This window comes from Anolis carolinensis, chromosome 2 (genome assembly GCF_035594765.1).
Source record: "Anolis carolinensis isolate JA03-04 chromosome 2, rAnoCar3.1.pri, whole genome shotgun sequence".
Classification (NCBI taxonomy): domain Eukaryota; kingdom Metazoa; phylum Chordata; class Lepidosauria; order Squamata; family Dactyloidae; genus Anolis; species Anolis carolinensis.
The window spans coordinates 89185430-89329608 of record NC_085842.1 but is presented as its reverse complement, the minus strand read 5'-3'; the positions used below and the strand labels follow the sequence as shown (position 1 = coordinate 89329608).

The 144179-nt window shown below is 41.1% G+C and overlaps 4 protein-coding genes across 12 annotated transcripts in view; 3 read left to right on the top strand and 1 right to left on the bottom strand.

The window, feature by feature from the left end:
- LOC100560485 (glutamate dehydrogenase, mitochondrial) overlaps nucleotides 1-20436 on the top strand; it is a 22787-nt gene extending 2351 nt beyond the window's left edge. The window contains exons 2-12 of one of the 4 annotated variants that reach the window (XM_062970198.1): nucleotides 3735-3815; nucleotides 5466-5521; nucleotides 6420-6483; nucleotides 7878-7972; nucleotides 8321-8500; nucleotides 12472-12609; nucleotides 12861-12998; nucleotides 14261-14341; nucleotides 17629-17844; nucleotides 19694-19756; nucleotides 20320-20436. In XM_062970198.1, the coding sequence (XP_062826268.1) occupies nucleotides 3735-3815; nucleotides 5466-5521; nucleotides 6420-6483; nucleotides 7878-7972; nucleotides 8321-8500; nucleotides 12472-12609; nucleotides 12861-12998; nucleotides 14261-14341; nucleotides 17629-17844; nucleotides 19694-19756; nucleotides 20320-20325 (1118 nt within the window). In that variant the 3' untranslated portion in view covers nucleotides 20326-20436. Of the gene's footprint in view, nucleotides 1-3734; nucleotides 3816-5465; nucleotides 5522-6419; nucleotides 6484-7877; nucleotides 7973-8320; nucleotides 8501-12471; nucleotides 12610-12860; nucleotides 12999-14260; nucleotides 14342-17628; nucleotides 17845-19693; nucleotides 19757-20039 lie in introns of all 4 variants that reach the window. The other 3 variants (XM_003227785.4, XM_008121119.3, XM_008121118.3) reach the window with 3 other exon arrangements.
- Nucleotides 20437-27764: 7328 nt separating this feature from the next.
- On the bottom strand, nucleotides 27765-60657 carry sncb (synuclein beta). Of its 2 annotated transcripts, XM_062970199.1 has the most exons (6): nucleotides 58794-58852; nucleotides 56459-56553; nucleotides 31898-31936; nucleotides 31203-31321; nucleotides 29144-29233; nucleotides 27765-28553 (listed from the first exon to the last, which is right to left on the bottom strand). In XM_062970199.1, the coding sequence occupies exons 1-6, from the start codon at nucleotides 58835-58837 to the stop codon at nucleotides 28521-28523; spliced, it is 420 nt and encodes a 139-aa protein (XP_062826269.1). In that variant the 5' UTR covers nucleotides 58838-58852; the 3' UTR covers nucleotides 27765-28520. The 2 variants fall into 2 exon arrangements, with proteins under 2 accessions (XP_062826269.1, XP_062826270.1); XM_062970200.1 differs by lacking the exons at nucleotides 56459-56553; nucleotides 58794-58852 and adding an exon at nucleotides 60529-60657.
- An 11498-nt stretch (nucleotides 60658-72155) lies between these two features.
- eif4e1b (eukaryotic translation initiation factor 4E family member 1B) lies at nucleotides 72156-86029 on the top strand. 2 transcript variants are annotated; one of them, XM_016997591.2, is made up of 7 exons: nucleotides 72156-72620; nucleotides 78040-78128; nucleotides 81684-81779; nucleotides 82806-82869; nucleotides 83251-83364; nucleotides 84258-84404; nucleotides 84712-86029. In XM_016997591.2, exons 1-7 carry the CDS (start codon nucleotides 72603-72605, stop codon nucleotides 84775-84777), a joined length of 594 nt encoding a protein of 197 aa, XP_016853080.1. In that variant the 5' UTR covers nucleotides 72156-72602; the 3' UTR covers nucleotides 84778-86029. The 2 variants fall into 2 exon arrangements, with proteins under 2 accessions (XP_016853080.1, XP_003227829.1); XM_003227781.4 differs by having other exon boundaries at nucleotides 72220-72620; nucleotides 84258-84397.
- Nucleotides 86030-102211: 16182 nt separating this feature from the next.
- tspan17 (tetraspanin 17) lies at nucleotides 102212-134576 on the top strand. 4 transcript variants are annotated; one of them, XM_008121115.2, is made up of 8 exons: nucleotides 102213-102389; nucleotides 117345-117395; nucleotides 121508-121654; nucleotides 123029-123199; nucleotides 128098-128223; nucleotides 130196-130254; nucleotides 130590-130706; nucleotides 133150-134576. In XM_008121115.2, exons 1-7 carry the CDS (start codon nucleotides 102303-102305, stop codon nucleotides 130693-130695), a joined length of 747 nt encoding a protein of 248 aa, XP_008119322.1. In that variant the 5' UTR covers nucleotides 102213-102302; the 3' UTR covers nucleotides 130696-130706; nucleotides 133150-134576. The 4 variants fall into 4 exon arrangements, with proteins under 4 accessions (XP_062826266.1, XP_008119322.1, XP_003227828.1 ...); XM_003227780.3 differs by having other exon boundaries at nucleotides 102215-102389; nucleotides 130196-130243; XM_008121113.3 differs by lacking the exon at nucleotides 102213-102389 and adding an exon at nucleotides 104417-104524 and having other exon boundaries at nucleotides 130196-130243.
- Nucleotides 134577-144179: the final 9603 nt, after the last annotated feature.

The following is a 144179-nucleotide window of genomic DNA, read 5'->3' as shown; positions in this document are numbered from 1 at the left end:
GTCCACATTTTGCAGGCATAGAGCAGGGTTGGGAGGACAATGGTTTATAAACGACCACCTTGGTATCTACGGATGTCCCAATCATCAAACACAGTCTGCTTCATTTGGAAAATTGCTGCACTCGCAGAGCTCAAGCGGTGTTGTATTTCAGTATGCTTCTTGGCAGGGGGTTGGACTGGATGGCCCATGAGGTCTCTTCCAACTCTACTATTCTATGATTCAGTATCGATGTTGACATTTGTGAAGAGGTGGCTGCCAAGGTAGCGGAAGTGGTCAACGTTTTCTAATGTTACACCATTAAGCTGTATTCCTGGCATTGCAGAGGGGTTAGCTGGTGCCTGTTGGAAGAGCACTTTGGTTTTCTTGATGTTCAATGAGAGGCCAAGCTTCTCATATGTTTCTGTGAAGGTGTTTAGAGTGGTTTGTAGGTCTTCTTCTGAATGCGCACAGACTACGTTGTCATCGACATATTGGAGTTCTATAATAGATGTTGTGGTGACCTTGGTTTTGGCTTTCAGTTTGCTGAGGTTAAATAGCTTGCCATATGTCCAATAGATGATTTCCACTCCGGTGGGAAGCTTCCTATCAACAAGGTGAAATATCATAGCGATGAAGATGGAAAATAAGGTAGGGGCAATAACACATCCCTGCTTGACACCTGATTCCACCTTAAATGGGTCACTTTGGGAGCCGTTGCTGTCCAAGACTGTTGTCATCATGGAGGAGCCAAAGAATGTTCACAAATTTGTTAGGGCACCCGATTTTTTGGAGGATGTTCCAAAGAGCTCTGTGATTCACTGTGTCGAATGCCTTTGCAAAGTCAATGAATGCCGTGTACAGAGGTTTTGTTCCCTGCATTTTTCTTGGAGCTATCGTGCAGTGAGGATCATGTCCACTGTTCCTCTGGAGGGGCGGAAGCCATTCTGGGATTCTGAGAGGGTGTCTTCTGAGACAGGAAGAAGGCGGTTTGCAAGGATTCTTGCGAGGATTTTCCCAGTGGAGGTTAGAAGGGAGATAACGCAATAGTTTCCACAATCTGTTCTAGCCCCTTTCTTGAAAAGGGTGATGATGGTGGCATCCTTGAAGTCTGGCTGGGATTTTCTCGGTCACCCACACTTTTTCAATGAGCTGGTGGAGTTGTTGTATCAGCTCAGGTCCACCCTCTTTTTTTCAGATTTCAGCAGGGATCCCATCAAGTCCGCTGGCTTTGTTATTTTATTGTTGGCTGATGGCATTGCTGACTTCTTCCAAACTAGGCAGTGCTGCAAGCTCATCCCTGGTTTGTTGTTGCGGTACAGCACAGCGTTGGAAAACTGTAGTCTTGCTTTATAACAGTGGTGTAACAAATACTTGGCAGACAACTTTTCAAACTCGGACGTTTCTTGTCTTCTAAATCCAGATTATGTGGTTTGAGTGTTAGACTGCAGTTCTGGAGATTAGAGGCTTTTCCACACAATCATATAACTCAGATTATCAAAACAGAATATCCCACAATATCTGCTTTGAACTGAGTTATCTGAATCCACACTGCCTTATATTCCAGTTCAAAGCAGACAATGTGGGATTTTATTCAGCTGTGTGGAAGAGGCCTAGGATTTGGCTGTGTCAATTGGGTGACCCTGAGCAAGTCACATTCTCTCATCCTCAGAGGGAAGCAAACACCCCCCCCTCCCCAAACAGATTTTGTTAAGAAAACCCAGTGATAGGGTCACCATAAATTGGAAGTTGATCACACACAACAACAACAAATGCTGAATTTCCCTTTTATCAGTTCACTGATACACAACTGCTTCTTTTCTGAAGGAAAGCCAAGTTTTTCCTGAACAGTGTCTGATCTTTCCTTATAGTATTCTTTCATGTGTTCTTCACTTCTCTTGTTTATTCAGCTTTGCATAGTAAAAGAGTTGGGGATTTTAAATATGGCATATTTGCCATCAAGCTATTCACTTTCTGGTTGAATTCTGTTTTTGAGTAAATATTTTGTATGTTTCTCTGGAATCCTGTTGAGTAGTGTCCACCTCCCCACATATATAGATTCTAAAGTGTCCCAAAGGTACAGCAGGGTAGGGTGAATACAACTAGGATGAGCTTTCTCTAATTGAACTTTTTTTCCTGGAAAACTGTGCTCATTACTGAGCATTCAAATAGTCTTCTGTCAAACCCATGGCTACACTTGGATTGCTTTTTTTTTTTTGGTTGGAGCTGAATACATTTTTTTGCTACTTTATTGTGTATTCAAAATATTTTAAAAAAAGAAAGATCTTTTGCGGGACCTTATTTGGTTGCTTTCCAATACAGATAGCTGTCTTTCTGATTCCCTAGCTGTAAAATAAGTGGGGAGAGATAATAGCAAATGTAGAGTTTCTTTCAAATATTGAGTGCAGCCTGCTCCTTTTCCCTTACTTGGTTAATGCTACCATCTAGCTCAGTGTAAAGGCACTACAGTTGGCCTTTATCTTCAGATTGCTGTACATAGGCCAACACACATTTGGTGCCTCAAATGTTAGTCCTGTTTCTGGGTATATTTGACCTGCTGGTTCCAAAAATGCCACCAGTTTTCCCCCTGTTAACTCTAGATTTTGGGATACAGAGCATATGTCATCTGCTAATCTTCATCTTTTCTCCCTTAGAAATCATGATAACTACATCTAAGAGACTAGAGCTGATGCAGTCTATCCAGTGCAATGTTTTAAATCAGTGCCCCAAATCATCCTAGGAACAGGCCTAAAGACCAAGACACCAAGACAATGTTTTTTGTTGGGCTGTGTTATGCATTCACAAATTCTACCATCTACCGCTTGAAAATACCCCCGTTCCCCAAAATCAAAAAGCAAACCCTCATTTTGCCATTTTATATAAGGGACACTGTTTTACAATGCTATTATATATAACTTTACTTGAGTATTCAATGGATCAATGGCAGATCCTAAAACCAAACCCTTGCAAGTACCAAAGGACCACTGTATTTCCTGTTGGAACTGTTTCCAAGTCTGATCCTTAGCAGTGTCTACAGTTCCCATGTGATCAGAAAGAACCTGGCAAAAGCAGACTGAATTATTTTAAAAAAAAATTCCTCCAGAAGCTGCAGAAACTCCCAAGATATTTGGGAACAGATTGGACCATATGCATTACTGTCTGTATTAATGAATCAGTATTCACATAATAGCAAATATGTCTGCAAATAGAGGCTGACTGAGCATCCCTCACTTTTTTTTCTAGCAGGCAAGTAAAGGAATAATAAAACAAATAACAGGGAATAAAAAGATCTGCTAGACCTCACAATGTTTCTTTACTCATTTTGCTGGATTGCCTATAAGTGTATGAGTTCCTCAACAATACCCAGTATTCTATAAAAAGAAGAGTGGGCATAAACAAGGTGTAAAAAAGGAAGTCTTGCAGCACTTAACAGTACGTGGCTGCTTCTATTCATTTCATTTTGCAGTCATCTATGGCTGGGAAAATTAAAGTACCTCTCTTCAGATAGCTACACTAAATTACTTTTATAATGGCGCGAGCTTCCATATTAATTGGAATGTATCTTCACAAATTGATTATACTAGCCAACAATCTCTTGTCTAGACTTAGAGCTTGCCAAAACTAAGCTGCATTTTATATGTGCTTCATTGAGCCCATAGAACTGGAGTGGGTGTGAAGGACTATAAATAAATAGGCATGTTTGTATTGCACATACATTGACTATGTGTCCACTTGTTTCTTTCTTTACCTACTCCCAGGGATTCGTTACAGCCAATCAGTTAGTGTTAATGAAGTAAAAGCCTTAGCTGCTTTGATGACATATAAATGTGCAGTGGTGGGTAAGTAGCATTTAGCCTCATATAGGTGAATTTCTAGGATGTGTTTTGAATGTTAGTTGATAGCTCTATTAAAATAGTCCATTATAATCCTTGTAGAAAGATTTGTACATATTTTTAAAACAAAATGTCAACACTTTAAAAATAAAATTGTAATTCTTTGACAATAGGAAGGAAGTAAACCAAAGGGTAATACTTTTTAAATGAGTTGAAATTGGATCCACTTGTAATCTCACTCATTCTTTTAGAACACAACTGAAAGACCCTTCCATCTTCTGGATCCTGTTTTTTTCTTTCTGCAATAGAAGGGGCAAAACATTACAGACATAAGCAGTTACTTTTGGTCAGATTTATACTTTTTTGTAATATAGAACTCTCTTCTCTCCTCTATGAATATTTATTTGTATATAGACATTGTTGCTAAATGTTTGGATGGGATTTAAACATGATATGGAAGGAGTGAGGAAGCAAAACTATCTCTCAAAAGTGCACACAATGTCCTTAGCCCAATGACAGAACATAAACTTCTTAGGGTAGGTAAAGGTTTTCCCCTGACATTAAGTCCAGTCGTGTCCAACTCTGGGGGTTGGTGCTCATCTCCATTTCTAAGCAGAAGAGCCGGCGTTGTTTGTAGACACCTCCAAGGTCATTTGACTGGTATGACTGCATGGAGCGCCGTTACCTTTGCGCTGGAGCGGTACCTATTGATCTACTCACATTTGCATGTTTTTGAACTGCTAGGTTGGTTGAAGCTGTGGCTAACAGCCAGAGCTCACCCACTCTCCAGATTTGAACCGGCGACCTTTTGGTCAGCAAGTTCAGCAGCTCAGTGGTTTAACCTGCTGCGCCACCAAAACTTCTTAGAATGGAGGAAAATACTGTCCTGTGTCTCTTAAGCATGTTATATCCCTGACAAACATCTCTAGTTTTAAAAATACAAAAATGATTGGTAGAATTATCATTGCTGGGCTACTTTGAATTGCTAGAGCGATGAACTGTGCATATACAATTGGTGAATAGCTGGGATGTGAGGAAAATGTAACACCCTGCTACTTTGGGATTCTCCAGGCTGCCAAAGAACTTCATTAAAATTTGGGAGTTTAGTGTTTCAGAATTTTCATACCTTGTAATGATGGCTTCTTCTTTTTTGTCCAATCATGCCCTAAATACAGTATGTTTTTTATCCCGGTATGTTGCTAAATATAGTGTAGTTTGGTGCTACCATGATCTGCTCATTTCTTTTTAAATTCACTTTTTCTCCCATTTGAAGTACAGTTAGGCAATGGTGTATGTTTTCCTTCCATCCTCCAGCCATCCCCTCTCTATGAAATCATCCCCATTTTCTTCTCCCAGTATCCATGTTCCCTATCACCTAAGCAACAATGAGCAATGCTGTCATATTCTGGCAAGCTTTTTGCTGTAAAGCAAGAGAAATTGTCCCTTATTTAACATTCAGGGTAATTTTTAATATATTTTAACAATTCTCTACACAGACCCTTTGTCATTTGGGGGGAGAGGTAAGGTAGAACACCCAAATCAATTGATTCTCAACGGTTCATAGAGTAGTTATTCTTAATGCACTTCTGTGTGGCTATATTATGAATAAGAAGGTGAAATAGCCAGTTGCTAATTTGTCTGTCTATTGTCTTCAAGATGTTCCTTTTGGTGGGGCTAAAGCTGGTGTTGCTATTGATCCAAGGAATTATTCTGTAAGTGTATGCTCTAACCTTTTTACGTTCTGGAAGATACTTAATACTGCTTTGCTTCCAGTTATATTTCAGGTGTTTGTTAAATAAATACTTCAGATTGAGTATCTCTTAGGATGATTCATATGTTACAGAAGGGCTCTTTCAAACATGATTGTTGTTTCTTACATGGAAAAATGAAATATGTGAAAGAAGCCCTCCACAAATGCAGTCACAGCTTCCCAGCTGCAATTTTTGTGGTCATTTGGTGTTTGCTTTACAGTGACTACAGACATATTTTCTGCAAAGCCACTATAACTATATATACTCTTGAGGGACTTCAAAGGCTGCAACTTTCTGTGTAAATATTACTATGGATAGTCTGTGCAGATCAAGGTTTTTCTATCTTATAAACTAGTCCTTAATTCCAAGTAGACATCAAGAATTCTCTTTGAGTAGTACTTGCCAAATTAACACTGTCAGTATTGTCACCATTGCCATCTAATGGTTTAATGTGGTATGAGATGGCCATTGTCATACACACACTTTCTTCATCTCAGTGGGATGGTGGCCTTTTGGTTGCTCACCTGTATGGTAACCCAAAGCCTTGCAGCATTAGTACTGATGCAGACGTGTCCAGAGATTAGGTGGGTTGTGAAGTAAAGCAATTATTGATTATGGACTACAGAATGGAGAAGCCTGTCTAGTGACAGCTCAGCTCTTCAGAAGTAGATCTGTTAAGCCCCGGAGTAGATTTTAAAGCAAAATAAAAGATTTCTACCTCATTATGTTTTTTCAAACTCACTTTAATCTGCGTGCTTTAAAACTATAGAGAGAGAGGGGGGGAGGGAGGGAGGGAGGAGGCTGTTGGTATCTCTGCAAGAGTCTGTAGTAACAGGTGGATGTTGATGTTTTTCTACAGGAGAATGAACTGGAGAAAATAACAAGAAGTTTCACAATAGAAATGGCCAAGAAGGGATTTATTGGTGAGGGCGCTTTCTTTGCACTTTTTACTGAATTACTAGCTATCCCAGGGAAAGGGAAAGAGGTTCATTTTGTTATTATTAAAATATTTATATCCCATTCTTTATCATGTGATCTCAGAACAGTCTAAGACCTGTAAAGGACAACTGAAAGCCAGATGCTAAGACTCACTAATATGCAGGTTAAACCTTGGGAATCGCTCCCATCTTTTCACCAGGATTTTATTTCATCTAGTAATTTTGTGCAAGAAAACCGAAAGAAAACACATTTGCATCTGGTTCAGAATTCAGTTTTCTGTGACTATGTACTTTCCTTTTCAAAAATATCAATTTAAGTTTTTGTAGACTGAAAAAGAGTTATGGTTTGAAAAACTTGAAAAAGTGGGTATAATTCATCTTGCTTAAACGACACCCACAATGAGATGTGTTGTTTTTATGCTTAAAGTTCTTATTTTTTCCATGAGACAAGTAAAGGTCTGTTGTCATATATTCTTTGTTGTTTAGTGATTTGAGTTTTGTGTTTTGATGCCAAAAATCTGTTATGTTAAGAAATGTGAGCCATAAATGTAATAAAGTATGAATACCTTTTTGATTCCATCCTTGTAAATCCAAGGAATTGTGTTGTTGTTAATATGAGATAATTTTACTAGCATTACATGTAATCTATCAATTAATTTATATACATTCCCCCTTATAGAAACTGGTGTTGCCTTAAATTTGCCTCTGGACTGTATACTATTTCAATATTTTTAGTTATTTTTTTTTATTTAAATCAGTTTCCGATGCCAGATGTGTTGATATGTTTAGCTTTATGGTTGAGCTTAAAATGTCTTGAATTTTGAAGTTTAGAATGTTCGGAGTATACAACAAAGTTACGTGATTGACCAAAATAAATATAGATACAGTGTTCCCTCACTACTTCGCGGCTCACTTTTCGTGGATTCGCTGTTTTGTGGTTTTTCAATAAACTCTAAAAGACTATTATAAATCATAAAAAATACAATTTACAACCTAAGGAAGGGAGGAAGGAGAAGCCAAAGGGGGAGAAAAGGAGCCCAAGCGGCAATGGGAGGAGAAGGAGGCGATTTATCAGCACATGATTGGTTGATAAAGACTTAAAATAGTGTATAACTACTAAAATAATGTATAAATATTAAAACAAATATAGTGTCCTTACTTCACAGATTTTCACTTATTTCGGGTGGTCCTGGAACCTAACCCCAGTGATAAGTGATGGAACACTGTACATGATTTAGGCCTCTAATGGTGTCGACTGATAGGGCTGTGCTCTCTCTGGCAATATTTCTGCATATCAGGTAAAACAGGCAGAAGACGACAGTTCTAACTTATTAATATGAAATGGGGAGAAGATTTGATGGATATGTTGTCCCTGGCAGGTCCTGGAATTGATGTAGCTGCCCCTGATGTGAGTACAGGAGAGAGGGAGATGTCCTGGATTGCTGATACTTATGCAAACACTCTTGGACACAGGGTAATAATAATTTTTTACACAAAAAGGCTCTGTGTGGGGCTTTCTGAAAATCAGAATCTTTGAAGCTTGATTTGTATTTTGTTTTGAAGCCAGGGTAAGAACTGTGTGACTCTCCATATGTTGCTGAACCTCATCTTCCATCATTGCTCACTAGTGACTGGTTCCCACCCCTGCTTTAATTGATGCTTCAGACTTGGCTCTCAGTAGTGTTTGAGAATTTTAGCTCCTTTTAAATAGTCTGGCTACATGTGCTTTTGCAAAGGACATAATTATAAGCTGTCTGGACATCTGTGTTGTAAATGCAACAATGTGACCATTCTATCATCTATTTCATATGTGGATTTGTAGGATATCAACTCCCATGCTTGTGTGACAGGGAAGCCTATCAGTCAGGGAGGAATCCATGGACGAATATCAGCCACAGGTCGTGGACTTTTACATGGGATAGAAAACTACATTAACAATGCAACATACATGGATCTCATTGGCCTCAAAACAGGCTTTTCTGGAAAAACATTTGCATTACAGGTAAACATGAAACAGAATTGTTGATACAGTACCTCTTGTTACAGGGTGTTGCACCTCAGGTTAGCTTCCCCTTGCTAAATACTCCAGGCTGCACACAGGTTGAAGTCTTTTGTAGTTTATTAGGAAATAGGGAATAAATAGTTCTTAAAAAGCAAAAATAAAGTTCTAAAAACTTGTTGCAAAACAAGGCTATAAAGAATAATCCAAGAGAACATTAGGCATAAAACAAGGTTCCATTAATGCATGACAAAGTCCCACGAACATGAACACACAAAGGCTGCAAGATAATCCGGGAAAGCAAAAGCTTGCTTCTTGACTCAAACGAGAAGTTGCTTTGACAAAGATTTTCCTCTCAGCACACTCTTTTAATACCCCTTGCATAGCATGAACGCATTTCTTTGGCCTCTGACCTCCCTCTTGTTTGCTATTCTAACACTTCTGTGAACCCTTAATTCCAAACAACCACCTTGATCTAAAGATTCTGTTTCTTCAAGGCCAGACAGCTCGTTAGCGTTAGCGTCTGTCTGTATGCTATCAGACTGGGAGCTGTCCTCCCTTCCTGAGTCAATTTGCACCTGGCTAGCTTCAGTATCAGCAACACCATTCCCTGCCATGGGAAAGCCTCCCTGTTCCTCATCTTCCACAGCAGGAACACTGAACCTGAATCCCATAATTCCCATCAGAGTCATCTTGAATCTGAATCCCATCATCTTGAACCTGAATCCCATAATCCTCATCATAGTCACTCTGAGGCTCCAGCTGAGTCACAACACAGGGTTGGGAAAATTTAGGCTCTTTTGCGCTTCATATGATTAAAGTTCCACCTCCTTGTAAATATGCGGGTCAAATTTAGCTGCTCACCAATGGAATAATAATAATAATAATAATAATAATAATAATAATAATAATAATAATATACTTTATTTCTAGACTGCCCTCTCTCCTTGTAGGGACTCAGGGAGGTTTACATACACATAAAACAGGAAAACATGTCATGCTTAAAACACACAACAGTTAAAAAAATAAAAAATGAACATTAAGGAGCTTATCAAAAAATATAAATTTAAATTTACATAATAAGAAATACAGATAATTAAATAAAACATACTTACACTAATAAAACATAATAGCACATGCACATGTATCCAAAGACAGTAAACTACTAAAATTTTAAAAGTGTCTAACATCAATTATAATATCAATACACTGTAGGTAGTAGGATTTGTATAATCTTGAACCGGGACTTCATTTTTTGGGTAAAGGTAAAGCCAAATGTAAAGCTATCTAGAATTGCCTCTGTTTACTTGCTTTGCTGTATTTAATTCCTAAAATAATATAATTTATTATTGGGACTACCACTAGAAATCGCTGCTCTCTTCTGATAGTTTAATTTTTCCACTGGATAGAGGCAGGTGTGAGATGTCAAGTTTTTTTCCTTTTCTGTTCTCAAATAGAAAATAAAATCTTACTGCTTTGTTTTTATTGCCTTCCTTGTTTTCAGTGGACCAAGGGATAATGTGAACAGTGAATGGTTTCTTTACTCCCTTATTGCTTATTTGTTCAGTCGCTTCTGACTCTTCGTGACCTCATGGACTAGTCCACGGCAAAGCTCCCTTGGCATATTCCAAACTATTTGAATACAACATGCAAACTGCCCTCTTCCCCTATTTGTTTCTTTAAAAACATCCTTGTTTGAGAATGAAACTTTGGTTTTGAAAACGTACACAAGGGTTTTGTGTGTGTGTGTGTGTGCACGTGCCTTTCAGGTAGGCTCAATAAAATTGTTACAATAGTTTGGATTTTGGAGCACATCTGCATCTGATAGCTTTTTTTCTATTTCTTTTTTACATTCTTGTTTTTCCAATGCCTACCGATCACTGGTGGCTGCTTATAGTAAGCAAACCACACTATCACTAATTGGATCTTGTATTCCTTTTGATAGATAATACACCCATTGATATATTTTGTGTTGCTTGGATATTGGAAATATTATTCTATTAGTATTCAAATGGTCATACAATTAAGGATGTCCTTATACCTCTGACATCCTTTCTGGCCTGTGGAAATGTATGATGCAATAAATGTACTATATTTGTATCTTGGTTTACCTCCAAGGAAATTGGACAGAGGTGCATGATTTTTAGCCTCCCCTCCTCACAGTAACTCTATACTTACAGCAACCCTATGAAGTAGGTGCAGTTGAGAGAGTTACTGGAATAAAATAACAGGAAATGTTTTTGAATCTGGGTCTTAATTCTAGACTAACATTTTGGAATAGATGCAGGGGTTGATTTTCCTTTCATAATTTCAGAGATATTGATAAAAATACACAGGATCCAAACATAAAAAAAAATAAAATATGAAAAAATAAAAGCAATAACTTACACCATTAAAATACCAAATAAAAATCCAACACAATGTTTAAGGTCCATTTCCCCCTTTTAAAAATAATTATCAAGATAATTTAGAGAAAGATTGTAATTTCCCATCTGTAAAAATATAGTACTGGGGATGCCAGTCTAACCTCTCTGGGAAGGGAGTTCCAGAGTCTGAAAAGACTCTCCTGTGTTTCCACCAAGTTTACTGTGAGGTTGGAAGGACAAAGAGAAAGGCCTTCCAGAAGATCTCCAAGCACAGGTAAATTTGTATAATATAATATGGTTTTTCAAATAATCTGGATCCCAATCATACAGGGCTTAGGAGTCCATGACCAGCTTTTAGGCTTTTGTGCTGAAAGAGAATAGCAGCAAGAGGAGCTATTGCAAATGAGCCAATTGGGGAGCACAGACCTTGTCTTGGAATTAAATTGTACTCCAGTGTCTGTGCTTTCATTCCAAATCAGGCTGTGCAATGGCTTCAGCGGCATTGCAGCAAATGAGGATTAGGGCCCCTGGCAGGTTCAGGGGAGGACGGTGTAGCATCTCACCCGTGTTAGTTGCATTTTAAAGTGTCGCTGTAACATTGAGGATGCCCAGGTTGCTGCTCTAACCAGCATCTCATATCTTTTAAATGTGCCACAGCATTCTTAGTTTTTTTTTCTCCTTGCAACATTGCTGCCTCTCTAGGCTTCACAGAATTTCTGCTGCTGCCTACTCAATGATTAAGCAGTCAACAACTAATATTTGCTGGGGAGACACACTTTTGCTATCAGCTTTCCATCAGAATGCCTATCCTTCAAATACATTTTTTGTCTGCAGGATTCTGAGCTGGCAGCTTTCCAATTTCCCTTCAATTTTAGAGAAATATTTTTTCCCCAGAGCAGTTTCCCCCTCAAGTTTAGAAACATAGCTAGCAGAGTTGAGCTTGTTCAGATAACTGTCTCTAAGTCACCTCTATTGAATTAGGCTTTCTGAGCAATACCTCAAGGAATATTTCACTTACTCTAATTAACTTACTGAGAAAATTAAATGGAGAGGAGAGGCCCTCTAGTCTTGCTGTTTGTGCATTGTTTTTCCTTGTCCAATAAATCAAGATTTAGTTTTTCTTAAAGAAATCAAGAAGGGCTATAGATAGGTTAGAAACTAAACAGTATGTGAAAAGTTGCTCTAAGGGGGAAGAATTCAGATACCCTGAGTTTTTTCCCCCATCCGTAATCATGTTTATCTATTATTGGCTGCTACACCAAACTAGAATAGATCATGTAGTATTTTATGGCTGTTGCAGTCATCCTTGGAAAATGCTTTCTCACAGTTGTCATAATATTAGATGCCGCTAAGCACCGTTTACTTCCTAAAGCTCATTCAGATTTTTGTCCCTGATACTTTGATGAAAGTAGAGCATGGAATGTTAGCATTCATCATTGCTACTGTAACATTAACAGCAGACGAATAAACATTGCCTGCTTGGGGGCAAAAGGAAGCCTATCCTCAGCAAATCAGAACATCTATGTAAATGATCAGTTTAATGAAGTGAACTCTTAGGTATATCCTGATTTCAGAAAATGTGCCCATGTTTCCCCATTCTGTCTCCAGGGCTTTGGCAATGTGGGTGTGCATTCCATGCGATACCTGCACCGCTATGGAGCCCGTTGCATATGTGTTGGGGAATTAGATGGTGCCATCTTTAATGCTGAGGGGATTGACCCCAAGGAACTACAAAACTACAAGCAGGTATGTTAATTTAATTGGAATATGTACATGTTGAGTTTATCTTTTTTTCAAGGAGTAGTGAAAAGCTCAGTCCTGTTTCTTCCTTGAAGCTTCACTGGTTAACAGCAACGTGATGTGGCTCTATCCTCTGGTGATACCAGCCAACCTGCTTCCGCCATAGACATGATCATTTGATATTGTAAGGAAATATTTTCATATTTGCGCTCTTTCAATGCTAGGTAAAACAAACTGAAGTGTCTGTCTTATTCTAGGAGCATGGCACCATTGTTGGCTTTCCAAAAGCCAAGAAACTTGAAGGCAGTGTCCTTGAAGTGCCTTGCGATATCCTTATCCCTGCTGCCCTTGAGAAACAGCTGACAAAGGCAAATGCTCATCGCATACAAGCAAAGGTATTGCTTTGAGTGTTCTGGCTTTTTTCTCTCTTTCATTCCAAGACAAAATGAAACCAGAGGGATTTGATGTATTTGTCTGAAAATTGAGCTTGATGTTCAGCACAAGTGGGCTTTTTTAGTTCAAACTACATCTGCCCATTATGAAGCCTCTGTGGAGCCAAGGTGCTTATATGCCTCCACTCAACAGACTTTAGATATATTGCAGGCAAATAGAAATGAAGGTGTGGCTAATTTTATTTGTTTTTTGTACATGGAATAAATTTTCCAGGTTGGCCACAGGAGAAAAAAAAGTACCACTTATAAACTCAATCAAGTCTTGGGTAACACATTTCTTATGCCATGGGCTTTCATGGACAGCTTTGGCGCTTATAATGGACTACTTTTCCCTTTAAGCAACAGATGAAAAGTTCCTTGTACTAATGGTTCCTCAAGTAATCTATGAGAAGTTGGCAGGGCTAGAACTTGAAATCCATGACTCTTTCTAAAGTCTTCAATTTTGAGTAATTTTGCCAAACACCTCAATTGTGGGGGTCATGGAGAATAAATAGGGAAAAGAGCTTTATCTGTTGTTTTGTTGCAAAATTATGAATACAACAGATAGTAAATATTAAATTAGGCACTACCCAATTATATATGGAGAGAAGTTATAGTACAAAATCTCAATATTCCATGAGTAGTTTCCAGGCTCTACGCCTATCCTGTAGAACATATGATAACATCTCATAGCTGGTGATCATGTAGTCCAGGCATGGGCAAACTCCAGCCCTCCAGGTATTTTGGACTCCCACAATTCCTAACAGCCAGTAAACTAGGATTTCTGGGAGTTCAAAACACCTGGAGGGCCAAAGTTTGCCCATGCCTTATGTAGCCCCATAATTAGGAGAGACCTATAGGTTCTACACAAGTTCCCTATATTAATACAATATTTAAATTGTGATGAAGCTGACCCTGTTCTCCAAGAAAGTATCCTATGTCTTTCAGATGTGACTGAAAGTAATGTTACAAATCTACAAACTTCTCTTGCCTCAGAGACTATTTGTTGTGTTTTCATATGCTGGGTCAGGGTTTGACAGCTTTCTAGTAGTTGAGTATAAATGGATGGGTGTTAAATTGTAATAGCTTTTTGAAATAACATGTTACAGCATCATTTCTGTACCCTGTTTCCAAAGTAATTTATCAGGACAGCTTCTCAAGATTTTATTTCTGTACTGTTTTCTTTATGTCTTCTATAGTTTTGTATTGTTTTTGGTGTCTTACAGATAATTGCAGAAGGTGCCAATGGCCCCACAACCCCAGAAGCCCATGACATCTTCCTTCAAAGAAAGATACTTGTTCTTCCGGTATGTCTGCACATTGCTTTCCTCTATGGGTGTCCTATTTCATGCCTTGATGCTTGGCCTACTGGTAAAGTTACCATTATTGAACATTGCCTTATATGATATCCTGAATCTTACTTTAAAATAAGACAAAAATTTTGTGTTGCTACACAAATAAGCATAATTGAGCTCCACAGCATTGTGAAATTGGCTTTGTGTGGGGCAGTCTGATGATTACAAAATGTAAAAAGACTACTTTCACCATACGTGTTTTAGCTCATGTCTGTGCTTGGATTGGCCACTGCAATTAGTCTTTCATGCTAATATAGTATTAAGCAGTGGGAGAGGCTTATTCTGATACTTTGCTTTTACTTACCTAAAGCAGCTCAAATGATTAAAAGCAGACTCCTGTTGATAAAATCACATCCTTGGTTTTGTGTGATGTAAATATCCACTGTCATTTGTTGAAAATATTAAAATATGTTGTCCTTGAATAAAGAGGATATACCCCCTCTATTCCTCATGAAGACTAAAGACATGCACTATGGAAGTCTCTTTCCTGCTGTGGTTCTAGGAGCACCTAGAATAAAATAATCCAAATAAAAGAGCTGTCATCTGAATTAGTCTTTCAGAGATGCTCTATTCACTTCCTTCCCATTAGGATGAATGGTAATAGTATTTTCTAGGAATGCTTTCAGTCAACAAGCAAATAGAGTGTGGGTGATCAGCTAAATATTATATTCTTACACTTGCAAAAGGCTTTTTGCACATTCACCAAAGGTTGCTAAGCAAATCTTAATTGTTAAGTCAATTCAGAAGAGGCGTGAGAATGTATTAAAAGCATTTTGCAAGTTCAAGTATATTATGTCTCTGATCACCCCATCTTACATCCCAGAAGTCTTCTGCCATTAGAGATTATCTTCTTACAATTAAGAAGTAGATACAGGAACGGGTGCATGGCCAGCTTTTGCTATAAGGGAAGGATGAGGAACTGGGACACTAGGAGATTGATTTTTTCCCCAGTAGTCTTTGAAGCACTGTACTCCCCACTGCATCCTCCGTACAAACAAATCACATGTTTTGCTCCAGAATACCCCAGAACTATTTAGGAGTTATGCCCATTTTGCGGTCCTTTTCCACCAGGAGCCATTTGAGATCCAGGAGTTATAGATGTTTACTATTTACTTTGTGTTTTAGAAAAAGGCCTGGTGTGTGTGTATGCACACCACACCTTCAAGATATCTGTCAACTTATGCCAACCCCATGAATTTCATAGCTGGTGCAAAAGAAATGTGATAATAACGCACCTTGCCCTTTCAAAGGGCATTTGGGGGCAACCCCCCTTTTTTTACAGCTCCAGATTACACTTTTTTCAGTCCTGCTGCAAGGAGAGGTAAACAGTGCAACTCTCTTCATATTAATAAATGACTGATAGTGAGAGGCTTGCTGCCTGAGTTCCTAGATGATGCCATGTTACTTGACGAAATGCCAAGCAGTATGTGAAGAGCTCTGAGAGGACCTCCCCTGATTGGGTGATTTGAGGATAAACTATCAAAAGAGGTTCATAATGAGTATGAGATTTACACTGCAGTAGTCACGTATAGATTGATGGCATCTGAACTGGCAGTGACCAACCAGAATACAGACCCTGGGGTTATAATGAAAAGATCAACTTAGTGTACTATGGCAGTGGTGGGGGAAAAGTAAAAAAAAAAAGTAAATTCTAAATTAGGGATGAATAAAAATACAAATCAAAATCACATTTCCAGTATAGGGTACTTCAATTTAATGCCATGGCCCATCTGTTTGAAATCCTACAATTGGATTGGATATCTCAAAAGTGGCATTGTAGAGCTGGGAACGATTTAAGTTATAGCACCCTAGATCAACAAGGAGACAGAGTGCTTTCTATGGGAAAAGATTAAACAGATTTTAATTTTTCTGCTTGTTTTTGAAAATGGAACATGCTCAGCGTTTATAAAGTTATGCATAGCAAGGAGAAAACAAAGACCAAGATTTGTTTCCCACTCTCACAATGTTAGAACCTGGGTTAATAGTAGAGTCAGAACAAAGAAAATGCTTCTTCATCTGAGGAATAATTGCTTTATGAAATTTACTACACCTAGAACTTGTAGTGATACTGACTAGGATGACTACCATTCTGTGATTTTTTGGCTTTATAGGAGAATTAGTCAAAATTGAGACATCTCAGTGAAGACAGGTCTGTCAACAGCCATTAGGCAAAATAGCTAAACACCCTTTCCTCTGTGTACAGAGAGGCTACAACCCTGAATGCCAGTTGCCAGGAAAAGAATTAGTACAAAAACGTTATTTCCTTCCTTTTCTTCTTTGGATGTCCTGAGGCACTGATGAGTCAACGCAAGAGAAGAGAATGCTGGTCCAGTACTCTTAGACTCATTAGGAGGTTCCCATTGTTCCCAAGACTTATAGAATAAAAATCACCATGTGATCCAAGTTTTCATATGGGCAGGAGTCAAAAACAGTCCCGTCCTTTTGTCTGATCATCATCCCTGATCAAACATCTCTAGCACCCTCTTTCCCTAGCAGTAGTTTCTTGAAACTAATGATACTACTTCTTCCCTGTCCCCCTAGTCATCTGTTTTTCTGTTTTTCCCCCAATTAAATAATCTTGAGTCCCCATAGATTGTATTCCCTCAAATGCTGTGTGGTGAGGATAATGGAAGAAAGGACAACTGAGAATGTATGTTGTCTAACATAGGAAGCAGATTTCTATGTTTCATCAGGTTGGCTACTCGCTATTCCATTAGAAAGAAATCAGTGCAAGTCTTGTGGTCCCACTAGCAGATCATGCTTGTCACAATTTGGGATGTTCTTGAAAGCTAGATATACAGAAAATATCTCAGGTTGTTGCTTCAGCACTCAGATGCTTTTCTCTGAGGGGTCTTTCACACCATGCCATGCAAGAATTGTACTGTAACTGCCATAGCGGCACTTTCTGGAATAATGGGATTTTCAGTTTGTCAGAGGCAATAGAAGATTCTCGCTGGAAATTCTAAAATCCCCTTCCTGTACACACACTAAAAATCCCAAGATTCCATTTTGCTATGGTAGTTAAAATGGAATCATAGCAGCAGGCTATAAAATAAAGGAAAAATAATATCAATTTGAGACAAAGGTGGGATATAAAGATAATGATGATGCATGACACCGGCAAGAACAATAAAAAATGTTGGCAGAGGAATACATGAGACTCTCTGGATATATGGTATTATGTTCCTATAGCTTCCTATCAGGAGTTAACTAGAACTACTTTACTATTTTTTGGTCAGGATTTGTACATAAATGCAGGTGGAGTGACAGTCTCCTTCTTTGAATGGCTGAAGAATTTGAACCATGTCAGCTATGGGCGTCTTACCTTCAAGTATGAACGTGACTCCAACTACCACCTCTTGATGTCAGTGCAGCAAAGTCTGGAGAAAAAGTTTGGGAAGACTAGTGGAGAAATCCCAATTGTACCCACACCAGAATTCCAAGCCAGAGTGGCAGTAAGTAATATAACACCCTTCCTATCTCCCTCCCCTTCCCCTGTTCCCTTGCTTGAGAAAGTACAAGGTGTGCTTGTATTCTTGATTACACTTGCCTAGATACCATGTGCCTTCTTGCTTTCTTGTGCTGTAATAGACCACAGGATTGTGCATCTTTGCCAGAGTTTGTGTCCAATTCTGATCCTACTCAAGTTATTCAGAAAAGCATGAAGGCTCATGTATACTTTAAAATATCAGAGAAGTTATCAATAAGGCTTCATGCAGAGTTAATGTATGTGTTCTTTGAATGTATGTATGTTGCGCTTGTATGTATTTAATTATTTGTATCTCATTTTATAATTGGTAAGTGCTGTCAGGTGCACTCTGACTTATGGTGACCCCATGAATGAGAGACATCTGAGTTATAAACAGCCCTGTTAAGGTCTCAGGGCTGTTGCTTCTTTGATTGAGTCTATCCAGCTGTAATGCAGCCTTCCACTTGTACTACTTTCATGATACTGTATGATCAAAGTACAATAGTCTCAGTTTCATCATTTTGACTTTTAGGTTTCATTTGCTCTAGGACCCATTGATTTGTCTTTTTTAGCAGTCCACAATATCTCATCCTACATCTAAAAATCTCAGGACAATCAGGCAATCAATTTAGCAATTTTGAAGTAATTTTTTAAAATTATAATATTTTATTAAGCAAAATTCTAAAATAATACAGTGATAGACATAGGTAGGAATAGGGTAGGGTTGTAGTAGGGAAAGGGGGAAGGGAGAGAAAGAAAAAGAAAAAATAGAAAGGGACAGGAAAGGGGAAGGGAGAAACTAGGGAAAAAGGAAACTAGGGAAGTGGGGAATAAATAAAAATAAAAATACCATACCTCAAAACCTCTGAGGATGCCTGCCATAGATGTGGGCGAAACGTCAGGAGAGAATACTTCTGGAACATGGCCACACAGCCCGAAAGACATACAACAACCCAATAAAAATAAAAGTTGACGTCCGTTTTTCTTCCTTCTGTTCAGGTTTCTTAGTTCTTTTTAAGTTGCATGAGCTTTCTTTTCCTTTTATTCATCTTCTTTAAATGTTCTCATCTTATTTTTTATAATTCAACTTGATATAATCGTCAAATATTGACCAGTCGGTCATTTTTACTCCTCTGCCTGTGTTCTTTTTTAATAAATATGTTAATCGGTCCATGTCCTTTATCTCCATTAATTTTTAAAGTAATTTTAAAAAGTAATTTTAAAGCCTGAAAACATAGAAAACAATTTCACAAATGAAGACATTTTAAAACCAGTAAAATAATTTTAAACTTACGTGTCGTTTGTGATTATTAATAAAAATACGTTTTTACTTTATCCTGGAACAATACCACGATAGACACCAGTTGGATCTCTAAAATGAAGTTATTTCACAAGCAGAGTACCACAGTAAAGAAGGTCCTCTCCCATGTTTTTTGGCCATATATTTCCTCATTAGTGGTTAGCAGAGGAGCAGCCCTCCAGCAGACCTCAATTTTTTGGGCAGGCATATTTGGGAAGAGGAGCTGTCTCAAGTACCAAGGTGCCATGCCATCTAGGGCTTTATTTTAGATATCTCATCTCCTACCCTGTGGTTTTGGGGAGTGGGGAGCAACATCTTGTTGAGAGTGATTTACTAAGTCTTTCTATTTTCTACCTTTTTCCTGCCTGTTTCCATGTGAAGGCAGTACACATGTGATTGTCTTGTTTTATCCACATAGCAATATTGAGGAGGTGGAGGTTGGCTGACAGTATTGTTCTCAGTGAATTTCAAGGTTCTCAGTTGATGATCAATATATAAATATCTTGTCTTCCTTATACTTCTTTATTTCGTATAGGGTGCTTCAGAGAAAGATATTGTGCACTCAGGCTTGGCTTTCACCATGGAACGTTCAGCCAGGGTAGGTGCCTTTGATATGTATTTCTTTGCTCTCCCTCTTTCGCTCCATGAAAAAATGTTTTTTTTGCTAAGTCCTTAATATCACATAGTGGAAACTCTCAACTTCTTGCTAATCTTTTTTTGTTTGCTGCTGTAATAACTTTTACATCATAATCAAAATGGCCCAATCACTTATAGTGGTAACACAACCCAATTCTTTCTAGTCCTTGCATTTGAAATTCTGGCTTAGGACAAAATTACTGACTGAAGCTATTTTTTCTTACGTTTATGTCCTGTTTTTCTAGCAAATCATGGGCACAGCCACAAAGTACAACCTAGGCCTGGACCAAAGAACTGCAGCATACGTGTGTGCCTTAGAAAAGGTTTTTAAAGTTTACAGTGAATCAAGTTTCACTTACTGAGGCTACTTGCCTACATCCATCTGTCTATTGACTACAGAGAAAAGAAGAAAATTGCCATAAGAAAGTGAGCTCTAGGTGTCGCTGTGGAACCTTTCAACTTTTATCTTTTGTTTATATCTCCTTCACGCTTTTCCTGTGCCCGATATCCTTCCTTGTTGCACAGTGGTAAGCCATATTTAAGCAGTTATTTCTTTATGTCTGAAAATGGTGCCAGCAGTCTAAAGATGCTGCTGCTTTGCTAAATTGCCATGTAATTGTTAAAATTAAATGTCTAATGAAATGCTGCCTCTTATTCTTTGTTTGGTTCAGTATTGGTCTGCTTTTTTTGTGTTTGTCATCCTCTGTTTCAGATGTTTTGCATAAGTAACAGCTTTTGGCCCAAATTCCTTGCTTCTTGAACTGTGCTGTTAGTGCCCTTACATTTCCTTGGTGACATCTTTCACAGAAGAGACCCACAATTACAAATAAATCTGTTTTACTTCTACTTGCCATGGGGTCTGAGGCTTAGCATAGATTTTATTCCTTGCACTATATTTCTATTGTGATACATTCTTCCAAATACCCCATTACATAATCCACACCTGTACTTGTGTTTTCACTGAGTTGCTTTTTGGTCTTCATCTGCCTTCCCTGAATTTAAGCCTTTTCTGGTAGCAGCAGTAAGGTGACTATTGCCTGTGATGCTATGCTTTTCAGAATACATTTGCATTGAGCAGATGACATAACGTGAAGGTACCAGATCTCATCTGAGCGTAGAAAGTTAGCAGAATTGGACCTGTTACTGCTTAGATTGGGAGATTACCCAGGAATGCCAGAAACCCCTATTAAATTCATGGGCTCACTGTAAGTCAGCAAGTGACTCAAAGACATATGCACTCATTTAATGTTTAACAACATTAGGCCCTTGTTTTCTACTATGTGATATATGATATTAAGCCTCTCTTATTACTACTTGTTACCTGGCTTATAGTAGTAATAGTGGAGTGGGGTGGGGAGCGAATCAATTTTTCTCTTACCCCATCCACCAGAACTCACATACTGGTTCGTGTTCACACCATTGGCTGCAGCATTGGTTCACTGTCATATTCCATCCAAGGATTTCTTGATTGTACTTTTTATCTTAATACTGTTAATGGGTTGAAGAGGTCTTAGTGGATGGTTTGTTTTTTGGTGTCCAAAACTACTACCGTACAATAGCCTTTCAAAGTAATCCTTTCCTAGACCAAAAATTACTGTGTTATGTTGACCATTATGGCAGGATTCTTGAAATAAAGGGCTTAGCCTTGGATAGACAAGGATCATCCTATCTGTGGTTTTGTTGTGTTCTCCTGGCATTGCAAATCTATTCCAAATGAAGAAGCGTTTGTGTAAGATTTAACTTCTTGCGTATGTGCATCTTGGATTGGTATGACAGGTGTCATAAAATCGTAGAATTATTCTATGATTCTTTGATTCTATGTGTTGGTGGAGCATGCCTCTAGAGTCAATGCCATATAATGTTGCGTAGGTTCAATCTACTCAAGCTGCCCATGTTTCTATTGTTTGTGTGGTGTCACCACATTTTGATGAGCACCTCTGTTTATTGATTGAGGGCTGTTATTATGGACTCATGAGTCAGAGGTGACTGAATCACCCTGTAGTTTTAACTCCCCTAGAAAAGATGACAAGGAAGAGTAATCTTATTTTCAACACAGAAGATGTTTAGAAAACAGTCAGGGCTTGACTGTAGTATCTTTTTTCTTTTTTGATTTGACAGTGTTTTTAAAGATTATTAGCTCTATGGAATTGCTGGTCTGCCTGAAGGCATTGTTAACCTAATAATGCTATCCCAGACAAATCCAGTAGGAGGTGTAATTTATAATGGGCAATTATCACATATAATAAATTCCTGGTTCTTTTGGCATTCCTCAAGGTTGTAGATCCATGACTCCCTTTGTCTTACACCAAATGAACATTTCTGGTTTTGGGGTGTAAATAGTGATGGATGGGAATGTCATAGGTCAAGTATAATTTGGGTCATATTCCTTCTAGCTGCACTGTGATGGAGAGCCAGTGCTCCATGCTAGCACATAATGTGCACAAATTTGCTTGTTGGTTGGCAGTATTATCCTTCATTCAGTAGGTTAAAGCTGTTCCCAACCAGAAGTATCGACCGAGTTGTTACTGAGAGCAGGTGGGGCATTGCTTGGAATAATTTTTAGTGTCATAATTTCGCTGGAAAATGAGGGGTTGGGTTTTTTTCCAGCTGTTTTCCAATGGGCATAATCATGTGGGCTGTTTCCGTACGCGTGATCTAGTGCATTTTTACCTACCTCCTATGTTGGCAGGATGAGCGGGACTGTGATTGAACCATGCATTTAATAATTTAGAAAACCTTAGGATCCCCGTATAGGTCAGATATGAGATGACCGTTGTAAAATTGCTTAATTGTGTTAAAATTGATTCAGTGAATCTTTCTGGTATAGATGTAATGTTGGTTCTTTATTGAACTCTCCCTAACACATCTGTTGCCTAATGGAATCATGAACATAAGAGTGGATACTAGGGCTGTGCGAAGGATTGAAAAAGTGTTTCAAAAGTAATTACAAAATTAGGGGGTACTGACATCTTATTTCTAAAATATCATTAGTAAAAATTTTGTTACTATTACAATAGTAATGAAATTTCGTTACTATTTTGTTAAAGTAGTTGTGCACGCGGGGGGAGGGGGCTCCTTTCTCCCTCATATTTAAAGCTATTGGGGTGAAACTTGCTACAATGCTAGAACACATTTAACACTGTTTACCCCACCCCCCCGCCCCGAAAGTTTCAAAATGTTTCACTCACCTATTGAGTTTTGGGAAATTTTGTTGGTTTTTGCCAAACAGCTTTAAAAAAACAAAAACAAACTACAAGAGTGATGTCCTGGAATTTTTCTACAATTACACAACATACCCAGGGCATAATCCCTCCCAAGTTTCAGAAAGATTAGCACATCTGATTTTGGGGAATTTTAATTTTTTTATCAAGAAAAAATATTTTTAGCTGCTATGGCTGGCTGTCTGGCTGGGATGGGGTGGGGTGGGATTGTGGGCACACTTGGAGGCCACACATTTACCACTGCAAGCAAGCCCATCAAGCTTCAGAACGTTGGTCAAACTAAATTAGGCTCTGGATGGAACCCGGTTCTTGCCCTTGCCCCCTCTTCCTCTGCCTCCTCTGGTTGGGGGTGCCTCAGTCCGTCCCGAGGCCAGGAGCAGGAAAAGCAAGAGGGCAGGCAGCCAACATTCCAAACCTCCTTATGGTTTGATGCATTGCTCCTGCCCTGCCCAAACTTTGGCAGTGCCAGGGAAAAGGTTAAAATTGTTAAACTGAAGAAGTCTTCCACTTCTGAACTTCAAGAGCAGTTTTCATAGCCCAAACAAAAGCCCTTGTTTGATAAAAAGGGAAACACACTGACTGATGGGTCTTTGTCCATGTGATGCCAGATCTGATGTTTGAATGCAGAGGTAGTCTCTGCCTAATTTGATTGACTAGAGCTTTAACGCTCTTCAGCTTGCTTAAGAGGAATAGTCCCTAGGATTGACCTATATGCAACATCTTCACCCAATATCATGCTGACAGCCAGTCACCATGACACTACAACATTTTTTCTCTCTCCTTCTACCAACAATTCTCTGAAGTGGCTTTGCTGGGATTGGCAGCCCTCTAGAGACAGTTTACCTTTAGGAGAGAGTGAGTCACTGATTATATACATAACACTAGTGAAGTTGTACAGTATGGCTGCTCTTGCTTCCAATTCATAGACTTTTTTTACTTCTAACACTACAGTAATGTCACCGTCTATAGTTTGACTTTCCCTTATTACAGTTGCAATCTAGACAATTGAGGCTGGGAAGCACTTTTTATAGGGAATGCGTTCTGTTAATTTATTTATTTACAGCATTTATATTCCGCCCTTCTCACCCCAAAGGGGACTCAGGGCGGATCACATTACACATATAGGCAAACATTCAATGCCTTTTAACATAGAACAAAGACAAAAAAATATAAGCTCTGAGCGGGCCTCGAACTCATGACCTCCTGGTCAGAGTGATTCATTGCAGTGATTCATTGCAGCTGCTCTCCAGCCTGCGCCACAGCCCGAGCCCAAGAGCAGTTAATATAGGAGGAAGTAACTGCCTGATATTATGATGTGCCATTGGACCCTGGAGATTTGCATTCCTCAGCCCCGCCACTCTGTGCCAAGTTTTGTTTTACTTCAAAAATGGAAAAAAAATGTTTCTTGGGGCTAGTGAGCTTTGAAAACTTGTGTAAAGAATTTTGTGCCTTTTTGTTTGGCTTGGTAAAGATTTTAACACAATATGGGCGTTAAATGTGGGCTTTAATATGGTTAAGGTCTTAGCACAATATGGACTTTTGAAATGTTAGCACTGCATCCTAAATTAACCTCAATTGAACCCCTTAGAGGATAAAAGGGAATAAACCATATGAATTCAGTAAAAAAAATAGTAAATGAAGAAGGGTTGTACAAGCATGGCAATCTAACACTAACTTCATTTTGTCTGGGTACACAATGATGTGCTAGTGTCTGCTTTGCATTTATCCTTGTTGATTGTGAGCTAATGTTTGAATTAATCACTGCTCGTGACACCTGCACAACAATTTCCAACTCTTTGTTTATATTAAAACACTGCATGTGTCATCATCATTATCACATAGTGAACTGTGAGCTTCTCCAGAATCAATGGCCTTGATTGATGGAGACTGACTTTTCCATTTCCAATATTCTTCAATGTGTTTTGAGCATTCCTAGCTAAGAGGTTCTTAGCAAACTGGAAGTGTTATAAGCACATATTGAATGGAGAAAGGAAACTAATCCCAAAATCTCTTGATGATCAATTTTGGGACTGTTTTATTCATTATTTTAATAGATGATCCTAGAAGGGAACTGCCGGGAGACAGGAGTGGGGGTAGGGGAGCCATGGGTGCTTAGTAATGGAGAGTGAAATAAGGAACTTCCTGAGTCAAAGCACATGAATGAAGGTGAATTCACACCTATTTTTGAAGCAATGGATTTTGCGGCCAATTAAGGACCTTAACTGTACAGATAATCAGGAAGGTAATTCAGAACTTCTTAATGTAGCAGTATAGCTTGATGGCGAAGTGTGTTAAAGCACTGAGCTGGAGACCGAAAGGTCCCAGGTTCAATCCCCGGGAGCGGTGTGAGCGGCCGCTATTAGCTCCAGCTCCTGCCAACCTCGCAGTTTGAAAGCATGCCAATGTGTGTAGATCAATAGGTACCGCTCTGGCTCTTCGGCTTAGAAATGGAGAAGAGCACCAACCCCCAGAGTCAGACATGACTGGACTTAACGTCAGGGGAAACCTTTACCTTTACTATAGCTTGATATAAATTTCTGCATCAGCAGGATTTGTGAACACTGACAGGATATAACATGAAATCTCTATTTTAAAGAGCTTCAGAGTTAATCCAGCTCTCTGCCCTTGATATGTATGTCAGATTAGTAGAAACTGCACTAGATGCCTGAATTAATAGCATATACAGTTATACAGCATGTTAACATAACAATCCATATAGTATTCACAAAGAACATCCAAATAAGCTTTTCCAACAGAAAATGTGAAAATTATAGATTACTATACAGGCAGGAGGAGAACCAGCATGTTGTAATAGTGTGAGCACTGGACTATGAATCTAGAGACCTTAGCAAGTATTGCTCTCATCTCAGAGCAAAGCAACTTCATAGAATCATAGAATAGTAGAGTTGGAAGAGACCACATGGGCCATCCAGTCCAACCCCCTGCTAAGAAGCAGGAAATTGCATTCAAAGCACCCCCGACAGATGGCCATCCAGCCTCTGCTTAAAAGCCTCCAAAGAAGGAGCCTCCATCACGGCCCCGGGGAGAGAGTTCCACTGTCGAACAGCTCTCACAGTGAGGAAGTTCTTCCTGATGTTCAGGTGGAATCTCCTTTCCTGTAGTTTGAAGCCATTGTTCCGTGTCCTAGTCTGCAGGGCAGCAGAAAACAAGCTTGCTCCCTCCTCCCTATGACTTCCCTCTGAACAAATTTGTCAAGAAAACCACCATAGTGTTACCTTAGGATTGCCATAAGTTAAGAATGACTCGACACCAACAACATGTAGGCAAGAGCATATAAACATTAGGATGGAAAGTGGGCAGTGTTGTAAAGGCTGATGAATGATTTGTCCAGAAGGTAGCAATTCTGTAATGAAAATAGAGGGAAAGGTTGTTTTCCAAAGGTTTGTAACTGAGAGCACAAAAACGTTTAGCCATATATGCTAGAAATAATGTGAAAAATTAGTGGTGATAGGTATTTTCTAATGATTCTTGTACCCATAGTGCTGATCCTATCCAAAAAATATACATATATCCAGCAAATCTGTTGTGCCAAGCCTTCTCGTTTTCAGAACTATAGGGTACATAATTTCTTCTTTTCTTTGCAGGCTCTAATAAGAACAGCTGTTGAGTGGGCATTTTTTCTTTTTCTGAACATACAGAGAGTAATCATTCAACTATATTTGTACATGCTGTCTCCCATTTACCTCATGTACGACATTTCATGTTATGAAAGACTGAGAAGCTGTATTTTTGATATCAGTGTATGAATGCTGAATGTGCATTTGTTTGTATTAATCCACAGTAATAATTACATGTCATTGTCACAGATATCTTAGTGGTTTGAACTGATTGGTCAATTGTAAACAAGAATAGCATCATGTTTTTCACAGAGGCAAATAGAGGCCACTGCAAATCTCCCAAGCATAAAGTGCAGGAATACCTAACTAGTCATAATTTGGAGTTGGACTGCTTCTGAGCTTAGAGGCAGCATGTAGTCACTATGATCTGTGTCCCACATGAATTTGTCCCAAAGGTCCTGTAGAATAGATGCAATAACCAACTTTTGTGGTAAAGGAATTCCATACATGATCTTTGTGCTATGTATTTCATTTTGTCTGGTTCCAGTCGTTTTCATTGGTAGACCTGGCTTCTAGTTTCATAAGAGAAAGAGCAAAACATTGTACTTACTTGCCTTTCACCATGTATACTTTTCTAAACTTTGATCATATCCCTAATCTTTTACCCACTTTTTCCTTTAAAAAACTCCAGGCATTAATGCAGGGAAAATTCTTTAAGCCACTGATAATTTTGGTTATCTTTCCAGCATTTTTTTTCTTTTTGTAATGGATAAACCATTTCAAGTATGACCAAGCTATAGATTGGTATAATAAAGGCAGTTTAGTAAGACCAGTTCGGTTTTTAGTTTGTTTCTGTGATTTCTAGTTGGTTACATAAAGGTGAGAATAGACAGCAAACTGTTGAAGTGACCTGTTTCTTTGCAACTATTATAAAAGGTGTTTTGTTCTTTTTCATTGTATTAGCCCATTATTATAAAGGAGAAACACTACTAGTGTTGCAGCAGTTTGCTTTTTTTTTTGCCAAAAGCAGTTATCCCTAGTAGTTACACTGCCTCAGGCCCCTAAAAAGCTAATAGCTGCAATATAGCCAACCCATAAAAGCTGCCTTATTCATAACACAAAGCAATGACCCCCTTTTGACTTGTGAACCATGTGAAAGCAGACAAGCAACTACAGAGAAGAGTTGGCTTTATTCATGGACACAGGGGCAGTTGTGTCACTGGCAGCTGCCCCAGGATTGCACACACAGCGACAGTGGGAGGTATATATCCATGCCACAGTCACAACACAGAGCGCTGAGGGCATGAGAGGGAGGGCACTCCTTTTGTTTGGGATACACAGACACAACTTCTGCACTGTCAAAATCAGGGAGTCTCTGTTACAAGACCAGGGGAGTCAGGAAAGGGAGAGGTCACAAAGGCGTAAACAATCCATTCAGAAATATAAAAAAAAGTTCCACCAATGGTAATGGAGCGGAGCTGGCGTGATTCACGTGCAAGCAAATGTACAGCAGGCCCAGCGTGGGGTCACAGCCGAGGTGATGGAATGCTCTGCTTTAAAACGGAGAAGATACAACATGCTTCTTACAGACACAGGGAAGCCTGGCCTTACTGCGCTGGGAGGGAGACAGGGCAGTAAGGCTGGGCTCACAAAGGCGCACACACACAAACCACTGCGGCCAGGGTTTGTCTTCAAAATTCTTGGTTTCTCTCAACGCTAAAGACCACGATACATAAAACACAGATCCCGATGAGGTCCCTTGGAGCAGAACTGGAGGAAGAACTCATGACAGTATGGGGTGTGGGGGCTCCTCTCCGTCACCATCTGTGTCAAGGCCTTTCTTTGGAGAGGTGGAGGAGGGTTGGGAGAGGGAGGGTCATTATTGTTATTGTGCTGCTGGTGGAAGTGTCGGGAATGGGGATGGCCATTATGCTTCCGGCTCATATTCCTGATATTCCTCCTGGAGAGAAAGAAAGAGCATTGTTTTACGAGATGAAAGTAGGAGATGGGCCGAAGTAGCTCTGCATTGGAGCTTGCCAATAACTACCCTAGGGATACATAATTCTATCTGTAATACGACTCTTGGCTTAGAATAAGGAATTACTTGTGTCACAACTAGGTATTAACAAAAACACACACTTGGCCTTTTCTTTGGGTTCAATATATGTCAGTCCAACAAAAACTTTTTTGAATACTTTTTGATGTATTCTCTTAGAGTGTTTCCTTTCCTCTTGAGTCCATGCCTTCTGTTCTGCACTTCAGGTTTTACTAGGAATAGATTGCTTTGTACTGAGGTATTGGTATGTATAGTTCAATATTGTGCAATCTGCAGGCAGTGGTTCTCCAGGGCTCCCACCAAGGATTGGACCTGGAATCTTTTGTATGTAAGATCCGTGCTTTGCTACCTGAGCTATGGGCTCTTTAGTCTTTCTTACTTCTTGCCTGTGCCCTGACCTGGATCAGCACTTGGTGACGCACATGGAGCTCTGTCCCTCAGAGGATAGACATCTAGGATACTGTTCCCACCTCCCTTCCTCCCTCTCTGCTCACCTGAGGTGGCTCTTCATAGTTTTCTCCCTCAGGTTCCAACAGTGGCTCTATCAGTGGTTCCTCCACAGCTTCCTGACCAACCTCTTCAGGCTGCCAGAGAAAGAATTGCACATTATTCATGGCTGTCATAGTGTCCTTTCGGCCTGAAAGTCCCGTGAATAAACAAACTTGGGTACTGTGAGAACCCAGTCATTTAAATAAAAAATTTTTAAGGTGTATATATTAAATAATATTTTCCAATCTTCTTTAGTAGCACTAGGCATTCCTTACACTGGGAGCAAAGAGTCTTACAGCCCTGGTGATACTAGACAACCACAAGGAGGGATGTGTCCTCTGAAGTCACTCACAGCTAGTCATATGGTTACATAATCTCTTGCCTCTAGGCAGTCAACTGGCAACTAGATAATATTTGTGGGGTGTGGGGCAGATTCTGGCTTTGATTATCCTTATTCCAGTCAGCAGCTTCTTCCTATACGCTGTCTGTGCTACGCTCACATAACTTATGCCAATAATTCCCAGTAGTGATTTATGCCTTCTTAATTCTTCTCGTGGATCCCTTTTCCCACTGCAGGTACACTTCTAAGTGGTTCCCATAGGCCCGCTGACTCCTTTGTTTCTTCTAGACTCCCGTTAGCTTTAAAAACCTGTCACAAAGGTTTATACAGCGAGAGTGTGGCAAGCCATGTTTGCAAAGTCCTACATGGATCTACAGCAGTGATTTTCAACCTGTGGGTCCCCAGGTGTTTTGGCCTTCAACTCCCAGAAATCCCAGCCAGTTTACCAACTGTTAGGATTCTGGGAGTTGAAGGCCAAAACATCTGGGGACTCACAGGTTGAGAACCACTGATCAACAGGATCATATTTTCACATGAAAATGGGAACAAGCATCCTCCAAATTCTTGTACTCCATTATAATCTGCCCTGCAAGTAAGGGAACTGATCAGAGCTTGTACCTGGTGGTCTGCATGACAAATGTTTACATGTTTATGCGAGGTTTTAATGTAAGCATGACTGTTTAATTTTCCTGTCTCCTCTTCCATTGTAAAGATTTCCCGTGTCTCTATTGGGTGGATTTATGATGCTTGGTTTGTTTGCAAGCAGAGCCACTGAGGGCCACAACTACTATTTGACTTGAGAAAAACGTTGATTTTAATGGGGACTGTATAGCTGCTTCTTTCCCTTTCAGGAACTGGAACTGACCCAAGGCAGGGGAGGAGCGGGAATGCTTCTGCACAGTACACTTCCCCCATGTTGAGTAGAAGAGAGCTCCTGCTCCTGCCCGGCTGCGCTGGCCTCATTTCTTCTTCAGCTGTTGCTATTTTAAGCTAAGCTGGAAGCAAACGGCTCAGTGGCAGCTCGGCTGCAAGATTCAAGAGCCCTTCCTCAGATCGACCAGCCCTGCAGCTGCCAGACCGCTTCAGTGCATGCTGCCTGCCCGCTTGCCCACCCACCCACCCACTGCTGAGAAACACACTCACTCTCTGATTTGCACGTAGGCGTGCTTCTGAGTGCCTGCCAGCACAAATAGACACATTCATTTAAAGAAAATAATTGAAACATGTAAATGCTCATTGATCAATGGTAGTTTTCAATGTCTATAGTTATTGGCACAGAGATGCACATATTCACTGGCACTGTGCTCAGGTAGGCAGTCACCACCACATGTTTGTTGTATGAAGTATGCATATACATTGCTTCAGTGCATGCACTTGATTGTTCCTGCACATACTGTTCATACTTTTTCCAATTGAGAAATGTCAGAATGGATGAGTGCCCTGGATGTTCTCGCGTCTCTGCCACACAAGCTTAATGTCATTCTGTCTTCCTTTGCAGCCCCTAATCCACTTGCGTTTTGCCAGTAGCAGGGCACAGGAAAACCCATCAGCCTGGTCATAATCCTGTTTTGGCAGACAGGTTCTTGTATCAAACTCGGATGTCTCCATTGTACTACGTTCCCCAGTAGGGCTGTTGAAGAAACTATGTTTTCTTTATGTGAGAGGCCATGAGCTGCAGACAGCACCTTAATCTCACAATCACTGGAAGGGTGTGGGATGCTCACCTTCAGGTCAGTTGGGAATTCATCTTTCTTGACCAAGCCTGTGGCCGCTGCGATATTGCCAGCCCCTGAGAAGACAGCTCCACCCAGCTGAGATGCCTGCTCCTTCGTCTTCTCTGCAACTATGAAACCCGTAAGATAAATACCAGTTGTCTTTATAGGGCAGCACAATTAGTTCTTTATACTGGATTCATAGTATGTGGCTTTCCACAACTTTCATCTCTGCAAGGTTATCCAGTAGGTCTGTAATGAGTAACAACAACTATAGCTGACAGATCAATAACTTCCTTGGCTATATACCAATGTGTCCCATGGGATAAAGCAATAACCCCTGACCATGAGACTGTTCCTCTTCTGCTTCACAGTCTTATTTACCACTAATTTAGGTAAAACTCTTTTCCCACCCCAAGACTTCTTCTGACGCATGTTCACCAAACCTTGTTTCCTGTGGGCGCCACCTTTTAAATCGGGTTGCATTGTAGCCAGTCCCTTCAGCTGGCTCTGCAGGCGCGTGAGAAGCAGCCAGGAGGCTTTGTCCTGGGCCCAGTTACATAAAAGGCTTTAGTGACATCACTGTCCTGCTAGTCTGTGATCTCTTTAGCACAGCCACCCACTCAGTGACCAGGCAATGCCAATCTGTGAGAAAGGCGGAGGTGAAGGGGGCGGGGAATGTGTGAACAAAAATAAAAGTCCAGTACCTGAGGCCACGCCTGCAACGCCTTCCCGAGTTTTGCTTCCTACAAAGAAAAAAAAAAGAAAGAAAAAGTATTAACAATAAAAAGCCCATGGAGTGGGGGTAAAGGGCATATAGGATAAAGAGTAGAACTCAGTCATCCTATGCCTCTCAGTAACAGCATCTATGTGTTCCTTAAACAAAGACAAAGATGAAGTGATTTTCTTTTAATCTCAGGAGAAATTTATGTTGGGTAGGCATTTCTTTATTCAACCTTTTGTCCTTCCTACTTCCATGGGTTTATCCTATTGCAATTTGCTTTCTGAAAGAACATAGAACAGTTTAGGACACTAGTCGTTCAAGAAAAGAACAGCAATAGAGAGGCATTTCTGATCGTATGACTCTTTCTCAAAACACCTGCCCTTGGCCAGCATTCAGGTACCTATGAACTGGATTACAACCATTTTGAAGGATTTCTCTAATGCGTAAGTCTAGAAATCTTAGTAAAAAATTGACCCAAAAAACATGGGTTGACTTATCCACAGGTCAATGTGAGTACTGTACCTTAACTAAAAGGGGAACCATTATCTTCACTTAGAATGGTAAAAAGGTGAAAACCTAAATGTGTCTGTGAAAACCTAAAAGAAGCATCAATCTCCTGCTCTCTCCGCCAAGGTGCCACTTCTAGCCTTTTTGAATGCTTGAGCGGGGAAATGGTGACAGCCAGGGGTGGCTGGCCCCATGAGGCAATACTGGTGCTTTCCACTCTCCATGGAGTAATCCTTGATTTATCAATGGGTTATATCAAAATCCATAATATTTGCCCCAAAACCTTCCCTCAACTTATACACGAGGTCAATTTATACATGAATGTATATGATAAATGTGCCTATGTGTGCTCACGCCAACATCATTGACAACAAGGATCTAGTCACTGAAGAGAAAGGTTCCGAAGCATTTCAATGATTGAACACCTCAAATTTACAAATAGCTTAATAAAGTATTCATAAATCCTTTTATTATATTATCAATATATTTTTCTGTGTGATGCAGTTGGAAGTGCTTGCTTCAAGAATGAGGATGGATTAAGAAATGTAGATGGATCAACTCTTTTTGAGGCTTTCAAATAAGTGACTTCCTTGTTTGCATTGCAGTAATCACACTTGATTTTGGAGTAGTTCCAGTGATCTAAAAAATGACCTTCCATTAACACTTTCACCCACTCAACACTACTGGGAGGAGCAAATGAAGAGGAATGGATGATTTAAAAAAAACCAATGTAGTCATAAAGCACATACAATATATTTGAACGGATTCAAAAAGGCGCAGCAGTACTGCCATATATCTCAGGATTTGTTAAAGACATACTAATTGACCAAACAAACTGGTGTGGTAAGACCTTATGTCTGAAGCAAGGATTAACTGAAGGACAGGACATGCTGTCAGGGCATCAGAATCAAAGGAAGACAATGCCATAGTTTTAATACCAAAGGAGGGGGAATTGTAACACAAAATCTTCCCCCTCTAGATAGTCCCTCTTAAAATAGATCAGGAGCCCAGCCCTCGTTTGCTTTTGGCCACAATAAGAATTCTATGGAAAGGGGAGGATTCTGGAGAGAGAATTGGCGAGAATTGGGTTCTTGTGTCGCACTCTGGTATCTACAAAATAAATTGACTATATTTCAGGGTCACATCTCAGAGGTGTTAAACTCATTTTCACTGAGGGCCACATCAGCCTTATGGTTACCTTCAAAGGGTCATTTATAATTGTATAAATGTAACTACATTGCTCTGGTACTGAATGCCTAGGGAGCGACCTAAAATGACATGGAGAGCCTTATGTTTGACATGTGTGATCTAGATTGCAATACCAGCCTACACAACTGAACCCAAGCACCAATCCTACTTCATCAGACCCTATTTAAAACAAAAACAAAAAGGCCTCTGAACTGCTGCCTCCGTTAAAACAATGGGTGTCTTAAGTAGGGATTTTGTGTAATGCCTTCCCATGCCTATTGCCTTGGATCTTCACTGAATGTATCTATTGGGTATTCATATCCTTTTTTTTCCTCCCAAGAAAATTGAATTGCTGCTCTTTTAATAGCAGGTTAAAGCTCACGTAAAAGAACAGAAGTACAATTTAGCTTTGCCCATGCACCTGACTGGCCTCTCTGATCTTTGTTGCATTGAACTCAGCCTGGCCTCTTTTGGACTGTCCACTTGCTTCTGGCAATGGAGCAATTGGTTGATTGCCTGTAGTCGTACTATACTAAGAACCTGGCAGTCTCTGCTAATGACTCCACGTCATAGTGGAGAAAGGTCATGGCACAGTGAATAACAGAATGGAAATTGAAAAGAAAGGACTGAAGAATATAGTGCCCATCTTGAAATATTTCTGTCTTAACTCTCCTGTACTTGAGAAGCTTTACAACAATGTGACAGGAAATATCACACAATACTGCTTCCTTTTCCACGGTGGTATCCTCCAGGTGTTTTGGATTACAATTTCCATCAGTCTTAGCAGCATGGCCAGTGGACAAAGGGAATGAGGATTATAGCCCAAAACATTGTGAAGTAGTGATAGGCTGTACAGTAGGGAGAAATTAATTATATAACTGTAATCAGCTGTATTATTACATTATTTGGGCATAAACAAAATCCATCTTGTCTGTATTATACAATAGGGAGGGTGTGAAGAGATGAAACATATCAAAGACATTACAAAATGTATTACAGTGACCTCCAACAATTAATATTCTATTAGGTATAGTATGGTCAGCATATCTCTCAAATCTATAGTTTAGGGCCTAGTTCACCTCAGTTTTATGCATTTCTGCTCAAGAATAGGCAACAATATAACAAACTTTCCAGACTACACACCACTGCTCAGTTTCCTGCACCAACTTTTCAGACTTTAAATATCTCTAATCCCTAATTGGCAATAACAGCAGTTGAATGGTGGAGCCAATTGGGACATGTTTCCAGGAGTTTAAGTCAAAAGCTCATGGAGATTTTCTGAGCCACACTGTTAGAGACTGCAACTGGAAGTTCATAATAATATTCCTCTATTCAGTCACTTCTGTATATAATACGTGTGTGAGAGGAAGAAGGTTAGCATTTTTCGCAGTTGTGGTGTTGGGCTAAATGTTGTACAGAAAAGCACCATGGTGGTTAGCCTCAATCTGCAGAAAGATTACTATCTCAGTAAGAACTAGGTCTCTTAGATGCTTAGATATGCTGCACTGTGTGCGACGTTGTGATTTCTAGCATGTTTCTCTGAAGCCATGTATTGGTTTGTTTTGTTGTGAGACTTCTAATATTTAAACTAGATTTAATTCTAGAAAATAGTTAACTGGTAGAACCAGCCTATTGTAGCCATGGATTCTGTATCCACGGCTTGAAAATGTTTTTAAAAATCCAAAACGAAACCTTGATTTTGCTCTTTTATATAGGGTACATCATTTTATTATGTCATTGTATATAATGGAACTTGAGCATCCATAGACATTGGTATCCACAGTGAGTCATAGAATTAAGATGCAGGAAGTATGACTAGGGCTTGTATCCCTAAACCTTGGGGCAGGGATGGAGAGTAAGAGTTGTCTGGATTTTATAGGACTACAGCTGCATCAGCTTTAGCCACCAATGCCAATGGTACATCTTGTGAGCCATTGGTTCCATGCCCCTTTCTTATTGCTACACTATAAATATCAATCATTTGTTTTTCAGTTGAACTATAACAGGTTTTTCCCAAAAATCATATTGTATGGTATTTGATGTTTAATATGCTGAGACTTTTCTGTTCAGACATGCTTGGTCCATTTCATAGACCCAGAATTCTACTATTGAGAGGGAACAATTGACCATACTATCACAAAATGCAGTTGTCACAGCAGAAGCAGTGACAAGGCATTAGAGAAGACTTGCCAAATGCCCCTAGTGATTACCTCCTTCTCTCCAACAGGGCAGAGGGTGCTCTCCTAATGCCAATGTTGAAAGAAAGTTCAACTGGCAATGCATGTAAATGGGATGGGTGGAGGTGCCATCATTTTGTTCAGTTCTTGCAACAAAATGTTGGGCCAACCCTGGCTTACATTAAGATTGTCAGTTATTAACATACTGTATTTTATACAAATTTTCTTGGAAGTAAACTCCAGTGTGGTATAGTGGTTTGAGCATTGGACTATAGCCGTGAAGACCAGGATGAAACCCAGCTCAGCCATGGATACCCACACTCTCCAAGCCTCTCCTTAGCCTTGTATCATTGCCCCCCTTGGAACAAATCTTGCAAAGAAAATCCCATGATATAGTTGCCATAAGTCAGAAATAACTTGAAAGGTACACCACAATAACAACAAAATTCAGTTGAAGTCAATGAGACTTACTTCCAAATACACATGTATATGCAATGGTTGTGTTAGCTGGCAGCCCAGAGAATTTGTGGAGTGAGCCCCACTGAACTCAGTGTGGCATACCTCACAGAAAACATGCTTAGTAATGGAGTAGAGCCAGCTCAAGATGTATAGGTGATCCATGGCTGGACTGAGGCATACACTTAAGTTCCCATGCAGTTTTAAGCTGTTTGGAATAGAGTCTGACTTTTGGGTGTTTCTTTAAAGAAGTAAGTGCCGGAGGTTTTCCAGTTATAGCTGCTGTGCATATTCTGACATTGCATAGATCAAGTAGACAATACAAAAGGATAGCACCAACATCCATAAGTTTGAACGAACAGATTTAAGAAAGATTGAGATCACAGAGAAATAGGTAGGTTGAATTAATATGAAACAGACTGAGGTGTCTCCCATTTCTTGGCACATTTGCATCAAGAATGTTGCACAAACACCTAATCACAGCAAGTTTGGAAAATACTGCATTGGGGACAAATAGACATCCCATGTGAACACATGGATTGAAATTCCATTGACAATTTTTGGGTAAAGGGAAAGTAATTTTGCAAGGCCAATTTTCAGCAAAATGGAGTAAGTATCAAACCCCTCCTTCACCTACTACTGTTCTGCTGTTAAGACACACACACACACACACACACACACACCATTCAAGATGATTTTTCAGGAGTAAACACAAACCTGGAATCCTATCTTGGGCAATGCAAAGCACCATTTCTCATATTCCAGCATTCCTTTCTAAAGCTAATTTTCCCTTAAAAGGTATACCTGTTTGAGTTTTAACTGGTTCCCACCCATGTGCTTTCCATCTCATATTCAGGAAACCTGGAGACTGATATGGGATGGTGTGAGTTTTTGTTCAGTAATACCCAGACGGCCACAGTGTTCTCCTTCGATTTAAATGGATGTACATGGTATAAATACATAGTTGCTCCTTGGATCAGAGTTCCCTGGGCCTGGCTTTCTAGTCAAGCAATCCTGAGAAACAGCCAAGAGATGATGGGAAAGAGAGTCCTATGAGGAATCTGTTACAGCCCTCTGGGAAAGGAGTAGGCAACTTGTTACGCCCTGTCTAGCTCACCTGGCACTACAAAAACATGTATGACAGCAGTAAAGAGGGCCAGCATGGTGTAATGGTTTGAATGTTGGACCAGGAGACCAGGGTTCAAATCCCCACTTGGCCAAGGAAATCCAAGTCAAACTCCCAGCAAATACCCTTTGCACCAAGAAAACCCAGTGATAATTTCTCCATAAGTCAGAAACAACTTGAAGGCACACAACAATAAAAGAGCACAAATAATCAGCTACTGAAATGTTAGGAAGAGTGGCCCAATTGTGCTTTAGCCATAGAACAGTGGCAGCCTGGCAAGGTCTCAGGCTGGACCTGAAACAAGACAAGCTGGATAAAGCTCACTCTGAGGAAAAGAACCGTTATCACTGTATTATTTATCTGTTTTGTTTGCTTTTAGTAAGGTAGCCATATTATTCATGAGGGAAAAAAATAGTTTGGAAATGCCTGAGTAGAACTAAGCAAAATGATATAAAACCATTTGAATTCTACAGAAATTGACCTCAAATAAAGGTTTAAACAGTAAGACTGTTTGTCAGATACATGCAGTCACAAACACCTTTTTGTTTCATTGGTACAATTGTTTTTTTCATGTTCACTTCTCTCTGAGGTATATATAAAAAGATGTGATGCCTAAGAGGACTATGATGTCTTCACAGAAAGAGTCGGGAGATAACAGCAATTGATTTGATTGATTCACTGTTTAACTGGTATTCATTTATTTCACTTAGCTGCTCTTCCTTTGTAAATATCAGAGAGACACTTGGCCAGTTTCCTATCTGAGGAAGAGCCAGAACTGCTTAGCTCTAACAACCTAGCAGCAAACAACATGTATCTTAAGGCAAAGACCATTATTTTGTCATTAAAATAAAAGTTCAGTAGTAGCTATACAGAAAGCCATGGAGTGAAAGTCCTAATCCAACTGACGTCAAGGTCAGCATTTCTGCTGACTGACAGCTTTCAGCTCATTACTAGTTTTGCAGTACATGGCCAGCTATTCTGCACAGCAGTCTCATCCAACCTGGTGTCCACCAGATGCATTATTGGCTATGCTGTCAGTGTCTGGGGATGTTGGCAGCTGCAGTCCAACATATTTTGGAGGGCACAAGATTGGGGAAGGATGCTTTATTGGATTCCTTTGTTTCTAGCCCACACTAAGTACACCTTTTAAATTTGTTTTTGTTTTGTGCCTTCAAGACATTTCTGACTTATGACAACCCTAAAGGGAACCTGTCACAGAGTTTTTCTGGGGCTGAATGTGTGTGACTTACCCAGGATCACCCAGGGGGCTGCCCTGGTTGAGGGGCATTGAACCCAGGTCTCCAGAGTCAAAGTCCATTACATCAGATTTATTCCAATCACTGCCATAACTGATCATTTTCGAACAACAGTGCAGCTACAACTAGTGAGGCTCATGTCAACTAAAGAGATGTCTGTTACCACAGATGACTACAAGGGAAGGTCAGAGACACAAAGGCAAAAATGGAAATTGGATGAGTCTGGGGATGTCATGGCTATAGAAAACTATGCCCACTAACCCTGTAAGATGCTACTAATAGAAAACCATTTGAGGCAAACTGGCAGGAAGCACCTTCATAATGTTGACTCTTGCAGATATGGAACTGTCTCCCCTACAAGGGAAGGGACCCAAGGATTTGCTTCCATCATCTTGTCTGAAGCAATACAAAAGCCCCCAGTAAATACATTTGAAATAATTATGAGTAGCACTTCCTGACAGAAATTACTGTAAGTCTAGAATTTTTCTTTTGGGGTGGTATGCTTGTACATAATCAAGACACATTCCTTTGTGGCATGGCCTCCAGACACTTTTCAAGTGTATTAATGAAAATGTATTGAATTTTCCCTAAGACACGAAATGCAGTATTTAACACTGTCTTTGCAAATGTTACTTTTTTCTGTCTCAGCTTCCAGAATTCCTCCACTAAAATTTCTAGCTGCAGTCAAAAAATTCATTCTTCTGGACTTTGATTTTTGTTGCTTAAAAAAATATGATTCCTTTATCAGCCTCTAGCTCGAGCAGCCACAGAGATTGTTAATGGTGTGTGAAGTGTGGTTGTGTTAGTGATTGCACACATTGGTTAGTGTCTGTGACATCACTAGAAATAAAATGGAATATTTGCTTTCTCTCCTCCCCATTTCATTTGTAAGGACAAAAACAGGAAATTGAATCCCTCCAGATATTGTTGGACTCAAATTCCATCAGCTCCAGTCAACAAAGCAAGTTTTCAAAGCAAGCCAGACTATTTCAAAGCAAGCCAGACTATCGACTGGCTTCGTAGAGACTATCAGTCCTGGAACCGCTCCATTTGTCTTCTCATTGGATTGGAAGACAGAACACTGATGGAGGAATTGTTTTTGTATAGGCCCAAACTTCAACAGTGGGGCATTACTCTCAGGAGGGTACTAGTAGACCCATTGATTCGCCCCCTGGACATCAGGCGGAATCTTGGTAGACAAGATCCCCCAGGTTTAGGCCATGTCTATGTTACCTCTCAGTCCCGTTCTCAGACATCATTAGTGCCTAGCCCCCTTCCCACGCTAGATGATGATCTGTTAGATGACTCCTTTCCTCCTACACCAGCGGAGATAGGCCCCTCCTTTAAACAACCAAGTATTGCTGGTGATTTTCTATCTCAGGACAGCTGACTATCCCCTTCAATGGGCAACCTCAATCAGTCATCTCTCCAGGGGGGAGAGGGTTTCCACGGGCAGGGTCTCATTGAGGTGGTTTGGGGGAGAAGGAAGAACGGTCACTTTCGACCCAGGGAGAAGCGCAACAGAGTTTTTGCGACCCTGGAGAGGAATAGGTGTGGTAGTCTTCAGGACAGACCTCCCAGCCTTAAGGTCCTGCTTTTGAACGCCAGATCCGTCAACGGTAAAACAGCTGTTATCCAGGATTTGATCCTGGATGAGGGGGCGGATCTGGCATGCATCACCGAGACGTGGTTGGACGAGCAGGGTGGTGTGAATCTCACTCAGCTGTGCCCACCAGGTTTCGGGGTGCATCAGCAGGCCAGGGCTGGGGGGCGGGGAGGAGGAGTCGCGGTGATTGCTCGGCAGTCCATCGCCCTGATCAGATGCGCCATTCCGCAGTCTTCGAGGTTTGAGTGTGTCTTCCTGAAGGTGGGAGCCCGAGACAGCTTGGGGATTCTGCTGGTGTACCGTCCACCCCGCGACCCAGCAGTCTCTCTGTCCGAGCTAGCAGAAGTGGTCTCCAATTCGGCCCTGGTCTCCCAACAACTCATAGTTTTGGGGGACTTTAATATTCATGCCGAGACCTCTTTGACAGGTGCAGCTCAGGATTTCATGGTTGCCATGACGACCATGGGGCTGACTCAAGTTATATCTGGGCCCACACATCAGGCGGGACACACGCTGGACCTCGTCTTCATTGTGGACGGTGGGACAGTCAGAGTGGAAGAGCAAAATATTCTTCCATTGTCATGGTCTGACCATCATCTGATCTGTTTGAGTTTCGCCGTGTCTTCTAACCTCCGCAGGGGTGGTGGACCCATTAAGATGGTCCGCCCCAGGAGGCTGATGGATCCGGATGGACTCCTGAGGTCTCTTGGGGATCTTCCTGTTCTGGAGACTGGCGATCCTGTCGATGTCCTGGCTGATCGCTATAATAGTGAGCTGTCAAGGGCACTTGACACGATCGCTCCCGAACGTCCTCTTTCGCTGCGTAGAGTCATGTCGACTCCTTGGTTCACTGAGGAGCTGGCTGTGATGAAGCGTGCGAGGAGGGGACTAGAGTGCATCTGGAGGAAATCTCGGGATGTGTCTGACCAAGCACGGGCTAAAGCCGCTATTAAGGCTTACTCCGTGGCTCTGCGAGCAGCCAGGAAAGCTTTCACGACTGCCCGCATAGCGTCTGCGGCCAACAGGCCATCGGAGTTGTTCCGAGTTGTTGGGGAGCTCCTGCGGCCTCCTGAGACCCAGGGGCTTCCTGATGACTTGGCAACTAGGTGCAGCGATTTTGCACACCACTTTGCAGGCAAAGTTGCTCAGATACGCCATGAGTTGGACTCCAGTTTAATTGTAGTTCCAGCGGAGGTAACCGAGGCACCTGTCTGTCCGATTTTGTGGGATTCTTTCCGGCTTGTTCTTCCGGATGACGTGGAGGGGATTCTTGGGTCTGTGAGGGCGACCACTTGTGCTCTGGATCCTTGTCCCTCTTGGCTGGTTAAGCAGGCCAAAGAGGGGTTGTTGGATTGGTTTGTGGCTATAATAAATGCCTCCCTGGGTCAGGGGTCTTTTCCATCTTGTTTTAAGCAAGCGGTGGTAAAACCGTTACTAAAAAAGACCTCGCTAGACCCATCTGTATGTAACAACTACAGACCAATTTCCAACCTCCCGTTTTTGGGCAAGGTTCTGGAGCGGGTGGTGGCCACGCAGCTCCAGGAGTTCCTCGATGACACTGATTTTCTGGACCGCTCGCAGTCTGGCTTCAGGCCTGGGCACAGCACTGAGACGGCTTTGGTCGCCTTGGTGGATGACCTCCGCAGGGAACTGGACAGGGGGAGTGTGACCCTGCTGGTTCTCCTGGACATCTCTGCGGCTTTCGATACCATCGACCATGGTATCCTTCTGGGGAGGCTGTCCGGGATGGGACTCGGTGGCACTGTTTTGCAGTGGCTCCAGTCCTTCCTGGAGGGCCGTTCCCAGATGGTGAAGCTGGGGGACACCTGCTCGGACCCCTGGCCTTTGACCTGTGGGGTCCCGCAAGGGTCTATTTTATCCCCCATGCTTTTTAACATCTACATGAAACCGCTGGGAGAGGTTATCCGGAGTTTTGGAGGGTGTTGCCATCTCTACGCAGATGACACACAAATCCACTACTCGTTCCCACCTGACTCCAAGGAAGCCCCTCGGGTGCTGAACCAGTGCCTGGCCGCTGTGGCGGACTGGATGAGGAGGAACAAGCTGAGGATCAATCCTGACAAGACAGAGGCCCTCCTGGTCAGTCGCTCGTCGGATCGGGGTATTGGGTGGCAACCTGTGCTGGACGGGGTTGCACTCCCCCTGAAATCACAGGTCCGCAGTTTGGGGGTCCTCCTGGATTCAGCGCTGACGCTTGAAGCGCAGGTGTCGGCGGTGGCCGGGAGGGCTTTTGCACAACTCAAACTTGTGCGCCAACTGCGACCATACCTCGTGAAGTCTGACTTGACCACGGTGGTGCATGCATTAGTTACCTCTAGACTGGACTACTGTAATGCGCTCTACGTGGGGCTTCCCTTGAAGACGGCCCGGAAGTTACAGCTGGTCCAACGTTCGGCAGCCAGACTAATAACGGGGGCGAGTTACAGGGAGAGATCTACTCCCCTGTTTAAGGAGCTCCACTGGCTGCCGTTCATCTTCCGGTCCCAATTCAAGGTGCAGACCATCATTTATAAAGCCCTAAACGGTTTGGGACCCGCCTACCTTCGTGACCGTATCTCCTATCATAAACCTGCCCGACCTCTCCGATCATCGGGGGAGGCCCTCCTGTCGCCACTACCTATATCTCAGGCTCGCCTTGTAGGAACAAGGGAAAGGGCCTTTTCTGCGGTGGCCCCTCGCTTGTGGAACTCGCTGCCCATTGAAATCAGGCAAGCCCCCACCCTTTTAGCCTTCAGGAAAGATTTAAAAACATGGCTCTTCCAGTGTGCTTTCGGAGAGTAAATGTTCTATGCTACTCCCCCCCGATATTTATCCTCTAGACTGGTTCACTATCTGATGTCCCGTCCCTCGAGGTTTTATTCTGATCCCTTTCTCACCCAGAGTTTTAATTTTCAATCTAGTTTTTAAATGTAGTATTCATGCGGCCCGCTCGTGTTATATTGCTGTTTTGATCTTATGTTGTACTGTTTATTTTATGTAATGTATTATTTAATTGTATTATGTTATGGTTTATTGTATTGTCTTGGGCATGGCCCCATGTAAGCCGCCCCGAGTCCCCATTGGGGAGATGGTGGCGGGGTATAAATAAAGTTTTATTATTATTATTATTATTTTCAGGGGATGATGACAGTAGGGATCAGGAACCTTGGGTTGCCCAGATGTTTTTCATTCTGGTTTTGCAAGCCCCAGACAGCATGTCTAGTGGGGCAGGGAATATAGGAGAAAGTAGTACAAAACATCTACAGGGGGGCAAAGATTCCCAAGCATTCTATATATAATGTTTAGACTTCCATGATAGGAAAAAGTATAATATCAATGTTTTAATTAATTAAAACAAGTTTAGATAAATAAACTTGCACTTTTTAAAGTATATTTACTTTTTGAGAGGTGTGGTCTCAAACACTGAAAGACCATAATTATTTAATTAAAGTGAAAAATCTTAAAAGAATTTCCTTATTTGAAGAATGTGTGTGCTATGGTGGAGGCTCCTTCTTTGGAAACTTTTAAGCAGAGACTTTGAATGTGATTTTCCTGCTTCTTGGCAGGGGGTTGGGCTGGATAGCCCATGAGATCTCTTCCAACTCTACGATTCTATTATTCTATGGTTTTCAAAAATGTTGAAAACTAGTGTAACCAAGGCTCCTCTATGGTTCTGTACATTGGGACAGACTATTGAACCACCTACATTAGTTAAACCATACATTCTGCTATGTTCTGGAAGCCTTTGGTTACAAATGGCTAGGGAGATGGGAGAGAAGCAACACCTTATTTAACCTTCACTTTATATTGTAGGCAATCTTTTGGAAAGTCTGACCTAATGAGTTCTTATGGCTTCAGAATCCCAAAAAGAATATTGGTTGAAAATGGTTTTACAGTTTTACTTACATGAGCAGCACCAAAAACACAGGTTCATGGTTTCAGATATACACAAGGGAAAGTGATCTTGGAACATATCCCCATGAATACCCAGTGTTCCACTGGATTTGCCTGTACATGCCAAGATTCCAAAAGGGTCAAATAGAGCCTCATTGACATTGCACATGATGGGATTAGTCGGAGTGCTGAGCTGAACCAAGGTTAGATCAAAGTCAAACAAACTCCTGCCAGATTTTCTGATTATGACATTTATTGAAAGCAGCATTTTTGTCAGATGTTTTCTGTACTGTGAGATGATGAAGGAAAGGCATAAAATATAGAAAGCAATTTCACCATTTCAAGAGCAATGTCAGCTGGTGACTTCCACCTGAGTGGGACAATGAATCCATTCTGGTTGATCTTATTTGCAGGATACAGTTGCTTGCCTTGGATAGCTCCTTTTAAAGACAGGACTAAAATCCAGACCAGAGTAATCTCCCATGAGATAAAACCTACTAGCTGCCGCTGATAAAAACCCCGAGGACCACCTTATTTACCTTTTGCTTGTTCTGTATGGATTATCAGAATGTAAACACTTAAAACTCCTCAGGGTGTCCATGCTATGAAACAATGCAAAAATGCTTCTATGGCCCCTTTTACACTGCCATATAAAATCTACATTATCTTTGACGGTGTAGACTCATATAGTTCAAATCAGATAATATGGATTATCTGATTTGATAATCTGGATTATATGGCTGTGTAGAAAGGGCCCATATAAAACAAAGTGACTTACAGCACCATGACTCATAGCTTGTTTTCAACCTTAACTGTTTTGTGGGATGACTAGTGTACAAATGGAAGGTGCAGGAGCATTCTCCTGTGAAGATGATGTGCTTTTTGGATGCATTTATAGCACTTACATCTTCCTGAATTCACAGTAACTCATACAAAAGATTACTTTAACTATCAGTCTTTGTCTGAGTATACAAAAATACTCCAATTTAGAGCGGGGAGGGAACAGGACTCCAGCCTTGCAGCAAACAGTATCTGGAAAGCTATACCCTCCAGATCCAAATTCATAGGAGAAGTACATTATTATACTGAGTTTGATCTGTGTTTGATCTGTGCATGCTCACTACTGGTCCTCTTTAGAAAAACTCTATATGCATGGATGCAGAGCCTTGGTGCTTATGTATTTTACTTGTATCTCTCTAATCTGTATGTTTCTTCTACTCAGCCATAATTCCACTACTTTTTATGAAATCAGCCCCATAAAGGGAGTAAATAAAATCTCCTTTATAAGCAGACGCTTTAATCATCCTTGCTATGCTGCCCCCTTCTGGACAATTCTGATATAGCAGCTTACCTTGTCAGCATTTTTGCTCCCATGGGGCAGACCTCCCATGCAGAAGATGAAGTGGCCTGCTTTTGGCATCACCGTGAGGGAGCAGGGAGAGAGAGAGGAAGACTGACATTGCTTACTAACCTTTTAACATTTTGGCCCTAATTTAGAAGAGGGGATGACATCTGGACTCTGTGTCAGACAATACAATACCTTCAATGGCTTTGGGGTTTTCTTTTAGTGCTTTCATTGGCCACTGATGCCCACTGTATTCAATTTTTCCCTTTCTCCAGAACTTATTGATCACACTGGGGCATGTAGCAGTCATATTCATTCCGCATACAGGGCAGGTTTGAAAAGGCCAAAATATTTGGCCTGGGTCTCTCATTAACTCTACTCAGCATAGCCAATGGTAAGGGATGATAGGAATAGCAGTCCCACAGGACCACAGATTCCCCACCCAGTTTTGGACCACTTCTCTTTCCCCTTACTGGGTTTTCCTGCTTTAACTTTGCTCATAATAAAGGTACATGCCTACCTTTGCATACTATATGGTTTATTCAGGAAACCCCAAAACCTCCCAATCGGGAGTTCCATAATGAATCATAAATAGAAAATGGGTTCAGAGTGTAAGAAATTGTGGCTGAGAGATGGCTGGAGGCTGCTGTCAGAGCCATCGCAGTACGTCATCTCTTAGCCTGCCTAATCTGTTATGATCAGATTTCCCTTAACAGGTCCTACAGGGACACTTTAGAGTAGGTGCAGAGGGATACTTATCACAGACATGGGCTATCAGGAAAGAAGAGCTCCTGCCATCTGCCCTCACCACCTTCTAATGGTAAAATTGGCACACTGCTAGTTTTACTCTCTTGGATCCTTGCCAGCAATTGCCATGGCCAAAGCTGAAATCTCTCCTTGGCAAAGAGCATTATCATGTTGACTGCCCAGAGTCGAGGCGTCAGTCAAGGATTTCACACCTTCACCGTCTGATGGACTGGGGTGACCCAAGAGTTTGTAAACAATCAGCATTTCAGTATCCATTTGGGGCATGTGTTCCTTAGGTCCTGTTCTATTTCTTTTAACCAACAGCACATCTGCTTTAAGGGAAGTGCATCACACCGAACAGCACAAATCAGTCATCAGAAGCTCCCCTTCATGCCCCCAACATTATATATATTTACACAAACATACATTATACATACTTTCTCTAAAAATGTTTCTCTAAACACATTTCCTATCAAGCCCTGAGAAAGGCTCATAAAAGTCCCTGCAGCATCCTAGTGAGCTTCTTTTACAGTGTAAAACAAGAACACTGAGACTGCAGTCTGCCAAAGCCACTCTTGGTGTTCCCCATAGTCCCCTCCTCCCTTATTTATCTCAATTTTCATTGGGGCAGATAAAAAGGGAACCTGGAAATCTCTGGGACAAGTGATTCCTAACCCCACACACCATCTTAGCTCCTAGTGCACTAAAGACAAAACTTGAAGTGAACATTAGTTTGCTTTAATTGTGGGGGGGAGGGGGGAGGGAGAAATGGGAGTGATGTGGTTTTTGGATCCTTAGTTGAAGTAGACTGCCTTGTTCATGGAGCAGTAAGGGTTTCAAATAGCAGCATCTTCAGTTGGTAATGCTCCTGCCTTTTCCTACTGAGTCTTCCACATTTTTTGTTACTAAAATAAAACCCTTACAAGGTGGGGGAGAAAATCTAGGCGCATAGTGCCTTTTGCCAATAAGAGCCCTTTCTCTGGAAGCACTCTTAAGTTGAGCAAGGTATCCTAAATTTGGCAAAATTCTCATTAGCAATGTAGGTGCTAAAAAGGCAGTGAATAATAGCCTATTGACTGAAGAATTTCATTTCCTAATCATTGAAGCCATTAAGTGAAAAACAAGTTTCTAGCTCCTGCGGCTGTACAGATATGTTTGGGAATATGGGCAACATTGCATGAAATATTGGCAGTCAATAGAATTACTGTATAAGATCACCAGTGAAATATTATATGTAAAATAAAGTTGCTGAATGCTTCACTTACTGAGGCTTGCAGAATTGTTTCTATCTGCTGTAAAGTCATGCACCAAGGTTTGTCTCATGACCTTGGTGAATGATTTCAATTTTCTTTCTCTCCACCCATTTTGCATACAGAGGCCCAGGAGAGAAAGTAACCCTTTGCCTCAGTTTTTGCTCTTTAAAATAAGAATACAGTCAGCTTTTTGTGGAGATTAGGGAAACTGGATCCCAGCAAAAGTGGAAAGAATATCTGAAATCCCCCACCCCACTCAAAAACTTGCATGCTACAGACTGCTGCCACAAAAAAACCTTCCTTTAATATTAGAGAAGGAAGAACAACAGTACTGAAGGAGATTTTGGCACGAGTCATGGTCTTGCTATCCTCCCGCTGTGGAGGTGGGCAGCGAGGGTGGCAGCAGCAAGAGGAGGGCAAGGGCAGTTGGAAGGGACTGTGGCAACTATTCTTATAGTGGTGGACTCTGAGTCTGGTTGTAATAGGAAATTCCAAGGGTAGCAGGTTGACCTTTCTTTGGGCTGGGCTGACAGTCCTTATTAAGTTCAGACCTTCTGAGGCCACCACAGCTGGATGAGCAGTTTCCTCAATGGTCATCCCACCCTGGCTCTTTTGTCCTACCCTCCTATCCCCTCTTTCCACCTTTGAGATCCACATCCCACCCAGCCAAGGGAAGGAGGAAGGAACACGTGCACTCCCCCAACTCCTGCTCCTACCCCCCCCCCCCCGAATACTCAAATCCATTAAAATTTAACCCACAAATTTAGAGTGACAACTGTAACAACAACAATAACAACAATAATAATAATTTTATTTTTATATTCGGCCTCCATCTCCCCGAAGGGGCTTGGGGCGGCTTATATGGGGAACAACAGTGCTTCAACAGACTTTCAAGGATGTTGAACTATCTCAGATAAGAGCGCAGTCAGAGGTCTACTAATAGAGATCAGCATTATACTGGTGCTGATCCAGAGCCTGGAAAAGTTAACTTTTGGGGAAAGCGCCCAAAGTAACTTCTGCTTTGCTTCTCGACAGATCCCCATAGTAACAGAGAAATTTCTAGTTTGGGCTTTTTGAAATTCTTTTAACTTATGGATGGGCAAGTATGACTCTCCAGATGTAGTATTCCAATTTTCATAAGCCTCTGCTATGTGGCCATTGGTCAAGGATGATGAACTCCAATCTTATTTGGAAGGCCACAAGTCCTTCACTCTAATGTGGCAGATTAAACCACAAAACTTATGTATGCAAACTATAGTAATCATCACTATGAGGGAACTCTTTTCTTTCTTGCTTCCATGAACCCTGTGGATGGGACCACAGGAGAAAAGTCCAGTGATGCCTGCAGAAAAGTTCTTATGATGTACCCTTCATTTCAAAGATGCTTTTCCAATTGCACCTGAGAGAGAACTTGCCAATAGGTTTTAGAATGAATTCCAAATTATTGTATAGGTCAAAATAAAAAAAGCACTCAAATCATTCCAGTATTCCAGGGATGTGGAACAAGTGGCCTTCCCCAATTCCAGCTCCTAGCAGCCTGAGGTAGTACAGCCAGTGGTAGGAAATGATGGAAGTTGTAGGCCAAAAACATTGTTCCCTAGTCATCTTTTTGAACTGAAGCAGGGAGTAATTGTCTTGCTTTACATGACTGACGTGATCTCTATAGCAGATTTGGCCATTGGTTGCTTAAAATTCTGACCCCAGAGCCAGCCTCTATCTAATGCCTTTGTCCCCTTCTGGCACAAGGCAAGCTACAAGTCCACTTGGCCTCAAAAGAGCTTACTTCTTTCATCCATCCTGCACTTTCTTTATCTCATGGCCAATACTCCATCTTACCCAACATCTCATGGGATCTCTCTTTTTATTACTTACAACCTGCGGTTCATAAGGGTAATAACTAAATCAGTATAACAGATTGTTTTAAGGGACTTGACTTGCTTCCTGGGACATTCCAATTAAGAAAGGAATGTTATACAACACCAGTAAAATGCACAATACAAATTATTAAGTATGCAGAAACCAGAGGTGCCTAAATTAAGATCCCTGAGGGAGCCGGTGCAGCCCCAGCGGTCTTCAACATTTTCCTTTAATAAATGACCTGGAGAAAGGTATTAAAATCCTTGGCAGTGAAGCAGGCCCAAGATAGAAAATGGCTTGGGTAGTAATAAATGAGAAGGACTTGGCACTTCTAGCAATCCGAACTGCTTGCTATGCTGGGCCACTTCCAAAAAACATGTTGATGCAGCCAAACGCAAGGTCATCATCGAGGGAATGAACACAAAAGAATGCAGGACACAGCCAGGGAATTGAAGTCTCTGTCCTGGAAAGCAGTAGAGACAGCCCTGGAAATCACAGCAAAGATTGCAAGCCCTTTTCTCCATTGAATTACTTCACAATATATGATATCTGCCCCACTTGTTTTGTTCTCATGCTTACTACAGTTTAAAACTCCACACCCTCAAAACACACTCTGGAATACTCGAACATCGACTGTTGAACCTGCTGTTCCTTTCAAAAAATCTATTGCAAAGTGTATTTTCACTCTATTCTCTTATGCTGTTTGCCTGCAGACATAATTGCACAAATTAACCACAGTCGTATAGGTGGGATGAATCATCTGCTAAAGATCAAGACTCGAGTCTCCTGCCAAGGAAATTCCATAAATAAATACGCCTTGTTTGGGGCTCCTCTTCTTCTAGGTTTACACACTAGAAAGATCCACCTTCTTGGTCCCATTTTTGTGTTTAATCATCATCTGTGATTAAAGTGGGAGGACCCACTTTATAGCTTGATTTGATTTATATCCAACATTTCTCCCAGGTTCCTACCATGTTTCCCCAAAAATAAGACAGTGTCTTATATTAATCTTTGCTCCCAAAGATGCTCTAGGTCTTATTTTCAGGGGATGTCTTATTTTTCCATGAAGAAGAATTCACATTTATTGTTGAACAAAAAAAATGAACATTTATTATATATTGTACAGTAGTTGTCATCTCAAACCAGCATAACCAGACAAACTGTGAATCCTATCAAGAATTTCTTGTTACTACCATTATTTTCATGTACAATACTCTATGGTACGTACATTTACTGATCCTGCATGCTCTGGTGTTCTGTTTGGCGGGCATGCTTCCAAACAAAACCTTTGCTAGGTCTTACTTTCGGGGGAGGCCTTGTATTTAGCAATTCAGCAAAACTTCTACTAGGTCTTATTTTCTGGGGATGTCTTATTTTAGGGGAAACAGGGTATGCAGACCTTTCCATACCTTGGAAGGAAGATACGTAACTCAGTAGGCTTTCTGCAGGAAACATATATTCTATGCCATAAGAAGCACATACACACTACCCTCTACAGCAGAGGTCCCCAAACTTTTTAAACAGGGGGCCAGTTCATGGTCCCTCTGACCGTTAGAGGCCTGGAATATAGATTTTTTTAAAAAAACAATAATAATAATAATAATAATAATAATAATAATAATAATAATAATAATAATAAAACTTTATTTATAACCCGCCACCATCTCCCCGATGGGGACAACAACAACTATGAACAAATTCCTATGCAGTGCACACTGCATATCTTATTTTGAAGTAAAAAAACAAAACAGGAATAAATACAGCCTCAATGTTCATCATAATCATAATCATAATCATAATAAAAATAATAAAGAGGGTTGGAAGAGACCCCTTGGGCCATTTAGTCCAACCTCCTCCTGCCTTTGTGCACCAAAAGCACTAGGAAAGCACCCCTTAATAATTAATTATTAATTAAATAATAATTAAATGCCATTATAAACAAGCAAAGCTTTGGTAGGCACGCACCAGGCGAGGGAGGAGACGGGAAAGGTGTGCACCTTCCTCGGCGGAGGAGGAGGGAGCTGCCTCTGCAGGGGCCAGATAAATGTCTTCGATGGGCCGCATGTGGCCCCCGGGCCTTAGTTTGGGGACCCCTGCTCTACAGACACAGACACCACACATCTAGTTAAATGCAGAGGAAGGAAAACCTAATACCTTCCAGATGTTTGGAACTACAACTCTCACTACTCCTTATACTAGATTAACTGTATGGAGGAGGACAGAAAGAAAAGGATGGTTTGGGGAGTCTGGAGGAGTCAAGCGCTACACACTGCCCCCTGGATCTAGAAGGCAAAGGCCATCTGTTTCTGCTGTTTTGCATGAAGAACAGAGTAACACAGAAAAATAACAGAAGTTGGAGCAATCTAGCACATCCCCCCTTCCCCTTCCATGTACAGGGCAACAAATACCTACAGAACCCATTCAGTGTATGAAGGAGCTCCAACAGAAGCTTAATTGTGTGCATGCCTGTTTGGAAGAAAGCACTGGGATGTGCTTTGGACCTGCATGTATTAGCTTAGAGCATCCCAGTGCACAAGATTGAAATATCTCTTTGTTCTTTCAATGAGAATCATCAGATGTAAGGCCAGATGACCATGTGCAGCAGAAATGAAGCAGCACAATGTGCTTTAACAGGCCAGTGTAAGTAAGGTTTTGTAACCTTCCTCCAAAGAAAAGGTCCATGCATATAATAAATCAGCACATCAGACAGAAGATTGCACAACCACTTAACCCTCCATGTTAATCCACTAGATCAGTGGTTCTCAACCTGGGATCCCCAGGTGTTTTTGGCCTACAGCTCCCAGAAACCGCTGCCAATTTACCAGCTTTTAGGATTTCTGGGAGTTGAAGGCCAAAAACATCTGGGGACCCCAGGTTGAGAATCACTGCACTAGATGCAAATCAGCTTGTGTTTTACACATGGAATGTGAAATTCATTGAAAACATGCTCTGACATGTGGTCATAAGTGGTACAGTCCATTATCCATAACTTCATTCTACAAAATGGGTAAAATGTCCTGGAATTAGGGTCATACTTAGACTTGTTCCTTTCAACTCACTTCCTTCCTGCACCGGCTACTAAGACCAAGCTACTTTTCCACAGGTGAGTCCACACAAATCTCTGCACAAGGTTCCATGTGTGATGCTTTTCCAAAACCAATCCATTGTCCCCTTCCCCCATGTATCTCCGCTTATGCCCTGTCACAAGCGAGTCTTCTTCATTATAGGCAGCCACAGCCACTACACTAGATCTTAGCTTTGAGGAAATATCTCCCTTCTTGAAACATCACACATTCTTTTTTGCATCCATGCAGTTTTGTCACACAGTCAGGACCAGCCCTACCATTAGGTGAAGTGAGTCACATAGATTTTGGGAAGTGGCAGATATATATTTGACAGAATGATGTGCCATGCAGCCTGTCCTACATCATCTCAGTGAGCTTGAGATGGTGTAGGGCAAACACCAACTATCATTCAAGTTGGTTTTGTACATGGAACAGAAGGGGCAGCAGAACATTCTGAGTTGATTGTATATGCAAAGGGACCTTAGCACCTTGAGACTACCTAAGAGAAAGAAGATGGTAGCAACAAAAGTTGGTTGTTTTGTAAGTCTACTCCATCAGATGTACTGAGTAGAGTGCCTAGAAAGAAACCTTTATAAGCAGATTGTATATGTGAATAGCAACAGAAATGCAACATTTGTGGGTATGATTATGAGGTGGCAAGTCTTAGTGATACTGCTTGGGAACCAGAAAGGAGATGTGATAAACTGGCCAAGAGAGCCCTCATAAGGCTAGGGTGTTATCTAGAGTTTTAACTGTGTTGAATTGGTTCTGTGCAGTTAAAAATGTGTATATTAGATTGTTAGAGTTGGCTACTCTTGTAAGGCATGATGACTCCATTTATAATCAGGGTAGATAGGTGGCAATGGGAGAGCCTGTCCAGGCACACTCCTGAAATTAATTATTCTGCCTCAGAGCAGAATCATTGCTAAACCCCTACTACTAGGAAAGATTGGAATTCATAAATTAGTACAGTAGAGTCTCACTTATCCAAGTTAAACAGGCTGGCAGAAGTTTGGATAAGCGAATATCTTAGATAATAAGGAGGGATTAAGGAAAAGCCTATTAAACATCAAACCCTCATAAGGCTAGGGTGTTATCTAGAGTTTTAACTGTGTTGAATTGGTTCTGTGCAGTTAAAAATGTGTATATTAGATTGTTAGAGTTGGCTACTCTTGTAAGGCATGATGACTCCATTTATAATCAGGGTAGATAGGTGGCAATGGGAGAGCCTGTCCAGGCACACTCCTGAAATTAATTATTCTGCCTCAGAGCAGAATCATTGCTAAACCCCTACTACTAGGAAAGATTGGAATTCATAAATTAGTACAGTAGAGTCTCACTTATCCAAGTTAAACAGGCTGGCAGAAGTTTGGATAAGCGAATATCTTAGATAATAAGGAGGGATTAAGGAAAAGCCTATTAAACATCAAATTAAGTTATGATTTTACAAATGAAGCACCAAAACATCATGTTTTACAACAAATTTGACAGAAAAAGCAGTTCAATACGCAGTAATGTTATGTTGTAATTACTGTATTTACGAATTTAGCACCAAAATATCACGATATATTGAAAACATTGACTACAAAAATGGCTTGGATAATCCAGAAACTTGGATAAGCGAGGCTTGGATAAGTGAGACTCTACTGTATATATAAACAATTGAGAAACCACAAGGGCAATTTGAAACAATCTTGGAAATTTCAGCTTTGATGGCAATGTAGATGTCATCAGCTCAATGCATATACCACATCATAATTTGGGAATTACTTTCTCAGCCAGACATAGTATGATTTGAAGGTGGGCATCTTGGACTTTGTTCCTTTTGCAGAACCAGATAACTTTTTGTTGAAATCTAGATTTGCACTAGCTTTTTCTTTCAATGTGTGGGTGGAGGATCCATTACAACAGCTACCTGGAGTATGGGGCCTATCTTAAAGAGAAGGTAGTACTGAGACCATTCACAATGAAACCTGTCTTGAATACAAAAGATGTTGGGAATAATAGACTGGGGGCAAATGGACTCTTCTTAGGCAAGGTCATTGAGATTGCTCACAAATAGTTCCAGTTAAACCAATTTTCTATATATCTTCCCATTTAGTGGTTCTCAACCTGGGCCCCCCAGATATTTTTGGCCTTCAACTCCCAGAAATCCTAACAGCTGGTAAACTGGCTGAGATTTCTGGGAGTTGTAGACCAAAAACATTTGGGGACCCCAGGTTGAGAACCATTATTTCCGTTGGATCTAGGCCTTGGCTAAAGTACCTTGGTTATTCTGTGCCCAGAGAAGGGCAGCAGGAATTATACCCTGTTGTTCTTTATGATATCTTAGCTGCCAAGACTTAGTTTCAGATATCATGGACAATAGGGTCCCTGTGGAGTAACTGTCTTGAGCTGGCAGGAAAACCTGTGTACATGAAGCCCTTCTCTTAACCTGATGGCCAGCTTACAAAAGTGGTTTTAGGGGATTTTGATCAGTCCCAAGGAGTCTATATTGAACATGTACATGCAAATATTGAATGTGATTCACTAAGAACTTGGAAGCATATTATAATCAGTACACTGAGGACAGGTAACTCTATTTCTTTTTATTTTTAGCAAGTGACGTGGTATGTACGTTACACTGTTGCCTGGTCATGACAGTCATCCATCTGCTCCAATTTTCTTCTAGAGTTAAGATGCACAGGGGGTGGGGTGGAGCTGGTTCTAACCAGTGATATTGGAAAGCATACAAATCTCTAACATAAGATTTAAAAATTACAAACCTGTGCCAGCCATGTGAAACACCAAACTAGGTGCGCATATCTCAATTGGCATAATCTATTCTGGATGTGGTATCTTTTTCATCTTGTTGCAAACTGAGATGTGTAAAAGTCTGTAGGTAAGTTTAGGCCTACTAACATTATTAAAGGCATCATTACAGAGATTTTTTAAATTCCAAAAATACTATGGATGCACAGGGAACAAATACTTGAAATGGAAAAGTGTGGCAGCTATTGCGCTGGCCATTTCTCCCTGAAATTGGCAGGGAGATACAAAGAATAAAAGTGCAAAGGTGCTTTCAAAGGGATTCATAGTAGTGTAAAATGTGCTGCCTCGTGCCATGCCAATTAGAAGGATTGTAGTGTAACTTTAGATGGAGATTATTTTGAGCCAACCAAGCACAGAAAAATCAAAGGTTTTCCAAAACAGATGGCAAAAGGGGCAGGCAAAATAGGAAGAATGGGTGTAAGGAAGAGAGAAATAAGACGTGAAAATCAGAAAGCAAGGTGAAAGAAAAGAAAAAAGTCCCAGGTGTCTTCACACTCTTACTTCTGTTTTACCTTTTACTCTCGTATTACTCACATTGCAAAAATAGAATTTTAAAAAGAAAGAGAAATATGTGTTAGAGTAATGATACCCTCAAGCATTTAGCTGGAGAAAGTCCCATTGGCCTCTGCGGGACTTACCTCTCAAGCATTGGCCTGTATTTTTCAAGTATGATGTTATGTGAACATTACAGGAGCAGGACCTGCCTTTCTCTTTCCCCGGGAACCTCTCTTCATCACACTAGCCAGAATCCAACAAAGTTGATCCGCTGATGGAACTGCTTCCATCAGTGGAACTAAGAACTGGTCAAACCAAACTGGTCAAAATCTGCTCCAAAGATGGACTCCTCCCATCAAATAGTAATTTGGGGAAGTGAGGAAGAGAAGAGAATCTAGTCACACTGGCAGACAACCACTGGATCTAGGTCAACAAATCTGCTTTTTGAATGGGGGAAGGGGGAAGTTAGAACCAAGACAAACTGTAGGATATGCTACAATCACAACTTCATAGCATGTGAGCCTTCATAATAAATGAATGGATCATCAGCACATTATATTCACATACTGAAGACATATGTGAGCAGCATGGGTGTTAACAACACGTTTCCCACCAGACTGCTACCAAAAGAAATACCTAAACTGGTTGTTTGTGCTATTGTCATGGTTTGTGCCTACCATTCACTATGGAGGCCAATCCCAACCTGATTCACTCTGTAATTATTTGGATTGCCAGAAAATAGAAATTTAACACAAACCCACCTTGGCTGTACCCAAGACTCAAATCTTGCTCTAATGCAGAAGCTTTGGAATACAGTGCTTCCTCACTTATTGCGGGGGTTACGTTCCAGGACCACCTGCGATAAGTGAAAATCCGCGAAGTAGGGACAATATATATTTTAATATTTATACTTTATTTTAGCAGTTACAATATACAATACACCAGCAGAGAAGAAGAATGGAAGCTAAATAACCATTTTTATTTCCAATCCTTCCCTACCCTCCCCCCTCTCCCTTTATTTCTCCCTTTCCCCCCTTCCAAAACTCTTTCTTATAAGCCTGCCCCTCCCTTCCTCCCCAAAAACCCACGAAACAGTGAAAATACTGCAATAAATGGTGTACATTAATATTTACTGAAAACCCACAAAACAGCGAGGACGTGAAAAGTGAACCACGAAGTAGTGAGGGAACACTGTGCCTCTTTCAAGGAATACAACTCCTAGGGTCCTCTAACCAGCATGGCCATACAGGGCAATTTAGGCAATTATACACCCATAAGGCAATTTAGGCAGTTGCCTTGGGCGCCATTGTTTGGGGGGCGCAGTTGAGGCTGCCTCCCGCTGGGTGAAGCGGCTGGAGAGCACACGCGCCACCGCTTCAAGTGAGGTCTCTTGGAAACTAGGCAAGTGTGGTTTATATATATGTGGAATGTCAGTCCTTGAGGCAAGTGTGAATGTTGTAAGTGGTCACCTTGATTAGCATTGAATGGCTTTGCAACTTCAAAGCCTATCTGCTTCCTGTCTGGGGGAATCCATTGTTGGGAGGTGTTAGCTGGCCCTGATTGTTTCCTGTCTGGAATTCCTCTGTTTTCTGAGTGGTGTTCTTTATTTACTATCTTGATTTTAGAGTTTTTTTTAATACCAGGGGCCAGAATCCCTTTCAGTGGCCTTTTAATTGTGGATTATCTGCCTTGATATTCTGGGTTATATGGCTGTGTGGAAGGACCCTCAGTGCTCTTCCACACGGTCATATAACCCAGAATACCAAAGCAGAATAACCCACAATATCTGTTTTGAACTAGGTTATCTGAGTCCACACTACCCTATATCCCAGTTCAATGTTTGGTCCTAAATTTGCAAATATAGTAATTCCTACATAACATTACCATGTATTGAACTGCTTTTTCTGTCAATTTGTTGTAAAAACATGATGTTTTGGTGCTTAATTCGTAAAATCATAATGTAATTTGATGTTTAATAGGCTTTTCCTTAATCCATCCTTATTATCCAACATTTTTGCTTATCCAACAGGTTTATTTTTCAGTGATTGGTTTGGGGGTGGGGTGCTAAAATTCTATTCACTTACACTTGAAAATTACCTAGGGCCGGCCCTGAAGGTAGTTCACAAAAATTACTTTTCTGAGCTAATGTGGGCCTATTAAATGTTATCAATGAATAGGTGGATTTATAATCTGAAAGCTTGGAAGTGGATTCCTTAAGAGAAGAATCTGTAGGAATGTATTAGGCTGAGGGCCCTTCCACACAGCCATATAATTCAGAACATCAAGACAGAAAATCCCACAATATCGGCTTTGAACTGGGTTATCTGAGTCCACACTGCCATATATTCCAGTTCAAGCAGGTAATATGGGATTTTATTCAACTGTGTGGAAGGGGCCTGCCTGAGAGAGTACACTTGATATCACACCCTGTTTGTCTGTCACAATGTATATAATTTTTCACGGAAAAATGTGAACCTTGTTAATGGATGGGTTTTTCACCTCATCTCCCTTGTGTTCTTTTTCTTAGTACACTGTTCTTTCTCCCTTTTCAGAATCCTTATCCCCCCCCCCCCGAAGCGTACTTGTGCCATTCCACCCACGCACTGACACCCCTTGTTAATTTTTCCACTGCTAATTTATTTGAGCAAGTGCTGCCAGACATTGCTATTGCCAGTCCCCTGCTGCACATCATGGCTGCTTCACAGTTTCTTCAAGAATGTCAGCTGCCATTTTAAAAATTATTTGGCAAAATTCACATCACATGTATTCCAATACACGGCTGCAATTGTAGACATCTGCTGCTTTGCTGTTATTTTCTCATGGAACCTACCATTCCAGGAGGAGTATGTACCTACATATATAGGAAGACTATAGAAATGTGTTCCAGGCCTGGAAGGAACCAAGTGAAATGCTGGTGAGAAAATAGAAGGGGAATTGCTAGGCGGAGCTCTTTCAGCATATTTTGCATGATCATTCTGAGTGATGGGAGATGTTTGGGTTGTCCAATCAAATTCTGGGAAGTGAGGCTGGTGAATCTATAAAATCAGAGATAGCTCCTGAATGTAGAGCAGATATTTATGAATATACTGTACACACCTGTCAAATGGTTTCGCTGAGCTGGCTACAAAATCTGCCAACATGCCTTTTCCCAAAGACAAACTATTTACCATTGGGGAGACGACTCCCCAGACACGAACCTCAACATTGGACTTGTATCTGAAAAGAAGTGCATCACATTCAGAAATTGAATCACTCTCCAATTAAGAGGAGAAAGGTGGGAAGGGCAATTTCATAGATTCCACAAGGACTCATTGATCCCTTTACAGTCTTCCTCCTTTTTAAATCAAATTATGGCCCCTTGGTACTTCTGTAATTGAAGCACTAAACTAAACACAGATCACAGTCTTTGTAAATCTATATCTAAAAACTAGTAGCTTTGTGCTTAAAATGGGAGGCCTGGGCTGGAGGCCTGTATTTTATTATAATATAGAATATGTGGCATAGAGGATTTGAGTGTCAAATTATGACCCTGGAGACCAAGGCACAAATCCTCACTCACTCATGAAAGCCCATTGGGTGACATTGGGCAAGCCACATTCTCTCAGCCTCAGAGGAAGGCAGTGGCATGCCCTCACCAAACAAATCTTGCAAAGAAAACCCTGTGATAGTCTCACCAAAAATTGGAAATAACTTGATGACACACAACAATAATAGATATAGACATAAGTTAATCTCGATGGACCAAACCAGCCTTTAAATGATATGAGCAAGCCATCATACCTCACATAGGTATTCATGAAATAAAATGCTAGCATTTGTATGAATATATTGCTTGATTAAGAGTTCTGTAAAACCTAAAAGCCTGTGTGTCATTGTGAAACAATTAAGGTAAAGGTTTCCCCCTGACATTAAGTCTAGTTGTGTCTGACTCTGGGGATTGGTGTTCATCTCAATTTCTAAGCTGAAGAGCTGGCGTTGTCCATAGACACCTCCAAGGTCATGTGGCCGGCATGACTGCATGGAGCGCCGTTACCTTCCCGCTAGAGCGGTACCTATTGATCTACTCACATTTGCCTGTTTTCGAACTGCCAGGTTGGCAGAAGCTGGGGCTAACAGCAGGAGCTCACCTCTCTCCCTGGATTTGAACCGCAAGTTCAGCATCTCAGCGGTTTAACCCACTGCACCAACAGGGCAGCTTTATCAGGAAAAAAAAAATTCCACCCATTCATCCTGTGCCCTTCATTGCTTCACAAAACCAGCAAGATGAGAAGCAAATAAAACCAGAAGGAAGGAGCGCCGTGCGGTATTGGGTTCCTGTCTGAGGTTTCAAGAATCTTGGATGCCTTCCCAGAATCACACTGTCACTAAGGGCACACCGTTGGCTCTGGGCTGCTGGACTGGAGCAGGATTCCAGTTCTCAACAGCACCTTTGTGACCTGTCAGAGGGGCTTACTTGGATATTAAGGGGCAAGTGATTACTTGCAAAAACAAATTACGCCTCCAAGGTGAGCTCCAGAATGGGAAGCCTCTTGGTACTGGGTTGGGATGGGATTGGTGGAGACACTCGTCCCATAGGATCCAGTATGAATATCTCACCCCACCCTGGCTGAATGTACCCTCCTCTACTCTGAACACCACAGATGGATTGGGGGGAGGGGGCGCAAGGTGCCCATGGCCCTCCGGCATGGCCTGGCACCTAGGGAGGCTCCCTGCCTTCTCCTTCCCTGCCGCCCAGGGCCAGGCGGGCATCTCCGCTCCGCATCGGGCCCCTGCAGCCCCTGCCCCCTCCCTCTCCTCTCCTCCTCCGCCTCCGGGGCTGCGGACGCCTTACCGACGTAGAGCACGCCTTCCTTGGTCTTCTCCGCGGCCGCGGCCACCCCTTCCTTGGTCTTCTCGGCGGCGGCGGCGACCCCTTCCTTGGCCTTGGACAAGCCCTTCATGAACACATCCATCCCGGCAGTGAGCTCTGCGGGGAGGGAGGGAGGGAGGGAGAGGGAGAGAGGAGGCGCCAGGCAAGATGGCTTCAGAGAGACGCCCGCGGCGCTTCCCGCTTCCATCGCAGGGCGGGCGTGTGTGTGTGTGTGTGTGTGGGGGGGGGGGGGCTGATGGGGACAGGTCAGCCCTTCGGACAACCCGAGATGCGCGGGGGCTGTTTCTCCCCCCTCCCCCCCTCTCTCAGTCATCCCTCCCGCCGCCTGAAAAGGCAGAAACGGGGGAAGGGGGGCACGCAGGTCCCCACGGGGAAAAGCAACCTTCTGCTCCCGTTTGCCAGCTCAACAAGTCTGGGGGCAGCTGCTCCATTGCAGCAGGATGGAGCACACAGACCCTCCCTGCCCTCCCCTCCTCCCCGCATCCCTTCCCAGCTGCCACCTCTGCCCTGGCCTACCTTTCTGTGCGGCCCCAATGGCTGCAGCAGCCTCAGCCACCGAAGGAGGGGAATGGCCCCTTCCCTGGCCTTTCCTTAAAAGCACCCCCTCCCCTTCCCTCCTTTAAGGGGCTCCTGCAGTCCGGATGGAGGCGGTCCACTCGGGGACATCCCCGTGTCCTTGAAACCGGAGGGAAGGAGAGCGGGAATGGGCCGGGGATGCTGGGCAGAAGGCCAGGAATGCGCACCGCCTCCGTCCCTGTCTGAGTCCCCGGAGTCCTCTTCTTCCTCCCCATCCAAATGCAATGAAATGAAATACCCCGCGGGGGTGCCGCCCCGCGCCCCGAGAGCAGGCTCTGCCTCCAGGCCTCCGCTGGGCCGCCCCTGCCTTGCCCCTCTCCCTCTCCCTCTCCCCTCCCTGCCTCCCTGCGGCCGCTCACCTGCGATGGGCGATAAGCGCTGGACTGGGCTGCGTCTCCGCCGGGGGCTTCAGAGCATTCCGGGCCGAGAGGGCGGGAGGACAGGAGAGGAGGACAGGAAAGGAGAGGAGAGGAGGAGAGGAGAGGCGGGCGCTGCGGGGGCTCAGGCCCGCTCGGCCATGGAGGGCAGGCTAGACGGACGGATGGAAGGACGGACGGACAGACGGAGGAGCGGAGACGGCGGCGCCTGCTTCGCCCAGCCGCGCTCCCGGTGCCGCCTCTGCCTCTACCGCCGCCGCCGCCTCCTCCTCCTCCTCCGCCGCGCTCGTGGACCCGCCCGCGAAGGGATGTCATCATCGCGCCATCCGCGCCCCGCGCGCAACGCAACGCCCCCCCCCCCCCGCCTTTCCCTCCGCACCCGCGCCCGGATGCAGCAGCAGCAGCAGCCAAGGCGGAGGCCCCACGGAGCGGGGGCTTGAGAGCCAGGCTGCAGGAGGTTTGGGGGGAGCCGGGCTTGTGGGGCCTGGAGCCAAGGGGCAGGTGGCCGGGAGGACGGGCGGCGGAGAGGCTCGCTCCTCCTGGGATCTGCGCCGGTGTTTCTTCACAGGCGGGAGAGGGCTCCCTTGCCCCGTTGGAAGGGTATCTGTCAAAGCATCCCGTGGGGGAAGGGGGCTGAGCGGAAAGAAGCCACCCAAAGGCTGCTTGAGCCCCAGCCCAAGGCCCTGTTTGGGAGAAGTGCAGCCCAAGGGCGCACCTGGGCTCTAGAATTGGCACTGAGGGCCACATCAGCCTTAAGGTTGCCTTTGAATCCATGGATACAGAGGGCCAACTATCAAGCTATCTAGCCATATATATTCCATAGTTACTACACATTAATTTTTACCCAGTTGAAGGACAATTCCTATCCTTTTATATTATGTGTCATGCAAACTGGGGATAATGGGAATTGCAACCCAACAGCACTTGTGGCTCTGAGGCTGGGAAAGGTTAAAGGGCGTTTTAAAGTCAGACATATTATTATTATAATAATAATAATTAATAATAATAATAATACACTTTATGCCCCACCACCATCTCCCAGAGGGACTTGGGGTGGCTCACAAGGCACTCAAGGTTCAACATGCAAAATACAAAATTGCAAAATAATAACCTAAAACAATAAGCAGCCTGCATAAACACCACAACTTCACAGTGCCCCGATTAAAATCTAAAATACAGCAATTGCTGCAGGTAAAAACAACAGTAATCAATCTCAGTTTATTAAAGTGCTTGATAATCTGAAGGTCCTCATGAAGAATGTTCATAAGGAATCTAAATATGGTGAAAGCCATGTCTTCAATTGTATGCAGAAGGCTTGGAGGGTGGGGGCTAGCCTGATCTCCCTCAGGAGGGCATTCCAAAGCTGGGGGCCACCACCGAGAAGGCCCTCTCTCTCGTTCCCACCAGCCATACTTGAGACGGAAGTGCGTCCTCAAAGGCAGCCCCACATAGAGTGCATTGCAGTAGCCCATTCTAGTTGTAACTAAGGCGTGGACCACCATGGCCAAGTCAGGCTTTTCAAGGGACAATCACAATTGGTACACAAGTTTTAATTGTGTGAAGGCCCTCCCAGCCACCGCCGACACTTGGGCTTCAAGCGTCAGAGCTGAATCCAGGAGGATCCCCAAGCTGCAGACTGTTGTCTTCAGGAGGAGTGTAACCCCGTCAAGCACAGGTAGCCACCCTAAACCCTGATCGGCACTGCGACTGACCAGGAGGACCTCTGTCTTGTCTGGATTAAGCCTCAGTTTGTTGGCCCTCATCCAGTCCATCACAGCTCTCAGGCACTGGTCCAGGATCTGGGGAACATCCTTGGAATGTGGTGGAAAAGAGTATTAGAGCTGAGTGTCATCTGCCTAGAGATGGCACCCAACTCTAAAACTCTGGATGACCTCACTCAGCAGTTTCATGTAGATGTTAAAAAGCATGGGAGAAAGAATAGAATCTTGTGGGACCCACAGGTCAATAGCCAGGGGTCCCAGCAGGTATCCCACTGGGTATGATCTCATCTGCAAGACTTGTATCTAAACTCAAAACCCACGATCCTGACTAATAGAACAAACTTCAGACTTCCAAATGTTATTCTATCACAATTCCCATTAGCTTTAGTCATGTCTAATGAATACAGGTGTATTCATTAGACATGTGTGAAGGCATCCAGTGGGCCACATAAAATGACATGGTGGGCCGGATCAAGCCCATGGACCTTGTATTTGACACATGCTGTAGAATGAATGCAGTTTGACCGCAGTTGAACTGCCATGGCTCAGTGCTTTGGAAACCTGCGAGTTATTTGTTGAAGAACTGTTCGACTTACAAAACTACCACTCCCATGATGATTCCATAACATTGAGGCCTGGGTTAAAGAAGTGTTGATCTGAAATAGTTCTACAGTGGACATGCACCCTAAGACTAATCTTCATGAGGATGTTTCTTGTCCCCAGAGGAGATGTATTGCACAACCAAGCTCCCTCCTTCCCAATATATTATGGAGCATCAAGCTGACAAAAATGCATATCTCTTCCATTTCTCACTTTCTTCCAGTTCTTTAGCCTTTTTTCCTTTTACCCGTCCCAAAACTGGGAAAGAGAAAATCAGGACAAATTGTCTCTGAAGCAATGGTGGAAATATAGTTTGTAATGAATGAACCATACATTTAGATTTTGTGTAAATATCCTGTTCTTGTTTTGCATGTATATTTTTGCAGAAGTAAATAATAAAATTAAAATTCCAGAAATTGTTCTGTTGGTGCTGATATGCACCCCATCCTTCATTTTAGACAGATTACATGTGGAGGAATGTGTTATTGACAGAATGACAAAACAAACAAACAAGCACAAAACCAATTTATCTAAATGCTCTCCTTTCTCTTAAGATTATAGATGATTAGGACCATAGGGAGCTGTGCAGGGACTGGCAGTGATAACTCTCCAGGGTTTCAGGAAGATTTCTTTCCTAACGCCGTACCTGGAGATCCCTGAAGATTTCCAGTCCAACTAGTAACCAAGCCTAATCCTGCTAATATACCAAAATTAGACAAGATTGGGTGTGGTTTCCTGATTAAATGGCTCTCAATGCTGTCAGTTTTAGAAAGTGGGTGGGACAAAATCCAGAAGGGGGAGACAACATAGAATCATAGAGTTGGAAGGAGCCACAAAAAGGGATGTTCCTGCAGACAGCAATTTCTTGGAATCGAAGGCTTTCATGGCCAGAATCACTGGGTTGCTGTGAGTTTTCCGGGCTGTATGGCCATATTCCAGAAGCATTCTCTCCTGATGTTTTGTCCAGATCTATGGCAGGCATCCTCACATATTGTGAGGTCTGTGGGAAATGAGGCAAGTGGGGTTTATATATCTGTGGAATGTCCAACAGACCTCACAACCTCTGAGGATGCTTGCCATAGATGTAGGTGAAACATCAGGAGATAATGCTTCTGGAACATGGCCATACAGCCCAGAAAACTCATAGCAACTCAATTTATTGGAGGTCTCTCATTCACAAAATTACCAGAAGGTGAAACTAACTTGATGGCACATCAAAATAAAATAATGATTTTGGGTTCAAAGTCAATAATTGAATTGTGTGTTTTCTACTCAACCTTCAATCATCATGAAAATACCCTCCTCACCACGAAAAGAGCATTTTAGTTGCTGCTTTCTTTTACTCCTTTGGGGCCCTGGAGGCCAAGAAGAGCCCAGAGGAGCATGCTTTGCCCACCCCTGATGTAAGGATTGCTGCGATGTGATATGAAACTTCTTAAGCGCTGTAAAAATCTGAGATCTTATTTTATACACCTTTCTCCATTCCAGAATGTTAAAAAAGTTAGGATCTTTGATCTTTGCTGTGTCACCTCCCTTAAATATAATGCTCCTGCTTTCCTGAATGCATGAGTTACTGAGGCCCAAGGATGCGACAACATCAGTATCTCTTCTGTGTACAATTGTTCAACCAGACAATGCTGCTTGGTATTTCTGAACACCGGAGACAAATCACAAGTACTGTAGAAATAGCCTTTGACTAGTTTTTCCTGGTAACTTTTGGGAAGGAAAATTCTGTGGCCCAGGTCTGTGGTTGGGTAAAACAGCATAGTGGTATAGTAGAGTCTCACTTATCCAAGCTAAATGGGCTGGCAGAACCTTGGATAAGTGAATATCTTGGATAATAAGGAGGGATTAAGGAAAAGCCTATTAAACATCAAATTAGGTTATGATTTTACAAATGAAGCACCAAAACATCATGTTATACAACAAATTTGACAGAAAACGTAGTTCAATACGCAGTAATGTTATGTTGTAATTACTGTATTTACGAATTTAGCACCAAAATATCATCATATATTGAAAACATTGACTACAAAAATGGCTTGGATAATCCAGAACCTTGGATAAGCGAATCTTGGATAAGTGAGACTCTACTGTATGTCCATGGACCAAAGAGGCACAGTTTGTGGGCGATGAAAGTACATGGCTGCCTGTGTCATATTCACAGCTGTGTCCTGTACAACTATGGCATCCAAACAGTATGTCTACTGTGGTGGAAGCACATAGCAAAACTTCTGCCAAACACTTTAGCCCCTTTGCTGGCAAGTCTTCTGTATAAGACTGCACTCTAAATAAGCATATAGCATTACTCACAGAGCTGCCAGACTAAAACCTGTAAATGACTCCCGCACTTTTAAATGGATATTTAGAAATGGGAATTTCAGCAGGTGTTGCTTGTTATCTGGTTGTGTGACAATAAATAACTGTGACTTTTTTCTCTTCTGTGAAACCATGAAAGGTAAAGGAGCCCACTCCAGTTTTTAATTTGATAGCCTATGTTTTATATACATTTCCAGCAAAAGTAAACTTTCAAGTATGCTTTTCTTAACAAAGCTTCCATGTATCTGATTTTGATCCAGTTCTGATAACTATATTTGTATTACTTTCCAAACCATCCAGCACCCTATCAAGTTATGGGCCCCCCACTAGCCTCATTGAAAGCCAACATGGTGTAATGCATTAGACTATTGCTCTGGTGACCAGTGCTTGAATCTCCACTCAGCCATGGGTGACCTTGGGCCAGTCATACTCTCTCAGCTTCCGAGAAAGGCAAAGATAACCCCCTTTGAACAAATCTTGCCAAGAAAAACCTCGTATAGTTTCATTTTTGTCACCATAAGTAGGAAGTTACTTGATGGCATATAATAATAACTAGTCCCACAGGAAACTTCCCTGCCAAATCCCTGTAAAAATATATACTTTGTCCTCAATAGCTGTTATTGATATCTAGGTGCCAAGGAGAGGATATTCATCAAATTTTAGATCTGGAGGAAGGAGGTGAGAAAACTGGAACATCAACCATTTAAAGTATGCATGCAGCATTATATCACAAGCAGAAAATAGCAAAGACTGGAAATGAGTATTGATGAAAGGTAAGGAAGGAAGTGCTTAAACAGGATTATAAGAAAACAAAGAGAATGACCACACCACAGATGAGTTACTTAAAAGAGGATGATGAAAGGAACCTTTACATTGGCCACATACAGCAGTTTCAAACTAGTATTGAAGAAAGTGGTTTTGCTGTGGAGATGACAATCTTTCCCCCACCTCTTGGCCCAATCATCAATCAAAATTAAGACTTCAGCCAAGAAATAAGAAGCAGATTAAGTCTTGGAGGGGCAGCTATAAAGGAACTAGTAAGATCCTGAAGAGTAAAAATACATAAGTTAAAATGTCTATGTATGTTTGGGAGAATTAGTGAAGAAAGTCTGGAGGGGGGGGGAGGAAGAGGAGGAGAATAATAATAATAATAATAATAATAGTAATAATAATAAAGCTTTATTTATATCCTGCCCCTTCTCCCCAAGAAAACTCGGAGTGGCTCATATAAATCAATTCATATGAAATGGAGTGCAGGAAAAATAAATAAAATGGGTCCCAAAGAAACCAAGCCCAACCTTTATGTAGAGGACAAAACGACTAAATTGAGACTATCATACTTTGGACATACCATGAGATGATATGACTCATTACAAAAGACAAAATGTTCAGCTATGTGAAAATCAGTAGGAAAAAGAAAGACAGTGTCACAGTTTGACTAGTCAAAGGAAACAGCTCTTTCAAGACCTGAGCTGGGTTGTTGATGGCTGGAGCTCTTAGAAGTCTCTTATTCATGGGGTTATCCTAAGCTGAAGCAGCCTTAGTGGCAAATAACAGCAACAAAAGAATGTAGTCTGAACAAATAAATACAAAGATAGCATTTTGTGGCTTGGAAAACAGTGTGGTATAATGATTAGATTTTTTAATTTCATGTCAGAGCGACTTGAGAAACTGCAAGTTGCTTCTGGTGTGAGAGAATTGGCCATCTGCAAAGACGTTGCCCAGAGGACGCCTGGATGTTTTATCATCCTGTGGAAGACTTCTCTCATGTCCCGGCATGGGAAGCTGGAGCTGCCAGACGGGAGCTCACCCCATTCCCCGGATTCAAACCACCGACCTTTCAATCAGCAGTCCTGCCAGCACAAGGGTTTAGATAAACTGATGTGAGCCAGAGATAACTACTACATATTGAAACCTGACCTGCAGACTCCTCTCCTAAGTCCCATTCCTTATATGGATTATGTTACAAGACTTCACACATGGAACAAAAGCTCCATGTGTGCAACAATGCAAAGAGAGGTCCCCTCACTACCAGTATCTGCAGTCTGATAGTGTATCACACATGTACTCACACATAAAGGTAAAGGTTTTCCCCTGACGTTAAGTCCAGTCATGTCTGACTCGAGGTTGGTGCTCATCTCCATTTCTAAGCCCAAGAGCCGGCGTTGTCCGTAGACACCTCCAAGGTCATGTGGCCGGCATGACTGCATGGAGCGCCGTTACCTTCCCGCCGGAGCGGTACCTATTGATCTACTCACATTGGCATGTTTTCAAACTGCTAGGTTGGCAGGAGCTGGAGCTAACAGTGGCCGCTCACGCTGCTCCCGGGGTTTGAACCTGGGACCTTTCGGTCTCCAGCTCAGTGCTTTAACACACTTTGCCACCTTCACATACACATACTTAAATAGACACTTGTACTGTATATCCCCTATTTGAAGACAACTTTCGGTACAAGACTAGCTTGATGAATTTTTTAAATTAAAATATCTTTGTTGGATATTCACTGTATAATGAGAAGGGCTACCTTCTTTTCCAGACCCACTGGCCACTATACATATATACAGGATTCTAGTTTTCACTAGATCATATGTCAAAAAGCACTGTTTACAGCAGGATTGGAGAAGTAGTGATCCTTTAATTATTATTAATCTTATTATTATTATTTTATTTCTTACTCGCCTCTTCTCACAGCTTGAGGTGGGTTATAATATTGCTAAAACACAAAATCAAAACACATAATCAATCATTTAAAAGCACTCCATAAAATACACATATTAAAACATATTTCCATGAAATACATATTAAAATACACAAAACAGTGTTCGGGGTGGTTTGTATGGGAGAACGCGATCCTGTAGTAACCTGGACCCAAACTATGGAGGGCTTTAAAGATCATTATCAACACATTATACTTTGCCTGGGAATTAATTGGCAACCAGTGGAGTGACTTTGGGATAGGTGTAATATGCTCCTAGATGTTCCTGCAACCAATCTGACTGCTATATTTTTAACCAACTGGAGTTTCCAAACTTGGACCAAAGGTAGCCCAATGTAAAGCACATTGCAGAAGTCCAGCCTTGAGGTTACACTACCATCTTAAGGTCCTCCAAATCTAGGAAAGGGTGCAGCCAGTGTATCAGCTGAAGTAGATAGTAAGCACCCCTGATTGTTACATCTGCCTGGGCTCATATTTGGAGAGACTGATCTAGGAGCACTCCCAAGCTGCGAACCCAGTCTATCTGGGGGAGTGTAACCCCATCCAGAACTGGTTGACACATCTCCATCCCCAGATGAGGACCCTTGATGGCAAGCAGCTCTGTTTTGTTTGATTCAGTTTCAATTTGTTTTTCCTCATCTAGCCCATTACCTCTTCCAGGCATTCATTCAGAGGAGAGACACTCTCTTTAGGTGAATGTTTTTGAAAGCATGGAGACATATATTTGGGTGTCATCAGTATACTGATAATACCCTGTCCCATGCCTACGGATGATCTCTCCCAGTGGCTTCATGTAAATATTAAAAAGCATTGGGGATAGAATGGCAACATGTGGGATATCACATAACAACTCCTTTTTTGAGGAGCAGCTATCCCCAAACACCATAATCTGGAAACTGCCTGAGCGGTATGACCAGAACCACTGAAGCAGTGTCTCAGATGCCCAGGTCCCCACCCCAGGCATTCCAGAGGATACCATGGTTGTTGGTATCTACAGTTGCCAAGAGGTCTAGAAGCGCCATCAGTGACACACTCCCTTTGTCAGTGTTGAGAGGGAGATCGTCCACTAAGGCAACCATTGCAGTCTCAACTCCAGGGAGATCATCCACTAAGGAGACCATCACAGTCTCAAAGCCAGTTTGAAATAGGTCAAGAAAGTATATGTCATCCAAGACCACCTGGAGTTGGAGGGCAACTGCCTTCTCAATCACCTTGCCCAAAAAAGGAAGGTTAAACACTGGTTTGTAATTATTAAGGTCCAGGGGATCCAAGGAGGGCTTCTTCAGCAGCGGTCTAACTACTGCTTCAGATGTTGCTAGATCACAAGTCACCACACTCCTTACCACCGGGAGTGCTGGGAGTTGTAGTTGACCAACTATCTTGAAGGACCACACATTCCCATCCCTGGTCTACACCCAAGGGCTATGTTTTGTCACAACTCTTTTAACTCATTAGACATAAACAACTAGAGCTCACGGGCAGTACTGCATTATAGCACTATGTAATCTATAAACATAATAAAAGTGAAAATATGTATGTGTGTGTATGGCTGAGGTGTCCACTTATACAGACAAGCTCCTGCCTCCGCAAACAGCTATAGCTCCCACTACTCAGGAGACACCAATGACCCTCCCTCCAATGACATTGCAGGTTATTGTGAGCACCATGAACATGTCCAAGAGCGCTGCCAATGCCCTCCATACACACCATACTGCCCACCACCCAAGTGAAAGCTCGTGATCTCACTTTGTTATGATTAAGTCCTGTGTAATCCTGGGATTTAGAGTTCACAGGATGGCATTTAGAGACTCAGGAGTCAGCATTGGAAGACACTTGTTTTCATAAGTTCACATGCCAGAGACTAGGTGTGGATCTATATTGTAGAATTGATGGAGTTTGATACCACTTTAAATGCTATGGTTCAATGTTAAGGAATCCTGGGAGTTGTAGTTTTGTGAGGCACAAGCACTCTTTGGCAAACAGCTAAAGACCTTGTAGAACTACAAATCCCAGGATTTCATAGCATTGAGCCATGTCAGTTAGATGAATGTCAAAGTGCATTAATTCTATAGTGTAGATGCACCCTTGTAGGAATGGATTCAAACTACAGACATTGGGAAAACCTCTTGATGGTAACAGCTGTTTGAAAGTGAAATATACTACCTCAGTGTGTACTGGAATCTTCTTCTTTGAAGGCTTTTGAAAAGAAGCTGGATAGTCATCTGTTGGGAGTGCTTTGATTGTGTGGCAGGGAGTTGGATTGGATGGCTCTTGGAATTTCTTCCAACTGGGTGATTTTATAATTCTGTGATTCTCACATGGTGCAGCTTGATTAGGTGAAGCAGGAGTAGACAACTCTCCTGAAAGCCAGTGCAGAGCATTGCTTATATTAGTGTTTCTCAAACTGTGATCCTCCAGGTGTTCTGGACTTCAACTCCCAGAAATCCCAGATAGCTTACCAGCTGTTAGAAAGTGTGGAAGCTGAAGTCCAAAACATCTGAAGAAGCACAGTTTGAGAAACTCTGGCTTACATTGTCAGAGCTGCGTAATTGAAAGAGTGCCTTGTCCTTTGTCTACCCAATCAACCTCACTGTTGTTGTGGGGATAAAGTGGAGAGAAAGAGAACTGTGTGTGCTGCCTTGATTTTACTGGAAGAAAGGAAAGATATAAATGTGAATATATATGAAAAATGTATATAAATATATATAAAACTAGCTTTGCCCGGCCACGCGTTGCTGTGGCTTATGGGAATCCTTTGTTGGCCAGGTGGAATAGCAGTGAATAGCCTTGCAGTCTCAAAGCCTGGCCATTTTCTGGAGTAGCTGGTGCTTTTTGTTGTATGAACGCAGAGGCATGGATGAGGAGTTGTGCTGCCAAGTTTAGTGTTTCTGGGACGTGTAGTTTTGTTGTTTTGTCCTAGGCCGAAATTTCATTACCCTTTTATATATATAGATTTATATAAATAAATGTAGAAATATAGATGAGCAATGCCCTTTCAGGTGATATTTTAGCTTCCACCCCCCAGCAGCTATAACCAGCATAGTCAAAGGTGTGGGATTACAGAAACAATCATTCAAAACCACCTGGAGAGCCACAGATTGCTCAACCTTGCTGTAAAACGACTAAATCAGGCATGGGTAAACGTTGGCCCTCCAGGTGTTTTGGGTTTAAATTCCCCAAAATCCCCCAGCTTATTGGCCATTAGGAATTGTGGGAGTTGAAGTCTGAAATACCCAGAGTGCCTAAGTCTGCCCATTCCTGGGCTAAATCCACCTGGATGCAATTCTTAGTGACAAGTGTTTTTTGTTAGTGACTTGAAATGAAATATATTTTATAACTCTGGTTTCGTATTTTTTAGTGCTCATGCTTTTCATAACACCTTGGCTCCACAGGGACAATTTTGACATGAAAAGGACATCTAGTTCCATTAATGCCATTGACTTGCCATCTTTATAGAAAGTGGTATGGAGTGGGCCTGACCCTAGAGAGAGAGCAAATGACCAGATCACTTGTGCTCCATGGTGCCCTAAGCAAAGTGTTCAAGCCCTCAAAAAGGAAAGAAAATGTATATTCTACATTTTCACTGACCCCCATGATATATGATGGAAAGAAGAACAGAGCTGGCTCTTTAACAAGTAAGGTTTTCTACATTAAAGGCGGTTCTCAAAGCAGACTTCTAGATAAAAGTGAGATTTGAAGAGGTGGAATCTATGGTTGTTCTAGAAGATGGCAGCAGCTATGATGGTAAGTAGCACAGATTTCTAGTTCCACTTTTCTCTTCCCTCCAGGCTATAAATTGCAACTGTGGGCTGCGGTGTCCCTGAAATAGAGCTCCGTCACTCTCAAAACTCCTTGTTCAACGCAGAGGCCTTATTGGCCTTGATAGCAGATAGAAAAGTGTTTGAGGCAGGAGGAGAAGAATCTTGGCTGGATGGCTTCATTTTGAATTCTCGACATTTTTGGCAAAATCAGTTTCTTTCTCATGGTTGTAGTTTTGTGCACACGTACCCGAGAGTTAAGCTCTATTGGATTAAGGATGACATAAAACATACTGTATTTAGTTGCATATTAGAAGTTTTATGTAGATATTTGGTTTGTCCAAATACTTATCCCCAGAGTAGGCTTGGAAAATTTGCTTTTTTGGATTGCAATTCACAAAATTTCTAAGAGTTGTAGTCCAAAAAAGTAGCACTTTCAAGTTTTGTGTACTGAGCAGCTGATAGGGGAGATGCCTTCTCTGCATCAAATACTTGGGAGGTCTACCTATAGTTCAGAATGCTTTATCAGAAACTCTCCTGTTCCTTTCACACTGGCAGGAGAGTAGATTTAGCTGGAGAAGCTCTACTCATCAATCATTGCACGTTAGTGGTGAGGAAGGGTCACTTAAAGGAATTAACTCCTCCTTGTACAGCTGTTAAAGGTATTCTCTTGCCATAGTGGAAAGTGAAAGTAACTAATACTTGATTTTGATTTGATCTTTGCCATTCTGGCTTTGGTTTATTAAGAGGTAAGAAACTGTTGGGGGAAGAATGGAGTGATAAAGTGGATACTGATTGGTGGAAAGTTTGAGGAAATTTGCATGGAACTATTTGTGACTGAAAAGAGTTTGAATGGAGTTCATTCAGCCTGGGATTTGACAAGAAAGAAAAACTGTTTGAGGCCCCTTCCCCACAGCTCTATATCCCAGAATATCAAGGCAGAAAATCCCACATTATCTGAGGACTCAGATAACCCAGTTCAAAGCAGATATTGTGGGATTTTCTGCTGTGATATTCTGGGATATAGGGCTGTGTGGAAGGGACCTGAGAGGGATTTGAATTAGGGTTGGAGTGAGAGAAAGGAGTTTGAACTGAGTGATTGATTGCTAAAGGTTTGATTTAGCCTGAAAGGAGAGAGTGTGGCGTTCTAAATGTTATATATAAATAATGTGCTCTTTTCTGTTTAACCTTTGTAAATAAGCATTGGATTCTGCTTTCATACCTTTGTGACCTCTGGAATTACCATTCTGAAACCTTGGTTTAAGGCAAGGTGACTGTTGAGAATAAAAGTAGTATAAATCCCATAGGAACCTTGAGAGCCTTTAGACCAGTGGTTCTCAACCTGGGGTCCCCAGATGTTTTTGGCCTTCAACTCCCAGAAATCCTAACAACTGGTAAACTGGCTGGGATTTCTGGGAGTTGTAGGCCAAAAATATCTGAGGATCCCAGGTTGAGAACCATTGCTTTATACTGACCCTGCAGTTGGCGTCACACAAGGAGGATAGAAGAGGTCCTTACGTGGGTTAAAAGAAAACTCTCACATCAAATGTTTACAGAAACACTGGGAAGGCATCACATTTGGTAAGTTAGTTATAAAAATTTGGTCCCAGAAGCAGACATAAGATGCAAAGAGTAAGTACACCACCTCAAACAACACTTTACATGTTTTGGCAATCTTGAATCCAAAACTCATAATGAAACCGTTTGTCAGGTAAACTTGCCTAAGGAAAGGGGGCTTCTTCCAAAATGCATCCAGGGGTGAACTTTTTTTTTACCAGTTCTACTATTCTGAATATTTTCATTTTGGTGGCCCAATTCACAGATCTAGGCTTCTTTATTATACCAAGGTTACTTGGAAAGATAGGGCTGACCTGTTTTTATATCTTCTCTGTTTTGCTGTTTGCACATATAGTACTCAGAAAGGGATTCCACAAGCGGCTGGCATTTATCTTGCCTCTTGTAGGCCAGCAGGTGTATAACTACAGTAGGATTGGTTACAGTAGAATCATAGGAGTTGCAGTTTTGCAAGGTTTTTAACCTTCTCTGTCAAAGAGTGCTGGTGCCTCTCCAAACTGCAACTCCCAGGATTCCATAACATTGAGCCATGGCACTTAAAGCAGTGCCAAGCTGCATTTCTACAATGTACATATACTCAGTTTATAATCTGAGCAGTAGAGAGCACTCTATTTTTGCTCTGAGAATGGCTTGTGAAATGACAATGGGCACTTTTAATTTCGGTGGGGTGGCAGAACTGTCTGTTTCCTCACAGTTTGTAATAAATATGTGCCAAACAGAGCCGGTCAAAGAAATTTTGTTGCATATGGCAGAGGAGCAAATGGCAACTCACTCCAAATTAAACCTCATGGCACCCAAACCACCCAGCATGTTCACATTATGCAATTATATCAGTTTGATTCCACTTTCTCTGCCATTGGCAACATCCTGGGAAATTCTGGTGTTTGTAATTTGGCTAAAGCTGTTAGAACTCTTTGCCTGAAAATTCTAAATCCTCCTCAATTACAAATTCCAGGATTCCATAGGATGCAGCCATGACAATTAAAAAGGAATCATAGTGTCGTTATTGTGTATATGAAAGGTCCTTCACTTATTTTGGCACAGTAGAAGGTCACTCAAGCAACATTTCCCATCTCAGACAATAATGCAAAATACTGTAATAATTAAATGTAATTATAACTTGCTACCTTTCCATGACCATGTTATTTTTTCTATTGATAGGGTTAGCTCTGATTGTAAGGGTGCGAAAGTAGCTTTGGCATTTGGTGCTTGATCCCTCTGACCTTTCACCAGGCGAGTGCCCTTACTATCTCTTTCCTGTCCCCTGGAAACAGCTGAAGGCACCAGCTGTGGACAGCTCAGCCTGTTCCATGGGCGCTTGACCCTTTGTCACAGAGGCTGCAAACTGCTTAAATGGGCCCTGAGCCCTTCAAGCTGGTTGCCCCCAGGGTCCCAGCAAGCAGAGAAAAGCTCCTTTACTCTGGGAAAACTGCTTTGTTGGAGATCACTTGCTTTCCTTATTCCTGGGAACAGATGCATAGATATCTGAAATGAATTGTTTCGATTTTAGCAACATGTTCTGAATGAAACCATTTTCAGAGAGTGGGTGCCAACGGTGAGAAAATGATAGAATCTTGACCTTCCCCAGTAGTTTCAGGTTAAAGCAAACTGCTATAGCTCATATCTTCTTCTTCATTAATACTTTTGCCATCTTACACAGTAATATTGCTTGGTCGGGTGTGTCCTTTTAAAAAAAGCTTATTTTAATATAAACAATTCAGAATCCACAGAATCCAAGTAATAAACATTCAGGGAAAAGGTGAGTGTTTTTTTGTTTTTTTTAAAAAAGGACAAAAATCAATCTCTGTATTTTTTTAAGAACTAAAGCACACTATTAAAACACTAGCTAACTGCAATGCAAAACCATAAAAGACTTCTACTCCCCTCTCCCTTCAAACTAGAATCATAATCATAATAAACTTTATTTGTATACTGCCCTATCTCCCCAAAGGGACTCAGGGTGGTTTCCAACATGTAAGGCAAACATTCAGTTGCTGGATAAAAACCATACAGACAATAAACAAAATAGACACATTCAGCAATATAACACAACATAATTACTTTGTTAAAACACACTAAAAGTAAAAATAAATTATTTTTTTAAACCCATCTCACTGTAGCTCCATCAGTAAAAGGTTCAACAAACCAGTGGCCAGGATTACAATATGAATGTGGCCATCTATAAAAAAGCTGAGCTAGGGATAGTGCAACAACGTATCATAGAGCCAGGGAAGTGGATAAGGTGCAGGGCAGAGTGCTATCTTGATTAACTAAGGAGTGGGCCTAGGGACTAATCATTCTCAAAACTTTGCTGGAACATCCAGGTTTTCAAGTCCCTATAAAAGGAGGACTGTGTCTGGGAGCTTGCCTAATTTCCCTGGGGAGGGTGTTCCAGAGATTGGGGGGGGGGCACCAGCAAGAAGTCCCTCTCCCTCTTTGCTACCAACCATGTTTGTGATGGTGGTGAGAGTGAAAGGAGAGCCTCCCCAGCAGATCTTAGAGCCCGCGCTGGTTCATAGGGGGAGATGTGATCTCAAAGACAGGTAGGGCCCAAACTGTTATAATGAAATAGGGAAAATATTTTGGGTGGCAATGTTATTTTACCATTACTGATTCAACTAAATATTCCTGTTAAAATTACTAGTAACCATTAACATAGATTATTACATTATTTGACTTCTTATTACTCAGAAAGTTTCCCCTCCCCTTCATTTGGTTTGTTCTTTAAATCCCATGTTAGTTGGCAATTTGGCCGAAGTCAGATCTGTACAACATATGGCTCATGGGCCACATGTGGAAGGGGTTTGCCCTTCTCCCAACTGCCTGACCAGGAAGGCAGGCAGGAAGGAACAGAGGGAGGAAAAGTGGCCCAGAGAAGTTTTTGAAAAACCATTTGGCCCTTTACAACTGTTTAGTGGTTCAGGCCTGGCCTAACTCAACAGCCTTAGCAACCCATTCTTCTGTCGTCAGCGCTTCAGTTGGTTTCCAAGTTTGACCTACCAATGTTTTTGCCAATGTTATCATATATGAAAGAAGTATACGGTAGTTGTCCCCCCAAAATTTGCAGTTAAATGTTTGTGTATCTAATTATTTGCAGATGATTTGCTCTCACCTCCACTGCTACACTATGGCATTTCAGTAGGAACATTGATAACACCAGTGTCCATCTTGAACTGTGTTCAATTAAGTCAGGCTTAGTCCATGCTCAAATGTTTGGTCGCTGGGAGAAAATCAAGCTGGAGGAGTGGCTGGGCCTGACCATATTTCCATTCACACATCCAGGCAGTAGGGAGCTGGAACAGGGAGTGAGGTGAGTGGGCCTCTAGTGTGGACAGAGGGAATGGGACAAGTGGAGTGAAGGAGAAAAGAGCCAAGGCAGGCATGTGCGTTGACTATTCATTTTCCTCTTCTGGAGGCATGCATATTTTGAGTAAATGTTTATATTTTATCACAGTTCATTTTACACCTGCAACATGCCCCAAACACTGTAATTTTTCTTCCAAAAGAGCCTTCATTGAGTCCAATAGATTTTGTGCCATTATCACTGACTTAAGCTCTCAATTTATACTGTATTTTTTCAAAACCCTCACTCAATTGATTTTGTTATCAGATCTTTCTCAATAAAGTCTCCCAAGACCAAAATAAACAGCAAAAGGAGAAAGCATTGTGTGTTATGGTTTGCATCTATGAGGTGTTTGAGAACTGGGCTTTGTTTGTTCGTTGCCAGACTAATTTTAGCCTACCCAGCGACCTCTAGCCTGGGACAAACCTATAAGAGGTGACTTTAATGCCTGTTGTCATAATGTACAATCTGTTCATTCAAATGTCAGGTAAACACACACGAAGAGCAGCAGAAGCACAAGACTGAGAGAGGAGAGGTGGTTATGGAGCACATCACCAAGCACCCTCTGCAAAACAGGTATGAGCTGAGTAGCAAAACGGAGTTCACTGACTGGCAGCAATGCCATGTTAACCATTTCTGCCGTAAAATTTCCATTGTAGTATAGTACTGAAGCCTTCTTTTCTTAATGGCCATACATCCTCTTTACTTGAAAGAACCTGGTTGACTGCATTTAAGAAATACATGCTGTGATTCCAGTGGTGTTTATTGCCAAGAAACACTTTAAGATCATCTTTCTGGAGACATTCTTGCTATATAATATGAAAGCTCTTATACTGTAGAGTCTCACTTATCCAACATTTGCCTATCCAACGTTCTGGATTATCCAACGCAGTCTGCCTTTTAGTAGTCAATGTTTTTGTAGTCAATGTTTTCAATACATTGTGATATTTTGGTGCTAAATTCATAAATACAGTAATTACTACATAGCATTACTGTGTATTGAACTACTTTTTCTGTCAAGTTTGTTGTATAACATGATGTTTTGGTGCTTAATTTGTAAAATCATAACCTAATTTGATGTTTAATAGGCTTTTCTTTAATCCCTCCTTATTATCCAACATATTCACTTATCCTACGTTCTGCAGGCCCGTTTATGTTGGATAAGTGAGACTCTACTGTATTTGTCTTAACCATCCCTTAACTTCTCTTGCTTCCTACTTCTCACTGCAGTGAAGGTTGAGGGGCGTAACTAAGACCCACAAATGGTTAAGTCTCAATTTTCTGCCACAAAATTGTCATGTTTTAATGAGGAATATATGAGGAATGGAACATGGGTGAGGGGTAGAGAACAGCCTTCATTCTCTAGTAGGGTTGTGCATGGATCCATGTTTTAAAACAAGCTCTGGTTGTTTTGGCCAGCCATGGCAGCACAGGCTTTGCAGCCATATTTTTCCAGTCGCAACAGACCACATAGCTGCCAAACATGACTGCTTTTGGTTTCTTTTGGCTACACGTGGAGCACGGAGAGGCAGGTGCGCACATGGGGTTTCCCTGTGAACCCTGCCTGTCGAGCCAATCAGAACAGAAGAAAGCCATGACATGTCTTTTAGCCAAGCTGGGCTTCCATTTTTCTTTTGCGAGCAGGTTTCTGGGAGAAACAAATTGGTGATCTAAATTCTCAGTGCTGTTTGCAGCTCCGCATGGCTTGGCTTGCTTTCTAACTGAAACAGCAAGCAGTTTACTTTTTACACACTTAAGAAACTGCCACTGATGGTGTCCTTCACACGAGGCAAGCTTCAAATGTGGGGTATAGGTATCTTACCATTTGTAAAACCACCATAAAATGAGGAAGTAATTTATATATTTTTAAGAATGGTTAATGGTCCTTCAAGTGGTGTGGATCCCATTGAAATAAGTGTTTAAAAAGGGTGCCTTAACTCAGTTTCATTGAAAAGATGTTGAGGGCAAACGATTCCAGTAAGGGTGGTTTCTTATGCCTATTGCCTTTAACCCAGGTCTTATTGAAGGATATAAGGAAAAAGGATCCCAGAAAGGGTGATTTCTTAAGCCTGATGCCCTAAAAATGGAAAGGGGAGCCTCGTAAGTTCCCAATTGCTGCCAGTGGGCCGGATCTTCCCGAATCTTTTGGTAGCTGAATCAAAAAATGGATTTTTTTCCCAACCAAATTTGGGAGGCACCCAAAAAAACAGATCTGGGGGTCCACTGAATTTTGGATACCGAAAACAGGATGGGGTTTAACTGAATTGCACACCCCTATTTTCTAGCTTAGTGGTTCTCAAACACATACTCCACTGAATCTTTGGATCTCCACAAAGCATCCTGAGGGGCTCCATGCTTCTCTCCTCTTCCTCCCTCCCCCCTGCTCTAGTCCAGCCTGACCATTGCACACATCTGCCTGCCTGGTTGCTTTCCTTTGCCTAAAGCAGTGGTTCTCAACCTGTGGATCCCCAGGTGTTTTGGCCTACAACTCCCAGAAATCTCAGCCAGTTTACCAGTTGTTAGGTTTTCTGGGAACTGAAGGCCAAAACATCTGGGGACCCACAGGTTGAGAACCACTGGCCTAAAGGATTGTCACTCTGTGGCTATCGTCTGGGCCTAGCAATGTCTTCTTTCCTTCTCTCTCTCATTCTCTATTATTTTCCTCCCCTTGACTGGGGTAGTTCTGGATGGCCCTTGGGTTATTATTATTATTATTATTATTATTATTATTATTATTATTATTACAAGGAGTGAATGACCATCTGTTTGGGGGATGCTTTGATTGTGCCTTTCCTGTATGGCAGAAAGGGGTTGAACTGGATGGCCCCTGGGGTATTCCATTGCAATACTGTTAAGTAGCCATGCCAGCCACATGACCTTGGAGGTGTCTATGGACAACGGCGGCTCTTGGCTTAGAAATGGAGATGAGCACCAACCTCCAGCATCGGATGTCAGGGGGAAACCTTTACCTCTCTCTCTCTCTCTCTCTCTCTCTCTCTCTCTCTCTTTCTTTCTTTCTTTCTTTTTTTCTCTACAAATGAGATCTGTGCAGTGTGCATAGGAATTTGCTCATGATTTTTTCAATAAGTTCACATAAACACTCTCTATCTATCTGCCACTGGCTCAGCCCATCTGTCAAATTTTAAAACACAATGCATCCAAAAGTTTGCCCAAGCCCAATATTTTTATATATTATATAATATATATTTAATATAAGGTATAAACATTTATTGGGGTTCCACGAGAAACGTTTGCTTCTGTGGCTGAAAAGGTTTGATAATCCCTGCTCTAGCTATTTCAAAAAGTGACTCCAACACATATTGGCTGACATCTTCATTCCTTCATTCCCTCCTGGCAGGCTTTTAAAGAAGAACATTTTAAGAATGAGCCAAGGGGTGCTGTGTTTCGATAGTTTTTGATGAGTTCATGTTATTTTAACTCTTTTATTTTTAATTGTATGCTTTAAATTTTTTTTGCATATAGTAGGTTTTAAATTGTATTGTTTTAATATTGTGAACTTCTTTGAGTCTCAATTAAGAGCAGAAAGTGAAGTAATAATGATGATAATAATAATATGTGATAATGATATAAATATGTGAGGGGAAGTCAAAGGGAGGAGAGAGCAAGCTTATTTTCTGCTGCCCTGGAGACTAGGATGCAGAACAATGGCTTCCAACTACAGGAAAGGAGATTCCACCTGAACATCAGGAAGAACTTCCTCACAGTGAGAGCTGTTCAGCAATGGAACTCTCTGCCGCAGAGTGTGAGAGGCTCCTTCTTTGGAGGCTTTTAAGCAGAGGCCGGATGGCCATTTGTCGGGGGTGCTTTGAATGCAATTTTCCTGCTTCTTGGCAGAGGGCTGGATTGGATGGCCCGTGAGGTCTCTTCCAACTCTATGATACTGCTACACTGCTACTACTGCTGCTGCTACTAATAATAATAATGACACAAATGGGCCTAATGAACAACAAAAACAATACAATAAAACCCCTAATGCAATTTAGATTAGGATGAATAGCTCTGTGACACAGTGTTTAGTACTACGGTATCATTATATCCACCCATCTTCCCCAGTGTGAAAATTGTAATTATGGCTGGTGGTTTAATTCTTGGTTCTATTCATCCCTGAAGGTGGGCCCTATGGTTCTTCAAAAATGATAAGAGCAAGACCTGGCAGGACAACTTGCAGCTTGTCACCAAATTTGACACTGTAGAAGACTTTTGGGCGTGAGTACATTCCAGTTCTGATTGTTACTGAAACAGTGAAAGGAACATCTTGCCCTGGAGCCATTTTTAGTGGACAGACTCAGATAAAAGACTGCCTGTGTTTCTCAGAGGAAGGGCAGGTGACCTCAAAGCTGCTTATCTTGAAATGTCTAATTCTCAAATAAATGCCATTAATATCATCTTGCCAAAGTTTTTCATTGGGATCAATTTAATACTAGTGTATTTTATTGATGCAGGGTTGGTTGATGCTTTTTTTCTAAGGTGAACTTAAATAACTGTAGACTTGTAAGCAATTTTTTGAACACATGAAGTTTTCCAGTCAAAAAGTACAGCTGTGTAATAGAATTCAGAAACCTCTCCCTTAATGTGGCATTCAGGAAAAAAAAACTTTTGGTGCTGAATCCCTCTTAAAGAACTTGTGTACATTGAGAGATTGGTTAGATATTTTCCAGTATTAGTCCTTTGTAGCAAAAAGAAGAGACTTCTGACACCAAAATATATGCCACAATAAATAAGTATTCAAAGTGTCATAACATGTTGAGTTTTAAAAGGGTTTTGTTTTTTAATTGGCATTAATTCTCTTTTGGGAAATTAGTCCCCTCACCAAACCACAATCATTGCAGGAAGCAAAGCTAGTAACTTATCAAAGTTGTGTGTGAGAGAGAGTAAGTGGAAGACAGAGACAGGAGAAAGAATTAGTTTGAGTGATACCATTGATGTCTAGGCTAGGTAAAGAAGATTGTGAGATGAACAGACACACAATGTCAGTCAAAGCTGTTTTCCATTAGAGGTTTCAGCACACATTCTTTAGCACCATACATTTGCAAGGCAACATTTCTTTTGCATTTAAATGTCTCCTAACATATAGCTTTGCAGCAGGCAGTATGCATCTGTTTAATGCAAATACATTTTCCAAGGAAAATCATCTACGAGATATCCTCCATTTCTGTTGGGAACCAGAAGCTATTTGCTCACATCCTCTTACTGAATTACTGACATGTCTGTTTCCTTCCTTTGAGGTGTCAGGCTGTATAGCCATATCCAGTTGGCCAGCAAATTGACTTCTGGCTGTGACTACTCCCTTTTCAAGGTAAGACCTGTCCTACACGATGCAGATGAGTATTTTTTTCCCATACTGCCTTTGAAAGGTAGATGAACCTCCTACAACACTAACACTAAAATCCCCACTGTAATCTTGGTATGTATTTTATCACACCATTCCCATTTTGTTACACACTATGTGAGCCTCCTGAGGGAAGGTGAGTAACAAAGATTTTCTTAGACTGCAGTGAAAAGATTTCTCATTGTCTGTACTTTCCCATAAGCCTCAAGGATCTGAACAGCTTACTTGGAATCTGGCTTATTCTAAAAGAAAAAGAATACTCTGTAACATTGTGTAACATAAGAGAATGAGTAACTCACATGTAATGAAGTGGCATGCATTTCTTGTCATTTTACCTTTTCTGGACAGGATGGCATTGAACCTATGTGGGAAGATAACTGGAACAAGTGTGGTGGTCGTTGGCTTATCACGTTAGCCAAGCAGCAGCGGCATACAGAGCTTGACCGATTCTGGTTAGAGACTGTAAGTAAACAGAATTCTGTTGTATATACAGTGTTCCCTCACTTATCATGGGGGTTAGGTTCCAGGACCACCTGCAATAAGTGAAAATCCGCAAAGTAGGGACACTAAATTTATTTTAATATTTATACATTATTTTCGTAGTTATACACTATTTTAAGTCTTTATTAACCAATCGTGTGTTGATAAATCACCTCCTTCTCCTCCTGTTGCCGCTTGGGCTCCTTTTCTCTCTCTTTGGCTTCTCCTTCCTCCCTTCCTTAAGCTGCAAATTGTAATTTTTTATGATTTATAATACTCTTTTAGAGTTTATTGAAAAACCGCGAAACAGCGAATCCGCGAAAAGAGAACCGTGAAGTAGTGAGGGAACACTGTATGTCTGTCTTCATTCTGAAATGTGCTATTGCCCTGGATTTTGACATGGTGTCTGGCCTGGATTTGAGGTTCATCTCTCTTAAGGAAATACGGATGCCCTCCAAGTTCTCTCCTCTTGGCAGGTGAAGCCATGGTAGTATGTTAAGAGTGATGTGCAGCATAACATAGGGCAAAGGGAAGAGGAAATATCCAAAGATGGGCAAAATTATTTTTAAAAACTTATCCCAGGATCTCGCAGCCGTTGGCCCTCCTGGCTAATAACATTTCCAGAAATATTTTGTTAGATGGTGTTCATAAGCTTAATAGGTACTTCTCCTCTCCTCACTTCCTTATCCGGTATCCGCTAGACTTAATTTTGGTCCTTGTACTCATTTTGGTTCTTGTTCATATGGTATGGTTCTTCCTTGCAGATAGGAAAAGTTCCAGGAAAATGTTATATAGCCATAATGCACCATGCAAGTATGAACATATGTAAGGTTCCATGTGAACTTTACAATTTTTCTTTCTGTCATTTTTTTCAGTTGCTGTGCTTGATCGGAGAAATGTTCAGTGACTACAGCGATGATGTATGTGGGGCAGTCATCAACATACGCACCAAAGGAGATAAGATTGCTATCTGGACCCGGGAGGCAGAGAACCAGGATGCAGTCATTCATATTGGGTACCTGGTATTGCCTTTTGTTATAAGATGTTGAGCAATATGTAAGAAATCTAATGTCAACCTTCTGTAAGGTAGAACATATACATAACATGTAACAAGTAAAGTAAAGTGGGATTCCATGGGTTACTTTGATGTGTTTGTATATGAAAAGTGCCAGGTACATGCGGCATGTATTTATGGAAGTGTTCTGAAACTTTGGTTATGAGGTCTTCATTGGAATGGCAGGTTAAGTATAATAGGGGTAGATACAGAGAGGAGACAAGCTGAGATAAAACACCCCAGACACAAAACAACATTCATGTGCTCTCTTTCAGGCGTATATACAAGGAGCATCTGGGCTTATCTTCAAAAGTGGTGATTGGTTACCAAGCCCATGCTGACACAGCCACCAAGAGTGGGTCCCTCATGAAGAACAAGTTTGTGGTGTGAAGCAAACAGCTTGGAGCTTTACTATTGGAGATATCTACCATTACAGCATGGTTGGAGATGATTATGATAGAAAATGACATTTATCTACTGTCAGTATTAAAGTGTTGCAACACGGTCTTCTGTCAGTGGCCTGGATTGGAGTTTTGGAAAAACAGTTTTATTATTTGTTCTGGTAGCCTTGTGTGGGTTTCCCAAAGAAAGCTTGCTAAGAGCAGGAGCTATGTATTTTGCTAAAGTTTGTACACAGTTACCATTCATCCCAGTGTCCATGTGAGAAAATGAGAACTTCTTCATAGCTGGACAACAGATTAAGCATCCTGACATGTATTTCTCTTGTCTCTGCTGCACTCATCTTTGCACCACAGTTGGTTCACTTTGTTGTTTCCCTTGTCTTAAGGGCAAGTGGTCAGAAACAGGAAACTTGTGATCTTTCAGCTGTTTGAGACGTTCACCATCTTTCACCATTGACTATGCCATGTAGGGCAGATAGTAGTTGCAGTTCAGCAACATCTGGAGGGCCAAAAGTTTTCCATCTTGAGACAAGCATATAATGGTGAGGAGAAATATATGATCCCAAAATGTTATTAGATCTGCATCTGACTCCATAATCCTAGATAAAAGGCAATACATAACCTGTTTAAACAACATGAAATGTATTTTCAACTGTTTCAGCAGTCAATAGCCATATATGGAAAAGTATGGGACTTTAGAGTCAGTGTGTGGTGGCACATTCTTGAGCAGCAATGACTTTAAGGAAGGATTCCTTTAACTGTTGGTCAATCTCTCACATCTGAATTTTGACCCTCTGTTCTTATGGAATGGTTTCAATTCAGTAACCTTTGAGGACTTCTTTTCATGAACTGACTCCTGTTTTTGTTGAGACATTTTGATGGAGTTTAAAACCAGACTTTGAAAAGACCCTTGAAAAACATAGGATTTATTCTTCTACACCATTGTTATAGATCTACATGTATATTTAGGATCACTGTTGTGTTGCACTTAGTTCACCATACTAGATGATTGTGATGAGATACTATTTGAACTCAGTGTTTTTCACTAAACATAGTGTAATATATCTCATAGAGGCAAAAAAAAAAAAAGAAAGAAAGAAATAAAACCCTCTGACTCTGTCCAAAAACCATGGGAATAATAAATGTTATGTTTAGCTAACTTCAGATGTGAATAAATGTTACTTTCAGAGAATTGGTTTCCCCAATGAGCAGAATAGTTTAGTCTATTCATGGTTGTTGAATCACAATACTCATTACAACAGTCTGAACATCTTTCTGTATTACTCTTGGGTTCTTTATGACTTTCTGAGTGATGAACTGATTGTTCTTGGAAAGATTTTGGTAGGAAAACTACCAGGTTTTCCTACCAAGACAAGTCACAGAGGTTTATTCAATTTGGCCAAAAGGGATGCAAGTACAAGAGGATGCTTCAAAGTGCACAAGCATAAAAAATAGAGAAAGCAAGATGTCTTTTGAAAGCTATTCAAAACTCCTGCTCCCTTCCCTGATTGGCTGAGAGAGGGGCCTGTCTGGATCTGCACCCTGATTGGTTGAGGGCAATGCTGACATCGCCTCATAGAATCATAGAGTAGAATCATGACCACATGAGTCATCTAATCCAACCCCCTGCCCTACAGGAAAAGCACAAAATACCCTGACAGATGGCCAACCAGCCTCTGTTTAAAAGCCTCCAGGCAGGGATTCCCTTTCATAGGGAAGTGACAGCTCAGGATTGGCCGGCCAGCCAATCAGTTGATGGAACATCCCCATAAGGAGGTGTCATTTGTAAAGACAATGCCAAAGAAATGATAACGAGTTCCAAATTTGACAAAGATAGGAGCTTCTGCAAAGGTGGAAGGCTCCTAAAACAAAAGGTGATGATTCTGGGCAATCAAGAGCTGGGCTGTCAAAGAGGTTGAACAAATGTACATACTCTGAACTTTTGCTTCTGTTGTCAGCAATCTCTCAGCCTCAAGTGAACCATTAGCTAGACTAATAATCCAGGGCTTATTTCGGCTGGCATGTGAAGCTACCTATCACTTCATTCATGTATGAACAATGAATTTCTGATGATTGCCTGGCTAGGAAATAGCCAGAGGGATTTGCCCAACCTTCTTGCTCTCACAGAAATGCCTCAGCAGGGTTATGAAGAGGTGACTGCCTCTGGGCTATATCTTGTTACATTTTATAAAGAGGTTTATACATTTTATATAAAAGAAATAGATACAGTACACTGAAAACAGATACAATGTATTAAAGGGTTAGAATGATAAAGTCTTTTTGGAGGGGTGAAGCTGCTGCCAGTCCATTCTTCATCTCTGATGTTTCAAAATAACAAAAGTTTGAAAAAGTATTGTAAAATTTATAGAAATATATTTATTGAGTATCCCTTGGCAAACTATAAATCCTCTTGGGGGTGTCATTGTGGTGTAACAATGACACGACCTGTTTCCACACAACCATACAAACCTCTCAAGCTTGGTCCTTTTATAGCACATGGCCTTCAAAATGCACACCAACTCACCTATCACCTTATATTCTTAATTTGCAACTATCCTTATTTTATGTAGTCATTATTTGGCTAATTTACTCATTGTTTTATTTTGCAAGAAATATGTGGAAACCACCTTGGGTGTTTAAAACCGGACTGTTTTTCATTCATGAAGGTATGCCTGTGGCATTTCCACAATTATGTCAATTTTTCCTTTGTCATTGTATGGACTTTGTTTTTGATGAAAGGAAGATTTGTCATCAGCATCTCTATAAGAAGCGACATTTCTGTAAAAGCACTCACTCACAGTGAGTTATGTATGTTCAGAGCCAAATAGAAGGAAGCCTTCTGGAGACCCAGCTCTTGGCTCACATTAGGTAGTCTATATCCCACAGCTGGTTTTGCTTGGTTAACTAACTACAACTACACTATGAAACAAAATTTGAAAAAAAAAATCTATTCCTGGTTTGAAAGCATTATTTTCTGTTTAATTGTGCGGTACTTACTTTGAAAGTAGCTGTTATACTCTAGAAACGCCATTTTTGTGGCTGCTACAAGCTATGTTGAATTGGTTGAGATGCTATGAGATATTCATTGAAAAAGTATAGCAAAAAGTGCCTTAAGATGTCCCACAAAAACAAAGTTTCTGCAGTTTAATAAACCTTTTCCATGTTTTTATGATAGAACCAATTAGGAAATGGCATTTATAACCCAGGAACAAAAATTGTGTTACATAGTGCTACCGTGTTTCCCCGAAAATAAGACAGTGTCTTATATTAATTTTTGCTCCCAAAGATGCGCTAGGTCTTATTTTCAGTGGATGTCTTATTTTTCCATGAAGAAGAATTCACATTTATTGTTGAACAAAAAAATGAACCTTTATTATATACTGTACAGTAGTTGTTATCACAAACCAGCATAACCAGACAAACTGTGAATCCTATCAAGAATTTGTTACTACCAATATTTCCATGTACAACACTCTATGGTACTTACATTTACTGATCCTGCATGCTCTGGTGTTCTGTTCAGTGGGCATGCTTCCAAACAAAAGCTTTGCTAGGTCTTACTTTCGGGGGAGGCCTTATATTTAGCAATTCAGCAAAACCTCTACTAGGTCTTATTTTCTGGGGATGTCTTATTTTAGGGGAAACAGGGTATTAGTACTTAAATGTGTATCTGTCCTCCTGAAGTCAGATTCTAGCAAGCTGATGTCTTCTCAACCGAGGAACCTTGGAACTGAAAGGGTTTGCAGTGGCTGCTTCCTGCTCTAAAACAGCTTGTCTGCTGGTTAGGGATGCTACAGAGCTGACTTGAAAGTCAATGAGGTGGCTTTCTGGGACTAGCCTGTAGAATAGTGATCATATCAAGCTTGCTTCTGAAATTCAGAGCTGCTGCTACAGCTCCTGCTTATTAATTACTGTGAATGAAGTGAGTAGCAAGACTGGGCTGTAACAACTAGCCTGAATCTGCTACATGTGTTTTACTAATAGCAATGAAAGTCCCTAGCGCTCAAAAATTTCCTATGCATAGTGTGGTGGGTTGAGCATTGGACTAGGATACAGGGAGCCCAGGTTTTGAATCCTTGCTCAGCCATACAAACCCACTGGGTGACCTTGGGCAAGTCATACTCAGTCTCAGAGGAAGGCAAAGGCAACCTCCCAAACAAATTCTGCCAAAAGAAAACTTGTGATAGGTTCACTTTAAATCAGAAACACTATAATGAGGGTGGGATGAAGAAACTGTTAATCAATGGCAGGATTCCTTTTCTTACAGGGAATAGTGGGGCCACAGCTGTTTTATCCTTTGCAAGGGTAGCCATTAATGGGCCCAAAGCAGATCTTTGTGTGAAGGGGATGTCTTAGCTTGTGAAAGTGTTTAGTAGTATGGGTAGGTATTCTAAAGTGGATTTGGGGAAACTGGCCCACGGGCAGCATAAATCCCATGGGGCAATTTTCTGTCCTATAGCCTTCCCTTCATTTTCCATCTTTTAACTTTTTTGCACCAAAACTTGGAGTATGGGGGCAATTTGGCCATACTTATGCCCCTCCTGGGCTTTTTTAAAACCAATGGCCTTTTAAAATAGAAGGCCAAAAGGAATAAAATGTTACAAAATTACATTCTACCCCTTGGAGCCCCTGATGGTGCAGTGGGTTAAACCCTTGTGCCGGCAGGAATGCTGACTGACTGGTCGCCAGTTCGAAATTGGTGAGAGTGAGTGAGCTCCCTCTATCAGCTCCAGCTCCATGTGGGGACATGAGAGAGGCCTCCCACAAGGGTGGTAAAACATCAAAACATCTGGGCGTCCCCTGGGCAACATCTTTGCAGACAGCCAATTCTCTCACACCAGAAGTAATTTGCAGTTTCTCAAGTTGCTTCTGATATAAAAAAAAACACTACCCCTTTGGAATGTTGGGAAAATTGGGGGTTCAAATTTTTGAAAAGGGGTGGCCCTTCAAGTACACGTGGGGTACCAACATGGCTACCTAATCCAATAGTTTTTTTTGTTAGTTAATCCACTAGTTCTCCACCCTGTTCTAGACCTTGAACTTTGGGAGGTGATGAGCCATTTAAACGATCATATCTATTACTTAATTTATGAAGTAAATATTTCTCTTCTTCCATTCCTGTTCTTTACTATTTTGCAACTGCTTTTACATTTCTGATATGAAAAGCAAAGGGAAAAAATAAAAACCTGTGTACATAGTCCTTTCCAGGTTGATTCTGTAATTTCAAACCTTACACTGTACTCCTGTTGCTCAACTTGCTATTTTACCCTGAAGATCCTTAAATCTCTGGTATCAAGCTACCTATACAGGACAGGTGCATGTGTTGAGTATGGTAAAGCATGAGTGGTGTCCTGATTAATTGCTGCTCTGCTGCTGCTGCTCAGTCGTTCAGTTGTCTCCGACTCTTTGTGACGTCATGGACCAGTCCACGCCAGAGCTCCCTGTCGGCCGTCACCTCCCCCAGTTCCTTCAAGGTCAAGCCAGTCACTTCAAGGATACCGTCCATCCATCTTGCCCTTGGTCGGCCTCTCTTCCTTTTTCCTTCCTTTCCCCCCAGCATCATGATCTTTTCCAAGCTTTCCTGTCTCCTCATGATGTGGCCAAAATACTTCAACTTTGCCTCCAATATCCTTCCCTCCAGTGAGCAGCTGGGCATTATTTCCTAGAGGATGGACTGGTTGGATCTTCTTGCGGTCCAAGGCACTCTCAGGATTTTCCTCCAGCACCAGAGTTCAAAAGCGTTTATCTTCCTTCGCTCAGCCTTCCTTATGGTCCAGCTCTCGCATCCATAGGTTACTATGGGGAATACCATTGCTTTGACTATGCAGACTTTCGTTGCCAGTGTGATGTCTCTGCTTTTCACTATTTTATCAAGGTTGGCCATTGCTCTCCTCCCAAGAAGTAAACGTCTTCTGATTTCCTGGCTGCAGTCTGCATCTGCAGTGATCTTCGCGCCTAGAAATATAAAGTCTGTCACTGCCTCCACGTTTTCTCCCTCTATTTGCCAGTTATCAATAGGTGTAGTTGCCATGATCTTGATTTTCTTGACGTTTAATTGCAACCCAGCTTTTGCACTTTCTTCTTTCACCTTGGTGATAAGGCTCTTCAGCTCCTCCTCGCTTTCGGCTATCAGAGTGATATCATCTGGATACCTACGGTTGTTAATGTTTCTTCCAGCAATTTTAACTCCAGTCTTGCATTCCTCAAGCCCCGCACGTCGCATGATGTGTTCTGCATACAAGTTGAATGCAGCCCTGCCGCACTCCTTTCCCAATCTTGAACCAGTCTGTTGTTCCGTGATCTGTTCTTACTGTGGCTACTTGGTCTTTATACAGATTTCTCAGGAGACAGACAAGGTGACTTGGTATTCACATACCACCAAGAACATGCTATAGTTTATTATGATCCACACAGTTGAAGGCTTTAGAATAGTCAATAAAGCAGAAGTAGATGTTTTTCTGAAACTGCCTGGCTTCCTCCATTATCCAGCGGATATTGGCAATTTGGTCTCTGGTTCCTCTGCCTTTTCTGAACCCAGCTTGGACATCTGGCAACTCTCGCTCCATGTATTGCTGGAGTCTCCCTTGCAGGATCTTGATCATTACCTTATTGGCATGGGAAATAAGTGCCACTGTTTGAGAAAGTTTGAGCATTCTTTAGCATTTCCCTTTTTTGGTATGGGGATATAAATTGATTTTTTCCCAATCTGGTGGCCAATCTTGTGTTTTCCATATTTGCTGGCATATGGCATGCATCACCTTGACAGCATCACCTTCCAAGATTTTAAACAACTCAGCTGGGATCCCGTTGTCTCCTGCTGCCTTGTTGTTAGCAATGCTTCTTAAGGCCCATTCAACCTCATTCCTCAGGAGGTCTGGTTCTAATTCACTCACCACACTGTCAAAGCTATCCTCTATATTATTATCCTTCTTATACAGCTCTTCTGTATATTCTCGCCACCTATTATTAATCTCTTCAGCTTCTGTTAGGTCCCTGCCATCTTTGTTTTTGATCATGTCCATTTTTGCCTGAAATTTGCCTCCGATGTTTCTGATTTTCTGGAAGAGATCTCTTGTCCTTCCTATCCTATTGTCTTCTTCCACTTTACACTAAATTAAAACTTCCAGGCAGACATGTAGAAAACATCAATAGATAGAAAATAAAATAGTGAAGACTTATTGTGTAACAAATAAAAAAATCTAGCCTTACATTGATAGTGCACCTTGGCTTAAAACAAAATACCACCTCTCCTTGAACTCTTTTTACACTCTTTACTCTCAAAATCCTACTGAGATCTGATCTATTTTCCTCTTCCTAAACTGGCCCAATCCAACTCTTTTCAAGATTTAATTCCTTCCTGTCTGCCCTGGTCTCCATCTCTATTTCTAAGTAGCCCTATCTAACCCATTTTCAGGAAAGCTTCTGGTTTTTATATGTTGCTCCCCCTCCTGCATTCCATGTGTTCCCCACTTAAACCTGTTTAGAGGCCTGCCTTAGAGCTGTAATAGTAACTAGAGTCCTGATGCAGCTCGCAGAGGCTTCAGGATGCATCTAAAATGAATTGACGCTAATCCCTTCTTACAAGTAAAGATTCATTCTCTGTACTTCTCTTACTGGTAAGAATAGAAACCTAGGCTTTAGTGGCCTATAGCACTCCTTTTTTGTACCCAGCTTTATCAGTCTCAAACCTCATACATAGACCAAAGTAACAGATATAACATATTTCACAAAGAATAATATAGTTGTCATTGATTGTTCACCAGCTGCCACCTCCTATATTTTTCTGTTGTTGTGTGACGCACTGTAGTTCTGATGGGAAGAGAAGATTTCAGCCCAAGAGTTAAGGACACATATGAGTGCATCTGTACATTTGCATCTTACATGGACTTGTGAAATGCAGGCAGAATAGAGAAAACAAAATATGCAAGATTAGGAGTGTAGCAAAGATGTGAAGAGCATCCATGTACAGCCTACAGTTTCAGCTAAAGTCAACCTTCTGCATTTACTGAGGTTAGACTGAGGCACAGGTCCCCCATGAAAGTGAAAAACCATGAATTAGGAAATGATTTTTTTTTACCTGAGCAAACACCTTTCTAGGAATGTCTAAATCTTCTAGCATGACTCATGCTGAGAGGTCCTCTTTCTAAAAATTTCTATAACTTCTGTCATGTTGTTGAAACCCCTGGACTCCAAACCCGTAGCCAAGGAAGATACCATGAGGGGTCCCAAAAGCTAACCTCTGAGGATGACCCTGTTCCCTAGAAACACAAACTGGCTAACACCCAAAGATGGCCTTTGTTCCAGATCCATACATTACACAAGCACACACCGGGGGGGGGGGGGGGGGTACAGGAGTAATTCCATTACTCCTTCAGGCAGATGCCACAATCACCTTTCTAGCCAACAATATACCTTTGTACCCAACAATGAACTAACCCCTGGGCAGCCTGAGAGGTCATGGAGCCTCCCAACACCCTCCCTGAGAACCTTTCCAGGTATGTCAGTACTCACTGTCTCCCCAGCCCAGATCCATTCTCAAAGCAGGGTTGGCAGGATTAAACCATTAGCACTTATCAACCCCAGCCCTGCCCACATTGCTTTCCCCTACATAACCATCACAGATGGACCCAGAAAACAGCCACAATTTCCTAATTGAGCAATGACAGTTTATTAATGTCCCCACCAGTCCAGGAAACCAATCAGCTGCAGCAGCAGACAGCATGCCTCAACCAATCAGCTTGTGGATTGCAACATGCACCAATAAGTGCCCAGGGTGGCAAAGGCCCATTGTTTGAATCGTCGTCAAATCTCGATAAATGCCTCTGTATGTATTCACTGCTTTTATGTCTGATTTGAGAGTGTAGGCTCTTTGACATCCTCTTTTGGCTGAAATTATTCAAGCCTTCAACTCACTCATGTCTCATTTGGTCATTTAGAGCTTAGGCATGCCTGGTCTCTGAACCCACAGTTCTTACAGAGTTGAAGTCATGCATCAAGCATGACTGGAAAAAAATTGATAACTGGGACCCCTTCTAAATTGCCATATAATTCAGATTATAAAAACAGATAATCCACTATCTGCTTTGAAATGGATTATTTGAGTCTACATTGCTATGTAATCCATTTCAAAGCAGATAATCTGGATTTTATATGGCAATGTAGAAGGGGCCTCAGTCACTATAGACATTACAGCCTGTGGGATTCTAGAAGTGGTAGTACAAAAGTAACTCTTATAGGCACTTTTAAAAAAGCAAACAGAGAAAGGGTCTTATTGAAATGAAGGTGGATTTGGCTGTACAGAACAAAGCTTCTGAAACTATGGGTCATGATCCTATTTGTGATCCCCTAACTGAATGTGAGGGTCATGAAAAATTGTGTCACTTGCCCTCTAGTGGTTTTTATTTACATGAATGTTAGCAACAACATACAGCAAATGCTTCAGCTGCACTTCATAAAAAATCAGTCTGCCTTATTTAGCAAGACTTGCAAATGCTTACTTCATTTCTGGTTATATTTTCAGTTTCAATTTGATTTGTATACCTATTTCATATACCTATATACCTGAGTTCACTTAGGCCCCTTCTACACTGTCCTTGTATCTCAGCATCTGATCCCAAGTTATCTTCTTTGAACTGGATAGTATGAGTCTCTACTGCCAGATAATCTGGGATAAACAGATGGAATCAGATCCTTGGATATAGGGCAGTGTAGAAAGGGCCTTAAACATTTATTGGGCAATAAGGAGTCATGAGTGGCAAAAAGTTTAAGAAGCCCTGCTTTAGAGGAAGGCAATAGTAAAGCAACTCTAAGTATTCCTTGCCTAAGAAATTCTTATGAGGACATGGGCAATATTCTCAAAGATTTCACAAGATGAAAACTGGAATATAAATAGCCAAGTAACGTAAGAATGTGATCAAGATGGCAAAAGTTATTAATGAGGAAGAATGCACAAGCTAGAAAAGGCTGTGGCAGTTGTCTTAAGTCTATTGGAAAGGTTAAGATCCCACTCCCCACCCTCGCTGGTTTAATTGGATGCAAACTTATAAGCGGGGGGTTGGACTGGATGACCCATGAGGTCTCTTCCAACTCTACTATTCTATGATTCTATGAAACTACTTTTCCAGTTAGAACTTGATTTGAAGTAGTTGAACATTGGGATGACAAGAGATTAATTGGGATTGTCCCTCACTGATTGGGATAGTTGGAATGCATACATGGATGAGGACCTTCTCAGCTGTTAACACCCAAAATTGTGGAATGCCTTCCCTTTGGAGGCATGATTGGTGCCAAGGCTGGTTTTGTTCAGATGCCAACTGAAAAAATGTAATGTAATCTAGTTTGTAAAACTGATGACCAGGAAAACAAAAATACTGGATTTATAAATCATAAAATATAAACTAGAAAGCTGTAGACCCTGTGAAATGTATATTTTATACACAGAGATTCCAGGCACAACACCAGTATGTTTATTGTGTTTTAAGTTTTGGCTCTGGTATTTTAATATTTATAGACTTCCTACAAAAAAGACAAAACCTCATTTCCTAAATATATTAAAATTATTGGGAAAGGCAGATTCCCCAACAGCTTTAGTATACATTTCCAAACATCACTATTTTCCGTTCCCCTCATTGAACACTGATAGAAGGTTATTCCTCAAGACTGCTGCCATGCTACTTGCCATCCACTCCATACCTAAACTCAACTACTCCACAGAAAAAGTAAAAGATCTCCTCAGGCTTCTCCACTGCTACTCGCTTTCTAATTCTAAAAAATGCTTAAATGGAATTGTTTTTATAATAGTTTTTATTATTATTATACATAAATAAATAAATAAAAACACATAGTATTATTCACACACACACACACACACACACACACACAGAAAAGTAAAAATGGGGTAGAGGTTGTGGAGCTTTAATTAGTAAATTAGTTATATAAATATCTGCTGTATTACTGAAGAAGAGGTGGATTAGGAAGATAAAAAGGAAACTTGATGTTAAATAATAATAATAATAATAATAATAATAATAATAATAATAATAATAATAATAATAATACAGTAATAACAATAACAACTATATTTATATCCCACCCTATATCCCGGGACGACTTACAAGGCAACACAGTGTAAAACAAAACACATAAAATATACAACAAAATTAACCAAAATTTGAAAAAACACCGAATAACAAAATAACAGCATATAGGGATTAACATGAAACACCTCAATCAAAATGAAGTAACCATTCATTTTGATGGAGTTGGTGTTAACTCCACCTGTCTGGACAGGACTGGATTGTTGGTCACAAAACTGGATGCCAGACACTAATAAAAGACCCCTAGCACAATATTGATGATCTGACAGCTGACAAAGGATACTGAGTCATTTGCAAGAAGGGAAACCCGCAACATAAGGCCTAATGAGATATTCTCCATTTGTGGTGTTATTTTTTAAGATTTGTTTCTGCCTCAAAATGCTTAGTAAAACTTGATAATTTGTTAAACCATTTGTTACTTTTTGTGAAATTGTAACATGTTGCCATTGTGAAATAGGCTACTTTGAAATTGGATCCACCCTGTGCATACAATTTCAACCTTATATTCCATGTTCAGAATTTAGTACATGGGTTATATGTTAAACCATACAGTAACCATGACTACAGGCTGTTAAGTATATGTAGCTAAGAGGCTGTTTGTTCTAAAGTGCTCACGCATGCGCACGCGCGCGCGCACACACACACACACAAGTTAAAGGCGATTTCTCCCATTGGAAGATTATATAACAGGAGATAAAAAGATACCGTTGAGTTTCCAAATTGTGTTAGGCGCTAAAAATGGCATAATAGACTCCGAACACTTTGGCTAATCAAATGGAAACCTGCCATCAGGCAGGCTAAGTAGAAATCTGAAGGCTAAATTGGTAGAAATAAAGTAACAAAATAAAAACACTTTCTGTTAGAAAGCAGCAGCTTGCTAGAGTTCTTAAGGTGACAAGAATGAAAAGAGGCGGCCCAAAACAATCTAAGAAAAGAACCAGACCTCCATTTATGTCCTTAAAGTAAGCGCACTATACTCTCTGAGGCTTTAATACCCTAAGGCACCAGATTCTGTCTGATCTTGGAAACTAAACAAGATGGGAGACCACCAGTTACTACCATGTGGTATAGGCTGCATTTCAGAAGAAAGAACTTCAGAAAGAAGTGGCTTTTCAGATAGAACAGCAGGGTTCTACACCAGCAAAATAATCTAGCTGTATTTGCCCCATTAATGCCACACCTACTCCAAATAAACTGTACTCCAAAAGTATTGGTCAACACGCATTTCTCATACCCAAATTTAATTAGTTACAATTAATAGTATGAATTATTTACATATAAATCTTCCAACATACCTTGCAGTCTCACTGGAGAGCTCCCCCACTCATTCCTCTTTTTCTCTTTGCACCCCAGCGAGTTGATAATGAGTTGGAAAGGGAACTTTAAATGTCCCCTGATACATGTGTACACTGGACAGATATATAAAAAATAACAACTGTTTTCTTCTTTTTCTCCCCAGGACCATTGTCCCCATCCAGCCATGAAATCAAAAGTGAGAGGGTAGATTGGGCAACCTTCATCATTGGTCTTGTGGTTGATTCTGTCTGATTCTGTTCATGGTTAAAGGGGTCACAAAAGGGTTTACCTTATGTCAACATTTCTTTTTTTGCTTTAGTGAATGTAATTATGCAGACCGACATGTGAGGGAGGATTGGACAGTGGGACAGAAAAGGGAAGGCACACACTCACTCCCATTAGCAACTCATTTGGGTGGGAAGGCAACTGGACAGGGAGAGAAGAGGGGGTACACAGACTCATTGCCTCAGTCACACACCTTCTCACTTGCTCATACATGCACACACTGAAACTGACAAAAAATGTGAGACTGTTTCCCCCATGATCTTTGACCACTACCACCCATATATACACATGTTAGTTCTTTTCAGAAGCTTTGCTTCAGGGATATGCATTGAAAAAACAAACAAATGGTGACACATACTACGTTGCTGGATTAACTATCCACCAATCACTCCTATGCTCCAATTAGCATATCCTTCTCTGATTCCACCCAGATCTTTGTTTGTTTATGCATGCTTGTGTAAACATCCCTAGGAACAATTCAAAAAAGTAGGACCAAAATGTTCTGATTACTTAGTTGATCTGTAGTCTTGTTTCCCATCTCTTCCTCACCAATCTCAGTTAATCCAACTGTGTGCTGTCCAAAAGTGGGAAAAATTAGAGCCACACAGTTAGTAGAGACTCCTATGGTAATATAATCCAGCAAAACTATCCTTCCCATATGACCATCTCACCCTTGTTTAAAGAGCTCTAACAAAGGAGCATCCACCATATTCCATGCAAATTTATTCTAGCTCTTAGTTCATCACAAGGAGTTTTCCTAATATTTAGCCAGAATGTCCTTCCTTGTTCATTTGCTTCCAGTGATTCTTGTCCTACTCCCTGGAGTAGCAGAAAATTGGTTTACTTCTACACGACAGCTCTTCGGATATTTAAAGATGGCTATCATATCCTCTTTCAACGTTATATTTTCCAATCTAAACACATAATTAAAGGATTTGATTTCTAGACTATTCATACCATCTTATGGACATATGCCAGCTTGTCAATATCCTTAAACTGTATTAAACTGTATTACCCAAAACTAGATACATTCTCCACATGAGGCTTGACTAACCAGAACTGTGTAGTATTCTACTTCCGATGACCCAAATGTGATAATTCTGCTAATGTATCCTTAAATAGCATTGGACTTTTTTGGAGCAATACATCACTGCTGGTGAATCATTTTGAAGGAGCTACTAAGACTCCTTGATCTTCTTCACAGATGCTTCTCTCAAACAATTACCCACACTGGTGGGAGTATTTGATTTTTCTGTCTAAATCTGGACTTTACACTAATCTCTGGTTGAAATTAACTTTTGAAACTGTTAAGCTGTTAACATCATCAAGAGTCAGGATTCCAAAGTCTTTGCTATTCCTCTTGGTTTGGTGTCATATGCAGGTTTGATGAATGTGCTCTCATTCCTTCATACAAGTATTTTAATAGTTCTTATTGCTGGAAGAAACATTAACAACCACAGATATGCAGATGATGCCACTTTGATGGCTAAAAGTGAGGCGATGCTGAGGAGCCTTATAACCAAAATGAAAGAAGAAAGTGCAAAAGCTGGGTTACAGTTAAACATCAAGAAAACCAAGATTATGGCAACCAGACTGATTGACAACTGGCAAATAGGGGGAGAAGACATGGAGGCAGTGACAGACTTTATATTTCTAGGTGCAAATATTACTGCAGATGCAGACTGCAACCAGGAAATCAGAAGATGTCTACTTCTTGGGAGGAGAGCAATGACCAATCTTGACAAAATAGTGAAGAGTAGAGACATCACACTGGCAACAAAGGTCCACATAGTAAAAGCAATGGTATTCCCCATAGTAACCTATGGATGCGAGAGCTGGACCATAAGGAAGGCAGAGTAAAGGAAGATAGATGCATTTGAACTGTGGTGCTGGAGGAAAATTCTGACAGTGACTTGGACCACGAAAAGATCCAACCAGTCCATCCTCCAGGAAATAATGCCTGGCTGCTCACTGGAGGGAAGAATATTAGAGGCAAAAATGAAATACTTTGGCCACATAATGAGAAAGCAGGATAGCTTGGAGAAGATAATGATGCTGGGGAAATGGAAGGAAAAAGGAAGAGGGGCTGACCAAGGGCAAGATGGATGGTATCCTTGAAGAGACTGGCTTGTCCTTGAAGGAGCTGGGGGTGGCGAAGGCCGACAGGGAGCTCTGGTGTGGGCTGGTCCATGAGGTCACAGAGTCGGAAGCGACTGAACGAATAAACAACATTTAATTCTATTTTAGTGCTTATATGTTTTAGGTTTTACGTTTGACATTGTATTGTTTTTAGCACTGTTCACTGCTTTGAGTCTCTTGTAAGCGAGAAAGTGTGGAACATAAATCATCATCTTTTTCATCCCTAGATACCCACACACACTTTCCAGAAGTATTTGTTCTGTTCAGGAAACAGGCAGGCCCCAAGCTGAAAAGCTAATGTGAGTAAAGATGTTTAGATTCCCTACAAATGTTGCTGCATGGGACAATGCATAGCCTTCAAAGTCAGCAGCAAGCATTGTGACATTTGTCATCAAGTCCTGAGTGTGTTCATGCTGAAGCCCCACTGAACTTGGTTGGTCTTGATTGAGAAGGACACTTATAGATTTCAGTGGGAATAGAAATGAACTGTTTGTAACTGGTTTTGCTGTAGTAAATGGAAAAGGGAGACAGTTATGTATCTTTTTCCATTAGTATGTTAACGTGTAAAATACAAATGAATAAACTCATAACGAGGCAAACGGAAATCACATAAAGACTTTCTATAGAGTAATGGGAGAGAATTAACAGTAGGATCATTGGTATTCTTCCCCTCTCTCTTTTTCTATATCAGCTGCTTTTACAGTTAAGATCTGTTTCTTCACCATATTAACCCCATGTCTATCTCCCTATGGTAGTAAAACCACAGCTGGCTTTTCCTTCTGTGAGAAATAAGATGAACAATTTGCTATTATCTTGAAGCAGAGATCCATTTGTCAGCTTTTCACGCTGTAAATCTCCCACCCTCTTCTTGCTTCCTACACTTTAATGTGAACAATAAAATATGTTTTATAGCTGGTTATCCTAGCATTTTGTGATCTGCGTTTCCCTCTAAACATATTCCACTATGATACTGTACTTTATCTGTAGTCCTTGGGACTCCTATATTTATAATTAGTTGAGATGAGTAGAGGTATGACTTGTTTTTTAAATACCTTTGAGATGTTTGCAGTTTTTAAATGTTTCTTAATGATAATGTCCTTCTGGGTGAATTCACATATGCACACTTATTGACGGCAGCACCATACGATGTGAAGCTTAGATGAATCAGCCATCACAGATAAATATAGACCAAACTTTAAAATAACCTGGTGTGAGTCATTTCTTAAGTAACACGGCATAACTTTCCAGTTTAGTGACCAGTCTTCTGCCTGGTCATAGTTTGGATATTATAGTTTTAATTTCTTATGGTATATTTTATTATTCTACTGCAAAAGAGATGCCACCAAAACAACAGGAAAAACTTCCTGATGGTAAGAGCTATTCAACAGTAGACTATGCTGCCTGGGAACGTGGTGGAGCTCCTTCTCTGGAGGTTTTTAAACAAAGACTGGATGGGCCAAATAATAAATGGGCCAAAAGTCACAAAAGGGTTTCAACATTTAATACCTCCATGATACCATAGCATGATCTACAGTGTGTGTATGTGTGTGTGGATTTTATAAGTGGATTTTAACTTGTATTTCAACTTTGTGTATCTTGTTGTATGTCTTTTAATAGTGTTTTAATTGCTTGTTTTAATTATGTTGTGTCCTGCCTCGAGCTGCAGAGAAAGGTGGGTAATTACTGTTTAGTGAAATAAAATTGCATTATGTTGCATGTAAAATATATTCAATTTCCTCCCAAAAGAGTTATGAAAACATTAGACGCCTTTGTAATATTTGTCCCACCCTGCATAATCCTGACATTCTGGGCCCTTCCACATAGCCATTTAATCCAGAATATCAAGACAGAAAATCCCACAATATCTGCTTTAAACTGGGTTACCTGAGCCCACACTGCCATATAGTCCAGTTTAAAGCAGATAATGTGGAATTTTATTCAGATGTGTGGAAGTGGCCTCATATAATCCAGATTATCAAAGCAGATAATCCACATTATTTGCATTGAACTGGATTATATGAGTATACACTGCCATATAATCCAGTTCAAAGCAGATTATCTGGATTTTATATGGCAGTGTGGAAAGGGCCTTAAGCAAGCGGAAGGGGGGATCTCTGCAAGGTTTGAAACCTCTCTGTCTATCCACCGCGTTACTTCCAAGCCCAGGGTGCATCTTCACTGTAGAAATAATGCACCGTGATGGCTCAACGATCTAGGGCCCATCCACACAGCCATGTAACCCAGAATATCCAGGCAGAAAGTCCCACAATATCTGCTTTGAACTAGGTTTTCTGAGTCCACTCTGCCATATATCCCAGTTCAAAGCAGATATTGTGGGATTTCCTGCCTTGATGTTCTGAGTTGTATGGCTGTGTGGAAGGGCCCATAGACTCAAGGGAGTTGTAGTTTCACAAGTTTTGTAGCCTTCTCTTCCCAGAGTGCTGGCTCTGCCTGCTCCATTGTGCCCACCGGCGGCGGTCAGGTGCGGTTCCCGCTGCGCTCCTCTAGGGGGCGGGCGAGACAAGGCGGCGCTGGCGCTGCGCGGCTGCTGCTGGCTCCCTGACTCTCTGGCTGTGCGGCGGGCGGGCGGGCGGGCGGGATGGGGCTGTGAGGCAGGCGGGCGGGCATCGCCCAGGCCCCTCGCCCGCCATGCCAGGCAAAGCCCAGCACTTCCAAGGGCCCCAGGTCAGCTGCTGCTCCAAGTACCTGCTCTTCGCCTCCAACGTGCTCTTCTGGGTGAGACAGCCACAGAAGAAGGGGCGCGCGGGAAATGGGGGCTCGCGGGGGGAATGTGGGCGCGCCGCTGTGCTCCCGGGGTGCAGGAGGGGAGGGAAAGGAGGGGGCGGAGAGCCCACTTTGGGGGAGTCCGGGGGCGCTGGCGCTGGGTCATTCCGCCCCTTCTTGTCCGCAGCGAGCCTGGGCCTGCCTGGGAAGGAGGGAGTGGGGCTGGGTGTCCGATGCCTGCTGGGAAACCAGCCGAGGCTCCTGTCTTTTTGTGTCGGGAATAGAGAGAGCCCTTCCTCAGCAAAGGGGGAGGGGGAGGGGGAGGGGGGGTCTGTTGTGCTATTGGGATGCCTCTGGAGGCCTTGTGGGGTTACTCCGCCTCTAGGACTGCTCCATTTCCCCCACACTTAGGGTGGAATGAAGGCAGTTTGGCATCACCTTCCTGCCTGGGAAGTGGAGTTTGGTGAGGCCCCAGCACTCCTTGGCAGGGAAACCTTGTCGAAATATACAACTCCCATGGTTCCATAGCACTGAGCCATGCCTTAATTCTACAGTGCAGGCATGGGCAAACCTGGGCCCTCCAGATATTTTGGGACTTCATCTCCCAGAAATCCCAGCCAGTTTGCCGACTGTTAGGGATTGTGGGAGCTGCAGTCCAAAACACCTGGAGGGCCCAAGTTTGCTCATGTCTGTAGATGCACCCTAAGAGGCAGAAGCAAGTATCCTAGGGTGCACCTACACTGTGAAAATAATATACTTTGCACTTAAGATTTCCAAGGGTGCATCACAGTTAAAGTAGAATGGTAGTGCTACAATTTTGGAGCGTGACAGAACCCAAGGAACGGTCATGCTAGTTCATTTACAGCAAAAGCAATAGTCCTGCAGTCACTTAAAGACTAAAAAAATTACTAGAACAATTTTATGTCGTGACTGTGATTGTTTTTTTTATAGTTTTAATGGTTTTCGTCTATTGTCATATGTTGCTGATCTGATATGTCATGTTTTCATACATGTGAGGCATTGAATTTTGCCATTCATAAAGTTGTGAATCGCTTTGAGTCCCCTCAGGGCTGAGTAAAGTAGTATATAAATGTAATAAATTTGCACTGGAGAAAGAATGTGATCTGACACCGCTTTACTGTCATGATTCAGTACTGTGGAATTATCGTGGGAGCTGCCCTTTTACAAGGCCTTTAGCCTTCTCTGCCAAAGAGTGTGGGTGCCTCACCCAAACTACAACTCCCTCAATTCCAGATCAGGGTTCAGTTCTTTACTTGACCATGGAAACCCATTGTCTGACCTTTGGAGTCACATACTCTCATCCCCAGCAAACCTTGTGATATGGATGCCATAAGTCAGAAACATCATCAGACCTTGTGATATGGATGCCATAAGTCAGAAACATCATCAAGGCATGCAACAAAAAAAAGGAAACTAGTGAGAGTTTTGGAACTTGGGGCACTTTTTCATCCCCATGAATATTTGCATGCCCTCTCGGCCTCCAGTTGAAAAAAGAAATCATATATCCATACAAGAACCGTATGTGTTCCAATTGTATGAGCTTCATGGCTCTTTAGCAGGAATGGGCAAACTGCAGCCCTGCAGGGAGTTGAAGTTTTGGACTTCTACTCCCACAATTCCTAACAGCTGGTAGGTATTAGGAATTGTGGGAGTTGGAGTCCAAAACACCCTGTGGGCTGAAGTTTGCCTATGCCTACTCTTTCGGGACCCAATTCCAAGAAACATAGTTTAAAGTGCTAAAGTCTGAAGAAGCAGCTTGCTTTCTCTCTATTGGCATTTCCCTCCCAAATGCTCTACTGCAATGGTTCCCAACCTTTGGGCCTCGTGGTGTTTTGGACTTCAACTCCCAGAAATCCCAGCCAGCTTATCAGCTGTTAGAATCTGTGGGAGCTGAAGTCCAAAACACCTGGAGGCCCAAAGGTTGGGAACCACTGCTCTACTGATAAAGGGAGAATTAAACAAATCCTCAATTGCACCTGATGGCTGTCTTTATCAGAAGCAAATTCCTGAAATTGGTTGATTGGCTTTGAGGGACCAACTTGGGGAATGTGGCAGAACACACCCACCCAATGGTTTGCTTAATGCCTGAGAAATGCATCAAAATTGGAGCAGCCTCCCTTAGTCAGGTAAGAGCCAGACAGTGAGCAGGTATGCAAAAACCGGCCAGCTCTGCAACTCAGCTTGCTCAAGAGGAAAGGAATGCAGACCAGAGGCAGGTGTTGCACGGTCAGAACAAATGAATTATCTTGGGGAAGAGAACAAAGGTTAACATGGCCTTTCCTTATTACTGTTATTATTATTATTTCCTGCTTCCAAGCTTGTGTAGTTTGATAAAACAAATACATGACGGTGTCCATTGGTCCATCTAGTCAAAAATTGTTGTATGGGCATCATCTCAGGGGAAAGGTCTACCCATTGCCCATGCATCAAGGTCTTTAGAGTTGAACCTGGGATCTTTATATACAAAGTACAGTCATTCGCTGGGGTTGACGGCAGAGCCCCCCTGTTAAAGTTAAAAACTGTGAATACAGAAAATTCTATTTGTTTTACCTGAGAGACCACATATCTGGAAATATCTAGGTCTTCCAGTATGCCTCTATGGACATGTTTGCTGGAAGCTGAATACAGAATCACATTATGGAGGGCCTAGAGATTCCTAAAGAGGTGTTCTCTCTAGAAATTTCTAGGTCCTCCAGCATGAGTGGAGGAAATCGACATTAGAGCCACACTCTGGAGGACATAGAGAATGTTTTAAATCAGATCTATGAGTAATCAAAACCGCAAATATGGAGGGACGATTGTGTGTAGCATTACAACTCAGCTTTATGCTCTACACTTCTTTCTTTCAGTTTTTCCTTTTTTGGTGTGTGTGTGTGTGTGTATACAGGCATATGTATGTATGGCAGAATTCTTCTAGCCCTGGCAGGAAAAAAGTGGGAAGTAATTTTCTGACTATTAATGTTACATCCGATTTTGTGCATTCTGTTAGATTAGATTCAGTGGAACAGCACCCAAAGTTAGCTTCTTTTGTGGGCATGTACAAAGAAGTTCTTTAACTCATTACTCTTGATCAAACTTGTATTCATTGCTGTGAATTGCATGCTCAGCTCATCCTGGCCAGGAGCCTTTTGTTTGGTGAGCGTCTTTTCTATTTGGATTTGTCCTTTTGATTTGCTTTGTGCCTATGTTTTTCATTCAGCCCTTAGCCCGCACCCTTCTGAGATGCCCTCTCTTGTACTCAGGTGTATTGTTGAATTTGTAGCAAGTGCTCTGCCCTGACTGCTGCAGTGGGAAGTACCAAAACAAAAGGATATGAAAGGAAATGATAGTTTGCTGGGAGCGGTATGATAGTGCACCTGTACTAACAATATGAGCCAGCAGAGATCACTCAGGAAATAGATTACCATAGCTTTTCTACCCCTGAATGTTATCTGAAAAGCTGGTAAACATCTGAGAGCATTTTAGCTGGGGAGTTTGTTATTCCTCACTATTTCCAACCTTTGTTTTTTCTTCTTGTGATAGTTGTGGGAAGTTGTGCTATGGGGCTATGAATTCACCTGCCTGTTTTTGGCTGGATTTACACTGCCATGTAATCCAGTTCCAGAAAGCAGGTTAATTGCATTGAAATGGATTATGTGAGTCTACATTGCCATATAATCCAGTTCAATTCAGTTAATCTGCATTCTGAAACTGGATTATATAGCAGTGTAGATCCTGCTTGAGTGATTGGCAGACTTTTGATTTACAGTATTTTTTTTACTAGAACTGTGGTCCACCAAGAGAAGCCATGTGCAGAAATGGAATATGGTCAGCCTCCCACATTTGCAGATTTAACTTTTGTAAATTTGATTATGTGTGTTCTTGATAAGTATGGCCTGTAGGAATCTCTAGGTCCTTCATTGTGACTCTATGGTCAACTTTCACCAACTTCTTTGTTTCCATAGTATAACAGAAGAAGAGACCAGTTTGTTAAACAACTGAAAGTCAGAACCTTTTGCCAATTTGCTAACAGATCCATGAACTCATTCACCCCTGGCTGCTTGGTTATTTCATTGGTTTGTGGCTTACCAATTCGTGCTCCCTCTGTTTATTTGTGGTCCCCCACCCAGTGGTTGACAAAACCCTTGAAGACTTTGTGGTTAAATAGGAGTGCCCTGAAGTCCAGATATCAAACTTGCTGCCAAAATTGATGTTTCCACATGACACAGCTCTGTGTGATCAAATACTTTTGCTTGCTACATTACCTGACTGTGATAATAGGGAAATTTACATATGATTGTGGCTTTAATTTAAAGTCAATAGAAATAAGTTCAATTAATAAACATTAATCCAATAGATTGAAAAGATATTAAGCAGAAATATTAAGCAATTAAAAGAGGTTTAAAAAGTTTAGAATCATTCAAAGGAAATAATTGAGGCCTAAAGCCTGTGTTCAACGGACATGTTTTTATTTGGTGCTTAAATGGAAGCAGTTTTGGTGTCAGTTGCGTCTCCAAGGGAAGGGAATTCCACCACTTGAGTATATGGGCCACAGGCTGTGGTTTTGTACAGATATTCTCATGTATATTTTAGTATACCAACACTGTACAGTTTGCCGATCCGTGTACTTGAATTGTTATTCCTAGGTAGTGACATGTGCCAGAATTTCTGGATGATAATCTATTATTCTTTTGATTACTGAAAGACTATCCTTTTCCTCAAATAACATGTGATAGATAATTTGGATCCTCATGTTGTTGAGGTGTTAAGCCAGCAGTCCCCAAAAATAGGGGTATGTAAGATTCTTCTCTTTTCAAATTATACCTCTTGTGTTTATACCATTACAAATAAAAGTCCTCCTGTTGTGTAGCTTTTTCTTTAAAGCCTCCTTACATCAGAAGCGCTACTGCCAAAGAATAAAGGTGAAAAAGTAAAAATAAATGCACAAAATCATGTGAAAACAAAATTAAAAGTATTAGATCGTTTCAGAAGAAAGTATTGCTTTGGGTCTCTGATCAGAGAGGGCTTTCCTGAAGCACAGGAAGAGGGCTGTGGAAGGCCAGACCTGCTGCTGGAGGAAAGCTGTGGTGAGATTTTGGGCTGCCCTTCTCTCCTCAACTGCCTCCTTTGACTTGGTCTTTGTTTGTTTGCCAAGACCGCTCCTTGGGGTCATATTTTTCCCCTCTTGCAGATAACTCCCTTGTCGTACACAATTGACTTACAAACTCCCCTTCTCCAAAATTTTCGGTGACCGCTCCTCTGGGCCACAAAGTATCCACCAAAAGTAATGCAGCAGAAGATATCTCCAGAAGTTCTGAATTGGGCACATAGCTCCAGCTTGAATTTCTAGGGTTTAAAATTGTGTGGAGACCCTCAGTAGATAGAAAACTTTCCTCTTCACAAAGGAAGCCTTCTATATGGAGAGGGTAACAGAAGTGCTTAATTTACACATTTTAAGACTGCCTCAGGAGAGGTGTAATTTCACAGTCCTCAGAATTGCTGTGCATACAGGTGTGAACATACCTTGTGTTTGTTCAGTGTAACGTGAACATCTTTCATGTTTGGTGTACATTTCTTTTACCAAGTAAAAATGTAGAAACAGTATTGGGTCCTGTATTGTAGCAAAACAAAAATACTTGCTTTAATTTTTAAAGCAGGAAATCTAATCTCTATCCTTCATACATCTTCAGGGCATAAGCAAATTATTCTGTCTTTGGAAACAGAAAGGAACATTTGCCTCCAACCAGAGCATATAAGGAGACTTCAAACTGTTCAAAATATAATAAAATTCTTACATAAGATTATTTAGAAAGTAATGTGCTGCCTTTGGACACTGGACAGCCAGCCTCCACATTTGCTGGGGTTAGAGGTGTAGGACCCATATAAAAATGGAAAACCCACAAATAAAAAGCACTCTCCTCCACAAGAACACTTCTTTAGGAGTTACGGTCCTTCAGTGCAACTCTGTCCAACAACCACAGGAAACTGACCACAGAGTGGCACATTTATTAATACAGTCGTCCCTCCACATTCGCAAGGTATGCATTCACAAATTTGATTATTCATTGATATTGTACTCATTTATTGCTGCCGTCTCCATTGCTGCCCTATACATATCTTTCTAGGCATTTTTGGATCCTCCAATGCAATTCTATAGTTAGCTTCTGTCAGATGTTCACCATTGAATCATACTAGATTTTAAAAATAGGCCTATAGTAAGATTGTAAAATTCTATAGTAAGATTGTTCCACTTTTGTGAGGAACCATGCCCCTGATGCCTATGAAAGTTGAGAGCTGTCTGTATGATAATAATAATGTAAACATATGGGCATTTATATGAAATAATGTAACTGATCTGCATTGTCTGCTGTTTTGTCCATAAAATAGTGTTCTTCACAAGAATTTTATTGCATTAGAATAAGTTTCAAAGTTAGAATCCTGTCCCGAATGGCGGTGATCGTTCCAGACTATTGGTCACATTTGAAAGTCATAATAACATTGTGTTGTTTTGAATGAGTGCAATTGTTGAGGAAGCTGTGATTAATTATAGTCTGTTCCTATATCATATTTCCTGTTGTGATGAAAATTGACCTTGTACTTCTTGTTCAGTGAACACTGCTGTTTTTAAAAAATTACTAAAGTGTTACACTGCTCTAGTAGTACTCTCTATGTGGCTCACAATGCAGATTAAACAAGGCTACTGTAATAATCAAATCTACCAAATAATGAATACAACCTCAAATGTTGGAATCAACACTTAAGTTATTAATTTTTCCATCAGCTTCAGTTGTAATAGTCTTGGGTTTTTTTTTCTAAATAAGCTTCTTGATGCAGGGAGTTCTGTATCGGAGTAATCCTAGGGAAAGGTAGAACTTAGAGTGATCCATTCTGCCTCAGACAGGCAAGAGCGGCCACAACCAAGCCTCTTCAGAGGAACTCAGTTCCAGGTAGTTGTAGGTGTAACACTAAATTTAGATAAGATTGAAAGGACACCTATGTTGTGCAAATCCTGGGAATTGATTCAGCTTGCCGAGAGAGCAGGGCGAGGCATATCTGACCAGCCTTTGATTACAAAAGATTTAGTAGGCACCTGGCAGAATAATTACATGAATATGTCTCATGCAAAGTGAGAGTTGCAGCTGTTGTTCTCTTCCCTTGTGTTTCTTGAGTGCCTTGTTCAGATGGCATTGCATTGCCTGGTGGAATTATAAATATAAGAGCTCTTCAATGAAATTGATTTTCTGGCTCGATTTCAGTAAGGAAGCTGCCCTCTGAGATGATCTTTGTCAGAGATGTAGCATAGTGTAGTAATCCAAGACAATTTTACTTAGTGTGGTTTGCCCTTGAACTGGTGCTGGGCCAGAAGTCGTCAGCTGTGGCCAGTGATAAGTTTCCTGAAAAGAGAGAAACAATTGTACTGAATGGGTATGAATATGGTACCATTCCCTGAAAAATATTGCTGTTCGCTTACATCAGATTAGAAATTCTGCTCTCAGATGTCTGCATACAACCTTTTTCAAAGTCTTATACAAATAGACTGCTTTTGGAAGAGTTTGGTTTGTACATCAAGCTACTGGTTCTTAACTCTTGAATTTTGAGAGTACACAGGGACAACATCTGGCCAGATGCTGCAGCCACTGTCTTTGCTTCATTTTCTAATTGTTGGGAAATTTTAATGGTTTATGTTATATCTTGAAATCAATCACATACCTTTTGTGTTAGTAAAGCCTGTTCCACATTTTAAAATTCTGAGATGTATTGTTTATTAGAAATATTTCTGTAAAGCTGCTTAATTTTTATAAGTTCAGAAGAGGTTTACAGTACCATAATACAATAACACCATCTTAACAGAACACAGTAATGTGTGAGAGAGTTCAGAACAGTTTCTAGCTGGAGGAAAACAAAAGAAAAATTACTTTTTGTGAGTGCTTGAAAAATGCCAGTGCTGCAGAGACATGAAGGGTGATCAGTCCCTAGAAAGGATCTGCTTGAATTCACCATTAAACAGAAATCTTTAGCTGCAAAGACAATTTAAAGGTTGGTATGGTACAAGAAGAGAAACGTGGTCTTCCAAAAGTTGGTAGATTACACTTCTCAGCAGTCACCATCTTTGGCTACATTTTGGGCTGTTGAGACATGTGATTCTGGCTTTTAAGAAATCCAACGAGCGTTATAGCATCTCTTAAGAGCCTGTATCCCCACTATAGGATCTCCTTATTTCTTCTAGAATTTTTATTTCTATCTTCTTTTGGGTAAGGATTTAGTTGCTTTTGTAAGGGCCCTTCAGCACAGCCATATAACCCAGAATATCAAGACAGATAATCCACGATATCTGCTTTGAACTGGATTATCAGAGTCCACGCTGCCATATAATCCAGTCCAATGTGAATTTTATACAGCTGTGTGGAAGGGGCCTTGGGCTCTCTTTTTTCCCTTGCTTGTCTTATTCAAGAGTTATTCATTATTGGACTTGTTACTGTTCTTTAGAGAGAATTACAACCCAGTTGCTGGAGAGTTGACTATGTAATTACACAAATCAGAGGGGAGATAGGCTTGCCTGAATATGGATATCTTATGCATCAGGATTGGGCAGAGAGATCAGCAAAGAAATGAAACAAGAATGGTTTTCCACCTTTCCCTCTCAAACTAAGGGGTTGCCACTTGTCAATTAATTTGGATTCTGTCTCAGGTTCTGTTATCACCTTCTAACCACCTGAAATCCCAATTTGGCTAATTCAGACAAACCAAAATAACACCTGCAGTCCATTTGAGCATTCTTGAGTTTCAGGATATTTGTATGAGAAGTAAGCAGACTCTTTTGGGCATTTATGATATGCGTATGCGTACATAGATTACATATACAGTTCCCTTAGAGAGAAATGCAAATGTGTCAGTGTCCATATGCTTGCTTTCATCTCATTTCATAACATTGCCTATAGCATTACATATTGCATATTCAGTACATTACATCATATGACCATCAAAATGTTTCACTTGTTTATTTATCTAGTTTAAATGTCTTTAACAGACTTTGTAATAGTTCCTGATTCATGGTGTTGTTTTTTTACTCATGGTGACTGATACCAGTTTATCATGGGATTTAACTTGACAAGATGTGTTCATAGGGGGTTTACCTTTGCTGAAACTAAGACTGAAAGAGTGTGACTTGACCAAGGTGAGTTTGCATAGCAGAGCAGGTATTCAAACTCTGGTCTTCAGAGTTGTAGTCCAGTGCTCTCTAACCACTTCACTACATTACACTATACAACTTTCCTCTTGCATCCGCTAAGAGGCTATTCTTAGTTACATCTCCTCACATACACATATCACACTGCTAAGATGTTATATATCACATCTCCTATCTTACATCATAGGAGGGTCACTATAAATCAGAAATGATAACAACAAAGATGTTTAGCCCAGACTGAATGTGCTGTTAAGTTCACAATACTGTACTCTACTCACATATTCTAAATATGTAGCCTTCCATCTTATACCATATATACTATACTTCATAGGTTATACTAGGTTACACCCTACACTTGCTAAGTGTATTCCCAGGCTGCAAAGCTGTCAGATGAATAAGCCTGGGAATTATTACAAGGTTTGCAAATAAACAAGATCATGGGGATTGTATTTTGTCGGACCTCTTTGTCTGAAAGGACTTGCTTCCCGGAAGATGTGAGATTAACTTACAAAAAATGAGTGTAAAGTCCTTCATTTTCCATCCTGAAAGAAGTAATGCTCCAGTGTATTACTGTCTGGCAGGTGGCAAATGTGTTTTATGCACATGCTTCGTTGACTTCAGCATCCTTTGTCCAGAGACTTTTAAGCCACAGCATGTGTCATGTCTAAATATGTGTCTGGCTTGAAGTAAGGAAACGAGGCTCTCTGGGATTGTTGGGGAAAAAAACCTTGAAGGACACCTTGTTCTCCCTGTGATTGTAGCACTGGAAGGTCTTTTTTGACGTGGTCATTTTTGGCATTTGAATTGTGCTAATGTAATATTATATTTGCATGAATCTTGATGTTGTGACCGTGGGTATTATCAAATCAGAGTAAGGATTTTGCCTTCCCAAATTCTTCTAATATTTGATAGCTTTAGTATTTTGTAGTAAGTCTATACTTTTTTGTGCACTCTCCTTATTTCATTTTTTAAAAATTGCCCTTACTATATCAAAAAGCATATGGTGAAGTGATTCTTGGTAGTAGTGAATCTAAACCCCACATTCTATTGCGTGACGTATTTTGTGTGATATATTCACATGAACTTTGCTGGGGATTAAAGAATGGCCGAGTATGAAGTTGGCTTTAGATAAAGGCCTGATTCAAATATAGCTATAATATTTTAAGTAAATAAAGTTTAACATAGAATCATAGAATCATAGAGTTGGAAGAGACCTCATGGGTAATCCAGTCCAATCCCCTGCCAAGAAGCAAGAAAATCACATTCAAAGCACCCCGACAGATGGCCATCCAGCCTCTGCTTAAAAGCCTCCAAAGAAGGAGCCTCCACCACAGCCCGGGAGAGAGAGTTCCACTGCCGAACAGCCCTCACAGTGAGGAAGTTCTTCCTGATGTTCTCCTTTCCTGTAGTTTGAAGCCATTGTTCTGTGTCCTAGTCTGCAGGGCAGCAGAAAACAAGCTTGCTCTCTCCTTCTTATGACTTCCCCTCACATGGCTTAGTCGTGGTTTAATAAGCCAAACATCATTATTTCCTGCTCTACTGTTTTGTATACCACCTCTTCCATTTCTTTTATAGTTAGAATTAAGTATCTCATCAAATCACAACTGGAGAATTGTGGTTTAATCTCAGTTTATCAATTAGATTAGGAAGTAAAATAAGACTAAACCAAAATGTCCCTATTTGCATGTAATGAGAAGATTTGATTTAAACAAACCAAAACAGAATAAGTGAAATCAGACATAAAGGGTATCATACAGAGATTATACTTTTAGTAACATGCTATGTTTTGTTAAACCAAAAGCCTTATATCTGACCCAGCCCAAATTTAAACAGGACTGCAGAGTAGTGATGTTTCTTTGTGTTTCTTTAAGTGAAGCAAACTTGTTCAGCCTGAATAAGAGGAGACAGAGTTGATTTGATAACCTTCTCTAAATAACTGAGGGATTGTCAATGGAAGATCAAGCAAACTTATTTCCTGGTTCCCTGATAGATGTGACTCAAATCAATAGACTCGAACTACATGAAAGGAGATTATTATTATTATTATTATTATTATTATTATTATTATTATTATTATTATCTTTATTTATATCCCACTTTTCTCCCCGTGGGGACTCAAAGTGGCTAATAATACAAAAGTTAAAAACAATTACATAGTAACAGTGTGGTAAAAACAGAATTAAAATAGAGTAAATATGATCTTTTAAACTCATATCCCCCTCCCCCCCCAAATCCTACCCAACCTCCCCAAAGTCTGCCCCTTATCCTTCCTCAAATGCCTCCTGGAAGAACAAAGTCTTGACCTACTTGTGAAAGGCCAGCAGGGATGGGCCATTCTGGTCTACCTTGGGAGGGAGTTCCACAGCCTGGGAGCAGCCACCGAAAAGGGCCTTTCTTATGTTTCCACCAAGTGCGCTTCAGCGGGTAGTGGGATTGAGAGAAGGCCCTCCCCAGTAGATCATAGATGTCTCCCAGGTTCATAGAAAGAGAGATGGTCCTTCAAATAACCTGGACCGGAGCCATATAGGGCTTTGTCGGTCAAAACTAGCACTTTGAATTGCACTCAGAAATGTGTTGTCAGCCAGTGGAGCTGTTTCAACAGAGGAGTTGTATGCTCCCTGTAGCCAGCCTCAGTTAGAAGTCTGGCTGCTGCTGTTTGCCCAACTGAAGTTTCTGAGCACCTTTAAAAGGCAGCCTCGTGTAGAGTGCATTACAGTAGTTCAACCGGGATGTAATCAAGGCATGCACCATTGTGGCCAGATCTGACTTCTCAAGGAACGGGCACAGTTGGCACACTAGCTTTAACTGTGCAAAAGAACTCCTGGCCACTACTGATACCTGGGCCTGCAGGTTCAGAATCCTGAATCCAGAAATACCCCCAAACAGCAAGCCTGTGTTTTTTTTGGGGGGGAGGGGTGACTCCCATCTAACACGGGCTGACTCCCTGTTCCCAGATCTGTCTTACGACTGTCTAGGAGCATCTCTGGATTAAGCTTCAATTTCCAGCTGCTCATTAGGAGTTCTGATCATATGAGTTACTTGACAATGAAGTACACTACCTTAGAAATGGCAGACCTTCCTCTGTTGTACAGTTTAATATAGAGGCGAGATGACCATTGTTCAGAGATGCTTCCTGAGCAAGCAGTAGGTTGGGCCAAGTGCCTTGGGGAGTCCTTTAAAACTGAGTCACTATGTTGGGCTATTCCAATAGCTCCAAGTTCCCTTATGTCCCACTAGTTGAGAAACCTATACACAAATTTCCACAGACTGAGGACTATTAAGGAAGAAGCCACTGCCATAGACAAAGCCTAATGCGTGGGTAGGGAAAGAACACTTATGAATGCTGTTGCTGTTCCAGGAATATGTAGCTCCCACTATGAGAACAGAGTGGGCATTGTTTGTGCTGTGCCAGCCTTTGAATTATACCAAATGCTGTGTCTCTAGCCTTCAGTTTCCCAGGGCTTATAAATCAGGATTCATTTCAGTGAGGCATTTTGCCACTAAAAATGGGGTTGGAAAGTGTAATAGATGTTCTGTACTATGGTCTTGCAGATTTGATTTAAGAGAGAGAAGTATGTTCTTTCCTTTTAAGACTTGCTTTGATGATGACGTTCTATTGATGCAGGAAGGTAGTCTTTGTGACTAGTGTGTTTCTTACCCTGTTTCCCCTAAAATAAGACATCCCCAGAAAATAAGACCTAGTAGAGGTTTTGCTGAATTGCTAAATATAAGGCCTCCCCCGAAAGTAAGACCTAGCAAAGTTTTTGTTTGGAAGCATGCCCAATGAACAGAACACCAGAGCATGCAGGATCGGTAAATGTGTACGTCCCATAAAGTGTTATACATGAAAATATTGGTAGTAACAAGAAATTCTTGATAAGATTCACAGTTTGTCTGGTTATGCTGGTTTATAATGACAACTACTGTACAATATATAATAAATGTTCCTTTTTTTTGTTCAACAATAAATGTGAATTCTTCTTCATGGAAAAATAAGACATCCCCTGAAAATAAGACCTAGAGCATCTTTGGGAGCAAAAATTAATATAAGACACTGTCTTATTTTCGGGGAAACATGGTATCTGTTAAGGATACAGAGAGATCAAGCTCTGGAATCAGTGCCAAAGTTCTCTGTTACTTTGACTAAAGCATGCAAGAAATATGGCCTCCAAAGCCAATGAGACTGTTTACCACTGAAATGAAAATAGCTGAACAAGCCACAGCAACTGTTTTCTGATTGTGTGTGTGTGGTTGGAGAGTGTATTTGGTGCATATTTAACTCTGGAATTTATCAGCTACCAGCTCAATGCCATTGGCAATGTCCCTTTTCTGATTTTAATTTATAAATGTGTAAATTGTGGGCTCTACAAATGGATATACAGTGCTCCCTCACTAATTCGCGGTGCGGGTTCCGTGGATTCGCTATTTCGCAGATTTTCCCATCCGGCCCGCCCTCCCCTCACAGGCACAAAAGGACTCAGTTTGAGGCACGTGACCCGGCCCGTGCTTTCTCCTCAGCTACCTGCAGGCAGTGCCAGTAGGCCCTGCCTGCGCCTCATCACCTCGGGAACAACAAGAAATACAGTACAAAATGTTAAAAGAGGAAAAGAGGGAGGGAGGCTATATTTATTGAAATAAATAGAGTGCCGCTACTTCACGGTTTTTCACTTTTCACAGGTAGGCCAGGAACTTAACCCCCAGAAAAAGTGAGGGCACATTGTACTTGAAGTTTAGTACTTCAGGAAAAATTGGAGCTGGAAGGGGCATGTTGTGTCCCTATTTTTCTCTGCAACACGTTGAAAGAGAATCCGACATTCATTTTGTAAAAAAGTATCTTGCAACCTATACCAGTGGTTCTTAACCTGGGTGTCCCCAGATGCTTTTGGCTTACATCTCCCAGAAATCCCAGCTAGTTTAGCAGCTGTTAGGATTTCTGGGAGTTGAAGGCCAAGAACATCTGGGAACCCCAAGTTGAGAACTACTGACCTGAGACTTGGTCTCAGTTCCTCTGCCTCTTATAGACTTGACTCTCCCTTTTCCTCTGGTCCCTTGCTTTGTGATTATAAGGTGGAGTGAAACATAAGCGTGTACCCCAAACTACAAATTAGGCTGTCATCCTAAATACATAGTAGAGACTAAGCCCCATTGGATTCTGTATAAATAGGCAATAATCAATGCTGGTGGAGAGGAAGAAGAAGAAAGGTAGAACATGAAAGGCAAAATGGAGACTGATTACAGAAACTGTAGTTAGTTTGGTCCTGCATTCAATTATTACCAAGCTCTGGTATCCAAACCGGTAGTGGTGGTCGACCACTCTAATGATCTTTCTGCTGCTAGTGAAACCCAACTCACTGTTTGGATGCTTGGGAGATACCCCTTGTTGCTAATTAGTTTTAGGTGGCTGTCATGTCCAGGTGTCGGGAGACTGGAAAAGCTGTTGGTGCGACAGTAGCTTCTTTTCTAGCCCAGGCTTGTAATCCTCACTAATCTCTTAATCCAGGCAAACTTCATTATAGCTTCTGGGTATATCTTCTATGAATCTAAAAGCTTCAAGCAATGTTGAAAGTACTTTGACTGGGGAAGCTGGTAGAATGAATAGTTGTTTCTCATCAGTGTATTCAATATATGGAAGGTGGCTGTTGGAGACAAAATGTGGTGTGGACCCTGGTAGATTTAATTCAGCAGACAGTGCCTATGATGTGCTACTGGGGTGTAGATGGGGAAGAACACTGCACTCTATTGTTGCACTCTTTGTGACAAGTACTTTTTGTCTTTTGCAGTTGTTGGGAGCTGCGTTCTTGGCCATTGGTCTTTGGGCCTGGGCAGAAAAGGTAAGCTTGACCTGTGTCTTCTTAGACACAGTGATAGGGAATTTCCTGTTGGTATATCTTGTCTCTGCTCCCCCACCCTCAGCATCCAGGATCATCAGTAGCTCTGTTGCTTCTGAAAAACTGGTATAGGCACTAGTTTCCTGAACCCATTGGTATTAGGTTAGTCAATTAGTTGTTTCTCACCTTGACCGTTCTTCCATTTCCCTGTGCTAATTTCATACTTGTGGGTATCCTGCTGGGACATTTGATGATACCAATACTCACTTAGACAGATTCAGAGTGGGGTTTCTTATGTTCACATATTGTTTCTAAATACCCTATTTCCAGTTACAATATCACTGAAGTCAACCTTCTTTTGAAACAGTCCTTAATTTTAGTCTATTAAAGAAAATATTACAGTGAGAAGGGAAAATGTCATGCAAAAGAAGTGACATCTGTAGACTTGTATATTATTCTGAAACATATACATGGAAATACATTTCTAGTTAAATTGTTTGCAATGTAGCTTTCCCTCCATTGTGGGATTAAAGTGGAGGGTTCTGCTTAGCTGGGACAGGGGCAAAAAATTAAGCCCTCCTCCCCATTTCATCACTGACTGTTGGCTAAAAAAATAACACAATCACATAAGGGACAAACTTCATGCTGTTTGGTCTTTCTCCTTTGAATTTAATTTCCCGATCTTAAGTAATTATCAGCTATAAATTATGATGACTCAGGTATCCAGAGACACTTGGCAGTTTTTGAGGTGAGCCATCCATTAGAGCAATAAAACCACAGGTGGGATTTGTGTGTGACCTTGTATCAGATGCTGTGCTGTCAGCTGCAAGCCATCCATTGCTGGGTAATCATCAATGGATCACGCCTGCTTGAAGTGGTTATGTGAAAAAGTGCCAGGTTTTGCATTGATACCTGCTTTTGTCCTTAATGTTGAATTCTTTTGTTGCACATTCTGCTACCTATTTACACAGACATCCTATTTTCCGTGCCCATATATACACAGAATTAGGAGCACCTTTCTGCTCTAACTTAGCTTAATACATTATTTCCTTATGGGAAAAGCCTTTCTCTTTCTATAGCAGGGGGTGGGAAGCCACTGCTCCACTTTCCAGTGCTCTCCAGGTCTCCACAAACTGTTGCCACCTAGGGCCATCTTAATTTAGATTTGCCCAATATTTTATATATAAATTTCATATCCTCTACTTTCTGTCTTTGCTCTCCCATTGTTTACATACATCTTATTTATTTTATTATTTATTTAATTTATATCCTGTTTTTATCCCACATGGCACCCAAAACACCTTACACCAAACATTAAAACTGTGTAGATGAATCAGTTCGAAATACAACATTTTAAAAAGCACCAAATGCAATCTGCATTAAAATGTTATTTTAAAATATTTTAAAATGTTTTAAAAATATTTTAAAAGCTACTCCAACCAGTTAAAAGTTTGAAGGCCTATTTAAACAAGGGGATCTTTGCCGGCTGGTGGAAAAGAGATCTGGGAGTGGGTTCACCAAGCCTCCCTTAGTAGGGAGTTCTGTAGCTGCGGAGCAGCCAGAGGGAAAAAGAGAAAGCTTGGTATTTGTGTGTGTGTTGTGTGTGGAGTGGGATAGAGGGAACACACACACACACACACACTATCTATATATATAAAAGAGTGATGGCATCACAGCAATTCACAAAACAACAAAAGTACAGGTCCCCCAACCTCAAAATTTGACAACACAACCCATCATCCACGCCTCAAGGTTGATACAACAAAAAGAAAAGAAAAATAAAGTCCTAATTAGAGGGAGAGCAATAATTTTTTTTATCCAATTGCTGCCAGTTTAGAGGGCTAATCTCTGCCCACTTGGTTGCCTAGCAACCAAGAGACAGCCAGGTTTTAGTTAGGGGACAGGCAGATTTAGGCCTCACTTAGACTTCTTCCACAGATTATCTAATTTGCACTGGATTATATGGCAGTGTAGACTCAAGGCCCTTCCACACAGCTATATAACCCATTTATAATCTTATATTATCTGCTTTGCACTGGATTATCTTGACTCCACACTGCCATATAATCCACTTCAGTGTGCATTTTATACAGCTGTGAAGAAGGAGCCTCATATAATCCAGTTCTGAGCAGATAATATAAGATTAGAAATATACAGTAGTCTCACTTATCCAACGTAAACAGGCCGGCAGGATAAGTGAATATGTTGGATAATAAGAAGGGATTCAGGAAAAGCCAATTAAACATCAAATTAGGTAATCGTTATACAAATTAAGCACCAAAACATCATATTATACAACAAATTTGACAGAAAAAGTAGTTCCATGCGCAGTAATGCTATGTAGTATTTACAGTAGTATCTCACTTATCCAACACTCGCTTATCCAACATTCTGGATTATCCAACGCATTTTTGTAGTCAATGCTTTCAATATATCGTGATATTTTGGTGCTAAATTCATAAATACAGTAATTACTATATAGCATTACTGTGTACTGAACTACTTTTTCTGACAAATTTGTTGTCTAACATGATGTTTTGGTGCTTAATTTGTAAAATCATAACTTAATTTGATATTTAATAGGGTTATCCTTAATTCCTCATTATCCAACATATTCGCTTATCCAACGTTCTGCCGGCCCGTTTATGTTGGATAAGTGAGACTCTACTGTACTGTATTTACAAATTTACCACTAAAATATCACAATGAATTTAAAACACTGACTACAAAAACATTGATTATGAAAAGGCAGACTGCGTTGGATAATCCAGAACATTGTATAAGTGAATGTTGGATAAGTGAGATTCTTCTTTAATATGAAATAATTACTGGGATAGAATAATGCAGAACAATATAATCTCTAAAACCAGGACAGTAAATAAACAGGGGAATTCCACACAGGAAACAATCAGGGCCAGCTAACACCTCCCAACAAAGTATTCCCATCATCAAAGTCTGGCAAATCCTCTGTTTTCTCAGGGCCACAGACAGTAGAAGCACATAAAATATCGCAAACAACACCACTCTGAAAACAAGGGAATTCCAGGCAGGAAACAATCAGGGCCAGCTAACACCTCCCAACAAAAAATTCACTCAGGGAGGAAACAGCCAGGCTTTAAAGCTGCAAGGCCATTACATCCTAATCATTTTTCCTAATTGCAGCATTCATACTTGCCTCCAACAAACAAAAAAAACCAATCAGAAATATTGTATATTCGCAACCTTTAGGAAATAATATCCCCTGATGGCGCAGCGTGTTAAAGCGCTGAGCTGCTGAACTTCTGGACCGAAAGGCCACAGGTTTGAATTGGGGGAGCGGAGAGAGCCCCCACTGTTAGCCCCAGCTTCTGCCAACCCAGAAGTTCGAAAACATGCAAATGTGAGTGCATCAATAGGTACTGCTCCGGCGGGAAGGTAACGCCGCTCCATGTAGTCATCCCACATGACCTTGGAGGAGTCTACGGACAATGCCGGCTCTTCGGCTTAGAAATGGAGATGAGCACCAACCTCCAGAGTAAGACACGACTGGACTTAATGTCTGGGGAAAACCTTTACCCTTTACCTTAACTACCACCAATTCCTCAATACTTTATTTCCCATACCACCAGACTTCGCCACAGCAACGCGTGGCCGGGCACAGCTAGTATATATATATATATAACACACACACACCAAAAAAGTTAAATTAAATGAAAGGAGAAAATGTATATGAAAAATATTTTAAAACAATATTTAACATATTTTTGAATTATGGTTAAAATTCATAGAATCGCCTCTGCACCTTGCAGTTTTACAAACATTTAATAACATAACACAGTCTTCTCCTATCTGGGCCATTCCAGGTGTGATGAACTACTACTGTCATTCTAGGCACCATGCCAATAGTTGGGATGATGGGAGTTGTCATTCAGCACACAAGGAAGTGCCACTATTGGCGGAACTAATGCCCAGGTGGTTGTTGTAACGGTTTAGTTGGTTGCAATAATAACTGCTGGGACATCAGAAATGCAATGTCAGATTCGAGCCTGATTCTCACTGGAAGGATTCTCAGTTATGCAGTCAAATTCCGCCTCCCCCCCCCCCCCCCAGACTCACACTCCTTGGTCTCTGTCCAGGGGGTGCTCTCCAATCTGTCCTCCATCACAGACCTGGGAGGCTTTGATCCTGTCTGGCTCTTCCTCGTGGTTGGAGTGGTAATGTTTGTGCTGGGATTTGCTGGCTGCATTGGAGCCTTGAGAGAGAATACATTCCTGCTCAAATTTGTAAGTAGTTTTTTCTTCTGCCTTCTTTTCTGAGCGGTGTAGCACAGCCTTCAACCAGCATGGTGTAATGGCTTGAGTGTTAGGCTGGGATTCTGGAGCAGAGGGCTCACCTTACTGATTGACCATGGAAACTCAGTAGGTGGCATTGGGCAAGTCCCATTCCATCAGCCTCAAAATCCCTTTGAACAACTCTTGCCAAGGAATCCCCATGATAGGGTTGTCATAAGTTAGAAATGACTTGAAGGCAAACCCCCAACACAATCACATCCTTTCCCAGTCTGGTGCTTTCTAGCTATGTTGGTCTAAAACTTTGTCATCCCTAGACTGCATGATTGGGAAAGGTTTATAAAACAATCCCAGAGTTCAGCATTTCTGATCCATATTTCAGCATAGACATGAATTCACTGGATTGCCCTAAGCAGACACTCTTTTTATACAGCTTCAGCCTTCATACTTTGTGATACAGAGAAGAGAATGATTGCTGAGCTCATGTATGTAGGATGCTTGCAGTGCTTAGAAAAAACATCTTAGTTTTACTTAGTAATCATCTTATTTCTAATCCAGCTTCACTGGACCTTAGAAATAAAGGCAAGAGGCTAGGGCAGTGCTGAATAACTTGTTGCACTCTAGATGATCCCTTCTCATTGACTGTGATATCTAAGACTGATGGGAGTTGCAAATCAGCAGCATCTGGAAGGCCACATATTCCCCGTCTCAGGCTTAAGTGGAGCAGTGCCCAGGCCTTGCTGCTCAAAGAGCACTAACAGCAACTGGATTTCTATTTGGCACTGCAGGAATGATTGGCACAAGCTATAGGAAAAAAATGTATCTGTTGCTTCAAATAGAAGTATTTCATAGGCAGCCAATGTGCTTTAATGTGATGGGAGTTTAATATAGAGGTATAGAATTAGGAAAATATAGGATTTGACATTGCAATACTCATGCTTTGTTCCTGACACTGCTGCTGGATTTCCTCCCTCTCTGAACCTTCCTGGGAAATTGGGGTTGGAGGGAGGAAGATGGTGTTAACTTAATTTCCTTCTATTGTAGCGGAAGGTACATTTCTGTGTAATAATAGCTATAGGAAATGCACTGCAGCAGTATTGAAAGATGAATGTAGATACCATGAGAATTTGGAGGCTCCCCAGTGAAATACTTATTAAGAATGCTTTTTTTCCTGATATATATATTCTGCCTTCTACAAAGTTCTTACAGCAACCTAATTCCACATGAGCAGTAGATCCCTGAGAGTTGTGATCAGGTTGAACACATGGGTTCTTGGAAGGGACCTGCACTGATCTTGAATGTCCAGATTTCATTGATCTTGCACTTGATTAACAACCTGTCTCTGTTTGATCCCTCATCCCATCCCAGTTCTCTGTGTTCCTGGGGCTCATCTTTTTCCTGGAGCTGACGGCAGGTATCCTGGCCTTCATCTTCAAAGACTGGATCAAGGACCAGCTCAATTTCTTCATCAATAATAATGTCAAGGCCTACCGTGATGACATCGACCTCCAGAACCTCATAGACTTTGCTCAGGAATATGTGAGTGGCATGCCTGCTCTTTGTTGTGGTGGGGTTTTAGCTCAGGATGTTGTATGGAAAAGCCTTGCTTTTCATGTGATACTTTGGAAGCCAAGTTGAGGCATCTGTTGCTTGGTCTTGTTGAGTGTCTGAATTCAAAACTTATTTCTGAAGTTCCATCCTAACCAGCAGTATTCGTGAAAAGAGACTCATATCAACATGACACAGTAATTTAAGATCCACTTTGGAGCTTTTAACCCATTCAGGGAATATTTATTTTGCAATAGCAGGCAGATTAGTAGAGATCTATATTGGAGTGTTGTGTGGTTTCTAGGCTGTATGGCTGTGTTCTAGCAGCATTTTCTCCTGACTTTTTGCTTGCATCTGTGGCTGGCATCTTCAGGGATGTGCATTCTTTTCATGTACTGAATACATTGAGAAAGAGACATTATCCAAGCCTTGTTTGTATTTGGTCACACCTTACCCACTACAGTCAGCTGTTCCCCTAATCATGTATCCTTCTGTTGGTTTTGAGAAATTAGAAATTCATTTCTAATCAATTATTTTTTAAATGGATTTCCCAGGGACATAAAACTTAGTCCTTAGATTATCTGGAGCTTATCTAATTTTACAAAGTATGAACTGAGATGCCATTACCTGTATGAATCCCTTTCGTGTGACAGTCATTCCAATAGTCTTAACTTAGTTCTGGATCTCTTTTGGGTTACTTCCAGGCTGGTAGCTTTTCTTGTTCCCTAAACCTTGCCTTTCTGGAATTGTAGCTTACTCTCTACACTTCGGGGATAATGTGTCTCTTTGGGGCATATAACCCATTATGTTCTATTCACCAGAAGGCATGATACAGCCATTTAGGCAGGGAAGGAGAGTTTACCTGAGTGCACTCATCTTTCCATCTGTATTTTAATTTACTGTTTAAAATTAGAATAAAAGTACTTTTTGTTAAAAAAATAATTAGGTGCTGTTGTGTGATTATTTCCATAGTGATGCTTTTTTTAAGGTCAACAAAAAGTGTTTTAGTGTTAATTAAAACATCAGCAAAAGATTAAAAATAAACAACGTTGTGCTAATATCGTGTCAGCTGGTAAGACAGTATGTTTTTCCCCATTAATCAGTATTTAAAATTGTGCTGAAATGTTTTTTTCCATTTAAGGTTTACTGTGTGAACATTGAAAAAATGGCACGAAGGTGTTATTTTTAGTTCAAATTAGAAGGTGAAATTAAAAACTGAACACACTGATAGGATGGCACCTGTGGAAAAGGCATATCAAAGTACTTCATTGTGAATTGGTTCATCTTGATAGCCTATCACAGTGCCATCAAAATCAGATATGCTTGTTTTGCACACATTATGGAGTAACCACACTATGTCCAATCATATATTATAGTACGTCTACATTAATTTGTCATGAAATTACTGTTTCTCTGTAGGATTTTTTCTATTTCGTTTCAAACCAAAGAAAAATCAGACCACTAAATCATGAGCAATGTCATTACCTTTTGTTTAAGCAGCATTTTATCAACATGCGTGTGTATGTTTCATTTAATCATTTAATTTTCACTGAAATTTTGACTGCATTTCCTGCATCACTCAAATGTTTACAAAATACAATTTCACTGAAAACAAAACCTTTCAATGCAAATTTTATAGCACTGATTTAAAAACACCACCACCACCACGATAGCGCTTTTCTTGTCTGCATTATTTTAACACTGGTGATATTTGCTTGATAATCTTTTAATCTATACATTTTATAACTTTTTTTTAAAAAGCTGTAAAAATAATAGAGGGACAATGTTATTAGTTCTAAAATATAAACAGAAATGCTTTTTTTAATGGTAGGCTCAGAATTTGCTTTTTCATGACTATATTAGTACAGACAGAACATAGTAGGATTTAGTCACATGAAAATGCTTTACTTCACCTTTGCCTAAATCTTATAGCAACAGAATAGTTGTCCTACTAGACGAACCCCATTTTTTATTTTTGAAGGAGTTGGTATTGTTGAACTGAGCAACAGTTGCAGCAATTATGTCATTGTTGTTTTCTTTCCCATATACCTACATACATTACTTTATTGTTGTCAGCAGACCAGTAAAACAGCGTGCTACATACATTTTTAAAAAGTGCAAGTGGGCATTCAGATTAGCAGTATAAATTACAATGAGATCAAATAGTTAATTATGAAAATACAGTATTAAATAAAGTTCAGGGTGGTATGGCTTTAGGCATTAAATTAAATAAAGTAATAGGATATCAACATGGATAGTTTGGTTAAAGAACTTTAGATTTAGAAACTTTGCCATTTGAAGACTGGATAAATTGCCAGAACCCAAAAGTGGCATAACCACAAAAGGTTCAGGGCACTGACCAGAGAGATGTTGCATGATGGAACACAATAAAGATTATCACAGGGACAGCATCTCTTGTTCAGTAGTGTTTTATTAAATCTGTCAGTTAATGGACTAGAAAGGAAGACATTAAAACCTTGCAAGGAAAATGTCTTTCTGTATTTTGGAGTAGTTAATCAACCTTCTAGAGGGGTAAAACCCAGTGACAGAGGAGCAGGGTCCTCTTCCAGCTCCTTATAGTGTTGGGTAATCAGCGTCCATGAACCTCTGTTTAACAGTTGCTTTGGTGCCACCTAGGTCCATGGGTAAAAACATGGAGAAAGATAAGCCTATCAAGATGATTTTACACTCAACTACTGTGATTTAAAAGATTCAGATACTGCCTTTCACAGCAGGGAGTTGAGATTAAGGATTAGACAACAGTGGAGCCAAAAATGAATAGAGTAAATTCATATCATGAATATTAAAGAATTTAAGTCTTTCTCCAGGTAAAGAACAGGTCCTATGACACATATTAATCTAAGAAAAAAGAGTGGCTTTTTTCAAATGAGCTCTAAGTGAGAAGAAACCAAATTGTGGTGCCAAAAAGTATCATTGGGACAATTTTAGCAGAGAGCTGCTGGAAGAAATTTACCACCTCCAGAGAAAAAGAAGTGGGTTATTGCTTGTACATTTTGTTCCGCTTTGTATTTAACGTATTTATTCTTGTTCCTTCACTTTATAGCTTCGTGAAACCATAAACCCAGATATTTATAGTAATCCACCTGTTCAATTTTATTCTCTCCTATGGACTGTGAGAACCTAATCTTCCTCTTTAAAAAACTTTTGTTCTTGAGTAATTAATTGTTAGGAGATTATTGATGCAGTGCTCATAGAAGCCTCTAATTCTCCCAAGACCCAGTCGAATCTGGGAAATCATTACCTCATCATCACCTTAAAGAAGGATAGACATTTTAATAGAGTCAGCCTTTGGTGGGTGGGTGGCAAGGTGCCAAGGTCTAAGGAAGGTTAACTGAATATAAATTAAATTAGGTAGGGGCAAGAATACATCCCTTTCTTAAGACCCAAGTCAAGGCAATATGTGAGATGCCTTGACTAGTACAGCTAACTTAAACTGTTGTATTATAGTACAGGAACTGATTTGAAATAAAGGTTGCCTGTCTGTGGAATTCCAGAGAAGGTCATGTGGAATCAAACCAAGCACCAATCTGAAATCAATAAATGCAGAAAAAATGATGTCTTCTTTTGGCACAGTGTATTTAAGTGCAAGATGGAACAAAACCAGGCAAGGATGAGGCATGGAACAGCCTTCTTTAAAACTAATCTATCCCCCCCCCCCCAGAATGTTAGCATTAATCCTTGCTTTTAATTTAAGTCTTAGATAACTGGTATACATGTTTCTGATAACAGATAAGAAATGAATGGGTTGGCATTATGAGGATAATCTTCGGGACCAAGTTGCAGGGACTATAATACGAGATTTGTTGATTAGAGAAAAAAGAAAAGCCAACATAGGTGCTCACCAACTAATGCTATGTTCCTAGAGGAATGCCATCATATCTTGCAGTTCTGCCAGACCTAAGTTCACCTAATAGTTCCCCAATGACATCCATACTCACAATAGATCAATCTGGGACATCTATAGCTGAACATAGGTGTTTTAGACACAAATGTTTAAGGGTAATTGAAAACAGCATGGTTGTAATACTCCACTACATTAGCTGGGATATGACAGTTTGTGTTAATACCAATCCGAAGAGAACAGTACAGATCCTGTATGACCTTCTCATAAGCCAAAATATCCTCTTTGGGTTTGGTATCTGCTTTGTCTGACATAGTTTGCAATATGGTGTGACTGGATGAATCGGTTGAAGGTCTCCCCTGTTTCAGTTGACCATTTGAATTTTATTGTGTTTTGTGGCAGAAATTGAGCTTGCAGATAATGCATTGCTGTAAATCCAACATTATCAATCCTGGTAAGGTCAGAGAGCATTCCAGGGACAAATGGGTACTGTCAGAACACTTTGCTCCTCGGAAGTTAATCCCAGTGTTTTCAATTATTTTGAATTCTTTCTCAAAAAAGTTGAATTCTCTGCCCCTTTGAGTAGAAACAGATAGACAATAGGAAAGATACAGGAAAATGGCAATTTGATGGCAGTGTTATGTAGCTGCCCCATAAAAAGTGAACAGCAACACAGGAGTATTCCAGAGTATCCAGCTGGCAATAAACTGCCTCTTGCTCCCTGTGGGATTAGAATGGCCCTTGTTCTGGTCTCAAACCAAAATTCACCTTGCCATCTGGTGGCTGTTGATGAAGGTGCAACACTGCAGAAATTGTTTTAGCGGCTGCCATGCAAGGGGGGATTTATGCTCCCATATATATAATGGAAATGTCACTTAAATGACTCATCCCATATCCTGCCAAGAGTCCTATTCTCAGGAACAGTTCTGCTAGTTTTGGCTTTAACCATATCATGCATTAGTGCCATAAAGGTGTAATTGTTTTCTTCATATTTGTCCCAGTCTGATGCTTTATCCTATGATTGTAGTGGTCTTGCTGTGGAGCGCATGGGCCTAATGACTGGAATCTCAACATTTACTTCAACTGCACTGACTCCAACCCCAGCAGAGAACGCTGTGGGGTGCCCTTTTCCTGCTGTGTCAAGGATCCTGCGGTAAGAAGTCGAGACAAGAAGGATGAGTAATCAGCCATAAATAACCTCAGGAACAGCCAGTGGCAGAGTGACAGTCGTGGAAGATTCTTTGTTGCTTGTCCTGTGTAGGCCTAGAGAATGTATGGAGAGCATGCTAAGTTCAGATGTAATGCAGAAATTACTAAAATGTTTGATTGACACTCTAGGGTGGGGCCAGGGAATTGAGTGCCTTCCAGATGTTTAGGACTGTGGCTCTCATAATCCTTGAACTTCCTTCTGGCATGAAGGGGGATTCTAGCTCAATAATATATGAGAGGCACCAGGTTGACTACTCTTAGTCGAGTCTAGAAGATCACTGGCCACATATTAGTGTACAGGCAGTCCCTGAGTTGCAAACATTTGACTTACATATGACTCCTAGTTACAAATGGGGGTGAGATAACAGGATATGAGAGGAAATGTATCTCTAAGAAGCAGAATTCACTATTGTAAATTTTATTATGGGGAAAAGATGTCTCCCCTGAAGTTTGATCACCAATCCTTGTCTCCACAAAAACCCAACATTTTCAAAATCCAATTGAAACAGGAACAATAAGTGAAATAAAATCTTCTGAATAGAGGCATAGATAGCAAAACAAACACTAAAGGGGTCTTAACCTTTCTCTATGCCAGTGGTTCTCAACCTGGGGTCCCCAGGTGTTTTTGGCCTACAACTTCCAGAAACCCCAGCCAGTACCAGCTGTTATGATTTCTGGGAGTTGAAAGCCAAAACATCTGGGGACCCACAGGTTGAGAACCACTGCTCTCTGCTATCTAAAAAAAAAAAGGCTGAAGTTACACTTTAAAATGTAGCTGTTCTAATTGTATACTGTAAAAGAGGGTATCGTAGAAGACCCAATTAATAACGAATAGATGTCCCAAATAATAAAAGATAACTGCCACCGATTAGTGGAAATGCAGCCACCACTGTGTGGAGAGACACCTTTAGATTATAAAAGTGCTTAACCACCCAATAGCTCAGAGGAAGCCTTTTACTTTATTCGGTGTTAAAATGGTAGCGCAATTGTGCTGAGGGAGTCTATAGACGACAGAGGCTTTGATGTAAAAAGAACAATATCAAGTTTATTCAGGCACAAGCTTGGTGGTTACAAAAGATGTTTCACTTAAAGGTATTCTTATTAACAGTTACAATACTAGAATGAGATGAATCAAACTCTCTAAAGTATTACTTCTTTTACTTAAAGTAGTTAAAACTTCTTCCTCTGCTCCTTTTAACCTGTTCCTTCAATGGATCTCTGTGAGTCCAGCTGGGATTGGTCCCAAAGTCTGAAACTTGGGACTATCCAGTGACTTCAAACCACAGTCACCCCTGTGATATACTATCATAGATTCTCTGTGCCTTTCCAGGACACAAACTACATTAAATAAGTCACCAAATTTATTTGAAACCGACTCAAAATGAACAATTGAGTCTCCTTGATCCCATCAACCTGAAATCAATCTTCCCTGTGCCTCATCAGAGCACAGACTGAGGCTTCACTTTTTAAAAACCTCTTCACTTCTCCCCTCGGCAGATGGCTCAGCCCACATCTTCATGGCAACTACCTCAGAGGAGAGCCACTAAATGGCTGCCGCTGTCTCACACCTACCCAACTAAACCACAAGCACATAGTTAAACACAACAAACATGAATACAAAACTCATACTTCATTACATATACAAATTCAACTTAAGAACAAACCTAGACCTATCTTGTTCATAAACTGGGGACTGCCTGTAATTGCATGCACTGGATAAGGTGTCCCTGCGCCTGGATGGAAGTAAACATTGGAACTGTATGCTACAGCTGAGCTGTTTGATGGGGTATAGAGGGCAGAGGAAATGCTAGAGAGGTTTGAGAGAGAAGTAATGAATCCCTTTCTGGGAAAAGTTGTTTGAGGGAATTTCAGGGGGAAAAATTGGTTAGCTTTGTGCCTCCTTTTTTCTCCTCCAGGAAGATGTTCTCAACACACAGTGTGGCTACGATGTCCGCCTTAAACTGGTGAGAGTCAGGTTGGTGTGGTGGCTGGAGCCAGGTGGGTGTCCTTTCTGAAATGACCTGCTAGGAAGAGACAGCGCTAGGCTTAGAGCACATTAAAGGCAAAGGGCAGCAAACTGAGGCATGCCCTAAACTGGAAATCATAGCACTGGATCCAGATGATTGCACTGTGCTAAGACCAGGGAGTAAATAAATATTTGGATTGCTGGGTCCAGGGAACATGGGAGGAGCTGCCTAGTCTCACAATATCTGAGGCAAAGCAATTTTCTCTTCTGTGAGTTGGGGATGGCCTTTCCTTTCAGCCTACATGTCTGTGCCTACTCCCATGCAAACTTTTGCCTTTTTACAGGAGCTGGAGCAGCAGAGCTTCATCCACACCAAAGGATGTGCTGGCCAATTTGAGAAATGGGTTCAGGACAATCTCATTGTGGTGGCCGGGACCTTTGTGGGTGTAGCGTTGCTCCAGGTATATATGGCCCTGTGATTCTGAGCTGTTGATGTTATTGTTTTTCCCATGGCAAGGACTCCTGGGCTGGAAAACTTTACAAATTGTTGCTCTGAGTTCCAGTGCAGGAGGGGCTTGCACAATGACATCTGAATTATTTTCTCTGGACTTTGTCAGATCTCTGACCATCCAGCCTTGGGTTAATCTTTAACTAAAGGGAAACTCATGGGGAAAACTGCACAGATCAAGGAGGTCTTCACTGTGTCACCCCTCTCCTTGCCATTTGTGTTTGAAAAAATGACTTTTTCTTATTACAGTTTTCAAAACCCGTGATCCTAATATAGTTGGGAGTTGTAGTTTTAAAAATGTAGAAATTTTAAAAACAGCTCTATCCCCATGACTTGCCCAAATGGGCCATGTGGTCTCATCTCAAGAATCCTTTCCTTCTCCCTAAAATAGTAGAAGTCAGAAAGTGGAGAAGTTGGCATTGGCTTCATTCATTCTATTTGCTTCAAGGTAACTTACAACACAGATGGAACAAACAACAGCTAAAATAATTTTAAATGTTATGATTACTAATTTGAATGTATGCAAACCCCATCATTCAGGTTTGCCTGAGCCCTGGAAATGACCAGAAAAATGTGTATGTGTGTATGGACTTTTAGGTGGATTTCCTCTTTTCTTCAGGGTATTACTCTGTAGAGCAAGAAATGAATGGGGATATCTTACCACTCATGTGAATGAATTTGAGAGCTATCCAATCACAATGAAAAGCAAGAGTCTCCCTTTTGATTGAATGAATAAGATTGTCTTTTCCACCACTGCAGTGCTGTATTTTTCTTGCAGTGAAATCTATAGTCCACTCCCTTGTCCATCAAATGTATCATATAAACCCTTTGAGTATCAAGGACTGGTTCTATTTTTGTTTAGCATATATATAACTTATCAGTGACTTACTTTTTAAGTATCAGTGTCTGTGTGTGTTTGGTGTGGTGATCCTTACAACAGATTGGTCCCAGAACAAGACACATTGGACTTCTATTCCTTGCAAGATGCTTCCTGTGACAGGGATATGTTGATAAAGGATCTGAAAATGCTTTGGATCTGTTCACAAATACATTTTTTTAGCTAAAGGAAACAATTACCTACCTTTCAGCTATTTAATTATATTATATCTCCAGACAAAAGGATTTAGGATTTAGTTAGATTAGATCTCCAGACAAAATTAGAGCACATCTCAAGATAATTAAATAAAATATTTGTTTTATTCCAAAATAAACTTAATGTTTTGACCTCGATTCTGTTGATTCTTTTGTCAGGAGTTTTTAAAAAGAACAGTACTTAAATGAGAAAGTCTGCATGTTATAGTGCATTGAGCATTGGATTGAATTCCTGCTTGGTCATAGAAAACCACTTGCTGACCTTGCAGGCTTGTTTTCTGCATGTGGCCCTGGAGACTAAGACCTGGAGCAATGGATTCAAATTACGGGAAAGGAGATTCTACCTGAACATTAGGAAGAACTTCCTGACTGTAAGAGCTGTTCAACAGTGGAACTCTCTGCCTCAGAGTGGAGTCTCCCTCTTTGGAGACTTTCAAACAGTCTGTTTTGATTGTGCTTTTCCTGATATGTTCACTTGAGGGTTTTCATGAATTTGAAGCAGACTGAAGAGTGCACAATCACCACCAACAAGCCAAAATGATCTTTATTAAATCATAATTAAAAGGGCAGATGAAATAAATGGTGCAGATTGCATTAGAGTTGTGTCCTCTTTTGTATTAGAATTGCCCACAAAAATCTCCATAACATATGAGATCTCTGTGGGAACTGGACTAATCAGTAACTGCGTATTGTCTGAAAGTTCTCTCTCTTTTTTGAGATTGTGAAAGAGTACTTTCTATATCTCCTCACTGTTATTGCAGTATCAGCCTAACATGCTGAAAGGAAATATAAGGTGCTTTCTTTCAATTTTGAGTATTGGAGTGTGGAGCCACTGGGGAGCCCATACTCCCCTTGAAAGGAATACACTTTTGAGTATGATTCATAGACAGAATGAACTCCTAAGGCATTGTACCTTATAATAATTAGAGTAAAGGTAGTTATGCTGCAATGATTTTCTATTTCGGGCCATGAAAACTCTGACGTGGTTCCACGCCCCCAATTGTAACTGCCTTCTGAAATGGTTTTTGCAGAGAGCAAAGGTGGATCTCATGCTCTCTTCACTCTGCTTCATCCCAGCTCCCAGATCTTACTTTTAATTTTCATTTTATTGGAAGAACAAAGGGTCCAAAATCACTCCCTTGCTCCTATTAGGATGGTGATGATGACATTGATAATGTATTGAGGGCTGTGTAATGAAAGTGAATTCAGTAAACCCACCAATCATGTAAGGATTACATTACCGTGTGTACAAGTCTTGTGTGCCTCTTCCCTCGTTTATATGCATCATCTCCTTTGTATTTCAGATCTTTGGCATCTGCCTGGCGCAAAATCTAGTGAGCGACATTAATGCTGTGAAAGCCAATTGGTGACACCAAAACAGGAACTCTTCCATAGGCTCACAGCACCCTCCAGAGGACTGAAGCCTTTGTCTGGCCACGACCACAAGGTGCTGCTGTGCCATCAACTAGCTGTGTGTGTGTGCACAGCCAGTACTACCAGTAGTAATGGCTGCCCTGTGTTCTTCCATAGCTTTCCTTTCCTTGTTTGGGCAGGGAATGGAGTTGTGGGCAGCTATGTAAATAAGTATTTATACAGGGCTTCTGGAGGACTTCTTCCATTCCACTGCAAAGCCTGTGGAGCCAAAGGACTGTTGCGCCTGCAGGCCAGAGATACAAGGGCCAAATGATACAAACAGCTCTGGATCTGGGTGGGTTGCTGCAGGAGTCCCACATGGATGAGGCATAGGCCATATGGCTCAACATTGGGAAGCTCATGGAAACCAGAGTCCTGCTTCTGCTGCCTGGAGCAGCCCATACACTTCGGTCCTCCCCGCAAGCATTTACTTGAATTTTCTGTGCTTTTCTCCCCATCTGCTCAGGTCTGCTTTCTACCAGTGGATTGGATTAAGGAGGTTATAAGGTTGGGTTCCCTAGTCCCATGTTTAGACATTCATTTTGGCAGCTTATGTGTATCATATTCAGATGGTCTCTTGCCTCATTCTTGTGAGGTCAGGGGTACAAGCCCGAAGGATTATGAATAGGATAAGATGCTGCTGTAGAGCATTTTCCACAGCAGTCCTCTCTGCTTTTTTAGGTCTACAGCTATGCACAAACAAAATGAAAAATAGTGTGTCCAAACAGGTCCTAACATGGGTCCAGCTGCTCAGGCCCACCAAAAGAGAGCTAGTAGAAATAGGTTGAGTTACTTTTAAAATAAAAAGATTAACCTTGCTCTGAGCATACAGGACTTTGTATATTAGAAGGGACAAGCAACTTAATTACATGTTTCTCTAACTCCAGGCTTAAGAAATGAACTGTGGTGGAGCAGCCATTTTTTGTGTGGCAAATATGCAACCCTTGTATGCAATACCTTTTAATGTCTTCACCTGAAACATTAGCCCATAGAAACTATTTCAGTCCTGCCGTCTGAGCTGAACCCAGTTTGAGCCTTGGCCAGACCTAGTCCCGCCTCCTTTCCATGAGTGGCCTCTTGGTTTTGCAGGGCACCCGTGCTTCATGGGTTGGCTGATGACACTGTTGAGAGGACTTTGGCACATAGCAGGGAAGGGCCGTGGTTTAAATGTGTCTTCGTTGACTCTACTATTTTCTTGCACTCTTTCATGGATGGGATTCTTTTGCCAATCCCCTGGACACTGCTGCTAACGGGAACTGATTGGATCATTTGGGATTCTGTTGATCTGGTGTATCCAATAAAGCAACCCCCTACCAAATGATTGTTGTGCTGTTTTTTCTCTACTGGCCCAGGATAATCTTTGCACGATTTGACTTTATCACATCATCTGCTTCCTTTATTTACAGAATTTTACTAAAGGGGAGAAGGAATGTCAGATGATGGGGGAACGGACATGGAAGAGGGCAACCTTCCCCTGTTTTTCAGTTACTATCTTTCTATTACTTGCATTTTTCCATACTTCAGAAAACCCATGAAGGAGAGGCCGGGGAAAACCATAAATTCCTACTAACTCAGTGGTTCTCAACCTGTGGATCCCAAGTGTTTTGGTTTACAACTCCCAGAAATCCCTGCCAGTTTACCAGCTGTTAGGATTTCTGGGAGTTGAAGGCCAAAACATCCGGGACCCACAGGTTGAAAACCACTGTACTAACTGCTAGTGTGTTTCTTTATCTGAAAGTGCTATTTGTGTCAAAAGGGGGGATTTCCTTCTTTCTGGTCAAGTTTGCTTTCTTCTCAGTACAGCTTCTTTGCTGTATGCTTAAGAAGATGCATAGCTTATGGCAGGGATCGGCAGATCTCTGCCTTGTGGGGACCATTTTGTTTTTCACAAAAGTCCATGCTGCGCTCTTACCATGTTTGGTCTGGTAATAAGTCTCTGATAAAACACTGTTGGGCTGTGTATAGCTAGCTGAAACTAGCTTCGAACTGCATTCAACTGTCAGTATAAATGGGCATTGGGTAGCAGTCTCGGGAAATAAAGAGCAAGGAGTCCTCTGAGCACATTTCAACCATGAAATTGAGCTCTAAGACCCCTTCCACGCAGCTGAATAAAATCCCTCATTTTCTACTTTGAACTGGGATATATGGCAGTGTGGACTCAGATAACTCAGTTCAAAGCAGATATTGTGGGATTTTCTGCCTTGATATTCTAGGCTGTATGGCTGCGTGGAAGGGCTCTCTAAGTGTTTCACACCAATTGTTGCCCTGTAGCTCCCCTCCTCCCAATAGCCTAAGGGTGTGTTGGTATTTAATTGCTAATGTTGTTCAGTAATCAGGATTAAAAATCTTGCTTGTTCTGCTGGAATTCAGAGAGCTCTCCCATGTCATCCTGATCAGCATTGGAGGACATACAGGTAGTCCCCAAGTTACGAACAAGATTCTGTAGGTTTGTTCTTAAGTTGAGTTTGTATGTGAGTTAGAATAGGTACATTTTTAAGTGTAACTCCAGTCATATATATACACACACACATGCCTTGGATAGCATAGGTGTTAACATCCTTGTGGGTGTTTTGCTCTCTGTGCCCTTGTTTAGAAGATCACCTTGCTTTCTGTCCCTGTGATAATTTGATTTTGAAAACACTTGCTTGTTTTGGAAACAAGGATTGGTGATAAAGCTTCAGCTGAGGGACCTTTTCCCCATGATAACTTCCAGGAGTGAGTTACCCTTCTTTTGGCTAGATTTATCTTCTTGTTGTCTCACTCCTGCTTTTAATTATGAGTTGATAGGGGACTGCCTGAATACGAGATGTTTGATTGTAGTACCGACTTCTCCCCGGATGAGGGTGCTCCTGAACCATTTTTCCTGTCTGCCTACAAACCATACTATATTGCTTTGTTGTTTATTTCCTGCAGCACAGAGGAGTGAAATATACTTTATGCAAAAGGGGTACATATGTGTGGTAGTGGAGGAATGAAGATGCCCAGCCATTGCTGCCTGCTGTGAGTTTACCATTTACTGTCAACTTTGGCAGCTGAGGTATTTGTGATGATGTACTTCAAGGTAGCATCAATCTCCCCAACTCCCCCCACCCCCCACAAAAAAGGAGAGAGAGAGAGAGAGAGAAGGAGAAAGCTATTATGAAGCTGTCAACATATATGAAAATGAAAACTAACTACTGCATATGTAAAAGCTACAACCTATCCATCTTAATCAGACAGCAAAAGATAACTTGCTAAGTAGATTTACTTTCAACTCAAAAAGTCTGCCGCATTCTTGACTGTTACAACTGGTCTACAGCTTAGTAATACAAATGTATTTCTAGTGGAAATACAGACTGCCTTGTCAACTCACATCTGCCTCCCCTTCTACTTAGGATTTCTTATTCCATTCATTTGCATCACATCAGCCCCCGTTGCGCATTCTGCACTTGTTCTTGATGCTCTTTTGGAGTCATCTGTCTCACTTCCTTCTTGTTGCTGGTTGTCAATTTTGCAGTATTGTCATCCAGTATTTGGTGGGCTAAACATGTAGGTGATTAAAAAATGTTTTTAATTAAACCAGACATAAGTGGATTCATTTGGAGATACATTTTTTTTCGAATTTCAACTAGATTCTTGACTCTCAAGTGAATGTATCCTCACCCGTGTCTTTATTGGCTACCTCCTTCTTTAGATTTCAGAGCTTCTACCTTTATTTAGAGCTGACCTTGTGGGTAATATCTGCTAGTGCTTATTTTGAAAAGCTGTTCATTGTAAATTGATTCAGATGTCTTACATTCTGAGTCTGTGAGCTAGACTAAAGCTTAATTTCGCTTGATGAAGTGTGTGGAATAATGATATCTTGCCTATTTTTCCACTGGCATATGTTGGACTTTTAAAAAATAAATCTCTTCCATCTGGGCTACCAAATAATAGCAGATGACAATGACATACTTCTATTTTCACTATCAATGCATGTTAACTGGTTTTATTTTATGTTTTAAGCTGTCCAAGAGAACACTTTGTTATAGAATGTTCTGTAAATGTTGTCAGTTTTAAAAATCCTTCAGTAAATATGGCAAGGAAAATGACCTAAGGAAATAATACAGGCAATAAAAATTTGGCCAGCGCATATCGTATTAGTCTGTTGCCACCAAAGCAATGCAGAGTCTTGTGAGATTTGAAAGACGAATACATTGGCAAATGCTTTCATGGACTTGGAGTCTCTTTTGCATGAAAAGTTATCCTCAACTAAAATCCATATGCATACTTGGATGTAAGGGAGGGGGGATATAAACACTGTGGGTAAATGGCAATAAAATGCAAACAAAACAACCTGATATGCTAATTGAAGCTTAAATAGATGCAGAATAGCAGTAACCATCCACAACCGGGAGATAATATAACCAGGAAATTAAAGGGTCAAAAAAGTAATGACTGAATTCCTCTTAGGAATTATAAGTGCAAAAATCTGCTTTCTACATACCCGCTAAGGAACAAAAGAATTTACAATTGCACAGATACCATAACTCTTATAAAGTAGGTAAGATGAACATATACAAGATGCGCAGTAAGGAAACATGTTGACTTAAAATGACTCTCATTAATTTGTACAAAAGAAGCATGATATCACATCTTGGATGCCTGTTCTGTACCAGCAAAAATATTTTGAGTTCAGTACGTAAGGCAAAAATAGGGATATGGAATGAGTCATATGGTGAGATAGCAGCCGGCACTTAATAAACATGGAACACATTTGAGTTGAACTCAGAATCATTCAGCCTTGAAATTTGTAGATCAACAAGAAAAATTGATTTTTGAAATAAATATTTGTGTTCTTCCAGTTTAACATCAATAGAATTTGCAGTGCCTTATGTAAGATGGCTGCTGTTTAAATGGACATATGCACGGCATCAAATTTTCTTGTTCAGGATAGACTTCAGTAAAAGTCCTGATGTCTATTTAAGTTAGGGGTGGGTAAAATGTAGTCCTGAGGCCACATGTAGCCTGCAGTTATTTTCCCCTCCCGGTTGCCTTGAGCAGCCTTTTTTTCTACCTCTGCTGGAAGCCTCCCAGATGAGAAATGCGCCTTAAAATAAGTCACAGGTCATCCCTGCCCTCAGGTTAACATTTTTTTTCAAATCAGAAATGATATACCAACCACTTCCATTTTGTCAGTCTTTGTGGTCCTTAGGAAGTCCTGGAGGCAGGAAATTGAACACCCGCCTGCCAAGGTTGCCCATCCCAATGTAAAGTGATTACTTTTGCTATGGTTTTGAGGAAATACTTGGTGAAATTCTGTCTGGAGAAGTTGGGAGTTGACACTCTGCCAGCATATGTATTGTAGGTCCTCATATGAGAATGGAGGTGGGCACGGGCGGGGAGACATTCATGGGGAGCTTTCCTTGCCCATTGTCCTGGCCAAGTGTTTCCATTTTGGGTTGGATCACAGCTGCACCTGCCATCGTATAGCCTAGCACAGTGGTTCTCAACCTGTGGTCCCCAGGTGTTTTGGCCTACAACTCTCAGAAATCCCAACCAATTTACCAGCTGTTAGGATTTCTGAGAGTTGAAGGCCAAAACATCTGGGGATCCACAGGTTGAGAACCACTGCAGCTTGTTATACAAAAAGGTACCAAATACTTCCTTGTGTAATACTTGCAAAAGCACTTTAACATAGCAAAAGTTACCATGATGATTAGAGCCATTATGTCAGCTTTAAATAGATTGCCTTTGATTACTTCATTCCTAGTTTTATGATTCTGTAGGCTCATTTACCCAATATATATCTAAAAGTTTCATAAATGTTGAGGTTTCTCCCAAGAATCCTAGCTACTGTCCTCTGGTTAAAATTATTGGTTGTAAGTTTGACATAATTGTACCACACAATACAAGGATTCCTGGGAGGAAATGAGCTGGCCAATTGAAATTAGAAATTAGAACTGAAAGGAGGATTGGACTGAAGGTAGTGGAGAATTATGGGTGATTTTGGGCTACAGAGGTTTCCCATTCCTAAGCTAAACATGATCTGTTTCTACAAATACATTTCTAACAGTGGAATCATAGAATTATAGAGTTGGAAGAGACCTCGTGGGCCATCCAATCCAACTCTCTGCCAAGAAGCAGGAAAATTGCATTCAAAGCACCCCCAACAGATGGCCATCCAGTCTCTGCTTAAAACTTTCCAAAGAAGAAGCCTGCATATGTAACATATGTAAATTGGCTGGATGTTGTGGGCACACCCCAAATATTTGAAAGGTGATTTTCTTGCACATTGGATCCTTTTTACCTTTTCTGCAGTGAGGGCAATTAATGCTGTTGACTCATGAAGCACAGCTAACTGTTCTGAGCCATTTCCCCACCTTTCCTCACTTGGGTACTTCCTAACTTAGAGCAGCAATTTAAAGGCCTGAAGACTCCCTTGAGGCACACTGTCTCTCCCTCAACAGATGTGCAGCCTTTTATTAAAAGATGTAGTACAAGTAACTGACTTCCAGTGTTAAACTTCTATGGTGCCTTCAGGGGGCCTCCTTTTAACCAGGGAATTCTATCCCAATCAGTTTTCCCATCATGTCTTCCTTTCAAGAAACATGAATATGTGTAGATGGTGTCTTGGAAATGTTGCTCTTTGGACTTCAACTCCAAGCGGGCCCTCCCTCAGCAAGGTGGTAGTTTCTTCAACCCTCACTTGTGGCAACCCCACAAGATTTGCTCAGAGGGGGTTTGCTCTTGCCTTTCCCTAAAGCCATGAGACTGTGGGCCTGTCTACACCTGGGAGGGAAAACTCACCCCATATATTTCTGGATCTGCATGGATCTCACATTTGCCCTGTTAGTGGCAAATCGCATTATTATGAGCATGTCCCCGGGGCAAACCCATTTCTGTGTGAAAAACCCCTCCCATGTGCACTATTGGTGGCCACACAGCAGTGACTGCTTCTTTAATATTTTAATTCCTGCCATGTAAGTGAATATATGTATTTTTATGTCTGCCTAAGTTGTGTTTAACCATCCAGTTATGCAGGGGTGCACTAACACCGATTATATAAGTACACTGGTTTGCAATTATTGCATATACAGTAGAGTCTCACTTATCCAAGCTAAACGGGCTGGCAGAAGCTAGGATAAGTGAATATCTTGGATAATAAGGAGGGATTAAGGAAAAGCCTATTAAACATCAAATTAGGTTATGATTTTACAAATTAAGCACCAAAACATCATGTTATACAGCAAATTTGACAGAAAAGGTAGTTCAATATGCAGTAATGTTATGTTGTAATTACTGTATTTTCGAATTTAGCACTAAAATATCATGATATATTGAAAACATTGACTACAAAAATGGCTTGGATAATCCAGAGGCTTGGATAAGCGAGGCTTGGATAAGTGGGACTCTACTGTACAGTTCTTTCTCGAAAGTTTTTTTTGCAGTGAATTTAAGATAAAAAATCCAGCCGTGACCAAGCCCATTTCCTGGAAGGGATGATCTCATGACCTGTTGACCTGTGTCACCTACAACCAGTTTGAGCCAACACCAATTCTTTCTCCAGCTCCAGTTCAAAATCACCTTTTGAAGATAGCCACATGGGGAAAAAACACAGAACTAATTCTGATCCTCAGCTAGAATGTGGGATGAAATTACTCTTTTTAAAGCAGGTTGAGGCCCTAAGAATCAGTTGGGGTGCAAATTATCATGAATATTGCCTGACAGGATAGCAGCCAATGTGAGAAATGATTTTTTGGGTGGGTCCTGTGCCCAACACAATCCAATGGCTTTCTATGGATGAGCAGAGATATAAAGCCTGGTCTTTCAGAGCCCTAGTGCAACCCTCAAAGGCTAGCTCTACTGGCAGTTATGGGAGTCATAATCCCCCAAAGTCATGTTTCCAAGTTCCAGTTTTTTGTTTGTGTTCCCCCCCCCCCTGCACCCCATCACCATTATTCACATATTTCTTATGTTAACTCCTTAAGAAAAAAAAGGGTAGCGACAACACTTTCTCCTCCAGGACACATGCCTATTACATGCACTCAGATTTCATACCAAGACACTCTGTCATGGACAGCTTGCCACTTTGCACACTGCAGGAGGTTAAATGTGTTCTGATTACATATAAAGGACAATTCTACATCTACATCATTTATCTTGAACTCAAGGAAGACTCCTCCATTTTGCTGCCAACAATTTCTGGCCACGACAGGCTACTGCATGATAAATCGGGGCACCTACTGTGTCCAGGCAGGCTTTCCAGCATGTAATGGTGAGACAGGATCAGGAACTTGTCCATCTTTGTTGTGAATATAGGCATGTAGCCAGGTTCCTGTTTTCATCAGTGAAATGTTGGATTTAAGATGATACATTGCTTTTGGGGAAGCTTTTCACAACGTGGGGCCTCCCAAATGTTATGCTTTAATCCCATCAACCTTGGCCATGCTTAGATGGGGATTATGTACTTCCACATATCTGGTGGGTACCAGGTTGGTGTGTTAACATTTACGGGTCTCATCACTGTATAGCCTTAAAGCTACATTTTAAAATTACAGAATTTAGAATGTCAATCAGGTCCTTGCTGCTGTATTGCTGTTGTTAATTGTTTTAGAAAAAAAGAAATGCTGTTTCTATATTCTAGTCTTCTTTTTTGAAGATAAAAGATTTTATACAGGGTTTTGCTTCAGTTTTAAAAGGAGGAGGAGCCATTTTTTCCTTGGGAGTGGCAGAAATATTTATTGTGTGACACTTCCCTGTGTGTTGTGATGCAGAGATGGAGCAAGACATACTGATAGTTGGGGCTGAAAAATCCAAAACGGCACCACAATTTACATAAAATAAAAACAAAGAGCTGAATAACTGGCACTTTGCTTGCCTACTAATGGCACTCACCGGTCATATTCCCTAACCTGCCCAACATCAGGGCAAGGGAAAGAAACTGCTTGCAGCTTCCACTGCCTCAGTAAATGACTGTGTGCTTTCCACCCCCTTGCTGCTGTCCCAGAAGTTTGAGCAGCTGTGGAGGAGTATTGAAGCTGGTATGAACCATAGGATTAACGCTCCCCCATCAGACATCCTATCTCCCCTTGGACAAACATCCCCATTCTGGTCCTGACAGTCCATTTGCAGCACATTCAGAAGGAAAATGCTTTCTTCCATCCGACTCTGACTGGGTTTATGATGTCCTGCTCCATCTGATAATGTGAGCCGCATAATGTGACTGTGTCTCATGGCAACAGCTTTTAACCACCCTTTTTATAGATCTGAACCTTCGCTCATGTTCCTTACAATTTCAAAGACTGTAATTATTTTCATAATCTCAGTTGTGTTTGCCACACCATCTTTGTTGCCTTGAAACCTGCAGAGCGTTGCATTTTGAAACTGGAATATTTCGATCCTGCGGCGTTCTGAAATGTCTAATCTTCTCTGCCTAAGTCCCTTCTTTGCTCCTGCAGATGTCCATGGCAGAACGAAAGGGAGAGGGAGCCATCATTTCTTTTCGCCTTCACCACCACAGATTGGGATATGTAGTGGAAGCAGAGGCACATCTGGATTTAACATCATTGCTGGTTCAAATGCAAATGGAGAAGAAGATGCCCATATGTCACAAACAGTAGGAACACATGGCTAAAACTACACTGATGTCACTGTGTTGTAATATTGGCACAAATTGTGTGTGCATAAATAGCACAGCAATCTCATATGAAAAAAATCAACTATTTCATAGGTTTTATTATATAGCAGGGTTAGAGAAACTGGTATCTTCCAGGCTGAATCAAATCATCATTCTCAGCCAGTAACCAGTGGTCAAAATGTTACAATGTTATCTACCCCTTCTCTACAGTTTGAAGCTCTGTGGTGCATATCATCACCATCACCATTATTTTCATCATTATCATCATCTTAGTCACCATTATTGTTGTCATCATCAGCCTCAGCCTCATTGTTCTTCCACCCAATGCTTTTTCCCTAACACTGGGATACAATCAAACTATAGAATTACAGTCAACCCTCCATATTTTATGGGGTTGGGGGCACAGGATTGCCGTGAAAGTGAAAAACTACAAATAAATTGTTTCTTCTTTCCCTGAAAAAAATCTCCCTAGAAATTACTACTTCCACTAACACAGCTCTATAGAATCTCACTGGAAATGGAGGGAGCTTATTGAAAGTAGAAGGGAAAGAAAAATTTAAGGAACCGAGTCAGACAATTCCCATGATCAAACAAATAAAATAATTTAAAGAGCAGAGGTATAATTGTTATTTATATTTATAACCAAATAATAATAACAAAAGCCACTAGAAGACTAGAGAGTTGTTCCCTATAGAAACCTCTAGGCCCTGCAGGAACTGGAACAGGTTGGACATAGAGCCACATTAGAGGATCTAGAGAATCCTTGAGGTAACCTTTTAATCAAATCCACAAAAGTCAAACTTGAAAATCTGGAGGACTTAGAAAAGCAATTTTAAAATATGCCAATTATAAATACTTTTCTAAAACATTTCAAACTTTTGCTCATGTGAGACAATAGATTTCTATCTTTGCTCAGCCCTTTGCAGCAAGTATCTCTTGTGTGACCCAGGGTGGTGTAATCGTTGGAGCATTTGTCTACAACTCTAGAGACCAGGGTCTGGATCCCTGCTTGACCATGGAAACCCACCGAGTGACAGATTCAGAGGGAAAAAATGGCAAATCCCCTTGCTAAAAATATCCCATGATTGGATTGCCATAAGTCAGAAATAATGTAAATGCACACAACACAGCGAATTTTTAGAACACCTTTCCCATGAGCAGCTAGTTCTAAAATAGTCAAAATGGCCTTCTCCTGCCTTAAAAAGTTGCTTTAGAAGGTGTCGATTTAGTTCTTCTAGGAAAGGAGTTCTGTAGTCTGAAAGTAGCCAGCAAGAAGGTTCCCACCAGTGGCACCTGGCTCAAGATACAGAGAGGCTCATAAAA

Coding starts and splice junctions, on each gene's coding strand:
- sncb (XM_062970199.1), bottom strand. CDS start 58,837: ATGTTGGCAGATTTTGTAGCCAGCTCAGCGAAACCATTTGACAG. Junction 29,234..31,202: donor AATTCCCAACTGACCTGAAG/GTGAGCATCCCA, acceptor TTTCTCTGGCAG/CCTGAAGAGGTTGGTCAGGA. Junction 28,554..29,143: donor ACTATGAAGAGCCACCTCAG/GTGAGCAGAGAG, acceptor CTTTCTCTCCAG/GAGGAATATCAGGAATATGA.
- tspan17 (XM_003227780.3), top strand. CDS start 102,303: ATGCCAGGCAAAGCCCAGCACTTCCAAGGGCCCCAGGTCAGCTGCTGC. Junction 117,396..121,507: donor TTTGGGCCTGGGCAGAAAAG/GTAAGCTTGACC, acceptor GTCTCTGTCCAG/GGGGTGCTCTCCAATCTGTC. Junction 121,655..123,028: donor ATACATTCCTGCTCAAATTT/GTAAGTAGTTTT, acceptor ATCCCATCCCAG/TTCTCTGTGTTCCTGGGGCT.
- eif4e1b (XM_003227781.4), top strand. Junction 83,365..84,257: donor ACCGATTCTGGTTAGAGACT/GTAAGTAAACAG, acceptor CATTTTTTTCAG/TTGCTGTGCTTGATCGGAGA. Junction 84,398..84,711: donor GATGCAGTCATTCATATTGG/GTACCTGGTATT, acceptor GCTCTCTTTCAG/GCGTATATACAAGGAGCATC.